Raw genomic sequence first — 144,179 nt, forward strand, 5'->3', positions numbered from 1 at the left:
TGCCACAAAGCCTGGTGTCATATGTTGGATCCCCGGAACCCACATGGTGGAAGTCAAGACCTGACTCTTGTAGGGAAATGACTCTGAACACACATATACACACTAGATGAATAAATGTTTAAAGTTTTTGGAAAAGAATCTTCTGGTACATATATGTCCTGGCAACAGATCCCATGGCCTGGCATATGCTAGGCAAGTCCCAAACAACGGAGCCATGTCTCGAACACCTGATACATGTCCTTCATCTTCATTTTAAAAGTAAGAAACTGAAGAGTTGTCACTTGCTTTAGGACACAGGACATGAAGGTAACAACACTCCTTTATAGATAGGCTGGTGGCCTTCAACCTACACACTTGCATTCTGCTGCTGACTGCCATATTGGTTTCAGATCTGTCTTTGACCTCAAGTCCTCACATGTTTGCTTTTTGTCTTTTGCCTCCATCATTCCATTTCTTCACTACTGTGCCTCTCTGGATCAGAGATTCCCAGAATTTAGAGTAAACCACAATCATCTAGGATGCGTATTAGAATGTGCATTCTGGGATCTTCATCCCAGGAAATATGATTTAGTATGCTCACAAGGGGGACGAGTCAGGAATCCCATTTTGAGTAAGTAATCCAGGTAATAACCAAAAACAGGACTCTTTGAAAAATGGTGTCTGGTTTAAATATTCCAAATAAGGCTACAGTCGGGTCACCTTCGAAATGAAAGTGCTATAGGATTCTTCAGTGTCCTGTGTTGCCCTGAGTTACAGTACACAGTGAAAAATGAATACTATTCAGTGCAATAAAATCTCAACAGTTCAAGTGTCCTCCCCTAGCTCTGCAAAAAGACTTAAAAATCATTCTTTGCACATAGTGCCCTGTTTAAGGGGAATTGTAACTGCTCCTATTTTAATAAACTACACTGCCAAATCTGATTGAAGAATGCTTAAAATGAACAAAGTACAGCTGGAGCTATAGTTGCAGTGGTGTGGAACAAATCTATTGCATTCACAATTACGTGGCTAACTAAAGCAAGTACACACACACACACACACACACACACACACACACACACACACACACACTAGCCTCCACTGCATCTAAACAGAATTATTAAGTATATAAATCACATGTGGAAATATCAATAGGTTTATATTGTAGAAAAATGGAAAAAAATAAACCTCAAAAGCTAATACTGAGCAAGAACACCTAAGAGACAGGCCATAACTTGGGAAAATATTTGCAGCAAACATTCAAACTGAAAGACAGCACTAAATAAACCAGGTGTCATAGCTGATGTCTGCAATCCCAGCACTTGGGAGTTAGAAGCGGAAGGGTCATCCCTGACTACATAGTGATTTGAGTTGAGCATGTAATACATGACACAGACTCAAAAATGTTTCAAATGTGAGGAAACTTTGACACAGGGTCTGATGTAGCCCAGGCTGTCCTCAACTCTTTATGTAGCTGAGGCTAGCCTTGAACTCCTGATCCTCCTGCCTCCATCTCCCAAGTACTGGAACTAGAGTTGTGCACTACCACACTATACTCTAAAATAAATATCTATCTATCTATCTATCTATCTATCTATCTCTTCTAATCATAAGACCCCAATTATATTTTAAAACAGTTGTATGCACATTAAAAGGTGTAAAAAAAAGACATCACAGTGTAATAGTTATCTCTGGGTGTTGAGATTTTTATTTTCCTTTTGATACTGTCATGCTACCAGTTCTATACAAGGACCATATGTTGCTTGCATAATCAGAAAAGGCAATAAAATATTTCAAAAGACCTTCTTAAAATGTATTATAAAAAGGAAAGAGCTGTCATCTTACTCAATTTACAGTTTGCAAGTGACAAAGAACACTCACCATTTGTTTCTGTCACTTTTGAAATGCCAGTGATCTTATACTTGCAAGACAACTGCTTATCTGTCTCCCTAATTTAAAGAAGAGATCATAGAGGAAAGTCAACAGTCTCTGGGAACAGATATCTGAAGTGAGATAAAACAATTATAAGGGAAAAGGAACAATTTACTAACAATACTTCGTTCATCTAATATTAACTCAGTTTAGGACTCTTAGATCAAAACATCTCTCTTGTAAAAGCTGTTACAATGACTGATCAGTATAAGTAAAACTATTAATATTTATGAGTTGTCATTTTTTAAGAGGGGTGGCTGTTGGAGATGAAATCCTAGACCTCACGAATGCTAGGCAAGTACTTAAAATTTTTGCAGGAGAGCTTTTCCTGTTAACGTAAAGAAGATTAACAGTGGATATCACTCAATTTTAAGCTATAATCACATAAGTAATGCCTGCTTTCTTTCTGGAACTCTGATGGTTATGTGAGGGTTAGTTTTTAAAACATTTTTTTAAATCATTTTTGTTGTTCTTTTCTTTGACACGATTTCAGTAAAGGATCTCTATGCAGCCTAGTTTGGCTTGTGACTGGCAATCTCCTCACCACCACCTCCTAAATACAAGGATTATAGACAGGTGCCACCATGCCTGCTGGATAAGGGACTCATTTTGATGATGAAAAAACTGAAAAGCAGCTATAGAGATGTCTCTGCCCTTAAAGACTAGGCTCAAAACCAAAAATGTAAAAAACTGAAAAGGGGGATTGCCTTAGTTAGGGTTTCTATTGCTGTGAAGAGGCATCATGACCAAGGCAACACTTATAAGGAAAACATTTAATTGGGGCTGGCTTACAGTTTCAGAGGTTTAGTCTATTACTGTCATGGTGGGGACCACAAAGCCCACCTCCACAGAAACACACTTCTTCCAACAAGGCCACACCTAGTCCAACAAAGCCATACTTCCTTATAGTGCCACACCCTTTGGGGGCCATTTTCTTTCATAGTACCACAAAGATGGTCCATATTAAGTTTCTTGAATCACCCCATCACAGACCATCTTTGCATGAGAAAATTCTAGTCATACAGCCCTATGATTTCACATGGATAATGGTTCATAGATAACCCAAGAGCACAAAAATAATTCTAATAATGCTACTTGCTCACTAAAAACTCAACTAGAACCCAAATTGCTTCATATTAAAATCATAATGGTCAGCCAGGTGGTAATGGCACACGCCTTTAACCCCAGAACTCAGGAGGCAGAGGCAGGTAAATCTCTGAGTTTCAGGCCAGCCTAGTCTATAGAGTGAGTTCCAGGACAACAAGGGCTGCAGAGAGAAATCCTGTCTTGAAAACAAAACAAACAACAATGAAAATCAAAGCAAAACAAAAAAATCACAATGGTAAATAGGCCCTGAGCAAACAAAAATTAAACAGGTTATGTGGTGGTATTGTGTTCCCCACAATATTGTGCACCCTAATAAATTTATCTGGGGTCAGAGAACAGACAGCCACTAGAACAGAGCCAGAAATGGTGGCTAGAAAATGGGTCAGAGCAAGCCATAGCAGAAGCTGGGCTGTGGTGGTGCACGCGTTTAATCCCAGCACTTGGGAGGCAGAGCTAGCCGGATCTCTGTGAGTTGGAGGATACAGCCAGCATGGAGACACATGCCTTTAATCCCAGAAATTGAGGCTTTAATCCCAGGGAGTGGAGGCAGAAAGAGAAAGATTATATAAGGCATGAAGACCAGAAACTAGAAGCATTTGCCTGGTTCAACCTTTGGTTGGTTAAGCTTTCAGGCTTTGGAATAGCACAGTTCAGCTGAGATTCATTAGGATGAGGACTCAGAAGCTTCCAGTCTGAGGAAACAAGACCAGCTGAGGAACTGGCGAGGTGAGGTAGCTCTGGCTTGTTCTGTGTCTCTGATTTTCCAGCATTCACCCCAATAACTGGCCTCGGGTTTGTTCTTATTAATAAGACCTGTGAGATTCCTACTATAGGTTATTAACCGAAAAGTTCAATGCCAGCCTGAAATATTCCCTTCTCCGCCACAAAAAAAAAAAAAAAAAGGAGGGGGGAGGGAGCTTTTACTCCTAGTCCAATATTGATCATTCCCATACTTAAAGGGAGAAATTTGATTTGATGAGTTTAATTCTCCATATTTTTCTTTAATTTTGGGGGCTGTTTTGTTTGTTTGGGGGGTTGTAAGTTTGTTTGGTTGGGTTTTTGTTTTTTGAGACAGGGTTTCTCTGCATAGCCCTTATTGTACTGGTACTCACTCTATAGACCAGGCTGGCCTTGAAATCACAGAAATCCACCTGCTTCTGCCTCCTTAGTACTGGGATTAAAGGCATGCACCACCACACCGGGTGAAATTCTCCATATTTTGAAATATTTTTCTGATGTTTCTTTTTGTTTGTGTATATGTATCTGTGTCTGTGTAAGTGTGTGCCATGTGTCTTCTCATGCCTTTGCAAGCATTAGAGGTGTATGGTTAGGATTAAACTGGAACTGTGGTTACAGAAGGCTGTGAGCCAAACAATGTGGGTGCTAGGAAGTGAACATAGGTGCTCTGGAAGAGCAGCAAGTATTCTTAACCTCTGAGCCAGCTCTCCAGCTTCACTCACCCATATTTAAAAGGACAAGCTGGAAACATACCTGAAGGATAGAGTGCTTGCCAAACATGTTCAGGCTCTGGGTTCCATGCCCACCACTGCAAAAATTAAAAAAGAAAAGAAAAGAAAGGAAACCATAAACACACTGGGAGTGTGCAGGGTAAGGCAGATATTGTGAAGAGAAGATAGATGTGTCACATAATAAGGCATGGGGACACAAGCTCTAAAACCAGTCATTGGTCTACTTAAATGTAACAGACTTTTATTGCCCATGTTGCAAATACAAAAGGAGAGTCTTAAAGATTTCATGGTTTAGGGCTGGAGATGTAGCTCAGTTGTTAGAGTGCTTGCCTAGCCCACACAAAGCTCTTAAGCCCCCAGAAACCCATAAACCAGGTGATAACACATGACTACAATCCTAGCACTTAGGCAGAAGGATCAGAAGTTCTTCGACTACATAGGGAGTCCAAAAATACCCTTGTATACATGGGACTCTGCCAAAAAAAAAAAAAAAAAAAAAAGACTTCATAGATTAGTGAGAATAGATGAGTTAATATTTGCTGTGAAAAGCATAATCAAATCCTACATTTTGTTTTCTGTTGCATTACAGGGGCTCATTTTGTAGCCCTGGCTGGCCTGAAAACCCAGTATGTACACTAGACTGTCCTTGAATTTATGGTGATCCTAAATCCCCTAAATGCTGGGGATACAAGCCCACACCACTTATGTGCCACCATACATGGCTTCAAATCCTGCATCCAAGTAAAGTTCTGTCAGACAACTCAACACCATCTTCTTCCGTTTCAAAAGGTCACAGAGATAGTAAGTTACTGAGACAAAAGTTAAATTCTGACTCTGTCTGGGAAAGTAGCAAGTACTAGACCCTGGGTTTGAGACTTAGCACTGCAAAATTGTTCTGATGCTCCTAAACATACACCTTTTCTACCTCCAAAGGTTGATGATGTAGGTATTCGAGTATATTTGGGAAATGACTGACTATCTGGCTTAGCTGAAATACCTAAGGGAATGTGGGGGCTGGAGTAGAAGCAGCAGTAGAAGATGTATGGAATGTCCTAGTATTTTGTATGTTGTTTTACATCCATGATCATTTGTGTTTGGTTTCAGAAAAGGAGAAATAATTCTGTGTGTGAGCCTTTCCAAGAAGATCCTGGAGCAAATGCAACAACAACTTTTGAAGTTCAAACAAACCTAGGACCCTGAATAACTGAAGGTGGAAAAAAGATCAACCAAGCAGGAATTCAATTGATTTTTCAATTCATCCATTTTTTGTTTACTTGGAATTAATTTAGAACATGAATCATGATTATGAATCTCATAGCTTCCCAGATAATATATCAGAGCCCAAGCAATGACACAAAAAATAGCTCTCTGAAGCACATAGGACATGAGTGCGTAAGCACCAGCCTCCACCTTGTATCATAGATGTATTATGTATGGTTATGTCAGGTTCTCACAGTCTTAGACACGTTGCCATAATCTGCATAGAACGTGAAAACTCATTTCTTACAGAAAGAAATGTCACCGAATGATCTGGCAAGGTGCCGGGGCTACATAGAAAAAGGAAGTGTTTTTCAGAAAAGATCTAGTTGTTACATAGGACAGACCCACAGCCCTTTCAGGGGATATGTACCAAGCCTCAGGGCTATAGGTGAAATGATGTATCTTAGAGATCACTGGGGAAAAAAATGTGCTCCAATTGAGATTGAAAATGTGGATTTTTGGTTTGTTGACAGGCAAACATTTAGTTGCCATGGTGAATCCAAGCATTGTGATTAATTTATATTTAATAATTGAATAGAAATAACTGAAAACAGAAATTATAAATAGGAAACTGTCACTTAATATAATTTTTAAATAATTGGAAAAGCTACTAATAATTGTGCATATTTTGAATTTATATAATTTGTGCTTTCATGAATGTTGTAAATATGTATCAATTTTCTCTTCAGAAATGAAACTTACATTGCTAATTATAAATAAAATCCTATAAGACATTTGGAAAATTACAATACTGTTAATAAGCATTCAATAAGCCCATTTTTCTAGATGCTGAGCACTTCCAAACTTTCAGAGGACTTTCTTTACTCCACAAGCATCAGGCTTAGGGCTAAAAATGGAGGTCAGATGGTAGTGTATTTGCCTAACATGCACAAAGCCCTAGATTCAAAACCCATCACCACATAAAACTATCTGTGCTGGTGTATGCCTGCAATACTCATCCCTCCAAAGGTGAAAGCAGAAAGATCAGAAATTCAAGGTCATCCTTGGCTACAGAGCAAGCTTAAAGCTAGCCTAGGCTATGTGAAACCCTGTTTCCCAAAACACATTAATAAAATACTAAGGAAGGTATTGATTTATTTTAAAAAAAATACAGTTAATTCAAAGTGAAAAATAAGGCAAGGACTTTAGAATTCTAAATCTTTTCTGTTACTATTTTAAATGTTACTGTTACTATTTTAAATATGCAAGCCAAATTAAAAGAATTCTAGGCAACAACTGAGCTTTTCTAGACTTGCACATCCATAGGTGCCTTGGAAAATTCCAACACATAATTATGTTGCTGGAAGCTAGGAAAGGCAGGCATCACTTTGGCACTTAAAGGAAGTCCTGAATGCCTGGGATGGCGTTCAATGTTGGAGTGATTGTCTAGAATACTAGGAGCCTGTGATCCAGCATATGTTGCTCCTGTGTTCACAAATAAGGAACAAAGGAAGTACTGGCAACCTTAGTAATCTTTACCTACTTTCTCTCCTCAACGATTTTTTAAAGTTTACACTATTCCAGTGTTACTGTCAATCTAGTGAGCAGCACCTGCTTCCCTCAAGGTTATTTTAGAGAGAGGCAGGTGATGTAGTTTAGTTGGTAGAGTGCTTGGCTAGAACACGTGGTGCCTTGGATAGTGTGTTTGAATAGAGATTGGAGTCACTCTCAGGTACAACATGATTTTGTCTCCCAGACTGCTTGCTTTCAGTTTAGTATTTGAAACAGGGTGTCCCTGTATTGCCTAGCTGGCCTCCCCTGGGCTGGGATTACAGGAAAGGACCACATGCCAGACACCTTGCTCAGATCTGACCAAGAGTAAAAGGCTGGCTTCACATGAAACAAACAGGAGAGGATTTTATATATTCAAAGGGAAGGTAAGTGAGAAAAAAGAAGGAAAGCAAATTAAGCCTTCCCATTGTGTGGGACAATGACCGGACTAGGAACCTCTTTGCAGACTCTGAATTTCTTTAAATGAGGTGAATAATTTACTCCACCTCCCTAGGTAATTCATGTGGTGCCTTGCAGTCATTAGTAGGGAGCAGACTGAAAGGATTGCGCAAAGAAAAAAATCTTCGCATGGGTTGGTATATCTGCAGGCATGCTGTCTCAACCCAAACCAATCATCAACTGTCCCTTTATTGCCTGTGGTACTCTTCAGCTTACCTTGGAGCTACCTTACTCCCACTGACCTTGAGGCAGGTCCTTAAAGCTTGCACTTTGGATTTCCTTTGAGAGTTGGTTAGTTTTTCTGTCAGCTTGGCACAAGCCAGGGTTGTTAGAAAAGAAGGAACTTCAGTTGAGAAAAAGCTCCCATCAAATTGGACTGTAGGCAAGTCTGTGGGGACATTTTCTTGATTAATCATTGATGTAGGAGGCCTAGGCCAACTGGGCAGATTGTCTTGGGTGATATAACAAAGCAGGCTGAGTCAGGCATGGGGAGCAAGCCAGTAAGCAGCTCTCCTAAGTGGTCTCTGCTCCAGTTCTTGCCTCCAGGTTCCTGCCTTGAGTTCCCTCTGTGATCGACTATGATGCAGAAGTGTAAGCTGAAATAAATCCTTTCCTTCCCAAGTTGCTATTGCTCATGATGTTTCGTTGCAAATAGGACAGTACTTTTGCTGATTTCCTGCCTTTTTAATTTTTTTTTAATTTTATTTAAAGAATGTCATACATGGGGAGCTGAAGAGATGGCTCAGTGGTTAAGAGAACTGGCTGCTCTTCCAGAGGATCCAGGTTCAATTTTGAGCACCCATATGGTGGTTCACAACCCTCTGTAACTCCAGTTCTAAGAGATCTGGTGCCTTTTTCTGGCCTTTGCAGCCACAAGGCATACACATAGCAGACAGACACATGCATGCATTCTCTCAGACACCTCTGCCCAATGACTCAGAGGCAGGTTTCCCATGCCTGGCACTGGGGATTTGTTAGATAGTGTGTGGAGCATTATCATCTCTTGTGGCTTAATTCCATTCAATTTACTTTATAGTTATATATATAGTGTTATATATATATATATATATATATATATATATATATATATATATATATTCCTCAGTAGTCTGCAGTAAATATATGATATATATGTATTCTTGTGACCTTATAAAATAATATATTTCCCTTTACAACCATCCTTAGTGCCTTCTTTAAGAAATCCCATTCTTCAGTCTCTCCCTCCCTGTGTTACTGTGTTACTGTCTTACTCTCCTCCCTAATGTCCTCCCTACAAGTTTTTCTCTTTTGTCCTTCACAGCATCAATGTCCTACAACCCAACAAACTTCCATCTAGACCTCCCTTCTCCCTTCACCCCACACTCTCTTTCTGCTTTCCTAGTTTATGTGAGTCCTTCAGAGCTGGGATCCACAGATGGGAGAGAACATGCAGCATTTGTGTTTCTGGATCTGGGTTACCAAGGGTTACCCTGCTCAGTACAATATTTTTCAGTCTCATCCTTTAACTGAAAGTTTCATTTTTTCTATATAGCTGACTAGAACTCTGTAGTGTATGTACCACATTTTCATCGTCCATTCATCAGTTGAAGGACAATTGTGACTAGAGCAGCAATGAACATGGCTGAGCAGGTATCTCTGTCAAAAGATATCAACACTTTTGAACCCATGCTGAGGAATGATATAGCTGAGTCATATGACAGATTTTAGTTTCAGATTTTTGAGAATTCTACACTCATTTCCAGAGTGCCTGGACCAATTTGCAATCCCATCAACAGTGAATAAGGGTTCCCTTTTCCCACACCTCTTCCAGCATTTGTTGTGGGTTGTTTTATTGACCTTGGCCATTCTAATTGGGGTTAAGATGAACTCTCAAAGTACTTTTAATTTGCATTTCCCTGATTACAAAGGATGTTGAATGTTTTTCTAGATATTTCTTAGCGATTTTTATGTCTTCTTTTAAGAACTCTGTAATCCCAGCATGTGGGAGGCAGAGGTAGGTGGATCTCTAAGTTCTAGGACATCCTGGTCTCCAGAGTGAGTTCCCGGACAGCTAAAGTTACACAGAGAAACCCTGTCGCCAAGAAAAAAAAAGAATTCTGTTAACATCAATAGCCTATTTTTCAATTGGGTCATTTTTTTTGTGGTGATATTTTATTTGTGCTTTAATAAATAAAGCTTGCCTGGAGATCAGAGGAAAAAGCCAGCCACAGCACAGAAGTCATGCAATATTTGCACATGCCTTTAATCCTATCACATGGCACGCAGGATATCTGTGTGTTCAGGCCACACTGGAAACAGTGCCAGGTGTGGTGGCACATGCCTTAAATTCCAAAACTAGTTAACCATGGAGGTCTGGAAGTATGTACAGACAGACAGGAAGTGACAGAGCTGGGAAGGAAGAGGAAGTGATGTAGCTGAATGGAGAGAGCAAATCAGATGGCAGAACAGCAAGGCATATAGATGTGGGTAAACAGGAAGTAACTCGCATTCGGAAGCTGCAGAGTTGGTGAGGGAAGGTTGGCTGGTGACTTTCCCTATTTCTGTGATCTCTCTAAAGCTTTCACCCCTATATTTGGCCCCGTGTTTTTTATTTATTAAGACCATTTAGAAATTTGTCTACAGTTTATTTTCTTGATTCTTTGGGATTTTGTAAGATTAAATTTTATGATTTTTAGTTACATGTAGCTATGTGTGTCTACAGTGAGAACATGCACTTGAATGCAGGGGCCCTGGAAGGAAAATGCCTCAGACCCTTGAATCTGAAGTTACAAATGGCTGTGAGTTGCCTGGTAAAATGTACTGGTGTCCAAACTCAGGTTCTCTGGAAGAGCAGCAAGTGCTCTGAACTGTTGAGCCATCTCTCTAGTCCCGTCTTTGCTTTTTTTTTTTAAAAAAAAGAATTATTTATTAATTATGTATACAGTGTTCTGTCTGCACGTATCCCTTCAGGCCAGAAGAGGGCACCAGACCTCATTACGGATGGTTGTGAGCCACCATGTGGGTGCTGGGAATTGAACTCAGGACCTCTGGGAGAGCAGGCAGTGCTCTTAACTACTGAGCTATCTCTCCAGCACCTGTCTTTGCTTTTTAACTATCTATCTATTCTGCATAGTTGTCTGTTTAACATGTAACTGGCAAAGATTTTCTCCCACTCTGGGGGCTTCCTCTTCACTCAGTTGATTGTTTTCTTTGCCCTACCGAAGCTTTTTCGTTTCATGTGTTCTTGTTGGCCAGCTATTCCTAAGTGAATGGGGTCCTATTCAGAAAGTCCTTTCCTACAACTATGTCTTGTAAAGTATTGACTGCATGTTCTTCTGGGAATGATTTTCCTCCTTTGTCCCACCTGTTTGAAGTTCGGCCACTTTCTTTTTCCCTATTTGTTGGTTGATCTGAGAGTCTCTGCCTCTCTCTCATCTTAATTGGATATTTACTTATGTGTGTACGTATTTGTGTGTGAGAGTATGAATGAACCAGCACTCTTGTAGAGGTCAGAAGACAACTTTGAGTGCTGAGCCTCTCCATCCTACACTATGGCATGAACTGTGACAGTGTCATAGGGATATATATCCATCCAGCTTATTTACATGGCCATTCTCAAAATTGTGGTGTAGGGAAAGGAATTTATAATACTCCAATATACCACATTTTAGGAGGACAGACATTGAGACAGGATCTAGGAGGCCTTGACTTTATCACAAGGCCTTTGTCTCTGCCTCTCAGTACTGGGACTATAGGCATATGCCACCACCAGGCAGTGAAATGGCATTACTTAAAGTAACTTTACAAACAGGCCTCATAAGAAGGGAAGTCACTGGATGTCTATAGCCCTTCGTTTTACTACTCTATCCTGAAGAAGATGGTTCATAATGGTTCTTTCACTGAAACAATATTGTTTCCATTAGCAACTGAATTTGATGTTGCAAGAGCCTCTGTATTAAATAAAGAAAAGAAAATGTCAGTTTAAGCATTTTGATTATAGACATTGGTCCTTGAATGTGTTTAATGTGCTTAAACAACCTCTTTGAAATGATTGATCTCATCTGTAATGTAGAGTTCATCAGGCAGGAAAATTGGACTGTAACATTGTATTCTCTGGAAATTTTAGTAAATTGTGCCTGTCTCTATTCTGATGGACAGATGAGAATCTATCAGTTTATATTTGTACCAAATAACAGAAGGACAAAACCTTTCATTGATATTATGTTTTTTTTTAATATTCTATAGACTACAACCTGAAAATTAAAACTCTCCTACTTTGTGTGGTGGTGATTGTTGTTTCTAACAAAATCTCACTTTGTAGCCTTAGTTAACTTTAAACTCCCATTGATGCTCCTGCCTCAGCTCCCAAGTTCTAGGATTACAGATATGCACTGCCATCACTGCCATGCTTCACTGCAATAGTACTGAAGCAACATTATTAGTATTCCTGAGCAGGAAGAATCTAATTCTAGTTTCCTAATTAGTAATTGTTTTTAATTGCTGAAATCTAAGAGTTTCTTTTGGTGAAATGAAATACTGTGGGTGAATTGACATTAAAGTAAGCACATGCTATTATACACAGCTATCAGCAGCCTAGCTATAAATGTGGTGTCTCAGTTCAGTGGTTCTCAACCTATGGGTCATTACCCCTTTGGGGAGTCACATATCAGATATACTGCAAATCAGATCTTTACATTTCATTCATAAGAGTAGAAAAATATAATTATGTATTATCAATGAAAATTTTATGGTGGGGGGGGTCACCACAATATGAGGAACTGTATTAAAGGGTTGAAACATTAGGAAGATTGAGGACCACTGTCTTTGATTAATACTTATTATTTCTAAACAATAGAAATTCACAGGTCGCAATTCTAAAGAGCAGGACATCTAAGAAAGATCAAGCTCCAGAACAGACTATAGGTCATGTGAAGACTTGGCATTATAGATGATGCCATCAAGTGTCCTCACATGGCTGAGACAAGATAGCAGCCTGGGGCCTCTTTTATAAGGGCACTAATACCATCCTTTCAACCACATCATTCTGATTAATTTTCAAAACTTGACTGGAAGGTAGAAAAGTTATTAACGTTATCAGAGCATGAAATAAATATGCTTAGCTAAGAAAGCTACCACCTATGAGCCAGCTAATTTTCCACAAAGTCAGAAGAAAGGTAAAGGCATAAAGTTCATAGGACTGAAATCTAGCAACACTTCCTATAAGATCCCCTGGCTGTAATTATGGGCTATACAGTCAGACATGAGACAGAATCATTCCTTCTACACACCACAGGTTTGTTTCACTAGCTAAACTGATCTTAGGCAAAAGTTACTTAGTCTGCTAGTTCATTTTATTTTGTTGTTTTGACTTGATATTTTGAGACAGGATCTCTTTATGTAAACCAAGCAGACCTGGAACTTACTACATAGAACAGGGTGTGGTTTTTGCTTGTCTACTTCCTCTTACTAATTTTGTAAATAAATTTTTTATTTTATATTTTTTCTTCTTCTTTCTTTCTTTCTTTTTTTTTTTTCCAGAGCTGAGGACTGAACCCAGGGCCTTGCGCTTGCTAGGCAAGCACTCTACCACTGAGCTAAATCTCCAACTCCTAAATCTTTTTGTTTGTTTGTTTTTTCTTTTTTTGTTTTTTTTTTGTTTGTTTGTTTGGTTTTTGTTTTGTTTTGTTTTTTGAGACAGGGTTTCTCTGTGTAACTTTGGAGCCTGTCCTGGACTCGCTCTGTAGACCAGGCTGGCCTCGAACTCACAGAGATCCACCTGCCTCTGCCTCCCAAGTGCTGGGATTACAGGCGTGCGCCACCACCGCCAGGCCTTTTTTGTTTGTTTGTTTTTTTCAAGACAGGGTTTATCTGTGTAGTTTTGTGCCTTTCCTGGAACTCACTGTGTAGCCCAGGCTGGCCTCGAACTCACAGAGATCTGCCTGGCTCTGCCTCCCGAGTGCTGGGATTAAAGGTATCCGCCGTCGCTGCCGCCGCCACCACCCGGCTATTTTTTTTTTTTTTAACTTCCCAAATGCCCCACTTTTTAATACTATCCCTTTAGTGATTAGTTTTCAATATTAAATGAAGAGGGGGTGGGTACTGACATTCAGACCTGAGCAGGGATCTGAGAAGAAATGTGAAGTCATAAGTCGTGTTATAATTAGGCTTTATTTAAAGTAGTACTTTTTTGTGGGGGCTAGAAGTGCTATGGAGCAGGGTGAATACATGCTGCAGGGTGCATCTACAAGTCAAAAGAAACTTGTAGGAGTCTATTCTTTCTCTCTGCCCTTTGAGTTACAGGGGCTGAACTCATGTAATCAAGCTTGGTGGCAAGTGCCTTAAAATCACTGAGCTATCTCACAGGCCTGTCTATTTGGTTTTGACAAAAGCTCTCATGTAGACTAGGCTGGCCTCAAACTTCCCATTATTGTTGTTGTCATTGTTATAATTACATTTACTTATTGTGTGTACATATATGTATATGTCACAGGTTTATGGAAGACACCTATGGAACTCAGTTCTCTTCTACTATGTGGGTTTCTAGGATCCAACTCTGCTAGTCAAGCTAAGTGATAAACATCTGTAACCACTGAGCCTTAGAAATTTTATATGGCCAAGGATGACACTGAACTTCTGATCTTCCTGCCTCCATGTTCTGAATACTTGGATTACAGCTGTGTGCTACTGTGTCCACATTATGCAGTGACAATGATCAAAACTAGGGTTTTAATGTGCATGCTAGGCAAGAACTCTCCCAACTGAACTACATCACAAGCCCTGTTATTACACTTTCAGGCAGACTTACCATATAGCCAAAGCCGGCCTAGGATTCATGATCATCCTGCCTCAGCCTCACAAATGGTGGGATTATAGGTATGCACCACCACGCCTGACAGAAGTTTCTGTAAACCTTATTTTTCTCACCTGAAAATGTGACTAATGCTTCTAGTAGTGGAAGAATGGCTACCATTAAACATGGCAATATTTATAAAATTCTAGAAAGAGCCTGTCATATACATACATGCTAATAATGAGTAGTGATAACAGTTACGATTTGCATTCCCTCTCCAGTGAAATTCTACCAGTGTGATTACATTGACATTTTAAAAGTGAAAAGGAAAAAAAGCAGATAGCTATCTATCTGTTTGATATTAAAGATTCTATACAATAAAGCAGGGATGCTCGTTTCTATTTGGTTAACTAATTAAAGTTTGCTTATTGAAACAGAGTTTCATGTAGTCTAGGCTGGCCAAAAACTCTGCATGTAAGCAAGGGTGGCTTTCAGCTCTTAATACTCCTCTATTCACCTCTGGAGTGCTGAGATCGCAGTTGTTTCTACCATGCCAGGCTTTGTTGTTCTTTATTTGTTTGAGATAAGGTCATATTGTGTAGCCCAAGCTAGCCTGGAATTATGTAGCTAAAGCTAGCCTCAGTCATGGTAAGCTTCCTGTCTCAGTGCTGAGAGTAGAGGCATGAGCATCCACAACAGGCACTAATTCATATTTTAAACTAGTTCATACCATGATATGATTCTTAGAAAAATACCCCTTAAGACTACTAATTTACTCAGTTGTAGTGAAAAACAAAAATAGAAAAATGTCAAGAAAATAGATGAATCAGAAAAATATTAAGTGGAATGATCTAGACTCTGAAAGACAAAAGTAACATTTTATTTCATATGCAGATGATACCTATTAATGAGTAGATGTGCATAAAGGGTTACCAATGTGAGTATATGCTATGAAGCTAGAAAGGAGACCATAGAGTGGAAAGAGGTATTTAGGAAGATAAGAAGAGGAATAGGGCAAATAAGACAAGAAAGCAGAGAGGGTGTGGGGATAATACAAGGGAAGTAAAGGGAATGGGGGAGATTATGTAGGGTGGAATTTTGTTTGAAAATGCCATAATGAAACCTAATACTTTGTATACTCATTTTTAAAAGCATGCAATTCTGGATCCAGGAGTGTAGCTGCAGTTTTCTCCAGTTCTGCCCAGCCCCACAGATCCCAAAACTGTTTATAAAATAATCACTCAGAAGCTCATATTAATTAAACTGCTTGGCCATTAGCTCAGGCCTACCACTGTCTAGCTCTTACACTTAAACTCAGCCCATTTCTGTTAATCTATATGTTGCCACATGTTCCATGACTTTACCTGCTGCCTTTATGTGATGCTCCCTGGATGGCAGGCTGGCATCTCCTCCTCTCAGCCTTCCACTTCCCAGACCTCTCTTCTATCTTTGTCCCACCTATACTTCCTGGGCTACTGGCCAATCATCGTTTTATTTATCAATCAATCATCCACAACACAGGAGCAGTGGCTGTAATCTCCAAACTTAGAAAGCTGAAAAAGGAGGGTCCTTGTATGTACAGGTTAGCCTGAGCTATATAGTGAGCAGGAGGCAATTCTGAGCTACACAAGGAGATCTTGTCTCTAAACCACAACAGATAAACAAACAAAAAAAAACTAGAAAAAAACACTTCTAGCCTGGACACATCACTTGGTGATATATGGCCTATCTACTGTATGCATGGCCCTGATTTACATGTCCAGCATCAAGAAAAGAACAAGAAATGAACAGCACTCCACCATGATGCTAATACTATACTGAAATAAGCAGAGTGATGGAGAGGAGAATGGCTAACACTAGCCTGAGGGCCTCATCTGTTGCTGCCTATTCTTACAAACTAAGTTGAACTAGCATACCACCACACCCACTTGCTTACCTGCTTTGTGTGGTTGCTTCTGTGTTACTAAACAACAAACTTGAGTCCATAAAACAGATTATATGGCCTGTATGCAAGGAATACTTGGTATGCATGGGCTGGAGTGTAGCTTGAGGGTAGAACACTTGGATTCTGCAGGCCGTGGAATAAGCCCCTCCACCATCACCACCATCATCCAGGGACACACACAAAAATTCCAGTCCTTTTCAGGCACACATTACTCACTCTTGACTTAAAAATATTTCTTGGTAACATGATATTATCACATATGATGTACTTTCTTGGGAATTCTATAATGTGTTTGATTTTTTTATATTTTAATTAACATTATTATTTTTAATTATGTGTGCCAGGCTGTGCTCCAAGAGTGCTCTTACCTATAAAGGCCATCACATCCCCTAAAGTTGGGGTTAGTGTTGGAGTTACAGGCAATTGTGAGTCACCCAATGTTGGTGTTGAGAACTGAATGTAATGTCAATGAATGATATGCTCTAAACAACTAAGCCATCTTTCCAGCCCAAGTTGTTGTTGTTTTGTTTTTTGTTTTGTTTTGTTTTTCAAGACAGGGTTTCTCTGAAGCTTTGGAGCCTGTCCTGGACTAGCTCTGTAGACCAGGCTGGCCTCGAACTCACAGAGATCCACCTGCCTCTGCCTCCCGAATGCTGGGATTACAGGCATGCGTCACCACCGCCCGGCCAGCCCAAGTTTTTAACTTTAATTTTATATGACAATAGGAGATAGCTCAGTCAGTAATATGTTTGCCATGCAAGCATAAGGACCTGAGTTCAGATTTCTAACCATCCACACCCCACATCTTCACTTCTGCTCTCATGTTTTATATGTCCTACCCCCCTTTCCCTACTTCCTAAACACCACTCTCCTGACCCACCACCAGAGGGGTTCTCTAATACTATTTGGTCAGCCCTAAAAACATACAAGTGGCATTATCCAAATTGAGCAGATTGTATTTATACGTTTAGGTAAATATGTAGGGCATGGTGGTGCAGGACTTTAATCCCAGCTCTCAAGAGATAGAGACAGGAGGATGCCTGAGTTCAAGGGTAGCTTGTTACAACAACACAAGTTCCAAGGTAGTCAGGCTACACAATGACTCTTGTCTCAAAAACAAACAAAAAACCCTGTAGGATGCACACGCGTGCACACAACAACAGTTAGAGAAAAAGAGGCCATGAATTTGAGAGAGAGAAAGGGAAGGAGAAAGATGGGAAAGGTTTGAGGGATAAAATTATATTATAATATTTGTCTTAGTTACCATTGCTGTGATGAAAAACCATGGCCAGTATGCAAGTTGGGGAAGCATGGTTTCATCACTGAAGGAAGTCAGGACAAGAACTCAGACAGGGCAGGAACCTAAAGGCAGGAGCTAATACAGAAACCATGGAGGGGAGCTGCTTACTGGCTTGCTCCCCATGGCTTGCTCAGCCTGCTTTCTTATAGAATCCAGGACCAGCAGCCCAGGAGTGACCTCGCCCACAATTGGCTGGAACTTCTCACATCAATCAATAATTAATACCTTCCAGGTTTCTCTATAGTCCAGTATTCTGGAGGCATTTTCTCAACTGAGGCTATAACTGTAGCTTGTGTCATGTTGACATGAAACTAGTCAGCACAATAGCATAATCTCCAAATATTACAAAATATATTTAAAAAACCTTGGCCCAGTGGCTCCCACATGTAATCTTGGTGCTAGAGAGAAAGATAAGTAGAACCCTACGACTCTTTGACTATCTAGTCTAGTCTAATTGGAGCACCTCAGGTATCACTAAGATCATATTTCAAAAATCTAAGGGTAGACAAGGGCACAGAGGATGACAGCTGGCCTACAAACACAGATGCACAACCACATATAAACATGCACTGTTCTGTGTGCATACACACAAATGTTTGTGGCACTTTGCTAGGTTTAGTTAAAAACATGGGATCTTGTCCACTACCTGGGAGTTATCGTGTCATAATACTGTTCAGTTTGTGAAGGGAGTGCTCTGGTGAGTAGACAGCTTTCCTATCTGCTTACACGCTTATAGCAGGTGATCCCATGACATTGGTAAACAACCCAGCCAGCACATTCCTGGTGTTGAATTAACCCAGAGATGTTTCTTTCTTTTTGTGTAAGTATTATGTTCCTTCTTATGTGTATCAAAACTCATACTGAACAATGGGTTCTGGGTTGCAAAAAAAGGATTTATTTTTACACCTGTCATCCTTGCTTTTGTCTACTAGTTGAACAAAAACACAGCCCAGTGCTACCAAGAGGTGTTGCCTGGTGCCAGCAATAATTCTTTTAGGTAAGCCTTCTATGACATTTTCTAAAGACCCTCACCAGTATTTAGACCAAATATCCAATTAACTTTATAACTGCAAGTTATATTTTTAAATGGTCTGTGATTTAAATCTTTGAAGCAGTTGTCATCTGGTAATTCAAACTGTTCTAAAAATATCAAAGGAAAACATGTCATCTTTTGCTATCAGAACTCTGCTTCCAGTTTAATTTAAAATAATCTTGTAACATTTCTCTTAAATCTCATTTTTGATAAACTGAATTGCATTGTCCTTTTTTTTTTCAATGACTGCCAAATAAGGGATCACACTGATCAAGAAATGGATGACTTGGCTTCAAGGGCCCTTTTGATGTCTATGAGTTTATGTCTTGTAATTTCCAATCCACTACTTGTTTTCTGCCATTATGTCATAGCCTCATTGTTTTTCCTTCTGTCTAAGCTCCACTCTCCCTCCTTCACTCCCTGTCTCCCCTTTTCCCTCCTTCCTCCCCACTGTCTCTCTTGTAACAGCTTTACTGAGATTTATCTATTATACCACACAGTTCACTTTTTACTGGTATAACTCAATAATTTTAGTCAATTCATAAACTTGTGCAACCAACACAATCTATTTTAGGAACTTTTTCATCAAACCCTCCAACAGTGGTTCTCAGCATTCCTGATGCTGTGACCCTAGATACAGTTCCTCATGTTGTAGTGACCCCAATCATAAAGTTACTTCATTGCTACTGATAATGAATCATAATGTAAATATCTTATATCAACCCCCAAAGGGATTGCGAACCACAGGTTGAAAATCACTGCCCTAAAAGGAGCCCCTTCCCCATGAGCTGTAATTCCTTATTTTCCTCCAACTCTTCTCCTCCCTAGAAACCACTAGCTTCCTGTTTTTGTACATTTCAAATAACTAGAATCATAACAACACATGGTCTTTGTAACTGGTTCCTTTGTGTTAGCTTGATGTAGTAAAGTTCATTCACTCATTGCAAATTGTCAATATCTCTGTTTTTTAAAGTGTTGTTTTGCATATTTAGTAGATACAGACTCAAATATTTAAACGAGAATTCTTGGAGGAATAATAACTATTGATAGTATTTTAAAATGATTATATATATTATATTCTCACTTTCTCTCTCTCTTTCACACACACACACACACACACACACACAAAAGCACAAGAGACATAGATTCTAAAATTCACCAAAATCTGGTCTAAACATATTCATGAATGTAACAGATGAGCCACATCTCTTTCTCTAAGAGCCTGCTTAGTAATGTGGGTGCACAAGCATCATCTTTATGGTTTTTTAAATGTGCTTTATGATTTATTCCCGAGTCTTCAAGATATCTTCAGCAGAACTTTCTTTTCCTGAAACCTTCAATGTTTGAAATTAACATTCTGATGAAGATTTAAATTTGAATATTTCACCCAAAAGATTACTTTATAACCTAGACACACAAGATGATCAATAGGGGCTAGGACACTCACCTACTTACTCTAAATTCAAAGTGTTATAATCCTCACACTTAGGAAGTTGAACCAGAAATATCATCTTGAGTTCCAGGATAACCTAAACTATCGTACAAGGCCAGATTTCAAAAACCAAACCCAAAAAAAAAAAAAAAAAAAAAAAAGCTAGCAAGATGCAAGATGCCTTAGCTACCAAAAACCTTGCAGTGCTAGCCTAATGATAACCTAACCTGAGTTCCATGTCTGGAACTCATGTTGACAGGAGAGAGCCAACTACTGGATATAGTTAACTAAATTCCACAGGAGGTCATGTATGCATACACTGGCATGCTCAGTAGCTGTCCTGAGTACATTTTGGATGAATTATATTTGGTGGCCATAGTGGTAGGTTGATGAAGAGAAGGCAGTTCTTATTCTTCTGATGCAAGTTGGCATCTCAAGACAATGGAGAACTTAGACACATTGAACCATGTAATAATAATAATAATATTTAAAATAAAACAATACCAGGCATGGTTGCATGAGCCTTTAATCCCAGCATTTAGAAGGAAGAGGCAGGAGGATCTATGTGAGTTCCAGCCCAACCAGGGCTACATAGTGAGACCCTGTTTCTAAAAAAGACTTTGAGATTGGGGATTTAGCTCAGTGGTAGAGCACTTGTCTAGCAAGTACAAGGCCCTGGGTTCGGTCCTCAGCTCTGGCAAAAATAATTAATTAATTAATTAATTAATTAATTAAAAAAGACTTTAAAACTTAAAGAAATAAAGATAAAAGCAAAATGTGGTATGTGTCAATTAGGTTAACATTATGAGGTAATTAATAGCACTATATCAAAAGTAACACAAAATTTCTGTAGACAAAAGCAAGACATTCTGTAATGTAGTGTTCAATGATTGTAAGACAAAAGTCATGAGTCTTTTATGTTTCTACAGTTAAGTGTATCCAATAGAATCCCCACCACACACTGGAAAACTGTAGAAGATTGGTTCCTGGACTCTTGTGGACGCTCAAGTTCCTTAAAATGCATTTGCATCTGACCTTTGCAAGTCCTACAGTGTACTTTAAATCATTAGGTAGTCATATTATTTAGAAAACAATAATGACACAGGGGAAAAGTATCTATATGGTCTGTAAAAGATAAAATATTTTCTGGCCTCAGTTGACTGAATCTGGCAGATAGGAGGAGGCCTGGTACCCATGGTAATTTATCTTTTCAATGGATTAAATAGATGAGAGCTGTACCCATTGATATTATCAGGGGTCCTTTATTTTGGGCAAATCCTTAGCTTTTGTTTTGCAGATGGAAACCTAGGAGGCCAGAGAGAAAGCCCAATCCCAGAAACACATCTAAAACCCCTTTTGTTTTCTTCCTAAAAGGACTTTTTTTTTTTTGCTTCTTTTTAACCTTTAATGTTTTACTCATTTTCCAAACCTCCTTGAGCCTCACTGCACAAAGGACCCCATCTCTAAGGGTTCTGGCCCTGTTATTTTCACGCATTGTTTTCGTAATCCCTACAACATGCCTTTAATATATTTTCTCTCGAATTGTTTTCTCATTATTTCACTTGTGTTGATTTTGCCGTTGAATTAGTATTAGAAGACTAATTCCTGTATTCTCCAAATATGAATAGTAATAGATTTATTCATTCATTCATTCATTCATTCATTTATTCATTTGTTAGTTTATGGAGAGGACAACTTTGCCAAAGCTGGCCTCAAATCTTCATTGCTGCTACCTGTCTCCCAAATTACTGGACTCACATGTGTGTATCAAAATGCCTTGTGCGTAAATAAATATTTGAAAAGACACTTTAAATTTTAACACACCCAATGATGACAGCGATTTCCAGCAAAGCTGTAGACTAGAAAGCTAATGTTGGTTTAAATTACCCAAATCCTAACAAATACATTTCAATCAACTTTTGCTTTTCATTCTTATTTTCAATAAAACTCTGAAACAGCTTTAGATATGTCTCAGCAATTTCTTTTTTGACAAAGTGTTCGTGAAACAACTGGTGTGCCTTAGCAGACATTCAAACTCAGGGTAACCTCTGCAGCTAGGGAAATATTTCACAAGTGCCTATTCAAAGAATTAGCATCCGTGATTCCAGTATGTTTTTACTCCATGGTTCAAAAAATTAAAGAATTTTCTGGATCTACCAAGATTTACTCCATGACTAAAATTTTAATTACTTGAAAAGTCTTTAAAATCACACTTCATTTTAATAAAAATTGTATGTCAGGACATGTTAAATAGAAAAGTAGAATCAAGGGTCAGTCCAAGGATCTAATGAATCATACACAGAATACAATTATCATATAAGACATAATTCTTAAAAAATAATAAGGGTCTTTGTTTATTTTTTGAGACAGAGTTTCTCTGTGTATCCCTGGCTGTCCTGGATCTCACTCTATAGACCAGGCTGGCCTTGAACTCAGAGATCCATCTATCTCTGCCTCCTGAGTGCTGAGATTAAAGACGTGCACCACCACTGCCCAGTTCACAAGTAGAGTGCTTGTCCAGCTATGCTCAAAGCATAAAGTTCAATCCCTAGTAAAGGGTGGAGATGGATGGTGTGCATGCACATGAACACACACACACACACACACCACCACCAACAACAACAACTCTAACTTTAAAACCAATAAAGTAAATCAGTTTGATAAACAATTTGGTGTTGAACTGACCAAGATTCTTTTAAGATTCCATTATATGCAGTTTGTGTAATCAAATCACATTAGAATAAAGTATAAACAGAAAAATAATATTCTCTTATTTTATTGTTAGTTTTTAATTTTTTAAAATATTTATTAATTTATTATTGCTGGGTAATGGTGGCCTACCCCTTTAATCCCAGTACTCTGGAGGCAGGCCAGCCTGGTCTGCAGAGCAAGATCTAGGACAGTGAGAGCTACACAGAGAAAATGTCCCAAAAAGGAAAAAAAAAGTATTTTGTGTGTATGTATATGTGCTCAATTGTGCATGTTAGGGCATGCCCAAGGAAGTCAGTGGACATCTTTTCTTCTACCACGTCGGTCCCAGGTATCAAGCTCAAGTTGTCAAGCTTGGTAGCAAACACCTTTACCTGTTGATACATGATATTTCAAGACCTTTTAATAGTTTACTATTATTTTTATTTTGTTTTTTTCCTTTTTTTTTCTATGTAACCCTAGCTGTCTTGGAACCCTCTTTGTAGACCAGGTTGGCCTCAAACTCAGAGATCTACCTGCCTCTGTCTCTCAAGTGCTGGGACTAAAGGCAAGCACCAATATACCATCCTAATTAATTTATTTTAATAATGAAATAAAATATAAGCCAAAACAAAATCTAACTCATTGGTATGGGACAAAACAAACAAATACACAAGGACCCTTAGGAAATGTCTGAGAAAACCTGTGGACTAGACAGGTGTTGGGAAAAGCAATATGAAAATGGAAATAAACATGTAGAGAGAAAGGTAAAGTGGACAAAGATAAAACCTAAGAGAAATTGGATCCTTTTATGAGCTTCAAGGAGGACAGTAGGAAATGCTTTCATTTTTTGTGGTATTGATTTGAAGTTATTTATCACAATGCTGTGATGAATAGAAAATTGGAGACAGAAAGAGGTAAAAAAAAATCACTTAGGTTATTGATTCACAAGGTCCTAAGAGCGCTATATATAGCTTTTTCCTTACGATTGTTTTACAAGAATAGACCCATAAAATAACCATTAGTTCAATAAACATTCACTGAACTTCTATGTGCCAGAGTACTTTGTGAGGAGCTGTTAGGGGAATTAGAGCCTATAAACACCTAAGGGGACACCAGACTCATTTACATAGAGAAAAAGAAAAACATCAACTTTAGGTTACCTTTGTGAACTATCCTTTGTGTGTTAAATGCTTGGAGTGAAAGGGCAGAAAGGAAAGTGGGCTAAATGCACCTCTGCCTGAGTCAGGCTCCTTAGATCAAAACGCTAAACTTTGAAAATACCTTTGAAATGAAAGGTAGCTTGGTTATCTCTTCAGCTGCCTTCGTGGTACTCATTATAAAGGAGTTCTACTGGGGTTATATTGTTAGGCTTGTCAAACAGGAATCTCAACTACAATTAAAAGGTGTGCTTCTGTACGCATTATCTCTTGGAAAGGTACTGAGGTAAAGAGATATCACACCATGGTTTTAAACATATGCACTGTTAAACTGCTATTAAAGAGTGATGACATTCGACTAAGGGTTTTTGGGGGGAGGAAGTGGAGGGGTGCTTTGTTTTGGTGCTAGGGATTGAACTCAGTGTGCTGCTTCATGTGGGCATGCATTCGACCACTGAGTTACACTCCTGCCACTTTTGACTGATGGAAAATGTTTATTAGTAGAAACTTTTGTGTCTGGGAAGATAGCAGAGTTGATAAAGGGCATCCCTGTCAAATATGGACACCTAAGTTAGAGGTCTTTCAAAAAAAGAAAAAAGGCATAGCTGGGAAGATGGCTCTTTGGATAAAGTTCTTGCTGGTGCAAGCAGCAAATGCCTGAAAGACATGGTGACCACCTCTGCCCCCAGTACTTAGGAGGTAGGGACATGATTGATCCCTGGGTAAAGCTGTCTAACTAGACTGTTCTGGTTCAGCCTAGACCTGCCTCAATAAATACAGAGATGGTAGTGGAAGAAGACACCTGAGGCCAATTTTAGACCTCTACACTCATGTGCATGCACACGAACCCTACCAACACATGTGAACACTCAGACATACACACATACACTCAGAAGGGGGGAAAAAGGTGTGTGGCACCATCTCTTTAAGGCATGCTACCTGGGGTGATCCTCTGACCTCCACAATTACCAGCACACACATCCATCCACATGAACACGTGTGCCCACACAAGGACATAAACAAAAAACTGAAAATGAACAAAAATAGTGTTTCTTTTGTTTTGTTAATTATTCCAGGAAGGCCTTTGCTTACTATGTAGCCAAGGATGACCTTGAACCTCCTGCCTCTGTCACTTATGTGTTGAAATTTCAGGCAGAGATACACTTCAGGGCAAATGTTTTACCAAATTTACCACCTCTCCAGCTGTGTAAGGTTTTTTGTTTGTTTTACTAAGAAACAGGTACCTGTAAATAACACATACAAGTAACATTTTCTTAATCCCAAACTGGCATCTGCCTCCTGCGTGCTGGGATTATTATAGTAAGTGCCATCATTTTACATTGCAGAATTGTTACATTCTGCCTTATTTTAGTTTACATTTAATTCACTAGTTAAACTTGTGCTTACGTGCATTGGAGTGCAATCCACTTTTGAGGTGAGCATATGTGTTAGGCAGAGAACACCTTTGAAGACTTGGTCCTCTCCTTCTACCATATGCTTTCTGGAATTGAGCTCAGCTCTTCAGACCTGGTGGCAAGTGCCTTTACCCATGGAACCATCTTGTTGGCCCTCTCTGCCTTATTTTAAATTCTAGAACTAGAAAAGCAAAGTACAATCAAATACAGAGTTAAACTAGACAAATTCATCAGTCCTGGAACACTGCCAGAACCCTGATGCACTGTTGTTAAGTTGGTGATTTGACCTTAAAAGTGGGTAGGAGTTGTTCAGTAGAAAACCAAACTTCCCTGTTTAGTTTATCCAGAAATGATGTGTAAAGTGTTCCAGTGACCACACCAAGCCTTGGGCTAATTACTGAAAACTAGGAATTTCATTCTGGAGCCTCTGTAAATGTGTGTGGCAATACACTGCATGCTCAACCCAGCCCGACTTGCTGCAATATCACACATAACAGGAATTCAAAGCTTCTGAAAATTGTGAATGCTCTCTGACTTCCTTTACCTTTCTGGGCCTTTTGTAAGGTCTCCTACTTGGCTACTCACTGACTAATATTTAACAATTTTCCCCAGTGCCAAGCCTTTCCCTGCTAGTCTAGCCTCTAGGTACTGTGTATTTCCCTAATTTAAGAAGGCTCTAGCCTGGCAGTGGTGGCACACGCCTTTAATCCTAGCAATTGGGAGGGAGAGGCAGGTGGATCTCTATGAGTTCCAGGCCAGCCTGGTCTACAGAGTGAGTTCTAGGACAGGAAACACTGTCTGGAAAAACAACAACAACAAAAATGGACTAGAATTCACTACAAGTTACCACCCCCATCCTCTCTGCCTGCAATTCACTATGCAGCACAGGCTAGCTTTGAACATTTCAGCAATCCTCCTGCCTCCTGCCCTAATTCTGGTGTTATAGGTATAAAATACCATGCTCAGAGTAGAGTAGTTTTTCTAGGTAAATTCATAGTAACTACTGAATAAAGAATCTCCTTTATGAAAACATTTAATCATAAGTTTTAGCTATATTGGAATAAACATACGTTATTTAAATTAATTTTATCTTTATATTTTCTATAATAAAATAGTTATAAATATTTCATGTAGCATAAAATTGTATTAATTACAATATTTTATTTGTTTTATTTATTTGTATATTTTATTTATTTTGTGTGTATGTATGTTTGTATGTTTGTGTGTGTGTGCCAAGGTAGATGACTAGAAGTTAGACAGCCGTTCTCTCCTTCCACCAATTGGGTTCTGGGTTGGCACTCAGGTGGACAGGTTTGGCACTTTCTCCACTAAGCCATCTCAGTGGTACTTGCATCCAATTTTTAAGCCTCTCTTATTTTCAAATTCTTTCCTGACATATGTAACACGGAACTTAACTGAACCAATTTTCAGTTTTTACCAGCTTCCCAAGTACACACTCCCTCAACAACACCAGAACTGTTTAGGACTGGAATGGTGAGGAACAAGGAAGTACTCAGAGTGTTTTCTACTCTCCTCCTCCAAACCAATTTAGACAGGATTCAAGGGGATCCTTTCACCTTTGGGCCTCCAGGCTGATTTTGGACCTAGGATGAGCCAGCAGAATAGAATACAGATGCTGAGGGGAAACGTGAGTTGGCAGATGAAATGAAACTGCACATGTCCCCAAGTTTCTTTCACCTACCTCTTACTCTTCAAGGACAAAGCTACCAGACAGGTGCTTTAAGCCAACAACTCATTTGGCTGGAGCTGAATACACACGGGCCTTGCCCTGACTATGATGAAATGGGTGTGGAGGCGCTAGGAAGTTATCCCAGTACTAGAGGAAGGTTGAGCCCGGAGATCACCAATTTGAGGCCAGCTTCAGCTACATAGTGTGATCCTCTCTCAAAACATACCAAACAAAAACAAAGGGACAGTAGCTAGAGGTTCCCCCTCAAAGTCCAAAAGTTGTACTTTAACCCCAATAGCTGACTTAAATAGGCGATGTTCAAACACGTTCTGAAATCCCTAACTTTACAGTTATTTCAGTAACATTTTTGAAAGCATGTATTCCGAGCCAGGCAATGTAGAATCGTAAGTTCTTAACACCAGGTAGAGAGTGGAGAATTAGGCTTGCAAACACGGACTTCCAGGACTTCCAGTTCAGATCCCTCCTAAGTGCCCATCCCTGTGCTTAGTCTCTCAGCTCCCAGCCCAGTTGATGTGACAGGCTCGTGGCCCAATCCCCTTCTTGGTTCCCAGGCCGCTGGTGAACACCACCAGAGCCAATGGCTGCGGCCGCAGGGCGGAGGGGGCTGGCAGGAGGGGAGGGAGCGCTGGCTTTAGAACCACAGCTGCAGAGACTCCTAGGACCAGAAGTTGTCTGAGTGCTTGGTGGGAAGCTGTAGGGCCAGATCCACGACTCTAAGACTTTACGTAAGTGCTTTGCAGCTCCGGCGCTAGGGGAGCGGGTTTCCTGGGCGTGGGCAAGAGTGGGTCCTGGTGAGAGCATCTCCCGGAACCTCAGCTGGAACGTGCCTTGTACCGGGGGCGGGGGTTGGGCAAAGTGGGAGACGGAGGAAAATTTCATCTGGGGTCTGAGGCTCCCGGATGAGCTTTAGCCACCAGGATGGGTGGGAGCTCCAAAGGGTTCCTTACCACCACCCGCTGCTATCACTTTTTTCTGCTATTTACTGTGCCTGCTCTCTAGTTGCTCTTAACTTGTTGCCCACCACCAGTGGGAGGTCCTCGGTCCTGGAAGCCAACTCTTACCCAGATTCCCTAAGGCAGCGACCACCCCTGAAGTGGAAACCGTGTGCCTAACTTCCCTCTGCGGTCCTTTCCCAGCTACTGCCATTCCCCAATCCATCCCTCTCTCCCTCCTTCTCAGCTGCTGGGAAATCCTGGAGCCAGCCGCCTAGGTCGCCTCCCGATAGTTCCCAATGAACTACTGAGGGTGACCCAGCGGGTTTCTGAGGACCCTGTGCCTCCTAGAGGGGCTGGACGCCAAGCGGGTGCGGTGGCCCTGGGAAGGAACCTGGCCTGGGCTGCCCACCTTCAGCTGTTCCCCTCTCCCTTACCCTGAGCGTCGGCACCGAGGCGTCTCCCTATGAGTAAGCAGTTTTTGTTGTTTTTTTTTTTCCCCTTTCTTTCCGTAGCAGAACCTCTCCAGGCTAGCTAGCCCAGGGGTACCTTTCCATTCCCTCTAGCAGCACGCCAGCGGTCGGTTGGTGTCCTAACTGATCAGGCTCTGCAATCCAGAGCTCGCTAGCTGGGCTGCCTCACCGGGGACCGCTCGGGATCCCTGGGAGGCTGAGCAAACAGGGTGACTGGAACCCCATCACAGGCACAGCTGCAGTTGCCTGTGTTTACTTTTCTCCACCCGCCTTACTTTAGCGACCTAATGAGAGGCCTGGGGACTCAGACTACCCCCGCCCTGGCGGGTAGCCAGTCCCAAAGTTGCTGCTGCTGCTCTGCTTGGTCAAGTGCTGGCAGTTGCGAACCTCCGCCTGGTTCCAGGCCCTAGCTAGCTGCTCCAGCTTGGCTGACACTTTCCATCCTGAAGACTTCGTGCTTTTCACTTGAGCTGTATAACTACCCCGTGTTGCAAGTCTAGTTTGGATTTGAATTGGCGAGCCTACCTATATAGGGCCAGTCAGGAGGGATGCTGGTATTGTCCTTCCTGTTAAGGGTAATGTAGACAGAATGAGGGACTTTGCTTAGCCACGGTAGTTAGAAGATGTAGGTGAAGTTAAAATCTACTGAACAGTCAGCGTTTCCTCCATTTCAACATCACTCTGTATTTAAGAGCCTAAAATTGATCCTGAGATGTAGTTTACTGTGAACAACTTAATGGCTGAGGTCCTACACATGCCATTTGGCATCACATGCCTTAAGTCTCTGATGCCCCCGGGGAAATGGTCACATGACCTCTTTCGACTTTAAAACTGGAATGCAATGGCTGAAGCCCATATTCCAAAAACTACCAAGACAAAAAGAGGAAGGGGCTGATGTATGTCAGTTAGCTTCCACTGAAGGTATTTCTTGGATTCGGATGAGGGGAACAGAAAGGGATTTGTTACTGTGATTTTAAACAAAATAAAAATTAAACAAAACATTCTAAAAATAAAAAAGAGGCTGTTTTAAGAACAAAAGCTTGAAATATATTTGTGACATAACATCTGTTTCCCCACAATTACATATGGCTTTTCTAAATTTTAAAAATATTTTAAAATTGTTTTCTAAGAAAGCTAACCTTTAACTCATGTCCCATTTCATTCCTAAATGCTAGTTTGAAGCCACATCACATAAGATAGTGTTGAAAATATAAAGACTATCCATATTCCTTGGTCTGGCCTATACTTCTGTTGAACTATTTATTCTCTATATTGAACATCTACTTAAGGTGGTGAATAATCCTTTGACTAAAATTAACCATCAGTTATTTGTAGTTCGGATTTAACTGGCTCAGAAATCCTACCCCAAACTAGTTGACACAAAATTTCCAAAGTTGGTTGGGGTTTGTGGTCCAAAGTGCTTTGGTTAGAAGACTCTGAATGACCTTCCAATTTTATCCTATATTGGAGTTGCTTCTAGGGGAACCGAGGTTTTAATATTTACATTGTATATTATAACTATGGAAACGATATAGAGCAGCCAGGTGTGCTGGTGGCAGACATTATAATCCCAGCACTTGGAAGGCAAGAAGGACTCCATGATACCCTGTCTCAAACAACAAGTAAATTAGTTAAGGAAACACATAAACCGAAGAAAGGAAACATGTAGAGGAGTCTCCAAGGTCAGGAGCTTAAAAGCCTCACTAACTAGCAAAATATAGGCACAGTTTGCACATATTAGTTCTTAAAAACAATTAATGCATTGTTGGGGATTTAGCTCAGTGGTAGAGCACTTGCCTAGCAAGTGCAAGGCCCTGGGTTTGATCCTCAGCTCAAAAAAAAAAAACCAAAACAAAACAAAACAATTAATGCAGAAGCTACAAAAATGAAATGATAAAGCACTTGATGTCAGTCCTGACTACCTGACTCCAATCTCCTAGACATATTGGGTAGAAGAAAACTGGCTCCTGCAATTTGTACTCTAACCTTTACACACCATTCCTTGGTATTGTGTGTGCTTGTATTCACACACACACACACACACACACACACACACACACACACACACAAATCATTTTTTAAAGTAACTGAGAATATTTAGGAGATTTTTTTTTTTTTGCTTTGTGTCTTTCCTCCTAGACTTTTTATTTCAGTAACTTCTGAATAGCTCCTGCACTCCATTTTCAGCTGAGCATGAGATTCTGAGCCTGAAAACTACAGCTATCTTAAAGACACAGTTCTGCTCTCCAGACTAGCCTGCAGCCCAGATTAGCTAGGAATGGCTCTAAATTGTACCTGAACTCCTAGAGTTGAGCCCCCCTAGTGGAAGTGAAGTGACAATATAATTTTAGACTGAATCTCTTCATTCATTTGTTTGTTTATTCATGGGTTTTTCCAGTCCGGTTTTCTCTGTAGCCCTGGCTATTCAGGAACTCGCTCTGTAGACCAGGCTGGCCTCAAACTCACAGAGATCCACCTGCCTCTGCCTCCCGAGTGCTGGGATTAAAGGCGTGCACCACCACCGCCCGGCTCCTAAATCATTTTTAAGAGGTGGAGTACTGACCAACTGGACCACAGCCTTTATAAGTCATATAAACCCAGAATCATGAGCTTGTAATATGGCTCAGTGAGGAAAGGCACTAATCATCTAGCCTGAATTTGATCCCGGCATAACAGAAGGTGAGGCCTGACTCCTGAACGTTGTCCTTTGACCTCCACACATGGGCAAAGACACAGCATAATGTTCTGTACCCTGGTTCCTGCTAATCACCACTAGTTTCTGGTCCATAACACTTCTTAGATTGCCCATTCATTAAAACAAAACAAAACAAAACCCTCATTGGTGTGGACTTGTGATTTAGTATTATCTAATTAACCCAGATTTTTGTTTGTTTGTTTGTTTTTCAAGACAGGATTTCTCCAGATAGCCTTGGCTGTCCTGGAACTAGCTCTATAGACCAGGCTGGCCTCAAACTCACAGAGATTGGCTGGCCTGCCTCCTGAATGCTGAGATTATAGGTGTGCACCACCACTGCCAGGTGTGAGTCCAATTCTTAATTTCTATCCTTAGACCTAACCAGTTACCTGGAGTGCCCGCTGAATTATGTTTTGGCTCCTTTGTAATAATGTAAATAGCATTGAAATCTTGAATCTAGTATCTTTGATGCTCTTTAGAGTCTAATTACTAAAATGTGCCTAGGTTTGTGGCATTTGGAGTAGAAGGATTAGATATGATGATTGAGTAATATTTTAAGGGAGATAAGTCTCTTCTACAAATGTTATACACACATTAGACTTGATCACGACTGTTCTGGCAAAATGTTAATATCCAGGGCACTATCAGAAACCCAGTGAAATTTTCCTCCTAGGCAAAATAATATGCTTGCTACTGAGAAAAAAGGGGCAGCTTGGCCATAGTGCTTGAGCACTGAAGTGATGGATACCTTTGGACAAGAGAATAAAGTCCACTTCCTATTCCATGGTCTGTTTTTGGTGTCATTTCTACTTGGCCTTCCATATTTCTTGACATCATAGTCTTAGCATGTATGACAATGGCAGGCATTTGTATTTGTGTTCAGTCTACTATACTCTGGGTGGAATGTATATATCCCAAGCCATTTCTTGCTTGAAATTGATTCTAAAAGTATATTGGTATGAAATCAAATTTGAAAATGGACATCTATTCATATAGGACAGCTTGAGTATCTGTTTTTAGACTGATATTACTAGTATGATGGGATCTTAGTGGAAAATGATCTAAAGGGAAAAGATTGATGGGTGAAAAATAAAACTGAGTTTAGAAGAAGGTTAGAAGCTGGGTCATGCTGAGTCTGTGTGCTTATTCTAGGGATTGATGTAAGTTTAATGGGTTGGAGGTTTTCAAAAGCCTTTTGGATGCATCATTGTAACTGTTTTCAGTTTCGAATCCTTTGTTTAAAGTTGTGGCAACTATCCAATGCCTATGTGACCTCCCCAACCCCATGTGTCTGTATCTGTGTCTATGTCTGTGTGTGCCATACAGAGATGGACAAACTATGTCTTCCTCAATGACCTGCCTCCTTACTTTTTAAGACAGGGGCTTGAACTGAAACTGGAGCTTGCCTGTTTGGCTAGACTGGCTGGCTGGCAAGTCCTGGGGATCCTCCTGTCTCTTCCTTCTCAGTGTTGTCAGTACAAGTGCGTGCTGCCGCATATGTCTTGCTTACATGTGTGCCAGGGAATCTGAACTCACGTCCTCATGCCTGCACAGCAAGCAGTTTACTGCTGAACCATCTTCTTAGTCAATTTCTTTCAGCTATGGAGGTGAAGCAGTTTCAAAAGAGTCACAGCTAACTTCAGTCGTGTTGAAGGTTTCCATACTTGTTTTTAAATTTTCTTTTATTTATTAAAATGTATTTTATTTTACATACCAAGCACAGTGGAGTGGTGGGCAGGGAGGGCGAACTGTGGAAGGTTGCCATATTCTTAACACTTCTAAGAAAACTGTGAGTAGGGATTGTTCTAGGGATGAAGAACATTACATTTCAAAGAAAATACTGAAAGAGGAGAGGGGTGTGGCAGCACAGGACTGTAATCCCAGCACATGGAATGTGGGTATATATAGTGAGTTCCAGGCCAACCTCAGTGGCATGGGATCTTGTCTCAAAAAAAAAAAAAAATATATATATATATATATATATATGAGGAACTATATAGGACATGGTCTCAGAGGAACTGCCTCTGTGCCAGAATCTCACCTTGAGAAATAAATAAAATTGTTATATTAGCAAATTACATTTCATACACAAATGCTCTAGACACTAAGCATTTCTGTTTTGAAATGTGGAGGAGCTCCATGATTTTAGCTGACTGAAATGTCTTTTTCAAATGCCATTCTCAGTTAACTGTTTTATTATTTTTTTAGTGTGTGAATTTTTTGCCTGTATCACTTCTAGTACCTGGTGCCCATGGAGGCCAGAAGGGGGTGTCAAATTCTCTGGATCTGGATGTAAAGACAGTTGCAAGCTGCTATATGGGTGCTATAAATCGAACCCAGGTCCTCTGGAAGATCAGGCAGTGCTCTTAACCACTGAGCCATCATTCCAGCCCCTGTTTCCAGTTATATTATCATTTAACTTGGTTTTATTTGTTCAGGCCTGGAGATAGATGTCAAGGCCTCCCTCATGCCAGGCAAGCATTCTACTACTGAGCTATCTGCCAGGACCACTTGTTCTTTTCTGTTTTGAGCCAGAATCTTGCTAAGATGCCCAGGCTAGTCTTAAACTCACTTTGTAGTCCAAGCAGGCCTTTGAATGTGCAATCCTCCTGCCTCAATCTCTCAAGTACCCTGGATTATAGGTTTGCACCCACTAGGCCTGTTAGAAAAGTGATTGATGATAAGCATAACATAGCTTATTATAAAAGGCATTGGGTGTGGAATCTCTGGTCTTTTATTCCTCCACTGTCTGGACAGATAGGCCCTCTTCAGTAAATCACTGTTGTACTCATATCTGGAGTTTACTTGATTTTTAAGGCATCTGTTTTTAATCTATGCATTTCACAAACATGCTGAAAGGATAAGTGAGCTATGTGAAACCTTGGCTCTTCAGCAGATAGGTGCTATGTAAATCCAGCATACTGTAGTATATCATAACTGTACTAGGGCTTTAACAGGGCTTTTCAGAAGACTGGGGTGTGGCTCAATGGAAGAACATTTGCTTTACATGCGTGAGGCTCTGGGTTCAATTCCCCCAGTGATGTGCGCACACACACACACACACACACACACACACACACACACACACACTGGCTGTTTTCACTATTTAAGCCCTGACCATTTGTACTTGAATGTAAATGATCTTCAGCTATAAGCTAAAGTATACTACTAAGTCAGGTGTAATAATGGAAAATCAGAAATATCTATAACAAGAGAATAGAAACCTATATGTAATATTTTTTATATTTTCCATTTCAAATATTGTGCAGAATAGCATAATAGCATGTTAATGTCATCAACTGATTTTTCCTTTGCCACTCTTAAATTTTTATTTATTAATTGTCAATCCACAGTCTTTTGTCTTCCTCCACTTTGTTCTTTTCTTACATTTTTAATTAGCATACACACATTTGGGTTTCATTATGTCATTTTTGGACAATTTTTTTAATTTAGTTTCATATACCTCTCTTCTCCCTTTTCCCCTGGTACTCTTCCCCACCTCCCCAGCCTCCTTTCTGCTTTTATCTAACACATATCAGTTTCCCCTTCCTCCTCACCTCTCCCCGCACTTAATGGTCCCCTTTTCTAGTTTCATAGCCCATGGCTGCACTCACTGCCTGCCTGTTTATATATGTATAAAAATTATATGCTAGGATGAACACATGAGAGAACATTTTTGTCCGAATCTGGGCCATCTCACTTAAAATAATGTTTTCTACATATTCATTTTCCTGCAAACTTCATTTTTCTTTATGGCTGAATAAAATTACCCACTATGTTTGTATTACATTTTCTTTATCCATTTATCTGTTGGTTAACATCTAGGCTGATTCCTTACCTTGCTGTTGGGAGTAGAGCAGCAATAAAAATAGATATGTCAGTATACTGTGGTAGGATACAGAGTCCTTTTGCAATATGCCAGGAATGATGAAAGCTGAGTCATGGTAGATACGATTGAATGTAATTTTTTGCATTTATTTATTTTGTGTGTGTGCATTTGTCATGGTGCACATGGAAGTCAGAAGACATCCTGGAGAAGGAGTTCTTTACTTCTATCATGTCATGCCATGACTCAGGTCATCAGGATTGGTGGCAAATGCCTTTCCTGCTGAGACATCATGCCAGCTCAGTTAAATGACTTGAGAATAACCAAGAATCATGACTAGTTTGTAAGGGTGGGCTATTTTTACTCCTAAAACTCATTATCATTTTTTAATTGTGTCCTCTTACTTCAACCATCTGTGTTTTAAAATATTCACTAGGAAAGGCATTTTGTGTAATCCTGTAACTAGTGCATTGAAAATAGAAGTTTGATTATCTTAAGTTGTGACACACAATGGAAAAATGAATACATATACACATTATAATTATATATAAATATAGAAAGTCCTTACTTTGTATAAGATGCAATAGACTCTCAACCAATGTTTCCATTTATAGCTCAGTTCATGTTTTACACTATCTGTGCCAGAGATTTGGATTTCTCAATTTTCTACTAATTTGAACCCTTTTTTCTTACTACCATTCGCCACTAAAAAAATAGGGTATCGGGGAAGCTGGAGAGATGGCTCGGTAGTTAAAGAGAGCTGCTTGCTGCCAGGTAGTGGTGGCACATGCCTCTAATCCCAGCACTCGGGAGGCAGAGCCAGGTGGACCTCTGTGAGTTCAAGGACAGCCAGGTCTACAGAGTAAGTTCCAGGACAGGCTCCAAAACTACACAGAGAAACCCTGTCTCGAGAAACAAAAACAAACAAACCAAAAGAGTGCTGCTTGCTGTTCTTAAAGAGGACTTGAGTTCCATTCCCAGCACCCACATAGGGTGGCTCACAACTGCCTGTAACTCCTGAGTCAGAGACTCAAACATCTTGTTCTGGCCTCTGAGGGCACCTACACTCATATGCACATACTCCCACACAAACACACATCCAAATGTAATCAAGTTAAAAATAAATCTAAATCTGGAAAATACAGTGGAATTTTTTGGATTGATTTAAATTTTGCATTGATTTGTGTATGTGTGCGCACACGCACATGTGCGTAAGTGCAAGCACAGAGTCAGAGGACAACTTGCAGGAATTATTTCTCCTTCCACCCTGTAGGTGTCCCTTGGATTTAACTTGGGTCCTCAGACTTGGCAGCAAACATTCTTCCTCACTGAGCCATTTCTGCAGCCCTTATTCATTTTATTTAATGCTATTATGAATTCTGTTTTCTGTTGCTTTTCATTTTGATTGCAGATTTTTTTTTTAAGATTTATTTATTTATTTATTATGTATACAGAAGAGGGCGCCAGATCTCATTACAGATGGTTGTGAGCTACCATGTGGGTGCTGGGAATTGAACTCAGGACCATCTCTCCAGCCCCTAAATGGAGATTTTTTTTAAGCAAAGATGTAGGTAGCTTTGCTTAACTCAGAAGCCTGTTTACCATTGAATTCATATTTTTATGAAGATATGCTATCCAACAGTCCAAAAAACTTTCCTTCAAAGGAAAATTGGAAACATGACTCCTAATAAGTTACATATACCCTTTACAATAAACTAATAGCCATTAGCAAATAGTACTTAAACAAGAAAAATGATAATGGTTAATGTTGAGGCCAAGTTTGGTAGATGGGAGAGGAGGAGTCAAGATTTGCAGAGTTTTCATAGTAATAGAAATATTAGTGTTAAAAAGATGATTTTGGAGAAAAATAAAAATAACATAGACAAAATCAATTAGTGAAAACTGAAATGTGGAAAAGATAGGATTATAAACTAGATCACTATCCTTTCTTTAAAAAAATATCTGTGTTTGTATTTGCTCATGGGCAGAGGATACCTCTTGGGAGTCAGTTCCCTCCTTCCACTGTAGGTTCTGGGTTCAGGTCGTCATGGTTGCTGTAAGCATTTAGCTCCATATCTTCTCCAAGGTAACATACAACCTTTAGAAATTGATAAACTTAAATTATTAGAGTTAAATGAATTATTTTCATTTTTAAGCCCAGGAGTCAGAAACAGGTGGATCTCTATGAGTTCAAGGCCAGCCTGTTATACAGACGGAATTCCAGGACAGCCATGGTTATGTGGAGAGATCCTACCTCAAAAAACTAAAACCAGATGAACAAACAAACAAAAATAAATGGTTTAAGCAACTTGAGAAGCTTCAGTTTACAACTATTGTGGAACCATTTTTGTTAGTGGTTATAAAGAAGTAATCATTTCTCTGAGCATGTTTCTAGTGATTAAGTGCAGGTCTTTGTGTATGCTGAGCAAACTCCCTAGGACTGAATTGCAATTTCATCCCTAATTTCTTTGTTTATTTTTTTTAAAGTTTAAGACAAGAACTTGCTAAGTTCCTCAGGCTGAACTTTAAATTTTGATCCTACTGCTTCATCCTATGGAGTAGCTGGGATTGCAGACATGAGTTAGCAGGCCTGGCTAGCATAATTGCATCTTAAAAGTTACCTATCATAATTTAAAAATAGAACCAGCTTCTCTCAATGAAGTTTTAAAAGTTATACCAACAGGTTACATGATCATAAATACAAGTCAACTCATGCATTTTTTTTTCAATCTAAACTCCAAGTAATTTACCCTCTGTTAGCTCTCTAATGAAACTCAAGCTGGCATGTAGTATTGATGGTAGCAACAAGTGAAACCTTCCCAAACTAGAGCTCTGTAGAAAGATGAAGGAAGTTTGGTGTGTCTAGTACATTGAAGTGTATAGATATAAGAGAGAAAGAAGGAGGGGAAGGAAGGAAGGAAGAAAGGAAGGAAGGAAGGAAGAAACAAAGAAAAAAAGAAAAAGAGAGAGAGAGAAAAGCGAGCAAGAGAGAAAGAAAGAGCAAGAGAGAAAAAGCAAGAAAGAGAAGGAGAGGAGAAGAAAGGAAAGAAAGGATGGAAGGAAGAAAACAAGCAAGCCAGATTTAGGATATAGTTCAGTGGTAGAGTGTTTGCCTAGTCTATAGCAGGTCCTGGGTTTGGTCCCCAGCAGCAAATAAATCAAGCATAGTGTCACAAGCCTATAAATCCCAGCACTCAGGAGGCAGAATGAGGAGGGTCAAAAGTTCAAGATTATATTTGAGGCTAGCCTGGAATACATATGACCCAGTCTCCTTTAAAAAGACCTATAAGTTATGAATAAATAGAATCTTGGGTAAACTATAAAATGTACTCAAGTAAATTCAAGTATCTATTGCTCTGTTTGTCTGTCTTTCTAGACATCTATCTAGACAGATATATATCATGTACAATCATTCATGAATATGGACACCATCTTCTGTTTGTAAGTGGTTTTATAATCCATTCAGTTAACCAAAGTGTTTATTTTAATTATTCTATGTGTTATGAGTGTTTTGTCCACATGTTGCAAGTGCACTGTGTGTATGTCTAAATGTCCACAGAGGCCAGAAAAGGGCACTGGATGCTCTGAAACTGGAGTTATAGCTAGTTGTAAGCTGCCATGTGGGTGCTGGGAACCAAACCCAGGTATTCTGTGAGGAAAACCAACACTGGTAACTAACTGCTCACCCATCTCTCCAGCCTTATCATTTAATGAAAGTATTTAATCATATATATACTGGGATTGCAAAGAGGGAAAAGATAACTCCTGCAATTAGGAGAAGAAAAAGACACAAAGATAATATTGGTTCTCATGAAATCTAAAAATAATTACTATAGTTATTAATGTGTGTGCATGTGCACACATGCATGTGTTTAGTTAGAGTTTTCCTGCCTGGCCCACAGTCAGGACAAATCTCTCTCACCCGCCAGGCCCATAGACGCTCAGACCCAACCAAGTAAACACACAGAAACTTATATTATTTACAAACTGTATGGCCATGGCAGGCTTCTTGTTATCTACTTCTTCTATCTTAAATTAACTCATTTCTATTAATCTATACTTTGCCACATGGCTTGTGGCTTACCGGTATCTTTACATGTTATTTGTCATGGCGTTGGCTGGCGGTGTCTCTCTCCAGCCTTCTGCTTCCCACAATTCTCCTCTCTGCTTGTCCCGCCTATACTTCCTGCCTGGCTACTGGCCAATCAGCATTTTATTTATACAGAGCGATATCCATAGCACATGTGACATCAGGATGACTTGTAGGGACTGATTCTTGCCTCCCACCTTGTTGAGGCAGTGTCTGTATTGTTTGGGCTGCAGCTCTGATTCTTCCAGCCCAGCTGGATGATGCTAGGGTGATTCTCCTCTCCACTTGCCAGTTCTGGTAGGAGTGATGGCATTACATATGTGTACCACCACATCTAGCTTTTTGTATTAGTTCCAGGATTGAACTTGAGTCATCAGGCTTGCATGGCTGTCACTTTGACCTATTGAACCATCTCCTTCCCCTCTTAAAAACATTTTACGTGGAGAAATGAATTTAAATGTGGCCTTTTTCCCTTGACATAAAATAATTTCTAAATTTAAACTTTGTATAGACAAAGATATTCACTTATATCCCAGTATAATCAAATCTAAACTAAGAACAAATCACATTTAAACATTGTTATTTCTTTGCAATAATTATTACGTCCTAAAAAAAGAGCCCACTATGAGTTAATTTTACTTAAATAGAACATTGCTCAGCCTATAAATGAAGGTCAGCAGACACCAGTGTCTTGGAATAAAATAGCCCTTTGGCTAGAAAATGCACCACACCCCATTTTGTTTTTACAAAACTAAAATTCTTTCCAGCTTTACTAAATTGGAGATGCTGTGTCCAACGACACTAGTAGTTGGTTCTGCCGCTATGGAAATGCTCAAACATCCATGTGTATAGAACCCCGTAGAAAAGTTGATTGCACAAGCTTTCTGTGGCTCCTATTCTCTTAGGTTTTGTCTGACCCGTGTATAAAGTACAAGTAACTCATATAGCTGATAGCTTTCATTTCCTAACTAGTACTTGATGATTTTCACAGACCTGAGATTGGGTTGGAGAACCTGGTATTTCAGATCTGACAGTTGCTCCCTTTGGTAGGAGGGAGTCAAAGTAATACATACTGTTTTCTACAAGGACAGTGAGAAAATTCTGCAAATGGATGAGCTATACAAGTAGAGATTGATCAAATAAACCATGAAGAAAACCATAGCTCTGGTTTTTTCATAGTAGCCTGACACACAGCAGGTCCCATTCAAAGTATTCCCTCCATATTCGAAAGCAATGGGTTCCTGGAACTCTCTCAGATACTGTTTTTCACAGATACTTAAGGCCCTTATATGAAGTAAGGTAGTATTTGCATATAACCCATGTATGTTCTTCATCCTTCTTATGTGTGGAGGTGAGAACTGAATCAAAGGCCTCTCACATTCTAAACTTACCACTGAGCTACTTTCACAACCCCCTCCCACATATATTGAATCATCTCTAGGTTACTCAATACCTCATAGAATATGAAAGCTTAGCAAATACTTGATAATGGTATTGCCTGCAGAATGAAGATTAGAAAAGATCTGTCCAAGTCAATACAGTCACAGACTTTTCTGAATATCTTCCAGCTGATGTTGGTTGAATCCATATGGAGCATATAGATATAGTGCACCAATTACTATTCTTGAGTTGGTGAAAAGGAATGACCCTGAATTGTCTGCTGATAAACTTGAAGCTGAGGGCTGGAGGTATGGCTCAGTGGTAGAATCTGTACCAGGCATAAATGATGACTAAGATTCGATCCCCAGTAGAAAGAGAAGGGAGCATGGAAGGAAGAAGAAAAGGTGATGTGAAGGAAGGAAGGAAGGAAGGAAGGAAGGAAGGAAGGAAGGAAGGAGGGAGGGAGAGAGGGAGAGAGAGAGAAAGAAAGAAAGAAAGAAAGAAAGAAAGAAAGAAAGAAAAAGAAAGAAAGGAAGGAAGGAAGAAAGAAAAGGAAGGAAGGAAGGAAGAAAGAAAGAAAGAAAGAAAGAAAGAAAGAAAGAAAGAGAGAGAGAAAGAAAGAAAGAAAGAAAGTCAGGGTTGGGGGACGATCAAATTGAAGAAACTCAAATTGGCAGATCATTGAGTTATAACACAATGATTTCCTGCCATGACAATAATCAAATGGTGTTCTTGCTTTTATTTACTTTTTAGCTATTTTATGTACTTACTAAAATTTTTATTAACATAAGTTCAATGTACAAAATGAAGTAATTCAGCACAAAATTTTCATGCAAATACATAATGTACTTTGACCATATTAACCCCATTACTCTCTCTTTTCCTCGGTCTCCAACCCTCCCACAGGATTATTTAACCTTTCCAAATAGTTCCTTGAGATTCACATCCTATGTGTATATAGCATGTGTGCGTGTGTGTGTGTGTGTGTGTGTGTGTGTGTGTGATGATACTGCATATGAAAGAAAACTCTGTTCTTTTGAATGTGTCTTATTTCATTTAATATGGTCTCTAGTTCCATCATTTTTCCTATAACTGACATTATTTCATTCATCTTTGTCACTGGAAAAAACACCACTGTAGACTTTATTCAACAGAACTGGGAAAAATCCTAAAATTCATATGGAAATACAAAAGATGATGCATATCCAAGGCAATACTAAGCAGAAAGAACACTGCTGGAAGGTATCAAAGTTACTTGACGTCAAATTATACTATAGAGCTGTCCTGGCAAACACAGCATGGTCAAGACAAAAACAGACCAATGAAGTAGAATGGAGGACCTATGAAGAAACACAGAAAACTATGAACACATAATATTAGACATAGGTGATAAAAGTATATACTAAAAAAAAAAGACCATCAAATGGTGCTGGCAAAACTGGATATCCCCCCAATAGAAGAGTGAAATTAGATCCATATCTCTCACCTTGCACAAAATAGGTCAAAAATAGTTCAAAAAACTAAATTTAAAACCTGAAACACTGAAATTGCTAGAGGAAAATCAGGAAAACACTTCAAGATACAAAGATAGGCCAAAAAACTTTTTTTTTTCTATTCTTTTAGGACTCATGTAGCACAGGCTAGCCTCAAGCTCGCTATGCAGCTGAGGATGATCTTGAACTTCTGATTATTTTGCCTCTACATCTCATATGCTGAGATTATAGGCATATACTCCCCCACACCTGGTATATGTGATGCTACAGAAGCAGCCACAGCTTTATGCATACTAGGAAAGTACTGTAACAAGCGCTATGAATTCAGCTGGTCTCAAACTTGAAATTCTCCTGCCTCAGCCTTCTGAGTGCTAGAATTACAGGAATTTATACCCTTACCTGTCTATAGCTATTTAAAATGATTGATTGTGAGTGAATGTTTTGTTTTGTTTTGTTTTGTTTTTGTTTTTGTTTTTCGAGACAGGGTTTCTCTGTGTAGCTTTGCGCCTTTCCTGGGACTCACTTGGGAGTCCAGGCTGGCCTCGAACTCACAGAGATCTGCCTGGCTCTGCTTCCCAAGTGCTGGGATTAAAAGCATGCGGCACCACCGCCCAGCTATTTATTGTACTTTATGTGTACAAATGTTTTTCTCTCATGTATGTCTTTGTACCATACGCATGCCAGGTCCCCAGAAAGGTCAGATGAGGGTGTCAGATCCCCTGGAACCAGAGTTAGGTACAATTGTGAGTCACCATGGGAGTGCTGGAAGTTGAACCTGGATCCTCTGCAAGAACAAGTACTCTTAACTGCTGACCCATCTCTTCAGCCCCTACAATTCATTTTCATTAGTTCAGACAGAAATACTGGACTATCTATTCATAATCCTCCCAGACACACAGCCTCCTAACCCTAAGTGACTACTACTATACTTTGCATCTCCATAATTTTCCCTATTCTGGACTTTTATGTGAATTAAATGCTTTTTTTTTTTTGCATCTGACTTCTTCCACTTGTTGCAGAGCTTTCAAAGCTCACCCACATTCTAGTACTTCACTGCTTTTGTGTGCCTGATCAATGTTTGGTTATGCAGATACATCCACTATTCGCTCAGAGGTGGTCATTGGAATTGTTTCTACATTATGGCTATTTATAAATGGTGGAACACCTCACAGTATTAAACGTTTAACCACAGGCAAGATGCTGAGTTAAAAGTTTGTACTGACAAGATTGTCTCATTTATTTCTCCTCTGTTGTTAATGTGAATCTTAGCTGTGAATGACTTTGGTTATTATTGTTTTGTTATTATTTGTTATTGGGCTATTTATTTTCTACATACGGATTTATCAGTGATATGGTCACAGTAAATTTCCCCTTTTTTTGAGTAATGCAAAGTAAATAAAAAGGTTTTCGTTGTCTTTGGGTGGGGTCAGGCAGGCCTTGAACACTTATCCTCCTGTCTCAGCTCCTGGAGTAGTTGGGATTCCCAGCCAGTGCTATCAGGTTTTTAAAATGTATTCTATAATAGATGTTTAGAATGGTCAGTTAAACATAGGTTATTGTTGTTTTGTTTATGAGACAGCCTCTCTCTATGTAGCTAAGGCCGGCCTCAAATTCATGATCTTTCTGCTTCACCTTCCCCAGTAGCTGGGAATACGGGCACACCACCACACCCAGGCACGTATTTGTTTCACTGCATTCTTGACTACTGAAGAGCAAAGATAAGCAATGTTAAGGAATGCAGAAGTAAATAGTAAATACTTGAAAACAATGGTTATCTTTAACCTAAAGAATTACTGAATACATTTACTTTTCAAATGTGTTCACATAGAACAAAATTCAAAAGCTACAAAGGGCCATAATATATAATGAGGAATCTTCTTAACGCTTGACATTTACAAAAGAGATTGGTGTTTTGTGGTTAGGAAGCACTATTTTAGGAGAACTCTGTTAACTTTTTAGGAGTGTCTATGAGAAAGGGAGACCAGCAGTTTCCAGTTAGAGCGTATCAGATTCACCCACATGACACTGGTGAAAATAGATGATAGCAAACCTAGGTGTGATTGGGACACACCTGCAATCCCATTACCTCAACGCTGACGCAGGAGGATTGCCACAAGTTTGGGGACAGTCTGGGCTATTATGAGATCTTATCTCAAGGACCCTTAAAGGAATTAAGAAAAGAAAATAGCTGATGGTTGTAGAACACTATTTTGCTCTTGTCTTCTGGATTCAACTGTAAGAACACTTCCTGGGAAGCTATTGAAAAGAGTCTTGTAAAGAGTCAGGCTTTAGGGATTGGCCTCTGGGAGTTTGATCATGCTCCAGTGAGTTTATGGACAACACAAATTGGACTTGGTTGTTTTTTGTTTTGTTTTGTCTTTTGGTTTTTTCTTTTTTTTTTTTTTGTGGAGACTGTGCAAGAGTGGGAGGGTGAAGTCAGTACCATTTCCTGGAGACTCATTTTGAACTTCCTATATAATTACTTAATTCTTGTAACATGTCTTTGTTAATAGTTTATAATGTGCCTGGCATACTAAGATTAATCAAACAATATGTCAACGTTTGAACTGGGAGTCCAGTCCGGGCACTGATTTCACAAGTGAAGCCAAGGAAGTCTGATTGTGATTAGCCTCAACCTACAATTGTTGAGGTCATTGGTGGAGGAGCACATCTTTATCATGGGAGTTTCGGATTTTAGCAGTAGACCTAGTCCAACATCGTTCTCTGTCCATTTTAGTACAACATCCATGGTTCACACTCACGAATAGTCCTGCCTCTTCCTCCCTGACTCAGTTTATACTAACTGCTGTTTTCTTCATATACTAACAAGATGGCAGATGCTATGTCATGTTTTTAAACTGCCATGAACTCAGTGGAACTCAACCTATCTCTAAAGCGGCTTAGGCTACACAATTTGGCCATAGCTAATAGAAATGCATTAATAATAATTATGCAATGCCAGTGAATTCTTTTCCTAGTCCTATCTTTAGACAACAGTTCACAGTGTGCTAACAAGCACTTATTCATAATCCTCTATGGTTAATGTATCCAAAAGGCTTTGAAAACTCTAATTCAATATATTGCAAGACTATCATAGGGTTTTACCATTCCTGGTTTCTAGTAAACTGTAATTTATTGCCAGTTGGTGGTGATGGTGCACACCTTTGATCCCAGCACCCAGGAGGCAGAGGCAGGTAGATTTGAGTTCAAGGCCAGCCTAGTCCACAGAGTGAGTTCCAGCACAGCCAAGGCTGTTACACAGAGAAGCACTGCCTCAAAAAAAAACTAATAATAATAATAAAGAAGAAGAATTTATTATGCTAGTATATTCAGTCTTTGCAAGTCTCTTTTTTTCTATGTTTTTTTTTTTTTGAGACAGACTCTCAAGTATCCCAAGTTGACCTCAAACTATGTAGCCAAGTATGATTCTGACCTTATGTGCCTGTACCTCCAGAATGCTGAGATTACAGGCATATACCAGCATATCCAGTGGTTTAAGGTGTTGGAGAGTGAGTCCAGGCTTCACATAAATGCTGGGCAAATACTCTACCAACTGAGTCAAATTCTCAGACACTCACTGTGAATTCCTGAACATTTGCCTTAGCTTCCCAACTGCTAGGATTATACGCCTATGCCATCACACACACACACAGCCTCTATAATATTCCAGACCAAAAAGAAGTTTCATTCAGCAAATCATCCAATTATTCAAATAATTGTTTCATATCTTATATAAGTCAGGTAATATTTTGTTATTGGGGATTTAGTTGCAAATGAAACTCCCAAAGCTACCACCTTTATGAAACTTAGAATTCTACTAGAGGTGGCAAAGAAAATCACATTGATAAAGTATGTTCAACTATTTGCTGTTGTAACAAATATATTAGAGAAACTGTTTAAAGGAAAAGGTTTACTTTGGTTCATGGCTTCAATCCAAAGCAAGCTGCCTCCATTAATTTGGGCTTGAGGTAAGGCAGAATATTATGGCAGTAGACCCTTACTTCATGTCGGGCAGGAAGGGGAGAAAGAGACTAGAAACTGTGTACTTTCCTCAAGGACATAGTCCAATTGACCTGTTTCCTCCCAACTTGAGTTGGCCTTCAAAAATTTCTATTATCCCCAGGAATGCTATCAGATCATGAATCCACCATTGGTTGTATCCAGTGATTAAATTTAGGCCTTCTGGTCCAATTACTTCTCAGTGATTGGCTCTACTAGCTGGAGACATCTTCAACACATGAACCTCTTGTGTAATGTGTTGTGGTATGTGTGTGTGTGTGTGTGTGTGTGTGTGTGTGTGTGCATTCGTTAGTGTGGATGTGTGCACATGTGGATGAGCTTGTATGCATGTGTGCTGTCTTCCTTGCTTTCTCTCACTTGAATTTTTGAGACAGTCTCTCATTAAGCCTGAAGCTCATTGATTCACTGGGGCTGGCTGGTCCATGAGGTTTAGGGATCTGCCTGTCTTTGCCCTTGTTCCCTATAACGCTAGAGTTGCAGGTTGGCATAAAGCACCACCATGCTTTTACATGTGTGTTGAGGATCAAAGGTTGGGTTCTCATGGTTTCATGACAAGCACTTTTGCAACTGTGTACTTTCCTCATGGGACTTTTCATACCAAACCGTAACATGTAATATGTTAGATGCTCTTGTGTTGGGGAGGAAGTTAAACCAGGATTAGGGGTACAGGGAGGAAGAAGGGAATTAGCATTTCTAATTGTGAAATCACAGGACTTTCTCTGAGAGAAATTTCCAAAGAGGAATAAAGGTGATCAAGAAATGACCCACAGGAATAGCCAGGAAGGAATGTTTATCACTCCTGATTTATATTGAACTTTATTTCATTTGAGCAAATAAAAATTATTTCCCTTTTTTGTTTGTTCGGGTTTTTTGTTTGTTTGTTTGGTTGTTTTTTGTTTGTTTGTTTGTTTGTTTTTTTAGGTAGGGTTTCTCTGTGTAGATGTGGCTGTCCTGGAACTCACATTGTAGACCAGGGTGGCCTCGAATTCACAGAGATCCATCTGCCTCTGCCTCTGCCTCCAGAATGGTGAGATTAAAGATGTATGCCACCACCACACAGCCTAAAAATCACTTCTAATTGTGTTAATAATTAAAACATACTGATGGGTTTTGGCCTTGGAATAATTCTTTATTTCAGCTCCTGTGAATTTTAGTATAGATAAAAAATATTCAGGAATTGATTATATGTTTTGGATTTTTTGTGTTTTTTTATTGACAACTTGTAGTAAGAATATTTTATCAATATTTATGCTAATGTTTTGGAAAAACTATGGGAACAGTTTATAAAATGATGTCAGTTGGATTAATGCATATATTTTATTCATTTTTTTTTTTTGAGACAAAGATTCACTATATAGTCCTGTCTTGTCTAGAACTCTCTAAGTAGAACAGGCTTGGCCTTGAACTCACAGTGATTTACCTGCCTGTGCCCCCTGAGTGCTGGGATTAAAGGCATGCACCACCACACCTGGCTTCTTTAGGTATTTAGTTTTGAACTTGATTTTTATTCATTTTTTTGAGGTAAATGTAGGTTCACACATAAATGTAAGAAACAGCGCAGAGATCATGTGTTCCTTACCCACTTTCCTCCCATGGTAGCCACTTGCTAAAACAGTATAATAATATCAATCCCAGGATACTGACATTGATACAGTCAAGATGTAGAGCATTCCATCATCTCCAGAGTGTTTTTTTTTTTCTCCATTTATAGCAGCACATCCTTCCTTCATTCCTCCACCCCCATTCGTGAAACCTGGAAATGGAGAACAAATATGTTCTCTGTTTTTATATTTTTTGTCAATTCCATAATATATATAATGGGACATTTGGGAATTTGGGTTTCTCTCTCTCTTTCTCCCTCCCTCCCTGTTTCCTTTGCCCTCCTTGTACCCCCTCTATTTCTCTCTTTTTATTATTTTATTTTGTTTTGATTCAATGCCTCACTATAACCCAGCCTGGCCTAGCTTGAACTTGTGATCATCCAGCTTCAGCGCTTGCTCAGGCATGGGCTATGAAGCCTGGGAATTGGCTTTATTCATTCAGTGTATTTTCTCTGGTAAGTCTTCCAGAATACTGTATATATCCATTCTTTGTTACTTTTCATTGCTAAATAGTAGTCTGTGGGTGTGTTGCTGTTTAACAATGTGTCCATTAGAGGACATCTGGACCATTTCCAACTGTATTTTGGTGCTGTTTAAAAAAAAGGGTTGCAACTTCTCCACACCCTTGGTATCTAGTACATGGCTTGTTTTGCACAATCACTCATGCCTGAAAGATGCATCTAATACCTTTATTTGTTTATTGGAGGGTGGCATGCATGTGCAATAGCACACAAGTGGAGGTCAGAGAACAATTTGCATGAGTTGGTAATCTCCTTCTACCATATGGGTTACTGGGATTGAACTAAAGTCATCATCCTTTGTTACAAGTGCCTTTACCCACTGAGCCATCCTCCTGGGGATTGAACTTCCGATTTCAAGCACCCTAAGCACATGCCCTACCACTGAGCTACACTCCCAGCTCATTACCAGGTTCTTTTATTGTCATAAATAAAGTGCTATAAATATTTGTATGCAACTACTTGTCCAAGTATAAGTTTTATTTGGAGGAAATTGCTATGGTTTGAACATGAAATGTCTTGTGCAGGACTATGTGTTGAATACTGGGTGCTCCTACTTTGGAAACGTTAAGAGGTGGAGCCTATCTGGAGGAAATAGGTCACTGAGGAGTGTTATTGGGGGCTGTATCTTGAGCCACATGCTTCTCTGTCTCTTTTCCTGTCCACTGTGAAGTGAGTAGACTCTGCCACATGCCATATGCTACGTCATAATGTGCTGCCTCACCATAGGCTAAAAAAAATCAATGAAGGCAAGACCATGGACTGAGAAACTTCTGAAATTGTGAACCAAAACAAGTTTTTCTTCACTTATTCATGTCAGATATTTTGTCACAGTTAACAAAAACGCTAATGTGAAGACCAATATCGAAAGAAGACAGTTACTGAGTTGTATGGTAGTTGCATGTTAGTTGTATATGAAACTGCCAAAGTATGTTGGCAGAATGATTGTTTTCTACTCTTACAAGCAATCTGTGAATCATCCAGCTTTCCCATGTCTTTGCCTATCCTTGATAATATCACTATTTAGCCGTTCTATCAAAGGTGTGTTACTAAACCTTCACTCCTCCCTAATTTTGAACATTTTTTCATGTGTTTACTTTCCATTTATATATCTTTTTTGTGCAATGTCTACACATGTCTTTTGCCTTTCTTATTGGGTTATTTGTTCTGTAATGTTGCTTTTTAGTGTGCTTTATATATTACAGATGCCAGTCCTTTGTTAAGATTATGAAATGCAATAATTTGTCTGTGGTAAGCTCTTTCGCAGAATGAAAAAAAAAACAAAACAAAACTCTGAGACTGGTTTCCCTTATATTGCCCAGGTTGACTTTGAATTCTACACTCTCCTGCTTTTGGGTTATAGGCATGAGCACAAACACCCACCATGCAAAAGCAAAAGAATTGTAATGAATCTCAATTAGCAATATTTTCCTTTTTTGTTGTCATGGCCATATCTGATCCTGGATATTTTTTTCTCCAAATATTTCAAAAGATTAAGTTTTACATTTAGTTCTATGATCCATTTTGAATTTTTCTTAATTTTTAATTTATATATCTGGGTGTTTTGCCTGCATACATGTCTGTGTACCATACACATACCTTATGCCTTCAGAGGCCAGAGGAAGGTGTTGGATCTCCTGGAACTAGAACTAGAGATAGTTGTGAGCTGTCATATGGATGCCAGGAACCAAACTTAGGTCCTCTAGAAGAGCAGTTAGTCTTCTTAACTGCCAAACCCTATCTCTATCCCTACAATTCTGTTTTGTTTTTCCCTTTGAGAAAGGTCTTGTTATGCAGGTTGGAATGCTCTGTAAATTGTTATGTATAGCCCAAGCTGGCTTTGAACTCATAGCCATACACTTTTTTTAGGCTCCTGGGTGCTGAGATTACTGTATAACCCACCATACTAAGCCACTCTAAGTTAATTTGTATATAAGTTTTAAGTAGTTCTATTTTTATTTGTTTGGGACAGAATTTATATAGCTCATTCTGGCTTCTAGCTCACTAGAGCTGAGGCTGGCCTTGAATGTGTTTGTGATTCTTTTGCTTCCACTTCCTTATTACAAGTATGTGCCACTGCACCTGGCTTTTGTTTGAATTTTTTGGAAATAGATTGTTCTCTCCTACAATACATTCCCAGCATAGTTTGCCCTTCCTCCACTCCTCCTAGTCCCCACCTTCTCTCTCCCCCAGATCCCCTTTCCTCTGACTCCTAGCGTCTTTCCTCCCCCTCCTTATCTGTCTGTTCCACTGCAAGGCTTTTTTTCATTCTTGTAAAAGTCATTTGTTCACGGGATAGCAATATAGCTCAATGGTAGGTCATATGCTTAGTGTGCAAGAGACCCTGGCTTCCATCCACAGCACACACATATTTATGTAACCTCTCTGGCACTGTTTCTGGGCCCTCTGGGACATAGCTTCCTGTCAAGGGACATACACACACACACACACACACACACACACACACACACACAGACGCACACACACAATCTGTTGCACATGCTTATATAAGTGCTTTGAGTTTTCTGTTCTGTTCCAGTGTTCCAAGTATTGATGCTCTGACATCAACACTGTCTCTTGACAGCTGCATAGTATAACTTTAACATTGGGGAATATCAATCTACTCCCTTTGTCTGTATATTTTAACTATTTTTAAGCTTGTTCCTTACTACATAATTTTGTTTTTGTTTTTGTTTTTCCAGACAGGGTTTCTCTGTGCAGCTTTGCGCCTTTTCCTGGAACTCACTTGGTAGCCCAGGCTGGCTTCAAACTCACAGAGATCCAACTGGCTCTGCCTCCCCAGTGCTGGGATTAAAGGCGTGCGCCACCACCACCCGGCCTTCTACATAATTTTTAAGGAAACATTTGCTTATAACTATAAAGAATTACACCAGCGGGGATTGGGGGCGTGGCACACACCTTTAATCCCATCACCTGGGAGGCAGAGGCAGGCAGATCTCTGTGAGTTCGAGGCCAGCCTGGACTACAGAGTAAGTTCCAGGACAGCCAGGGCTGTTACACAGAGAAACTGTGTCTCAGAAAAAAAAATTACACTGTAGTTTTTAGAAGAATTATTATCAATGAATTAGATTTTAGAGATTGTATATGTAAATGACAATACATTTTCAAATGATAATTTCATTAAGGAAAACTATTTAGTTCCTTGTCTAGTCTAATTCTAATGCTAAATCTTGTTTCCTAACCCTCCCTGTACCTTTTTTTAAAAAAAAGATACAATGTCATGTAGCACATGCTAGCCCTTAAATTCTCTATGTAGTTGGGATGACTTTGAACTTTTCATCTTCCTGCCTCTACTACCAGAGTGCTCTTCCAGCTCTACTGTGTGGAGTGCTGGGGACTTACCCCAGGGACGCATGCATGCAAAACAAGCATTCTGTCAGCTGAGCTACATACCAACCACAGCTGTATCTGTTTTTATACTTTAAAATAATTAAGCCAGGCATGGTGGCACATGCCCTTAATCCCAGGACTCAGGTAGGTAGATCTTTGTGAGTTTTAGGCTCCAGGCCAGCCAGGGTTATATACTGTCTCCTCACAAAATTAATTTCCTTAACTGACAAACAGAAATATAAAAATTATATTACCCTATGATTTGACACATGTATGTGTTGTATAATGTATCAAGATACAGGTACCTGTCCCCTCAGCCACTTACCTTCTTTTTCCCCAAGTGTGTATCACGGTTGTGTGTACCCAAGTTGATTCTCTTCCCTCTGCTTTCTAAGTGCTGGGATCGTGTGAATGTGACACCCAACTGTTGTGTATTTACCATTTCTTTTTGGCAAACACATTCATTTATTTTTATAATTTTTACATCATCGAATGAAAGTGTCTCTTAAAATATAGCTTGAATGCCTTTGAATTGAAGTTTTTCAAAGGAATGAAACTTTCCTCTATAATTGTCAGCATGGAACCCAGGGTATTATTCCTGCCAGATCAATGCTCTACCACTGAGCTACAGCCCCAGTCCAAGAATTACATCTCCTCTAGGGCAAGTGGCAGCCAGGAAATGGTTGAGACAAAGTGTTACACTGAAGCATAGGCTGGTCTCAAACTAGTCCTCTCAAGTGCTGGAATTATAGATGTTAGCTACCACACAGAGCTGACACATTCTTTGATTTAAACTATGTAGCTTTTCTAAGTTGTTGAGCTCTGCTTGAATTTAAGGAAAGTTTTAAGTTTTACTTGTGGAAGTTTTTATTTTATTTTTTAAATTTGTTTTAGGTGTTTTTAAGAGAGGCTCATGCTCTGTAGGCCAGGAAGGCCAGGAATTTACTGCATAGCCTCTATATAGGTAGTCCTCATGACTCAGCCTCTGATTACTTAGATTATAAACACAAGCCACAATGACTAGCTATTTTTGTAATTGCTAAAGAGTAGCTAACTGCTTATGAGACTCCCAAACTTCTTATTGTACGTGCCTTAAGGGAATTATGGCCCATCATTTGCCTCAAATAAATTCATGTCTCAAAATAGCAAAATGGGATATGCTATTAAACCACTGGGATTTGGAAGATTGGAGTTTGGGATGTGTTTGCTATTCATGAGCAGTTAAATCGAAAGTTTTGAAATGAAAACCCTTGTGCATTCTCGGGCTTTCATTATAGATTCTTCAAAAATAACACCTTAACAATTACAAACACATCTGGTAAGCTGGTGGACTTAGAAGAACACTGGGAAATTTACTGTTAGGTTGGAACAAAACAAACAAACAAACAAAAAACAATGAGGATTGCCAGAGTGATTATGACTGGGGAACTGGAAAGAAGATGTCACCTTCTTGCATTTGGGTGAGAGAAGATGAAAGGAAGTTGGGCTTTCATTTCTGCCCTGCTTTCCCAGGGAAAAGCTTTTATACTCTCTTTATATTTAATGATTCAGGGTGGGCGGCACAGAACAAAGCCGTATGGCTCATTTTTCCATCCTGTTTTTATTCTCAATTGGCTTTCATTTCATTTAGTAACATTTATCATTCGGCCTGTAACACTGGAAGATAGAGTGAAGTGGTGAGATTCAGAGAGCAGAAACAGGAGAACCACAGTTCAAATGTACTCCTCTAAGTAGAGAGCAGAATTATTGCTCTCTAATGAAAGCACATAGATCTTAATGATAGTCATTATAGTGCTGTCCACTATCACTAGAGCCAGTGATGTCTGTAACTGCTTAAGTAATGGCTACACCTTCAGAAATACCTGTCTTTAACAGAAGAAAGTATAATCTGGGAAAGACATAGCACTTCACACTTGTAATGTGGAGAGACTGAGGCAGGAGGATCACAAGAAGATGAAGCCAGCCTGGTATCTACGGCAAGTTCAAGGCTAGCCTGGTAGGCTTCATAGTTGAAACTCTGTCTCAAAAAAAAAAAAAAAAAATAGGTTAAGAGCACCGACTGCTCTTCCAGAAGTCCTGAGTTCAATTCCCAGGAACCACATGGTGGCTCACAACCACCTCTAATGAGATCTGGTGCCCTCTTCTGTATACATAATAAATAAATAAATAAATCTTTTAAAAGAATATCAAAAGGAGAAAAAAATACATGTGGCTTGTGGTATAGTTCAATGGTTGAGTACAACAGCTACAAAAGCTTTTTATTATTGCTTTTAAGAGGAAATGATAGGATACTCATCAAAAAACAGTCAAGTTTCTTTATTCACATAATTGATTGCATTTTTATGTATTTTTTTTTAACTTCTGGATTATTTATTTCTTAATTTCCACTGATGGAGATGGAAACAGCCTTGCACATGCTAGCCAATCACTCTGACCATGAAGTGGTATCAGTAGCCTTTAATTTTGTCTTTTAAAAATTCACCCTACAAAGCCATGACTAGTCAACCCCAGTGGAAGAATGCTGAAGGTCTTAGCTAGTTTGACATAATGATCTGGGAGCAGGAAGAGGATGATTAATCCTAAAAATGAGGTGTTTAACAAGTGAACACCATAAGAACCTTTTGACTTGAAGCAAAATTCCTTGTAATGAGATGAGTCTAGCTATACCAGGCTAACAGATGACCAAATGAAGTACAAGCCAAACAAATCTGGTTGTTTACAATCCAAGTGGAGTGATCTGAGCCACTCTGTTATTGTGTTGATGAATTCTACTCCCTCCTCAAAAATATACAGTGAAGCTCCTCAGTAAAAATATAATAAATAAAATTTGTAAATTATCTCTCATACATATATATGAATGGTAAGAGCATATAACCTCTTTAAGAGACTGTGGCATTTCTGTGGCCAATCTTAGAGATAAATCTACATTGTGTTCACAGTTCTGTGTTGAGGCAGATTTAACAATGACCATTATGTGTGGAAAATAGCAACCATTGTTGCTGTACTAAACTCTCTGGAGAGTAAAAAAAATTAAATGAAGCGAATAAAACCTTAATGGTAACACACCAAAGAAATTAACCAGCAAACAGTGCTTAGAAACAGCATAGAAGGACTGTTGAATTGGACCTGGCAAAGGATACACACACACACACACACACACACACACACACACAAACACACACACACACACTGGATCTTTCAGCTAGTTGCTTTTGTGAAAGCACCCAAAAATACATATTCTGAAGAGATACAATGCATTCTGTGCACTGCCAAGTCCTAATGACATGGAATTTATTTCGTTTGTGTTTTGAAAGTGTGTGGATATTTGCAAAAATTCCAAGGAAGAATTGAGCTGCCACTATGCAGTTCTTTAAGTAAATGAATGTTGGCAATATCCTAAATGTTTTATTAGACAACAAGGCCACGAGTTTTATCTGTGAACATGTCGTTGCAATGGTAGTGGAAGTCAGACTGTATTTCCCATGCAAATACATGTGAAACTTCATGGATACATTTAACAGTTCGAAGTGATAGCAACATCTGGTAACAAGTAGAAACCGACCTTCCAGAAGCTCTGGCTTCATGTTACCAATGCATCTGATTTAGTCATTTAAAGAATATTTTATGTGCTTTGCTAAGAACTGACAAGGTTAATCTTGGACTAGGGCATCCAGGCAGGAAATGCTAAAACAGCTCTTTTGAAGATTTCTTTCATTCTTCCCTGTGAGGTCAAAAAGCGGTTGTAAAGGTTGGAAAGCCAGAGCAGTGATGTCTTGGGAGCTAAATGAGATTTTTCTTTCTTGTGGGGCAAGTTTGGTTTGTTCAGTGCTGCTTGTGTGCCAGGCACTGTCTTAGATGCCAAAGTAGATTACTAAAGGAAGTAGACAAAAAAAAAAAATCACTGCCCTCATATACTTTGATCAAGGATAAGGCTCTAGAACTATTTGAAGCTGTTTAATGGGGCTGCTCAAACTTTTAAAACCTCCACCAAAAATGTGTTGAACTCTTGAATATTTTATCTGATTTGAATAGGGGAAAACTGACGACTTGTTTGGAATACATGGCAAGAATCCAGAAGCTGGTAACTAGAGTCAATATTTTCATTGTTGATCGTCACTGCCATGTTCCTTTGCAAGGGTTACATCCGCCTGTACTCCTCACTATCCAAAGAGTACTATGCGCTTAACTTGGGGATTCATTCTTTAGAAATGGCTTAATTCAAGTTTTGTGGGGGAGTGAAGTGTTTCTATCATTTGAGGAGTTATGGAGTACTCAAATGTACTTAATAGTCACCATGGAAACTGAATACATCGCTCAGTTATTTTTGCCCATGTGAGTAGTGCAAGGGCTGACTCAAAGGAGATGACATGATGGTTCCTGTCCTGAAGTAAAATAAGATGACAGTCTGTGGTGGAAAAACCATGTGGTCATGCCCATATTTGCTCACATCCCTTGTTCATTTCCTTTTATAGAGGAAAACCAAGGAGATTCTCTTTCTTTTTTTTTAAGGTTCCTCTTTTTTTCCTACCATTTCTCTTTATTTCTTTTTAAAATTCCATCTTAATAATTTGCTTAGCTGACATTGTGCTTTGTAATACCATGTGCACCACATTAACATAGTCATATTAGAGGTATGATGCCCGTTTTGGGGAATCAGGGTTAATAAATACAATATATTGATTTTGAATTCATGATATAGGCAAGGTAAAGTTGAATTTGAATTTCTGATCCTCCTGCATCCACCTCCCAAATGCTGAGATTATGAGTGTGCACCACAACACTTGCTGTTGCCCGCCGTCCCAGGGCCCGCGTAAGGAAGATGCGCAACACAAAGATTCTTCTTCTATCACGCTTTATTGAGGCACTTGGTTGAGGGGAGAGCTGAGGCGCAGGGCCCCGAAGCAGGGAATTGCTGCTGCTTATATGCTGCTCAAGGACTACGGGTCATGCTGTGATTGGCTATGTAAGGTAGGGCGCCACCAGGCTTTTCGGGATTGGCTAGTCCTTGTTGCTAGGCTGATTACGTGTATACCGCAGAGCGAGAGAAAAACAACACGTGTTGTTGGCTGGTTGCCCAGCACCATCTTGTAATGGCGTCCACAACCTGGTATACTTGGTGCTGGGTATCGAACCCTGAGTTTCATACAGGCTAAGCAAGAACTTTACCAACTGACATACATTCTCCACCCAATATTAATATTATTAATATGTTTATAATAATAATGTATGTGTATAACTACCCTTGAGCCTAGCTCCAGGCTCAGTGAGAGACTCTATCTCAAGGGAATAAGATGAAGCAAGATAGAAAAGGATCAACACCCTCCTCTGGTCATCCCATGTGGTCTTACAGGCATGTAAATGTGCCCACACACCATGCACATGTACATACACCACATATGTGCACATACACATACATAAAACATTAAATAATGAATTGAATGTTCTTGGCATGAAAGGAACAATAGAGTAATTGTTTTGCAAGGATAAAATTAGAGATGTTAAGTCAAACTAAAAATTATTGGAGATTTATATTGGCCACCTTTACTTCTCAATACTTGGACTTTTTGTGTTCTGATTTCCTTTCTTCTTTTCCTCCCCTCCACTACTAAGGATGGAGCCTAGCTCGATTAATACTTAATAGTCTGTTTTGCTGTTTGTTTGTTTTTTAGACAGAGACTTTCACAGTAGCCCAGGCTATCCTGGAATTGACCATAGAGCCAGACTGGTCTAACCATTTTCTGAGAACTTATATTTCAAACTGAGAAAAGCCCATAATGGTGGACGATACCTGCAATCCCAAAAGTTAGGCGGGTGGGACAAGAGGATCATGAGTTTAAGGCAAGACATTGTCTCAAATGAAAATGTTTCAATTGATTTATTTCAACCTTTAGTTTTAGTGCATTGGGAAGATAATTTAATATACATTTAGAATTCTGATTTATTTTAAAACATGTTATTTTATTATTGAAACAGCTAATAAATCTATAGTAACATGGAGTAATCCTTGGAATGTTGAGAATTTCATACAATGGATTTTGGTCATATTTACCCCAACTCTCCCTTTAACTCCTGCCAGATCCAGCTCCACCACCATATAGTAAACCCCCAACTATTTGTCCTCTGAAATTAAGATATTTTTGTGTCCTATTCCTCTGTTTAAATATAAAAAAACATCCCAGGGACTGGAGCTGTAGGTCAGTGTAAAAGCATTTGCCTAGCATGTTCCTCCTTACATGCTTATAGCACCATATCTAGCCTCCCCTCCCTAGTTAGCTTCATATTAAAGTTTTTGTCTTTGATCTTTCTGGTCTCTGAATGATGTTTATGCCTGGTGTAAACTGGTTTTTATATTAGTGGGACAAAAGTCAGTGCATTACCTATTTATTGGGTAAGCCTAGGTTTGAACTTAGCACAGTGGTATAATATGTATAACTATGGCTTTTAATTTTTAAATATAATTGACCAGATCAATATTTTCTGTGGGCTGGATATAAAAAGGGATTGTATTAAGTAAGCAATGAATGTGTAGAGGGAAAACTATGTCCTCATCAGAATACCTGAAAGTCTTAGCATAGTTTGTGCCACCTTCTATTAGATTCTAAAGGAGGTATAAGTGAAGAAGAAAAAATACTTTTCAAATGACTGTCATTGTAGTTTCACAAATAAAATTATCTTTAAATACATAAAAGTGTGTGTGTGTGTGTGTGTGTGTGTGTGTGTGTGTGTGTGTGTGTGTACACAAGTTATTTCAGTTGCCTAAGAGGCCAGAAGAGGGCATTGGATGTCCTGGAGCTCGAGTTACAACCTTGCATGGGTACTGAGAACCAAAGAAGTCCTTGGGAAGAGCAGCAAGTGTTCTTAACCACTGAGCCATCTCCCCAGCCTTGTCAATCACTTTTTTGAGACAAGATATTATCGAGGCTGGTACAACCTTGTGATCTTCCTACCTCATTACCCCTCCATCCTGTCATATCTAACTTCATCCTCAGTAACTAAGATTATAGGCATGTGCTACCACATACAGCTTGTTTTACCTTTGCTTGCTTGCTTGCTTGTATATAAACCTTTCATAACACTGGGGATTGTACCTATGACCTGTATGTGTACTAGATAGCTCCTCTACTACTATGTAAAGAGGTTTTATTTTGAGACAGGGTCTTCAATAATTTACCCAAGCTACCCTTGCACATACTCCATATCCCTACCAGGCCTTGAATTTGCCATCTTTCTGCCTCAGCCTCCTCAATAGCAATATAATTAGAGGCCAGGACCACCAAGTGTGTTTTGTTTATCTTTTAACATCGTTTCCCAAGCCTTTCAACTGAGCAGCTATGGAAGCAATGTAAAGTGTTTACATTCCAAATTTCAATGCTGTGGTCAAGTCTGTAGAAAATAAAGAGAATTCGGATATGGACTAACTGTTCATGAGGCAGCTTGTGCTTATGGAGGTGAACTGTCACTATTTGGTATCTCAGAATGCTAAAACTGATGCTTGGTTATGCCTTGGTTTTCTCTCCAAATATAGAAATTTACAGAGCCTTGTATAGATCAGTGTAAATCACATGACATTTGAGTGCAAGTTGGAAAGATCTTAAAAATATGGTCTATATTTTGTATTCTAGTTACACATTGCACTGCTATGTGTATGGAACTCTCCTATGACGTTATTGGGTGTGCTTGTTATTTTTTTCCAGCCTGAGGGGTGTGTGTGAACCTCATTGTTTTGCTTGTAAGATCTGAGAGACAATTTGCAAGTGCTTTCCCTTGGCTTTCCATTCATTAGGATGAATATGAAACTTGTTTTCATTCTGTTGCCTGCTTGTAAAATGGAAAGCTTATTATTCACCCCTAGCCACCATCTTCTCTTTCCAAGCCAATTTTCATTACCCATAGTAAAAACAGGTTCTAGCTACACAGTCACAAAATGAGCACATACAAACACAGATACACTCACCACCATCCAACCCTTCTTACAACCCCCCTTTTAGATGGTGAGTGAGAAAGAAGTTTACAAAATGAGCCAGAGACTAAAAGAAAGAATTAAAAAAAAAATGCTTGCCCTATTGATGCTGAAGAAGTTTCTTTTAGGAAACGTGTGGGGGTGATTTGTTTGGGGATTTTTGTTAGTTTTGTTTTTTTTCTCTTTTGGATTTTCCTTTTTCAAGTGCTGGGGATGGAACCTAGCACCTCTTGAATGCTAGGTAGGAGAGAGGTTAGCATTTGAGTTTGAAATGCTAGAAAAATATACATTTATCTATGACCAAAGAAGTCAAGGATACACTTTCTCCCCCCCCTTTTTTATTATATTTGTGTTTTAATTTTACATATCAGCCATGGGTTCCCCTGTCCTCCCCCCTCCCGCCCCACCCCCACCTTCCCCCCATCCCCTCCCCTCCATTCCCATCTCCTCCACGGCCAAGACGCCTATGGGGGATTCAGCTCAACCTGGTGGATTCAGTACAGGCAGGTCCAGTCCCCTCCTTCCAGGATGAGCAAAGTGTCCCTGTGTAAGCCCCAGGTTCCAAACAGCCAGCTCATGCACTAAGGACAGGTCCTGGTCCCACAGCCTGGATGCCTCCCAAACAGCCCAAGCCATTCAACTGTCTCACTTATCCAGAGGGCCTGATCCAGCTGGGGGCTCCACAGCCTTTGGTTCACAATTCATGTGCTTCCATTCGTCTGGCCTTTCGTCCCTGTGCTTTTTCCAATCCTGGGTTCAACAATTCACGCTCCCACAGTCCCTCCTCCTTCTCGACAACTGGGCACACGGAGCTCCACCTGGGGCCTGGCTGAGGATCTCTGCATCCACTTCCATCAGTCACTGGATGAGAGTTCCAGCCCGACTGTCAGGGTGTTTGGCCATCTGATCACCAGACTAGGTCAGATCAGGCTTTCTCTCAACCACTGCCAGCAGTCTACAGAGGATGCAAAGACACAGGGATCACCCAATGACAGAGAAATGGATGAGATCTACATGAACAACCTGGACGAGAGTGGGAGAAATGAAGGGCAAGGTTTGAGGGAAGGGAGGCTTAGGGGAGCAGGAGATCCCAGCTGGATCAGGAACAGAAAGGGAGAACAAGGAATGGTAGACCATGATGGATGAGGACCACATGAGAACAGGAGTGGGCAGAGTGCTGGAGAGGTCCCCTGAGGTCCACAGTGATACATCCTCTGTAGACTGCTGGCAGTGGTTGAGAGAAGGATACACTTTCTATGTAACCTATCAGAACTATCTGTAAAAGAGAAAGAAAAATGTCTTCTCAAGCTGCACATTGTTAGTTTGCAATATTAATTCACCTGATGGTGATGTTGTACATCTGGAAAGGATAGCTAGGTAGCAATTGGGACAGATCCATCTAAGTGGTTTGAAGCAGCTGATGTGGCTGAAGAACAGCTCCTGCAGGGAAAAACAACCCTGCATTTCTGGTCTCCTTACCTGAGGCAGTTGCCTCTGCTCCAGTATTTTTTTACCTGCAAAATACACAATTACACTTGCATAGATACCTGTCTTCCCATTAGTACCAGGGGCTTTGGAGGTCATGCTGAAGAACTATGTACCCTGACATGCATCTGGGAGATGGTGATAGGCTTGGTTTGCAAATGGAGAATTGGAAGAAGTTGAGAAATTTATGAGTCAACAATTAAAGCTGATGAAAAAAGGCCAGGCAGAGGTGACAAGCTTGGTGGCATTGGTGGTGCACGCCTTTAATCCCAGCACTCAGAAGGCAGAGACAGGCAGATCTTTGAGTTCCAGGCCAACCTGGTCTATAGACCGAGTTCCAGGATAGCCAGGGTAAACACAGACAAACCCTGTCTTGGAAAAAAAAAAGTAGCGGGGGAGATAAATATGTCCTCTGGCTTCTCCTGGTACATTCTGTCTCTTCTGGATTGTGTTCCTTTTTCGGTATTTCATATGAATTTTGGTGGTTGATGTAATGTATTGAAGCATGTCCATTAAGGCAATGAAGTGTAATCGAGCATTGGTAGGCAATGGGAAGTGATGAGGACAGGACGCTGTCTGCCTCTTAATAGGGACTATCCAGTGACGGTTCCTCTTCACAAGTGAATGCACTATGAGTCACATCTGTGTGCCAAGAAGTTAATGGATTATAAGATGCATCACCTGGTTTTATCCTACTTGGAAAGATCCAGAGTATCGGTTATTTCAATTTATTTCCTTCTTATATGGTAGATAGAGCAGAAATTAGTAAGCAAGTGTTATCCGGGCTCACTACATTACTACTCTCCACTTACAGAACATTGTGTTGGACACTGACACTCTTACATACTTCGATCTTCCCAGGCAGCCTTTTAAAGATACTTAGAATTAGCTCCATTTTTACAGACAGGCATGTGAGGCTTAGAGAGGCTAAATGATGTGGTCAGGGTCAAAAAGACTTCAAGATTGCCAGACATCTAGAGCTCCCATACTTCCATTCCATTCCTCTCATGTTATTAACACTGAGTCTGTCTATAGAAATGGTGTTCCAAGCCTAGTCAGTACTACTGTCTTGTTTTGTTTTCATCTAGCCATTCAGTGATTCGATTGCTAGAGCAGGTAAGAAGCCTTTAAATAAGGGTGGCTATCCATATCTATTGATTAGAATGGCCTACATTTATGGCATACACAAACACATTTAAAATGCTCTACTGTGTATAAAGTAGTTACTGTAATATGGAATATTTAATATTTAATATTTTTTTGATACAGGGTTTCTCTATGTAACAGCTCTAGCTGTCCTGAAACTCAGTTTGTAGACCAGGCTTGCTTTGAAATTACAGAGACCTGCCTACTTCTAACTCCAGTGTGCTGGGATTAAAGGTGTGGACCACCACGCCCAGTGAGCATTTCATATTGTTATTATGGTTTACAGTGTTAGAGACAGAACCTAGGACCCTTTGCATACTGGGCCAGCACTGTGTCTGAGCCCCAGCCCCAGCTCCAGTCCAAAATGCTTATTGTCATCATGATCCTGGCTGGGAAAACCAGGCAGAAGAGTTTAAACAACTTGCCTAAGAGCATGTAAAGCTATTAAAATGTGGAGCTAGGCTTCACACCCAGTCTGACTCCTCCTGAGCTCTTTACTAAGATGAAACTGCCTTTTTGATGGAGCAGCACTCAGGTCAGCAAGTTTAGCTCTGGTGTACTGTGCTGGTAGACACTGTAAGTTGTCCCATGTCAGAGCTTACTGTTTAACAGAAACTGAAATGAAATAAATGCTGTATTATAGAATATGGAGTATAAATGTTGAATGTGGATTGGAATGAGTAATAGAAAGCATAAGTGTCCTGAGATAGTTAATTTGTCTTTCTAAGTAATGTACTTAACTGTGGGTGACTGGCTTGGACACTGGGGAGAAGCTGTTCTTTGTGTTCTAAAATAAGCAGGTTACTTGGCTACTGTCCAAACTCTAAATAGGTATATGGGTTGTAGCTATTTGACCTGAACCAACTTGAAATTCCCTTGGTTCCCTGTCTGGTTATAAAAGTGGAGCCAAAATGAAAGCATAAAGTTCTTTCTCAAGGTTGCGCTTAAGTTTGAATTTATTCAACCTCTGGCAAAGGACTGCAAGGCAGCCAGGAAGGAGATTCGTAAGTATTGTATCATTCCTTTGTCAGGGTGTTCATTTGCTAGCAGGAAGTGTTGTGACTTGCTCTTTAAAGATGCAATTGTAAGAAGAATGTTGGGTTTCCAGATTTCAAGTTCTGGGCGTGGGAGACGGTCCTATTAGTGAGTGCTTCAAGAGAAGAAACAGGTTTGCTCCCGTCGGAAAGGGTAACTATTTTAATATTATTTTTGTAAGTGCTAACTTTTAGGTTATTGAATATTTAAGCCAAGCTTGACTTTGTAAAAACATGAAATTCTTATTTTCTGCTTAGATGAACCATTGTAATACCAATCACTTTTAAAATTTTAAGTATAGTCAAATTTGTTTATTTTAAGGAATCTTTGAATCTATATACATTTAACCTCTTCTGTGTATATACTGGTTTTTTTTCTCTCTCTTTCTTTTTCAATGTTGGGAATGTTCTAGGGGTTTTGTTCACCCTTTTTAAAAAATATTTTGGTTTTGAAGTCCTACTTACATAATCTTTACTTGTCAAGTTCGATGCCTCAAAGTTTAAACGGTAGAAATTATTATCTGTGGCTTTTTGAGTGGAGAGAGAAGAGACGGAATTTCAGATGCTTTTGATTCTTGTTAAAGGTTTTTGATTTTTTTTAATTCTGTAGCGAAGTTGAGGTGGTTTGTCATGCTAGAACATGACACGATTAGATGAGTATCTCAGTTCGCACAAAGCGGCTTATGCCAGTTTTCCTGATGTTTGCTGTTCACAGACCAGAGGATTTAGATGGTGTTACTGTAACAAAGCAGTGGCGGTGACTTGCAGTGCTCAACTTGCCAGCGAGGTTTTCAGGCATACAAAGCAGACGGTCTTAAAAGGCTTATTTCTTGAAGTTTCTGACAAGAGGGAGTGTAGCTACTTGTAGAATAATCTCCACTCTGAGTGTAACATCACCTATGCAGTATGAAACTCAAGTCTAGTGTTTGTTAGCACACGGACAATATTTGAATTGGGAAGATATATGATACAGAAGCAGGCAGGCACTTTTAGAGACAGATACTCTGCTGATGGAAGAGGGACGTGGACCTGTGATTTCCATGTTGTAGGTAATAGTGCTTAGTAGTAGTTTTGTTTTGAATTGAAACATGTTAGTTCCTCTGATATTGTGCATACATATGTACAAACACACATCTCAGGAATCAACCTTGACTTTCTAAACATGTTCATTTTCACAAGACAGGAGGCTGGATGGAGTGCCCTCAGGAATTATATTATTTTTTTTTACAGTTTATGGGTAGAGAAATACAATGAGTTAGTACACAATGGCTAAAATGGGTAAAAAAGGAGTTTCTATGAGTTGAGTTTTTTTCATTATTATTACTTTTTTGAAATTAAAATATAACATCATTTCTCCTATCCCTGTCCTCCTTCCAGGTTGAGTCTTTTGAGTTTGATATATTTAAATCCTTTTTTTGACTTGCATTAAAAACCTATGAAACTTTTCTGAAGCAAGCATTTAAAGAATGTCTTCAATGTAAGTTAAGTTGAGCATTGTTATTATTGGAACAGTTAGTGACTTCTTTTTAAATAGCCACTTCTTTGAGATCTTATCTGGCTATATTAAGCACCAAAGGTGAAAGGAAACTTTTACTTTAAATGGAAGTGTTTGATATTCCTTCAGGAAATGACACAGAGTAGGGCACCCTTTGGGATTTGAGTGACTCATACACATGACTACTGACTAAGATCAATTAGGATCTAGCTTATACTATTCTAGAGTAGAAATGCTTTCAGGAGATGAATTTGTTTCTTAGTAGATAGGTAGGAGTGAAATCACAGGATGTCTGACAGTAGATTGGAAATAATTCCAGTTAGAGTGGTAGGGAAAAGAGTGGGAGTGGGAACGAGGATATGGTAGAAAAAGCATTTGTAGGTAAATCCTGATGAATGTACTATCTGGTGGGTTTGTCGATGGCGATTATATTGTTTTCTCCTATTTTTGTATTTATTTATTTACTTATTTATTGAGACAGGGTCTCAGTATGTTGCCTTGGCTTTTTTTGGTTTTTCGAGACAGGGTTTCTCTGTGTAGCTTTTCACCTTTCCTGGATCTCACTCTGTAGACCAGGCTGGCCTTGAACTCACAGAGATCCTGCCTCTGCCTCCTGAGGGCTAGGATTAATGCGCCACCACCATGCCTGGCTGTTTTCTCCCATTTTTATGTATTGAAAGTGCTGATAGCACAAAACTCGAAGTGTAATTAACTATTCATATAACTACCTATGTCTGTTTGTAAACATTCAGTTTTACCTGTGAAAGGCAAACCTGTCAAAACATGATCCATGCATGTGTCATAGTGCAAGGGTGAAATGTGCTACTTATATGCCAAAAGCCAGCAAGAACTGTTTCTTTCTGTTTGACTTTCAGTTACATTCAAAGAATAGGTTGCAATCATCTTAAGGAGTTCTGTAGTATCTTGAAGTATGAAACCAGAGTAAATAAGAGAACATGATCACAGGCCAATTGCATGTTAAGAATCTGAGTTTGTTATGTTCTCAGGTTTCTTTTTCACAGTTTTCTCTAATAATTGTTTCCACCTTTATGTGTTTTTTAATCATTCATTCATTTATTTATTGGAGCTGAGCACTGTAAGGATTGATCCACTAATCTATACTCTGAGTGTGACAATTTTAGCATTTTTGGCGGGGGGGGATGCTTTGTTTCCTTTTTTAGACGGGTTTCCTTTTGTTTCCTAGCCTGTCTTTGAACTTTCTGTATAGCTCAGGATGGCCTGGGACTTACCATCCTCCTGCCTTACACTCCCAAGTTCTATAATTATAGGCATCACCATGCCCAGCTCAAGAATGTGCATTTTGTAAACCACGTGAGATGACTAGATAGACTGCCTGATAGATAGGTCTGCTCAATCACCCTACTCACGCCCATCAATGCTTATGTTTTCAACTAGCATTTAGTGGGTACCTGTTGTGAGCCAAGATACAAAAATCATAGGTGATATCATCTGTGTTTTCTAGGAAATCACAGATGAGTGGAAGAGACAGAGAAGTCAGTAGGTAGGTAAGCACCACACTATGTGTGTGTGTAATGGGGGTGGCTTACAGAAATTCAGGGAGGGCTATGATTGTGTGGTGCATCTCCTTTAAAATCATTCAAACAGAAAATTTGAGGTCTGGGCATGGTAGTCTATCTGTAATCACAGTATTTGGGAAGCAGAGGCAGGAGGATCATAAGTTCTAAGCCATCTCAATTACACATTGACTTGGAGGCCAGCCTAGGCTACAGGAGTCCTTACCTCTAAACAAAAGAAATAACACAAAAAAAACCCAAACAAACAAAAACCTTAGGACAGTTGAACTGGTTGTTGGTATTAAGGAAATAGAAAGTGGGCAAAGCCTCTGTATACAGGAGACAGTTGTGTAGCTTGGTCTGTTTGAGGCGCCCCTGGCAGTGAGATCAGGATTTATCCCTGGTGCATGAGCTGACTTTCTGGAGCCCATTACCTATGGTGGGACACCTTGTTCACCCTTGATGCAGGAGGGAGGGGCTTGGTCCTGCCTCAACTGATGTACCAGGCTTGCCCTTTTGGAGAAGGGGATGGGGGTGGGTGGATGGGAGCGGGAGGAGGGATGAGAGAGTGATCTGCCAGGCAGTGGTGGCTCAGGCCTTTAATCTCAGCACTTGGGAGGCAGAGGCAGCTGGATCTCAGTGAGTTTGAGGTCAGCCTGGTATGCAAAGTGAGTTCCAGGACAGCTAGTACTGTTATACAGAGAAACCCTATCTCAAAAAAATCAAAAGAGGGAGGAAGGGAGGGAGAGGGAGGGAGAGAGGGAGGGAGGGAGAGAGAGAGAGAAAGAGAGAGAGAGAGAGAGAGAGAGAGAGAGAGAGAGAGAGAGAGAGAGAGAGAGATCTGTGGTTGGTATGTTAAATGAGTTAAAAGAAACTTTAAATAAAAATAGAAAGTGGGCAAAGATAGCTTAGATTAAATCTGTAATGATTTTTTTCAAAAAATGGCAGTCTCTGCTCCCTGTCCTTCTCAGAAACCTTTAAAGGTCATTTGGGCATCTGAAATGCAAAATGGGACAATAGAAATGCAAAAGAGAGTAACATCTTTACATTTCACAGAAGATGAATGTTTAAGTCTCCTTAAAGGTTTTAGGTACATCTAAGTTAAAATTATAGTTAAAGGAAGCAAGTTCTTGGGACAGAGCAAAGGGTAGATGAAACCTTCACCAACAGTCTTCCAGAGTATATCATTTGATTTCGAATTGAAAGCATATTTTGTCAAGGGAGTAAAAGACTTGCCTTTGTTAAGATTTCATTATTTGGGTCTGGAGAGATGGCTCAATGGTTAAGAGCACTTGGAGTCTTCCAGAGGACCTTGTTTCAGTTCCCAGCACCCACATAGCTACTCTAACCATCTGTCACTCTAGTTCCAGGGGAACGGGTACACTCTTTTGGCATCTGTGGGCACTGTATACATGTGGTACATAGACATGCATGTACATAAAATATGCTCACATGCAAAATAAAATTAAAAGTAATTAATTTTAGAAATATGTGTATATTTGTATTATGTATATGCACATATGTCTGTGTACCACATGCACACACACACACACACACACACACACACACACACACACAAATAAATAAATAAACCTTTTAAAAAAGAATGAACCAAGAATATCTACTACATCTATCCAGATTTATGTTCTTTCAACCACTGGCTTTATTTTCTAAGTCCTAATTCTGCACAGCCCAAATAACATTTTTAGCTATCCCTAAAGCTCAAATGATGTTGGTTTAAGCATGTGGGTTTAAAAATGTTCTCTGCTTAGTTTTACAGTTTGTGCCTGAAACATCAGTTACCAGAAGATGTAGACCTGAAAATAACTGTGCTAAGTAAAGTCTGTTATATAGTTTGAATATTCCTTTCATAGACATTTTTTTCTTCACACTGACTATAAAAAAAACAATTGGACATTAGCTATAAAAAGCAATTGGCAGGGCAGGTGGTGGTGGCCCACACTTTCAATACCAGCACTCATGAGGCAGAGGCAGACAGATCTCTGTGAGTTCAAGGCCAGGTGGGTCTACAGCGCTAGTTACATGACAGGCACCAAAACTACACAGAGAAACCCTGTCTTGAAAAACCACACACACACACACACACACACACACACACACACACACACACACACACACAAGACAATTGGCAGGACCAAGTGTGATGGTAAACACCTTTAATCTCACCACTTGAAAGGCACAGGCAGGTCAATATCTGTGAGTTCCAGGCCAGCCTAAGCTACATAGTGATACCCTATCTCACAGAAAGAAAAGAAAACCAAGCAATTGGTGAGTGACAGGGAATGGAGAGGTAGCTCAGTTGGCAGCATGCATAAAGCCCTGAGTTTGATCCCCTTAGAACCATGTAAACAAAGTAGCTTGGTGCACACCTGTAATCCTAGCACTCAGGATCTAGAGCTAGTCAGAAGTTTGAAGTCGGTCTTGGTTGCATAGTAAAATTCAAGCCAGCTTGAATTACTTGAGACCCTGTCTCAAAACAATAATCAAACATTATAAAAATATATGTGTGTGAAACTGTCATAATGAAGCATAGAATAAATGAATAGAAAAGAAAAGCCAAAAAAAGACTCAGAAAAAAGAGAAAAAAAAAACCTTTTTGTGTGTTTATATGCATAAGTGTGGGGACACTGGCTCATATGTGGTGGTCCTTACCTTCCACCTTCTTTGAGATGAGGTTACTTCGTTTTTTGCCACTAAAATGTCATGACTTTCTACATTTCAGAACTAGGGGCCTAAAACAAGTTTGAGGGCAATTGGTATTTGACTACCTGCTTTTGACTTTCAAACAATTGAATGAAAATGATGTATAGTGCAGACACATTTAATCCCAGCAGTCAGGAGGCAGAGACAGGTAGATCTCTGAATTCGAGGCCAGTCTGGTCTACAGAGGGACAGCCAGAGCTACATGGGACAGGACAGGACAGGAGAGGAGAGGAGAGGAGAGGAGAGGAGAGGAGAGGAGAGGAGAGGAGAGGAGAGGGCAGGACAGGACAGGGCAGGAAAGGAAAGGGAAAAGAAACGGAAAGGGGAAAATAATGTATAGATTCTTAAGCTATTAAAATGACTGCTTTGCCAGGCGTTGGTGGTGCACGCCTTTAATCCCAGCACTCGGGAGGCAGACCAGGTAGATCTCTGTGAGTTCGAGGCCAGCCTGGACTACCAAGTGAGTTCCGGGAAAGGCGCAAAGCTACACAGAGAAACCCTGTCTTGAAAAACCAAAAATAAAAATAAAATAAAATGACTGCTTTATCAAGATTCCATGAAAGTTCGCTGAAAGGCAAAAAGTCCCAAAAGAAAAAGAATCCTATATTAAAAAGTGACCATAAATGCATGATTGTTTGCTTATGTTACATTAAGACTAAGTTATTAATGCCAATACAGTGGAGGAGGTTGTCCATAGCACTGACCATTGGAGAGGCTTGATTCACGAAATCAAGCAATGAGTGTACATAGGAATGAGAGTACAGCAAGAAAAGTGTTTGTGTGCTGTATTCTTATTTTTTGTTGCTAGAGCTTGAAACCATGGCCTTTACTTACCACTGAACTGTACCCACAGATACTATGAACTTATTTTACAGTCAAAGGCAATTTGAACTCAATGTTTTGGAAAAGGCACTCTCTGTACAGTCTTTGCTCAGCCTGTTGTCTAGATCCTGTATATATTTTTAATCTTTTTAAGATTTGTTGATTTTTATTTTATGTATATGACTATTATACCTGCATGTATGTCTGTGCATAACATGCATGCCTGGTGCCTGAGGAGGCCAGAAGAGGGTGTCAAACTCCCTAGAATTGGAATTTGGAATATAAGCTGCTGTGTAAAAACTGAGAACCAAATCCAGGTCCTCTGAAAGAACAGCAAGTGCTCTTAATCACTAAGCCATTTCTCCAGCCCTATATTCTAAATATTTGATAAAATCACAGAACTTGTCATTTCAGTTAAGATGTGACTCTTTTATCCTTTAAGTAATGTGAACAAGATAACATTAGGAGGGGCTCCTATTTATCTGTTCTGCCAACTGTTTATATTTCTCAATAGCATGGTCATATTTGCTAACAGCTTTGGAACTGTCTTCCACAGGTTCTACTGGATATGAGGCCAAAGATCTGAAGAGCAATTTGTTGGGTAGTTGGAGCAACTGATCACTTTTCTTCCCATATGGTGTTTTAATTTCACATTTATTGTGTAGCTATGTGTCTTAGGCAAAGTTATATATAACTGGCTTAGACCAGTTAACACACATCTGAAACAATTTAGCTGATAAAATAATAGAACCTGAGCTGGGCATGCAGCTCAGTAGAGTACTTGCCTAGTGTATAACCAGGGCCTTGGGTTTAGTTGCCAGCACTGCATAAACTGGGCCTGGGAGTTCATGTGTAATCTGAGTACTTGGGAGGTGAAGACAGGAGGATCAGAAGTTCAAGATCATCCTCTATGACATAGAGAGTTTGAAGCCATCCTGGGATGCCTTAAGACCCTGTCTCAAAGAAAAAATATACCAGAACCCTAAATATTTAGCTTATATCTTGTAATTTGTATGATTATCGGCTATTGGGTATGCTGGCAGTTTTCATTACCCTTGAAAAATTGCAACTGGCTGCAATATTTTTGACACCAAATGTGTGTATCCAGCATGAAGCAAGCCATGGGTGCAGTATATATGAGAAGTAAGTTTCTATTTCCAGAAATAAGCTACCTTGAAATAAGACTTGCAGTAAGACTTGCAAAGTGAGAAATTTGACCGACAGTAAGTCAAATAACAGTTCTGATATATTGAGGAAAAATATTTTGGGTCAAACTTGAGACTCTGTGTGGAGGAGGCTGATGAATGGAATCAAATAGGATGATAAACATCTCAGCCATATTGTCCTCCACTTAATAGGAGGAAGTCTATCGATGAATTGCTGAACTTTGCGGCAGGATTCTAAAATCCGTGCAAGCTGAAGAGAAAGATGAGAGGTGGGTAGAGTACTAGGAATCAGGTTTTCCAGGGAGAAAAGACATCTGTAGAACCTTGGAGGTTGACAGTAACCAAAATATGCAGGGAGGAAAAGGAAAGCAGAGAGAGAGACAGACAGAGACAGAGAGACAGAGACAGAGAGACAGAGACAGAGAGAGGTGAAAAGTAGTCGAGGGAAGAGGAAAAGGTCAGAGTCAAACCACTGATGAAGCATCTGCCTAGCATGCTTGAGACCCTGAGTTTGATTCATAGTACTGAGAAAGAAGGGGAGAGAATGGCAGTGAGGCCAGATGGGATTATTCTTGCTAACCTTCATCCCCTTGGTTACATCTCAGCTGGACTCTGACCTTCTCTAATTACGTCTTGTCAGTAACCCTAGGCTAAAAGCCCCAACCATCCTGTATTTTTGCAGCCCCAGATAACATCTTCTCTTTCTGACTCTAACCCCAGAACAGGTCACCAGTCTCTTAAGACAAAGATTGCATCAGATACATGGAAAATGTTCCCTGACACACTGCACTCAGCACAAATGGCAATGATAGCTCTAGTATGGTGTCTCTGAGTTGCCATCAGTGGACAATAAACTCCTCTAGAGAAAAGAGGCTTTAGGGTCCTACTCGTCTGTATCTGTGGCACTTAACACACTATCTAGTATATATTAAGCCTTCAATGAAGGCTTGATGAGTGTCGATGAGTAAGGAGTGAATGTGTTAGACATTCAAGTGATGAGTAAGGAGTGAATGTGTTAGACATTCAGGTTGAAATCTTCCAAAGTCATTAGGAAATATGGCACTGGAGTTTGAGTAAGAGAAGTTGAGTTTTAGCCCACAGAATGGCACACACCCATCCAGCCTCGAGACTGGTGCTGTTGATTTACCTAACTGAGGAGGAGGCAGGGTGGCAGTTTCTGTTGGTACAGGTAGGAATGTGAAGTGTGGGTGTTTCAAAGCACTGCCTGTTTTGAATGTAAGAAGACAAATAATATCCCTTTTTTGTTGCCTACTCTTGAATTGTTTACCCACAATGATGGCTATATACTTAGGTTTTCCTCCTTTTTATAACAAAATAATACATTCTTCCATTTTTCTTCACCCTTTATTGGTTTCTCCTTCAGGAGTTTTAAGTCATGTATTGTGCAATCTTGTAACTAATCAACATTTTTTTCCCACTTCCATTTTTACATAGTTTACTAGTAAGCTATGGGAATGAAGCCTACAGTGAATATCCTGTGGGTTTCATGGGTGGGTGATCAATTTGTTTTCTGCTGTGCTGGGAATGAAACTCGGGCACTTGATAGTCAGGCACTCTAACACTGAGCTACAAGCCCAGCCATATCCCATTTTTATTCTTTTACCCAGTCCAGTTTCAAGGAAAAATACATATATGCATACACACACATACATATGTGTGTACACACACACACACACACACACACACACACACACACACACACACACACACACTAATCCAAGCTGATTACCCACCAAGAGCTCCTGAATGTACCACTCTTCCTCCTGACCCAGCCATGGTACAGAATGACACATTGTAAAGTCTACTTTAAGTTACATTCCAAAAGTGAGCGCCTGAGGAAAAGAAATCAGGGCCCTCCTTTTTCTCCCTCAAACAGCTTTCAAATTTTGAGTAATAGTTTCAGGTAAAACATTCTCAGCAAGGATTTGTGTCTAGGGTTTCTGTATAGTTAAATGAGCCAGTGGTGTGGTTTCATAATTGCTGTATTGTTAGTCAAACGCTGTAATTAGGGATGACTTCATAGGCATAAGATTCTTCTATCGGTGACGCCCTGAATTCGTACCCAGTTGTACACCATATCCGTTTATGAAAACAAACAAACAAACAAGGTTTTGTTTGCCTTTTTTTTATTCTCTGAGTTGAAAATCTGTTTTCCTATGTCTCAGATGTTGAAGGAAGAGGGGTTGCTTTTTTGTTTTTTCAAATTCCCAGCTGCTTTCTCTGTATAGAAGTATCAGGCAGACGGAGCAAGGGGAACAAAACAGAACCCAGGCAGAACAAAGGACTTTGCAGACTGGAGACCCTGGAAGCTTTTATCCGTGACTAGTATTTCATTTGCTGAAATGAAATGGAGGGAAATAGTTCTGTTCTTTGAATATTAGTTCTCTTTCATTTCATGTAAACGAAGTTCACTTTTATGGTAAGACAGACTTCGGGGGCAAAAGAAAGACATTACAAAGAGCCTTTTCCTTGTCAATCATACATTATGAAACTGGATTTAAATTTGAATCTTAATCTTACCTCTTTAACATTTCCTTTGCGTTATTGCTCAAGAGAAATATGCAAATGAGGAGGAATGTGAAATTATTAACAAGCTGTGGATGATTTTGAAATATTTAAACTAAAATTACTTTTATTTTTTTAATGTATCATTTGACTACACTTCAAGTTCTATAAAGAAGTTGGCCTTATGAAAGAGCCAAATTGAGTCATAGGTAAAATGTAGCTGACAGGTTTTCTTAGGCCCGTCCTTCTTAAACTACATTGACTGAAGGCTTGTAATTTTTATATATGAGGGAGGCTTGTTATACTCTGTAGTCAATAATTATAGGGGAGATGAGACAGCTCTTCATGTATCCCATTTAAAAGGCTCTTAGTAGACTGATGCCTAATATTTATAGTCCCTCACAATTACTTATGGAGTTATTTATTCCCGGTTTTCTTTCACTGATGCTTTGTAGTTTATAATGTGCCGTCACATACATCATCTTTAATCTTTAGGATGATCCCTAGGAAACAGATATTATTAGTGCTGTTTGAAAATGATAAACTGAGGCTCACAAAGATGAAATAAACTTACTCATGGACATACAGTTAGGAAGTAGCAGAACCAGGGTACCGATTGATGTCCTTTCATTGCATGCCCAGTGAGAATATACTTTGTCATTGGGCAGAAAGCTACGACTGGGCATGACTAGTGTACAGAGGCAGCAATGATATCAAATTTTTTGTTCTACATGTGAACCAGTCTGGGATGCTTTTAGTTTCTTTGGGAGAACCGTATGACATAAGATAAAGAAAAAAACTGAAATAATTTCAATAAGATCTAAGCATTTCCTAATTCTATAGGAAGAATAAAAGAACGATTTCCCTGGCCTTCCTGAGAAGACACGAATCCTTAAAGTCTCCCAAGCCTGCAGGCTTCTTCAAAATGGATATCTATACCTTTCATTGGAGGCACTAATTCCTTGACATATTGTAATTATTTGGTTGCCTCCCGAGTATGTAAATTCTTCAAAGGCAAAAACTGGGCCTGTAATAGATATTGAAAATATGGTGTGAGGCTGAGACTGGAGAGATGGCTCAGCAGTCAGGAGCACAGAATGCTTTTCCAGAAGACTAGAGTTCTATTCCCGGCACCCATGTTGTGGGGGTTGCACAACTGCTTATACCTACAGTTCCAGGAGACTAACACCTTCTTCTAGCCTCCACAGGCACACACACACAATTCAAAAAGACTAATAATAAGATATTTTCAAAGTATGGTGTGTGAGGTTAAAATGCAGGCTGAAAGGCCCGCAGAGGAGGGATTTGAAAGGGAGGAAGTGGGACAGAAATACAGAAATATGTACATTCCTGTCATCTGCAATAAGGACAGTGAGCATGGGTAGTTTATGTCCAGGCTTAACTCTACTAATTTTCTTTGTGATTTAAAAAAAAAACAGAAATACTATGTAGTGTATGAATGAAATAAGTTGTATAAGGTTTTGTTGTTGCTTGGAATTTTTTTTCTGACATGTTTTAAATTATTACTGCTTCAAATTACCAAAACTAGAAAGTGACTTAAGAAATAGAGGTCAAGCCAAATGTTTTACATGTTCTCACTCCCAAATATTTGTGCCATTGTTCTATACATATAATTCATGGAAATGGGTAATAACTTTTCATTAAAACCATGATTGGGTAGGCACGGTAGCATAAGCCTGTAATTGTAGTATGATACAGTGCAGAACTGGGAGGCTTGCCAAAAGTTTGAGGTCAGCCAAGTCTACATAGGGAGGTCCAGTCCAGCTACAGAATGAGACCCCAATTCACAACAAACCAAAATGATTGCTTAAGATATATGGAAAAGAAATTATAATTCATCTTCTTTGGTATTTTTGTGATTAGCACTGTTAAACATCTTTTTTGTGCTACATAGAATAAATTTAGCCGGGCCGTGGTGGCGCACGCCTTTAAAACCAACACTCGGGAGGCAGAGCCAGGTGGATCTCTGTGAGTTCAAGGCCAGCCTGGGCTACAGAGTGAGTTCCAGGAAAGGCTCCAAAGCTACACAGAGAAACCCTGTCTCAAAAAACCACACACACACACATACACACACACACACACACACACACACACACACACACACACACACAAAGAATAATTTTAGACTTAATACCACAGGATTATAGCTTAATTTTTTAAAATAACTATTATTTTGAAACAAAGTTGTTGCTACTTATTTGTGTCAAGATTGTTGCTGGGGATATTTATTTCTTTTTCTGAAAGCACTGTTTTCATTTTCAAGTTCATAATTTAATTGTATCATTTTTCTCTTTCCTCTCTCAGCTCCTCCAATGTCCCTTCCACATGCTCCCTCAAATCATGACCTCTTCCTTTTTCTCTTCTTTATTATTGTGTTTATACAAATATATTTAAATTATAAATTTAAAAAATATTTTAAATTATATCTACTCTATAATATTAACAATTTAATGTAGCATGTGTATATTACCATATACTTGTGTGGATTCTATATCAAAACCAAATTTATTTGTGTAAGAAGAGTGATAGAGACAGGGCAGTGGTGGCGCACGCCTTTAACCCCAGCACTAGGAGGCTGAGGCAGGCGGATCTCTGTGAGTTGAAGGCCAGCCTGGGCTACAGAGTGAATTCCAGGACAGGATCCAAAGCTACGCAGAGAAAACCCTGTCTCGAAAAAACAAAAAAACAAACAAACAAACAAACAAAAGAGTGATTGAAAGCTAGCAGTGGCTGTGTACACCCTTAATCCCAGCACTTGGGAAGCAGAGACAGGTGGATTAATGTGAGTTTGAGGCTAGCCTGGTATATAGAGTGAGTTCCAGGACAGCTCCAAAGCTACACAGAGAAACCCTGTCTCAAAAAAACAAAACAAAAACAAAACAAAAATGCCAGGAGGTGGTGGTGCACACCTTTAATCCCAGCATTTGGGAGGCAAAGACAGGTGGATCTCTGAGTTTAAGGCCAGCCTGGGCTACAGAGTGAGATCCAGGAGAGGCTCCAAAACTACACAGAGAAACCCTGTCTCAAAAACCAAAACAAAACCAAAAAAGTGATTGATAGGTATCAACATGCTTTTTTAAAATAGTGACTTATTTTCCGGGGATTGTTAGCTGAGTGGTTTTGACCTTCACTTTGGCACAGAAAGACAAGATTCTGTTATACATCACTTTCTTGTTGTACCTTGGTCCTTACTTATACTCTTTTAATGTAGCTTAAGATTTTATCCTTAGGAGGACAAAGTTGCCACCAAGTGAGACCTGAGTTCAACTTCTGGGATCCCCATGGTGAAGAAAGAATCTATACCAGTAGTTATCATCTGACTTCTACCTGCCCACTGTGACATGTGCACGTGCACGCGCGCACGCGCACACCCACCCACCCACCCCCACCCCCACCACACACACACACACACACACACACACACACACAATTGATAAATGTAATTTGTAAAACATTTAAAACTTTATTGCTGAATGTGGGTGACAGTTGTGTGGCTCAATCTGTTTGTGGGGTCCCTGGCAGTAGAACCAAGACTTATCCCAGGTGCTTGAACTGACTTTTTGGAGCCCATTCCCTGTGGTGGGATACCTTGCTCAGCCTTGATACCATGGGGAGGGCTAGGCTCTCCTTCAACTTTGTATGCCAGGATTTGTTGACTACCATGGGAGGCCTTACTGTGAGGAGTGGATGGGGATAGAGTGGGAAGGAGGTGAGGAGGCGGGAGAAGGGGAGGGAGGGAGAACTGGAGTTGGTATGTAAAATGGAAAAAAAATTTAATAAATAAATACATTTTTTAAAAAAGAGTTAGACATGTTTTTTTTTAACTGTATAGTTTTTGATAAATGATGACTTATCACCTGCTTATTTTCTTTATTTTAGACATATATGACCACCTATTCGGATTGTTTTAGTAGTTTGCAAGCCTACTTAGTGTGTTTGTAATTTAGCAAGGTTGCTAATGTTATGAATTCACAAACTTTTTTGAAGACTGAACTATTTGCTTTCCCTTAGATCTTTACATGGATGACATGGCAACCACTCAGATTTCCAAAGATGAGCTTGATGAACTCAAAGAGGCCTTTGGGAAAGTTGGTGAGTGCATTGTACACTATAACCACAGGAGAGGCACTTTTACTTAGTCTTAATGTTATATCTCTAGAAATTGTCATGAATCAGCCTTAGTCTGAGCAACATAGTGAAACTGACTTCAAAAATTGGATGGATAGAGTTTTAGAAGTTGGAGTGAAAATTGTATTATTTCAGGCAGGCATTGCTCATCAGTTAATGGTACTTACCTGAATTCAGTCCTGTGAACCCACATGGTGAAAGGAGGGAGCTAATTCCTTCAAGTTGTCACTTGACAGAGAGAGAGAGAGAGAGAGAGAGAGAGAGAGAGATCATAAATTTTATTGGTGTTTCTATATGAGCACTGTATTTATATCATTTCCAGTCTCTCTTATCTCTCCTCCAACTCCTTCCATGTCCCCCACACTCCCTCTCAAATTCATGACTTCGTCTTCTCTATTATCATGCATTTTTAATTTTTAAAATATTTTAATTCCATCTAGTATTTAATATGGTCAAGGTTTTGTTGTTTTTTTTTTCCCCAGAGCCCTAGTCATTACATAGGGACTGCTGTGTCATTTGAAATTTAGATGATACATGTTGTGTTGTTAGAATATTTTGAATATCAAGTTTTTCTTTTGGGGGGGGAAGTGTTGAACAGGGTTTCTCTGTGTGCCCTTGGCAGTCCTGGAATTCACACCCAGTTGGAATATCCTGTTTTTCTGAGATGAGTGTTTGGAGTGAACATTGAAGCATTAGATGGAATTCACCATTCCTGTGGTATTTATTTATTTATTGAGAAAGGAGTCTCATTCTGTATCCTACCTACACTAGCCAACCTTGAACTCACTATGTATACTATTCATCTTTATAACAATAAGTAAAAGTATAGCATCAACCAAAGTGGCAAAGGCATATTGTAACAGCATTGTTTGCCATGGAACAGGGTACTGAACCCAGAACCTCATGCATGGCAGGCAAGTACTCTACTACTGAGCTACAGCCTCAGCCATTTATATTTTGAGACAAGCTCACTGAGCTGTTCAGGCTGATTCAAACTTGTGATCCTCTTACCTCCCCAATAGGCTTGTACCAACATGCATGGCTTGTTTTCCTTTTTGTTTATTTGTTTGTGTAAATATATACTAAACAAACTATATTCCCAGATCCTTTCTCACTTTTTATTTTGAGACAAGGTCTCAATAAGGTGCTCAGACTGGACTTGAACTTACTCGAAAGCCCAGCCAGGTCTTGAATGTGCTATCCATCCTTCTTCAGCTTCCCTAACAGCTGAGTTTACAGGCCTCCACCACCAGGACCTGTTTTATTTATCTTTTAACATCAGCAATGGAAGCAATATATAGTGTTTACATTCTATGTGAAGGTCAAATGATAAAAGATAAAGTGGTTAAAAGATAAAGTGAAATGGAGTAAGAACTAACCACATGTATACTCACAGGAAGTAGCACGTGCTTAAGCATTGGTTCTCAAACTGTGGTTCATGACCCCTTTCAAGACCATCTATCTCCAAAATTACAATTCATAACAGTAGCAAAATTCCATTTACGAAATAGCAACGGAAGTAATTTTATGGTTGAGAACTGCTGATTTAAGATAGACATAGCTTATGCTATGTCTTTTTAGCATTGCCTGAACTAAAGGGTGTGAAGGTAGAACATAATGGTCTATTATTTGCTCTTAAACTTATGCTACAAATCCCATTAATATAAAAGGAAAAAGAATATTTATCTCTGTTCCCTATTGATTGATTGATTCATTCATTCATTCTCTTTTTTTTTTTTTTGAGACAAAGATTCTTCTAGCCCAGGTTTGTCTCAAAATTCACTCCAAATAGCCTATGATGACTTCGAACTCTGAATCCCCTTCCTCCAGCTCCCTAGTGCTGGGATTACAGATATTACCACCACACCAAACTTAATGTGGTGCCAGGAATTGAACTCAGGTCTTTGTGCAGGCTAGGCAAACTCTCTACCAACTCAACATTACGCCTAGTCCATGATCCACATTTTCTATAAAAGTGTTTATATTAATAGAAACAGCATACCTTGGAAAAATAATAATGCCTAACAAGAATGATTATTCATAGCCTATCATATGTCTAGATAGAAAAGGTTAAATTGTTCTGAATTTTAATTTTGTATGTGTATATTTTAAAAATCAATAAATTAACTTGCTGTAGATATGACTCACTGGGAGATATGAAGTACATAGTCAGATATTCAACTGATGCAAATTAGCGAATGAGTTGTTGGTCATAAGAGGTGGGATTATTTTGTTGTTAAATTTGTCTCTTGTCAATATTCATTAGTGTAGTTCTTATCATAATTATTTTAGGAATGTATTTCCTTGACCATTGTCTTTTGCTTACATTCATAATTCAATGTTAGGAGCAACATAGTTTGCTTATGAATAGAGGACTAAATTGGGACCCATGACTTATTAATGTTGCATTACTTAATTGCTATGCCTAGCCTCCTGAGAGAATGGCTTCTTGTTGAATACAGGACTTGACCTCATGTGTGGCCTCTTAAAAATATTTGTGTTCACTGTTTCTTTTAGATTAACATTAATTTCAATGTGATTTACTTGATGGGACTTGGAGTACTTTTTATGACTTACACAGCTTTACTACTCTATTAAAACACAATAATAGAGGTTTGACCAGTTGTTGCCATTGTAGAAACAGGGTTAAATTTTATCCAGTAAGTAAGGGATCAATTAGAGAAGAGGTTCTCAACCTTCCTAATGCTGTGATCCTTTAATACAGTTCCTCATGTTGTGGTGACCTCCAACCTTAAAATTATTTTCATTGCTACTTCATAACTATAATTTTGCTACTATTACGAATTGTATTGCAAATATCTATGTTTTCCTATAGTCTTAGGCAACCTTTATGAAAGGGTCATTGAACCCTCCACCCCCAGAGGGGTCTCAACCCACAAGTTGTAAACTGCTGAATTAGAGGTTTGACTTCAAAAAATCCGTGACAACAACAACAACAAAAACCTACCACTGTGGAACTCTGCGCTTTGCATAGGCAGGAGGTGGGACTGTGAGCCTTAGTGAATCCCATACCAGGCACATGTTTCAAAATACTCCATCTTACTAACATACAAGCTGTCAACTAGAATTCAGGCCAATATTTCTGCCTGTTCTGGATAGTACTCTTGTGTATTCCCCCTCTAAATATCTAATGCAGTGTTGCATATGTGTTAGGTTCCCAATAAATATTTAATTAATTGAATCTCAAGGAACCATAAACAGTCTTTTGATGTACTGGGATTTTACAATTATACATTGAAAGGGTCTCTGTCATGAAGAATTTATTATGGAAGATTTTTTTGGCCATTAAACTGAAACACATAGTGTCTGTCTGTCTGTTGGAGGAAGTATATGTGTGGTAAATGCTTGTGTAGAGTCTTCCCTTTCAGAAACTCCTTGAAAGGGTAACAGCTGGATCTTTTGATTTTCTTTCAAACTTCTTTGTAGTTTTTAGATGGTGTTAGTTACAGAGCCCTTGGGCAGCTGTCAAAGGTGTGGGATTTATTTTTTCATTTGAGGATCCCTTATTTATTTAAAAAAAAAAGCCTCTAGAACTTATCTTCCTGGCAAGAATAATCATTTCCTACTTTGTGTGGTAGGGGAGAGTAAAGAAGACTGCTTTGTCTCACTTCAATTGTGACAAAATATGGAAATCATTTTCCTCATCTATTAACAATAATAGCCTTGATTATCTGCTTCGAAATTCAGCAAAATCACAGTGTGCAGAGAAAAATCTCTGTAATTACGACTAATCACAGCTTTTGTGCAATCAATTAGTAGTGCTTTGAAACTCTCTTTACTAGCAATAAATTGAGTATTAGGATTTAAAGTTCTTTCACTCGCTTTTTGCACCTGCTTACTGTTAAGCTCTAATCACATGTAATTATTTTAATGATCTCAACAATTGTCTCAGTATTTCCCTCTGGGTCAGTGGAAACCTTAGTGTCCCCTCCCTCTACACACACACACATACACACACACACACACACACACACACACACACACACACACACACACATTTCTGTTTTAATTTAAATGCTGCCATTCTGCATGACTATTTTTTTTTTCTAAAGAGAAGAAAGCTTGGCATGTTGGTACCTGCCTGCAATCCTTGTGCTCTATAATCCTGTACTAGGGTGGTTGAAGATCCCAACAGTACCAGGCTAGCCAAGGCTGGATAAGGAAACCTTGCCTCAAAAATAGATTTTCAGGTCTGGTGGGTGGCACACACTTCTAATCCCACTACCTGGGAGACAGAGGCAGGCACAGGAACATCTCTGTGAGTACAAGACCAGCATGGTCTAGATAGTTTCATGTCAGCCAGAACTACATAGTAATACCCTGTCTCAAATAACATAACATTAATGACTATATGATTTCATTCACTTACAAAGTGAGTATTTACCAGATGATAGAAGATGTCTTTTATATTCTAAGATTTAATTTTGTGTTATTGCTTACCTCAAACAATTTATCTCAGGGAACTTCAATCCTCTCAGTTTACTTTTGGTCCCGAAACCACTCTCTTTAAAATAGGATGTCTGAGGGCTGGAGAGGTAACTCACTGGTTATGACTGCTGACTGCTCTTGCAGAAGGCCTGGGTTCAATTCCCAGCACCCATAAAGGGGGCTCATAACCTTCTAGAACTCCAGTTCCAGAGGATCAGACACCCTCTTCTGAACTCTGGGCAGCTGCAATCACATATGTATGTGCCCCTCCCACATACACATAAATAATTAAAAATGAAATACATCTATTTAAAATAATAATAAAATATGACTCTTTTTCTTCCATAAAGCATGCTATTGTGAACTTTTATGAACATGAAAGTCAGGACTTTTGAAACACAAGAATACTTGGGATTCTTAAGTGACCAGGAATAGTGTGCTGCATTCCTTTGAGGTTGCCCACCAAATGAAGCTAAGACATTTTGGTTGTGGTGATTTAGCTGTACCAGATTTCTCTCAGCCCAGAAAGTTGAATTGTTTCCAATTACTTGATATTCTCTAGTATATAGAAACCGCATCACGAGTGCCACAAAAAGTGCCTGGGACATTACTTTCAGTTTTGAATAAAACTGCACCACTGCACATTTGTTTAATTATAACTTAAAACATAAAAATACAAAAACTATGAGGCTAGTTTTGTTGATAGGTGGGAGGGCTGTTGCTCAGTATATAGGAGGCCCTGGGCATGTGTGTGTGTGTGTGTGTGTGTGTGTGTGTGTGTGTGTGTGTGTGTGGTGTGTATGTGTGTGTGTGTACATATACATATATTTCTAGACCCACACCAAGAAAAATGAATGAGTGAACAAACAGATAAATAAATGAAACTGGGCATGGTGGTAGAAACCTGTGATCCCAAAATCTGCAAGTAAGGACAAGAAGAAGAGGAATTCAAGGCTTGCCTTAGCTACTTAACAAGCACAAGACCAGCATGTGTTACCTGAGACGCTGTCTCACAAAACTAAAGAACAACTTTGCACATTGTCAGTTTGGGGATAACCTGAAGACCATGTTCTGATACTGTGGAAAGTTGTACAAGCACCTGGATGAGAGTGCAAGCAGTACTGCACACATATGAGAACATGTCTGTGATGGCATGTGTATATAAATATTATTTTGTAGTCTTTTTAGAGGGGAGTGGCAGCAGATGGAAAACTATAGCCAAACTGCTAGAAACACGAAAAAATATATATACACATTTCTGAGGGCACAGTCTTGGCCTTATAGACTGGTCCAGTCTTCAAATGCTTTGTGAATCTACTATTGAGAGCTGTTTTGTGTGTTTTGCCTGCATGTATATCTGAGCACCACATGAGTGCCTGGTACCCTCAAAGGTCAGAAGAGGGTGCCAGATTCCTTGGAGCAGAAATAATTACAAGCCAAAAGGTGGGTGCTGGGAACCGAACCTGAGTCCTCTGCATGAGCAACAAGTACTCTTAATGACTGAACCATTTCTCCAGCCCCTGGTTGAGTCTTTAAAAATCAATGTTTTTTTGTGAAAATCCATTATTACACATTTAAATTCTTATTATCAATTTTTTAATTTAAAAAAAAATTTAGCATGCATTGGTTAAGCTAAATTGAACTTTTTAATCCCAGCCTTTCCAAAAAAAGTATATGTCTGTACTTGATTGATTTTTCTTTAAGTTGTAATGAGCATTATCCACAATGGCTTAATATAGATGCCACATATATATTGCATATGAGGGCATACAGTTACAACCTGTTTATAAGAAAAACACCAGATTTAAACAGACTCAAAGAACTAGAGCAACACACACACACACACACACACACACACACACACACACACACACACAACCTTAGGGTCAAAGGAAGTCCTCGTCTTTCTTACTGTCAGATTTATAAAGCAAAGTAGCACCCCAAAAGATGCTTTTAAAGTGATGGATTATAGTGCATACCACCTAGGCAAGGGCAGTGTAAAACAGCAGCTAAAATCAAAACCACTTGAATTCTGGCTCAGCTTTCTCCAGACAAGAACTTAAAATAGCTTAAATAACAGGATGCAAGGGGAGGGAAAACATTTCCTTTTAAGGTTATGCATTCTTGGTGTGATTCAAACTTCTGCAGGAACATGGCTGCATAATAAGTTTATTTACTTTGAGGTTCCTTGGGGGAAGAGTTTGAAGGAGGTAACTGCCATTTAAACTAATGCTTAGTAAAAGAGAATAATATGATTTCCTTTCAAACAAAATGCAGATGGGACTCTATGAGTGTCATCTGAGAGAGACACAGAGAGTGAATTCCTTGTAACCAACAGTTGGTTCATTTCTGATGAATTCAGCAGCCAGAGTGGAAGATGGTTCTGTCTAGTGCCATCTTGAGTGCCTCCTAGTGATTTTTTTTTCAAGTGGAATGTTATTCAGTGTTTGTTTTTTAAATACACTTGGTATATTAGTTAAATGTTAGCTCTTTACCTTCTGCAAGCACTTGTTTGGTGGTTAGATGACATTTCTTTTTTTTTCTGTGGCTTGTTAGTCCACCCATACTGATCATATTTTCAGAACGAAACTGTTCATAGAAGCATTGTGACTGTTGTGGATAACATAAGCTGTATGTAAGTCATTTATGATTTTTCATCAGTCAATTGAAATGTGATGGCAGAAGAGATGAGTCTTCTGAATGCCAAGCCTCATGCCAATGTATAGAAGCAGGGAATGAGCCAGAAATGGCTTCCAGGATGTTGGCAGCTTTAATGAGAAAAGAAAGAGCTAACATCATGCCTGGTGTTTGTGATTTTAGTTTCCAGTTAAAACTGCTTTTGAGCTGGGTCTGTTTCTTAGATGCACACGTTATTAAAATCTTATGTTTCTGTCAAAACTCAGAATGGGGAAAGTTCACCATCAAACATGGTCTTGAGCTTTGGTTAACAGTGTTAGTGGCAAGATGGACACTGGCTATTTAGCATGTGCCCCCTCATTTTCTGGCACTGGAGATCACTGTGACTGCTTAAGGATGTGTTACTGTTTTTGTTTTTGCTTTTTTTTTTTTAATCTGGAGATTGAAAATAAAATCAGCATAAAAACGCTTTGAAAATAATTACACACTATGTTGTGTCTTTCAAGGACTTTACCAGCTGGGAGGTTTTATAAAATTAATTGCCAGCTGCTGCGATTTTCAAACTCTCTCTGTCTTCTTAATGACATTGAAATCATTCTCTTCTTAATGACATTGAAATCATTCTCTTCCAATGTAGGACTTAGAAGTCCTAGGAAAGGACTGGTGTGATTTGCTAATACTAACACTAAAATGCCATAGTGTAAATAGGATTAGCAACTAATGAGAAAATATAGGAAGGAAGTCAAGTAGAATTTATGAAAGAAAGATGATGTACATTCTAATCTCAGAAAAAGTAAAGGATAAATTTCCTCAGGAATTCCGAACTTTTATAACCGTTGGTTCATTTGGGTCCAGGTTAGTGTCTGTGACAGAGTAGCTTGAAGTGACCTGTCATGTTGTTTTGGGAAAGTGTCCTGATTTAAGTGACAACTCTGTGTCACCAGTCTGCTGAGGAGCTATGACTACAGGCAGCCCCAAGGACCCCTAGCTGCGAGATACTTGTTGACAAAGCAAGACTGGATTCTGCATTAGAAAAGATATCTTAGCCCTGGTAGCATCTCTACTCTCTGCACTTAGGTCCTGTTTGAAGGTTGTGGTCACTTAGCAAACCAAATTACAGATCTGACTTTGCTGGGTGAGGACAGGATTAGAACAAAGGAAGAGAGATTAAATGTTAGTTGAGAGATATTTCTGTCCAGATTTGGTTTCCTGATGAACTAACATTCTGTCTTTCTTAGTGATATTTCTGTTTTTGTTTTTTGGTTTGTGTGTGTGTGTGAGTGTGTGTGTGTGTGTGTGTGTGTGGTTTTTTTTTTTTTTTTTTTTTTTTTTTGGTCATTGCTGCTTAGTTTTGTTTTGAAAATGCTCATCTAGGATTAGAGCATTTTTTCCTCTGATTAATGTCTGAGAATTAGTTTCTACAGGCAGAATCCTTCCCATTGCTTGCTCTATGCAAAGCACTGTGGTATGTGATATGCTTTGAAAGATAAGGAGAAGAATGTTAAAGAAATTTTGTCAAGAAATGTGAAACCTAATAAGGAGGATTGTTGTAAAATGACAAATTTTTGTTTGTCTAACCCCCCTTTAAGTTTTCCTCTCCTTTACTAAAATTATCTGTTATTACTATCAGACTTTGAAACACAGTTTCCACATGTGGTTATTTTACATTAGTTCTATTTGGAGGTGGCTACTTCCTGGTGTCTTTTAATCACATTACGGAACTGTCTTCTAATTAATGCTCAAGAGATGTTATTGCAGATGGGGTTTATGCAAACAGCAGTTCTCTGTGCTATCCAAATGTCTATTTCCACCTAATAAAATAAAAAGCCAGCTAGACTCTCAGGAATCATCAGCTTCATGGAGCTTTGAATCCATTACGGTTTTTACATATTTAGCATGAAGCCTGTCAGTCTTCTATTTTTATTATACCAAAAGAACACTTCTGGAGTGCCTGGTGTTGTATGCCAAGTCTAAACTGGTATCAAGAATGAAAGCTTAAGGTAACTTAGCTCAGTGGTAGAGTGCTTGCCTAATTAGCACAAGGCCCTGGGTTGGTCCTCACCTGGAGAGAGGGGAACAAAATAACAAGAAGGAAAGGTTAGATTGTATTCAGATTTATGCTCTTTCACAAGTCAGAGAAAAGGAAGATACATTTCAAGATACTTTCCTGTAACACTAAAGTGGCCTGAGTTTTCTTAGTTAAAAGGAGAAACTTAACTTATTTCTTTCTCCAAAAGTATTCGAAAAATGAGCTAGGGTGAATTCCAAAAATCCCACACCCATGTCTTCCATGTGCACTGGCCTTCCTCTTTTTACCTCTTTCCTTTCCTTAATGTGTGTACTTATATCTCCTAAAAAAATCTCTGGCCAACAAGATGGCTCAGCAGGCAAAAGTATTTTCTGTCAAACCTAATAGCCTGAGTTCAACTCACATAACCCTCTAGAACTGACCCATGAAAATTGTCCTCTGACCTCCATAAATATATGAGGGTGCACATGAGTATACTACGTGCGCGCACACACACACACACACACACACACACACACACACACACAAATGTAATTTGAAAATTAAAAAATAACAGAGAATTGTAGCCAGAATTTTTCTCAGGTTCTGCCTGGCCCCCTGCGGACCTGCAGCCACTTATAAAATATTCATTCAGAAGTTTAATATTAATTATAACTGCTCGACCATTAGTTCAGGCTTATTACTGACTAGCTCTTACACTTAAATTAACCCATAATTCTTATTTATGTTTAGCCATATGGCTTGGTACCTTTTCTCAGTTCTGCCTTGTCATCTTGCCTCCTCTGTGTCTGGCTAGCAATTTCTGACTCAGTCTTCCTCTTCCCAGAATTCTCCTCATCTGCTTACCATGACTATACTTCCTCTCTGGCTACTGGACAATTAGCATTTTATTTATACAGAAAAAAAGAAGGTTTTAACTTTCACATAGTAAAATTATATATAACAAAACAATTATCAAGCAAGAATTAAAGTTACAATATTAAAGAAGATATCCTATCTATCCTATATTTGTGAGTCTAAGGTTTTATATCTAACTTATCTTGTATCATAACTGAGGAAATTTTAACTATCTAGTTTTCAACCACATGAAAGACCTCAGAAGGATATACTACTATAATCCTTGCACTCAGGAGGCAGAAGGCTTGCAAAGGTTTGCTTGAACTGTGTCCTGAGATCTTGTCTCAAAAGAGAGAGAGAGAGAGAGAGAGAGAGAGAGAGAGAGAGAGAGAGAGTACTTGCCTGGTATATGCAAGGTGCTGGGTTCCATCCCCAGCACTGAAAAAACAATTCATGAAAAGGAAAGAACAGGACCACTATTTGAATAAAATTTTAAACAAAAGACTTAAGAAAAAGAGAGGCACTTGTGAAAAAGTAAGCTACACCCAAGAACATGGTTGTGGCCTTCTCGAGGAAGAGTTGCCAAGGTTAGAATATTGCATTTAGGTTAAGAGAAATCATAGTTAGTATAGAGTTAGCACCTATGTTTATATTTAATAAGCATTATTTTTCTACTTCTGGCTTCAAAAATGTGTTCTCAGGCAACATTATGAATTCCCGTGTATTCTGATCTGGAGTATGACCGAGACAGAAGCAATCTGAGAGATTGAATAAAACACAGGCAAACATTAAAACCTGGAGAGATGATGTGCAAATTAGTTGCCAAGTTCCAATTAGGTCCTATATGATGTTATATTATTATTATTATTATATTATTCCCATGGTGTGTCCCTTCAACTATGCAATGTACTTTTCATTATATCTAAAGTAGTCCATAGTACTGAGCTCCATATTAAATTTATCAAGGAAGTAGGAGAACCAGATTGATATATGCTCAGGAGCAACACATCTAAATCTATGATGTTCATATACCAGAGTTGCTCAGATTCTTCCACAGCTCCATACAAATTGAATTGTTCTCGTTAGCAACTGTACATATTCCTGGTTTCATTTCGATATATAAGTAGTTCATATATACAAATAGTTCAGTGCTTGACTTAAATTCAACATAAAGAATGTGAAAATTGTTTTCTCTTGAAGGAAATATAAATGACTGCACAAATGTTGAGTGGCTTGTGATGGGTACTTTAAAAATAAAGATACTTTAGCTGGTAGATTTTGGCGGGGGGGGGGGGGGGGGGGGGGGGGCAGACACAAGATAGGGATTTATACAGCCTAGGCTGGTCTCAGACTCCTTATTTAGCCTGGAATAACCTTGAATATTTGATCCTCCTGTCTCTACCTCCTGAGTGCTGGGATTACAGGCATATATTACCATGCACAGTATTATAGAAAGGCAAGGACTGGACCCAGGACTTCATGCATGGTAGGCAAATACTCCACAAATTAATCTGTATCTCCAGCCCTCCAGCAATATTTTAAATGTGTCTTGGGCCTCATCATAAAGGCCTGTGACATCAGCTCTTTGGAAGGCTGCAGCAAGAGGATCACAAGCTCAAAGACTACTTGAGCTACAGTGTAAGTTCAAAGCCGGTCTGGGTAACTTAGTGAGATCCTGTCTCAGAATAAAAAATAAAAAGGGGTCAGGGTATATGTTAATAACTTAATGATGAAGTACTTATCTAGCAAGCATTAAATCCCAAAATACACTCCTCATTACAATATGCACACACAAAAAATTAATACAATTAAATAAAAGCCAGAGAAATGGCTTACCAGGTCAAGATACTTGCTGCCAAGCCAAGGACCTGAATTTAATTCCTGGAGCCCACATGGTGCTAGGAAAGATGCTATTCCCCCAAGCCATCCTGACTGCTGCCATGGTATGCATGCCCACATACACATAAACACAGAGAAAATAGCCTTTCAAATGTAATAATAAGTAAAAAAAAAAGTAGTAATCAATATTTAAGAGCATTTGACTCTATAGATTGGGATCCAGTTATAGATCTTGTACTTGGCATGCATAAAGCTTTGGTTCAGTTTTTACCAATGCAAAAACTAATAGGAATGTAAAGATACACTGCATTACAACAAAATAGAATTTTTTGAGCTTTTGTACTAAGTGTACTAGTACTTTTGATAGAGGTAAAGCACTTGCTTAGCATGTAGCCCTGGTTTAGGACCCCATTACCAACAACAAAAAAAGACAAAAATACTCATCAGCCTTTAAAATTGGTGATTTGATCTTAGATGAGATTGTTGATCTTTTACAAAATGTAGTGGCATGTACCTATAATCCCAGCACTTGGAAAGACAGAGGAAGGAGAATTGCTATAAGTACAAGGCTAGCCAGAACTATAATAGTGAGATCCTGTCTCAAATACAAACTTCCAAACAAAAGTGTGGACATAAAATAGTTAATATTTTCATGGTTGCCTAAAACTAACTGTTATGAGTCACACTTCATTCACACTTCAGAAAAAATCCAAAATATGTACTGCAATCTAGAAGAACCCACTGAATGAGCTTCTCTTTTCCCTTTGCTCAATTTGCTAAAGGCATGCTAGATCTCTACTGTTCCAAGAGCACCCCGCATGCACATCTGCATCACACTCTGTGGTGGCTCTTTCCCCTACTTGAAATCTCTTGCTCCAGATGTCTGCCTTTGCCTTACACAAGTCTATATTCAAATAGAACCTTAGTGCAAAGGCCTTCTTTAACCATTCTATATAAGCAGCAGCCTCCACAATGTCATTAAAATCGGGAGTTACTCAACTTCAGCACATTTTATATTTTGAGCTGCAACATTCTGTTTTGCCCAGTGGAGCAAGGGTGTTATATGTGCTGTAGGAGATTTCATGGCATCTTTGGACTCTACCCACTGGATGCCAGGAGCATCTTCTTCTTATTCAGATGTGGCAATCAGGAATGTCTTCAACCTGAGCTGGGTGTTGGGGTTCATGACTGTAATCCCAGCTCATACAAGGCTCAGACAGGAAGATAGATCACCACAAGTCATTGCAAGGTCTAGACTAGCCAGGGCACTATTGTAAGACCATATCTCACAAATAGTGTAAAATTGTCCAGATATTTCTGAATTTCTCAGTGGCAGGTGGGGCAATAGCTGCTGGTCTAATCCTCTTCTCTGCTTCCAATATCCCTTATATAAGTTATATTTACATTGTTATATTGTGCTGTTTCTTACAGTCACACTTGCTGCTCTAAGTATGTATTCTGGTTAGAATGTGGGATTCAAAAGTGCAAGATATCCTGATCCTGTGACATCTTTGGTTCCAAGAATAATACTTAGCAGGGCTTTTTGTTATTCTTGATGTAGTTTATGAGACAGGGCTGTAGCCCTGGATGTTCTAAAGCCCACTCTGTAGACCAGGCTGACCTTGAACTCACAGAAATCAACATACTTCTGACTCCCAAGTGCTGAGATTAAACGCTGCCTTGGCAGAACATCTAAGTAAATTCCCTAGTCATAAAACATTTCTGTAAATAGTAGAGTAGCATGGTCATCTTGGGATATTTCCTTATTTGCAGATTATTTTCTTCCTTTAGATTTCAATTTACATGTCTGATATTTCTGGTGAAAGTGGAAATTTATTCACACATATGCATACATACATGCATACATGTGCCTGCTTTTTCAAAAAGCTGACTTGTAGTCATTTGTTGGGGGCTTTGCCTCCCCTTTTCATAGTTTTGAATAAGCATTTATCAGCATTTTGCATATTCTAAATAAATTGTAATAGCCCCAAAATAAAAATGACATTTATAGAATCATTTTAAACATCTGCTTTATTCAGCACTGCATTTATTCTTGTGAACTCTCTATTGTCTTAGATTAACATTTGTTTACAATAACAAAAAACTTGGCCTGAAAGCAGTTGCTTCATATCAGATGTGCTTTAAGATAGAATCAGTGCTATATCATAAAACTTCTTTGCAAAAAAAAATAAGGATAAAACTCTGGCATAGGTACAGTAGAAATTATGCTATACCATGACAAAGTTTTGTTGATATATAAAGTATTGTACTTAAGATTCCTCTCAGTTCTATGGTTTAATAATAGCTTTATTAACCAGAAAGTACACTTTCTTATAGTCAGGGATGCTATTTTTAAGTAAAGCTTAGTACACATTTTTTAAAATACAAGATACATGATATAAACAAAACATTGCCCTGTCAGTTAAAATATACATTTCCCTTCCAAACATCCTTACATTCCAAATGATAAAATAAAAGATTGTAATTAGGCAAACTTGTGAAGTGATAATATTCTTTTTATATAATGGTCTTACAAATTTATTTCTAATCTTTTTTCTTGTTTTATGTTTTTGTTTGTTTCTTTGGCTGGTTTTTCCTTTCTTTCCACAAAGATCTCAACAGCAATGGATTCATTTGTGACTATGAACTTCATGAGCTTTTCAAGGAAGCCAATATGCCACTGCCGGGATATAAAGTGAGAGAAATTATTCAAAAACTCATGCTGGATGGCGACAGAAACAAAGATGGGAAGATAAGTTTTAATGAATTTGTTTATGTAAGTATGGGGAAAATCTGTGATTAGAAGTCATTGTTGTTCCATTGTCTAGTGGGAGTCTTAAAAATGTAAATACTAGCGGGGTTGGGGATTTAGCTCAGTGGTAGAGCGCTTGCCTAGCAAGTGCAAGGCCCTGGGTTCGGTCCTCAGCTCCAACCAAAAAAAAAAGTGTAAATACTATTGTATTGAATACTTAAATTCTATGGGATCCATGGGATCATGTTAATACTCTGATACTGAGTAACATTTTTGTCATTCTGCTCACTAAATTTAATTCTTACAGCCACCAGAATACTTAACAAAATGTCAAGAAAAGGTCCATTGACAGAAACAAAGGTATAACACAAATGCTCACAGTGGGCAGAAACAATCTCCTTCAGGGGCATCTTTCAAGATGCTAAATGACATCTTTGAAGAATTCTTTCTCACCCCATAGAGAACAGTGTGCTTTATAAGTTTATTGATATCATATGAATAAGTCTTCGAAGCTTCCTAAGCTGAACTTTCTGATTAGAAGATGTTTTCTAAGTCCTGTACTAATAGTATTTAATTGTATCATTCTCTCCAGGGAATTGATAAATAAAAGCTAGAAGCATACCCTTTCTGTCTTTTGGAAGAGGCATTTGCAATTTTTGTTTTCTTGTCTAGTGTCATCCAATAGTCCTCCAGGTTCTTGGCTGATTTTGTAACTCTTCTCCACTGTAAGCATTTAGCTCAGTGCCTGCAGCATGTGTGACGGGCACGTGGTTCTTTATCAAGATCTAACTATTTTAGCTGCCAGCAATTACAGTCCAGATTTTATTGACTTACAGATTTTTAGTCTAGATTTGTTAACAGATTATTGCAAGATGTCTTTTTAAAGAGCTGTTGCTTCTCTCTCCGATAAGAACACCCTTAAGGGGCTGGAGAGATGGCTCAACAGTTAAGAGCACTGGCTGCTTTTCCAGAGGACCCGGGCTTAACTCCCAATACCTACATTGCAGTTCCCAACTGTTTGTAATTCCAGTTCCATGCGATCCGACACCCTCTTCTGGCTTCCTCAGGCACTGCACATAACCGGGCTGCAGAATACATGTATTATAAACATAAAAATTCATTGAAAAAAGAATACCCTAAGGGCATGGTGGTACATACCTATAATCACAGCAGAAGCAGGTAGACCTCTGTGATTTCAAGGCCAGCTTGGTTTACATACCCATGGCTGCAAAGAAAGACCCTGCCTCAAAAAACAAGTATACATGTTTATGTTTTTGTTTGGGTTAGGGTTTGTTTTGTTTTTGAGACAGTCTAACTTTAAAATCATGGTCATCCTGCCTTAGCCTCCAGAGAGCTGAAGGGAAAAGGCATATACTACTTACCTGGCCTACCCTAAGATTTCTTTTTTTTAAGATTTATTTATTATGTATACAGCATGTATGACCAGAAGAGGGCACCAGACCTTATTACAGATGGTTGTAAGCCACCATGTGGTTGCTGGGAATTGAACTCAGAACCTCTGGAAGAGCAGTCAGTGCTCTTAACCTCTGAGCCATCTCTCCAGCCCTACCCTAAGATTTTATGGATATTACTATTTATTTATTCATTTACTTGGTTTTGTTTTGTTTTTCAAGACAGGGTTTCTCTGCGTAACAGCCCTGACTGTCCTGGAACTTGCTTTGAGACCAGGCTGGCCTCAAACTCATAGATATCTGCTGAGTGCTGGGACTAAAGGCTTGTGCCACCACTGGCCAACTCATTTACTTGGTTTTTAAGATGACCTTCAGCTATGTAGCTCAGACTGGCCTCTAATTTGTGATCCCTTCTGCCTCAGAATCCCCAGTGTTGAGATTACAGCAGCATACCATACTGCCTGAGTATTTGTTATTACTTTAAGCCTGAGTTTGACTAGATCTTATTAGGCAGCCTTTTTAGTATCTGTAAACTAGTAATTAGTGCTTAATATTTGTCATCAAGACCAACCCGCCTGTCCTCCTTTTCTATCCTTTATCTTGGCACCAAGATAGCTGCCATTAAAACATATGCTCTCATGAGCTACCATGACTCACTGTGACAAGTGAATTTCAGATATGTCCCCTCTGATTAGAACTATCTCAAAGAACACATAATCAACTGTCATTGGTGGGGGGAGGGGAGGTCTCTACTGTTTGAAAACTAGAAACTCATATCATTATTATCATTACCAGGTCTTCCCATTTTCCCTTTGAAAAACTGATTTCCTCCCATCCTTTCTGTCTCCAGTTCTGGCCCAAGTCTTTTGCTTTGAATTCTGTGTTCAATAGTAAGTTACAAATGGTTTCTGATCTGAGCACTTGCATGTCTCCTTACATAACCTGCATGGGTCGCTGTGAACTGAAGGCAGGCCAGAGCAGTAGAGAGCTATGCTCAGTTGCTTTTGATACAGCTTACAGCCAAGAATCTTTGTATCTACTAGAAAGCAGCAGCCTGACTTATTAGGATTTGTAGTTTAACTGGTACTGTTGAAGACAAAATTATAAATGTGTCTGCAAAGAAAATGATCTTGGGCAAACACTATTACTTTCCACACACCCTTTAGTGGCTTTTAAACAATAAGGTGAAGTTGCCTTAGTATGTTCATTAAAATAATTTGGGCAACAGTGGGGATTTTCTACAACAAAATATCAAGGAAAACATTTTAGGTCCAAGTAATGTTTTACAAGTAGAAGGGTTTACACTCACTTTTGTTTGAGACGGGATCTCTCTCCATAGCCCAGGCTGTCCTGGAACAGACTATGTTGGCCAGGCTATTCTAAAACTCACAGAGGTCTGCCTGCTTTGGCCTCAAGAACTAGAATTAAAAGTGTGACCACTCTGACCTGCTTCAATTTAAAACAAGCATGTATGGGTTTCTGAAAAAGAAAGTGACTTGGCCAGCATTGTCCAGAGGGCAAGTAGCCTTTTCTAGTTAGTCCCTACTAATCAAGAAACTCGAACTGGGGCCTAGACAAATAGCTCAGCAACACTGGCTGCTCTTCTAGAAGTCCTAGATTTGATTCCCAGCACCCACATGGCAGCTCACAAACATCTGTGACTTCAGTTCCTCCAGGGGATCCCATGCCCTCTTTTGGTCTCCAAGGACATCAAGCACATATGTGACACACAGACATACCTGCAGACAAAACACCCATATACATAAAATAGTAATGTTTTCAGACTTGGACTATGATGGTAAAGTAACCCACATAAACTATAAAAATGCTGCTGCCATGACTGCTAGAAGAAAAAGAGACATTGAAATGACTGTATACTTTCATGTGCCTTGTCACTGATTTAACACCTTGCAAGTGATCAAAGAAAATTGGACTATGGCTGAACTACCCAATAAAAAGAGACCGCAATTCTTGTCAGCTATTAGCATAAGGAAAGAGAAAGAACGTATTTTCACATGCTAGGTTTGGGGGGTTTATGTGAATTGGAGTTTAAAGTAGTATTCAGTGTAAACTAAGGACCAACAAAACCAGTTTCTATTAATTTTCAAGAATATATATATATATAGGACAGAAGAGGCTGTGAATATTGTGTATAAACTTCAAAGGCAGAACTATAATTAATTATTTGTTTTCATTTTAAGTATTACAAACGGAAGTTAGTGGTTTTGTTTGTTTGTTTGTTTGTTTGTTCAGTTTTTAGTTTTTCAAGACAGGGATTCTCTGTGTAGCCCTGGCTGTCCTGGAATTCCCTCTAAGGAGGGAACCCTGAACTCAGAGATCTACCTGCCTCTACCTCCCTCCCCAGTGCTGGGATTAAATGTGTGTGCTGCCCTGCTGTGCTACTGGAGTTTTTTTAATGTTGATATTTTTCTATCTTGACTTTTCTTGCGCTATGTATTAAACCCTGGGCCTTGTGTGTGTGCTAGGTAAAGGCTGTACAACTAAGCCATATACTGAGAACATTGGATTTTTATACTTATAAACTAACACAATTATTTTCTTCAATTATGAAAGGCTGGTGGAGCAATATATTTTTAAACAGAGATGATTGTTTTAATTTCTTATTTTCAAAATGAGAAACTTCATTTTACGTAGTGGTAATAAATCTTTAATCTTTTGCTAATAGAATTCACCAACAAGATTAATCATTTAAAACTAGCAAAGTACTTAGAACAATGCTAGGCACGGAATAAATGCTCCATAGCTGTTAGTGATTGAAATAATTATTTCTATTTTTACTGATTAATTCCTTTGAGCCAGGGTCTCACCAAGTTACCCAGGCTTGGCAAACCCCAAGGGCTCAATGATTCTCTTCTGCTCAACCTTTGTGACAACTGTAGGGCTCCAGGCCCCCTTGTACTCTGATTTTCTCCTATTTAAAATCAAAGTAGGGGGCTGGAGAGATGGTGCAGAGGTTAAGAACACTGACTGCTCTTCCAGAGGACCCAGGTTCAATTCCCAGCACCCACATGGCAGCTCACAACTGTCTTGTAATTCCTGTTCCAAGGGACCCCCCCCACACACACACACACCAGAAGTAGGAATGTTCTTTTCCAACTTGAGGACTGCAACAATTTCCAGAAGAAGGAAAAATTCAAACCTGCTATATTGGAAACAAGTGCCACCCTGGAAGCAGTCAATCTTTTCTACAATTCTTTCTGAAATCTTTCCTTCTTGAGTCACCTGCCTCTCCATTGTTTGGGGTTTGCTGCTAGGCCTTTACAGGGCTCACTTTGGGGTCAGAAGAACTTAAGTGGCTGCTGAGAGTTTTGAAAGAAAGCCACTGAAGCTTAGGAAAGGAAATAAGAACCACAGGTGCCAGCAAAGAAACTGAAAAGGATGCATAGGTTGGGAATGGCTGTTGTCTTCTGACTGTAGTACCCAAGGAATTTGTCTCCGCATGATAAAGCAAGTCCTTCCTTGGGGAGGGAAAAGAATGTGACACAGTGAACTCATTAGGATCACAACTTAGCCTTGAAAAGATTCATTGAGAAAACTAGTACAATCTTGTGCTAGCTCTGATTTCGGAGATTCCTGTAAAATCAAAGCCTTTACTCAAATGGCTTTATCCTCCATCAGTGTCTCTGTTGAAGTACAAAGGAAAATGAAGATTTTCCATGTAGTGAACCAATCTGATGTATGAATTTTCAATTCTCATAATAAAAAACAGTTTTATTCTAAGAGTAAATATTATGGGACCGAATTTGAGGTTGGCTGAAATAATGTTTAGAAATATTTGGAAGGTAGGATTACAAATATAGCTCAGTGGTACACATGGACTCAGTCCTCAGCACCACACACACACACACACACACACACACACAAAGACACAACAAATTTAATTAGACTGTCCACATCATTCCCAAGCAGTGTTTCCCAGACCTGAGAGAGAATAGGGTATTTTACCATGAAGATATTTTTAATTGAATTATTCCACTTTTCCATAACGTATATAAATTTGAATTTATCATTCAGCTGGAATCATGATCATTTAAACAACTTAATTTTTAGAAGGCTGCAATGCTTGAAGCAAATGCACACACAACAAGAAAAACAGCTTTTCCTCTCTAGTTCTGAATCTGTAACATGTTTTGGTCTTGCAGTGATGTGCAGTATGCCTGGTATGAGAAAATGCACACCTGTCGATTTTCACATATTCCACATTTTTTTTTTAACTTGAGTGGAGTTCACAATTAGGAAGACTAACTTTTCACTTTGTTTTGTTTGAGCTAGGGTTTCATTCTGTAAACCAGACTGGCCTTGAACTCCTGGCAATCCTCCTGCTTTAATATCCTGAGTGCAGGGATTACAAATGTGAGCCACCATGCCTGACTATTTTGTTTTGATTTTTGAGACAGGAACTCATTATATGGCTCATGCACTCCTGGATCTCTGTTTTCCAGGCTGGCCTAGAACTCATAGCAACCCTCTTGCATCAACATCCCCATGTGCTGAGATTGCAGGTGTCTGTCACTATTGTTATTAGTTTATTAGTTGTTGTTTTTTAAATTTTTTCATGGGTGGGTGTATTTTATCTGCACATACATGTGCATATTATGTGTATGCTTGGTGCCTGCAGAGGTTTGGGGAGAAAACAAAAGAAATCTTATCCTGTACAACTGGAGTTGCTGATGGTTGTGAGCCACAATGCAGAGAATTGAACCCAGATCCCATGGAAAGGCAGCCTGTGCTCTAAAGATTTGTTTTCATTTTTCAGTGTGTGTGTGTGTGTGTGTGTGTGTGTGTGTGTGTGTGTGTATGCCTGTGTGCACCCACAGAGTCCAGAAGAAGGTATCAGACCCCCCTGGAGCTGGAGTTACAGGCTGGTGTGAACCACCTGATGTGGTTCTGGAAATGGAACTTGAGTCCTCTGGAAGAATATCAAATGCACCTAACCACAGAGCCATTTCTCCACCCCACAACAGATGTATTCTAAAAAGGGAAGGGACAGTATTCCACTAACCATGAATTAGACTTGACTATGTACTCAGGGACCCATTCTGTTATAATCACACATATATTCATCCATCTTAAAAATCTTCTCATAAGACTGTAGATATAACATAAAATTTCAACTTTTGAGGACACATCATCAAAAATAGAGAAAGTAGTTGGGCATGGTGGCACACAGCTTTAACCCCAGCATTTAGGAGGCAGAGGCAGGTGATTTCTGAGTTCAAGACCAGCCTGGTCTACAGAGTGAGTTCCAGGATAGATAGCCAGAGCTACACAGAGAAACCCTATTTTGAAAATACACCTGCTCCCAGAAAAAAAAAATAGAGGAGGCTTGATTTTGTAAAGCTGATTGCATAGTATTTTCCTAAATGAAAGCATGTTTGTAGAACCAAAGACAGTTGGGATTTAAGAATGGTAATGGGATGATGTGACTGTGAACATCAATGACAATAACCATAACAAAAAGTCCCTTTCTTGCTGGGCTTGATGGCACATTCCTCTAATTCTAGCACTTGGGAGGCAGAGGCAGACTTATCAAACAAACAAACAAACAAAGTCCCTTTCTTTAAGTAGACCAATTACAAAAAGGTACAAATACTCCGAAAGACTGATTCTGAAAAGTGTCTTGCCTAAAGCTTGGCTGGTATTGCATGGATTAGATTGTTCCAGTCTGATCTGCTACATATTGTGAACCTCAGCTAGCTAGAGATGACCTTCCCCCAGGGAGGAGAACAAAAGTCAGCAGCCCCAAAAGCCCAAACATATGTTATATTTGGTTCAGCAATTTTTTGTTAAGTTGATCCACTTAAAGGGAGGTCCTAAGGCATTTAGAAAAAGTTTTATGAGCCTGAGAGATGGCTCAGTGGGTGAAGCCCTTGCTTTGCAAGCCTGCTGAAATTTGATCTATCAGAATGCATGTAAAGGTGGAAGGAGAGAAAGAACTAACTCCTCAGAGCTGTCCTGTGACTTCCACATGTGTGTCCCTCCCACTCAGAAAGTTGCTAGACTTGTCCCTAATTGACAGTGACTAATTTAGGCATGCACATTGGTAAACAGAAGAAAAATTTGGGGTGAGGCAAATTTGAGAATTTCTGATGTATAAAAATGCTCATTCATTCACCTTAGTAAACCAGGAAACGAAGCTCACACTCTTCTGCCCTGTTTTTGGGCAATTAGATCATAAAAGTTACCTTGTTATCTATGTTCTTTGGTGAGAAGAGGAGCCTTTTATGTGTGTCTTTTCTTCTCCTTTGCCGCCTCCTCCTCCTCCTCCTCCTCCTCCTCCTCCTCCTCCTCCTCCTCCTCCTCCTCCTCCTCTTCTTCTTCTTCTTCTTCTTCTTCTTCTTCTTCTCCTCATAACTGGGACTTGTGTGTACAAGGCAAGTGCTCTGCCACTGACCCATCTTCACAACTCTAAATTCACTTTTTTTTGTTTGTTTGGTTGGTTTGATTTTTTTTTTCCACAACAGGGTTTCTCTGTTGTAGGCCAGGCTGTCCTCAAACTCAGAAATCTGCCTGCCTCTGCCTCCCAAGTGCTGGGATTTAAGGTGTGCCCCACCACCACCAGGCTAACTTCACTCTTTTTAAAGTTTTATTTTTACAGAAGGTCTCATTGTACTGCACACCTTGTGAACCTGCAATCCTTCTGCATCACACCAGCTCTTCTTTTTTAATTTGTGTCTACACCCTTATTCCCAACCCCCTCCTTCTTGATATAAAGTCTTTCTATGGAGCCCTGGCTAGCTTGGAACTAGTTTCAAACTTGTACAGATCCTCTTACCTCTGCCTCCTGAGTGCTATGATTACAAATCTGTGCCACCATGCCCTGCCTTTATTGTCTCCATTCTTTCTTTTTTTTCTGAATAGTTTATTGAGTTGCCACAGTAGAGCAGTGGGCTGTGTGCTATTGACAATATTGCCTGCTTAGTACTTATTATTCTTGATAGTCATCTATATCACCAACATAACAAAATTTTTGTTTATTATTCTGTTGCTTTTGATTGAGTGAACTACTGAGCTACCACAAAATAGGTTTTTCAATTGAGTTATAAGTCTTTATCTGTATGCTAAGAATTGTAGTTAAAGAAGGGAAAGTCCTCTAAGAAAAGAACAAAGCCATGCTTCGCAATGGGAAATTAGCAGATTTACTCACACCTTTGAACCACACTTTTTTTTTTTAACTTAAAGTGGATTCAATGCATGCGGCACTGAATGTGTTTGGCAAGTGTGTGCGATTGGTGCTTCATCTTTAGTAGCAGTATTGTAGCATTGCAGAAACCCAAGCCAGTTCCCCTCTTACCACTCACTGCCTGTGGAGAACACTATAGGTGATGGCCAGGTAAAAGGGAATTAAATTTGCTTATTCTTGTGCTCGCTTGAAAACTGTGAATCAACAAAACTGTTTTAATTGATAGATTTTCCAAGAGGTAAAGAGCAGTGATATTGCTAAAACCTTCCGAAAAGCCATCAACAGGAAAGAAGGGATTTGTGCTCTGGGAGGAACGTCAGAGTTGTCCAGTGAAGGAACACAGCATTCTTACTCAGGTAATTAATGGCATGGATGTGCTTAGGCTAATACAGTGCACGGAGCATGTACCTACTGTAATTCCCTAAAAAGCTTGCCCCTCTAATTAAATATACTAAATAGTCTTGGTGACATAATTGGTCTTGGGAGAGATATAAAGTCATGATAGACCATTGGTAGCTTGTAAGACACATAGTGAAATCTGTGTCATGATAATCCTTATTACAATAGAGTTATACAATAATACAAATATTTTAAAATATTTTTTGTAAGTTTATTTTTAAATATTTTGTAACTTCCCGAAGGATTGGTTAACCTGCTCTTTAGTTCTTATTTACTTTGTAACTGATTCCTAATAGCCACTGTGTTGCTTCCAAGTGTCCGAAGAATATGGCCACATATTTGTGATATATTATATAACAGGACTATACTATACAACCATATTATAATACTACTATATTATAGTAGGTTTGGGGGCTAAATGGTTACCAGAGAGTTAATTAACCATATGAACTGATTTCTTGTACCTTAACATAATTTTAGAGGAAGAAAAATACGCTTTCGTTAACTGGATAAACAAAGCTTTGGAAAATGATCCCGATTGCAGACACGTTATACCCATGAACCCGAATACTGATGACCTGTTCAAAGCAGTTGGTGATGGAATTGTGCTCTGGTAGGATGTTTGTTTTGTATCCAGATTTCCAATGATAACCTCCACCAAATGAATGTATTTGCTGTTTGCTATCAGGAAAGAAAGAGAGAGGACAATTACCCGGGTTTTGACCTTTTCATTCAATATCTAAAGCTGTCTGTAAAAGTAAAAATCAGTCATGAAGTGGAGACCTCTCAGCTTCCAGTTTCTCCTCATCACTGAGCAAGCAGAACATTACAACTTTGTCAGACTTAAATATGTCAGTATCTATTTAGTCTGAAGTATAGTGGCTTCCAAAGGGGAAAAAGAGGCTAGCCTTCAGTTCTTATTCTTCAGTGACCTAATTCTGAAAAACACTTTTGTCACTGTGGCGGCCCCAGAGCCAGCAGTATCTTGGCAGAAATGATGTAAGATTTTCAACAGTGTCCATTGCTGTTCCTGTTCTCAGAGGCAGTTTTGCATAATGGTCCAAAATATGCTCCATAAGAAGTTCTGGGTTTCTTTTTTTCTTTTTCTTTTTCTCTTTTGGTTTTTCAAGACAGGGTTTCTCTGTATAGCCTTGGCTATCCTGGAACTAGCTCTGTAGATCAGGCTGGACTCACAGAGATCTGCCTGCCTCTGTGTCTACAGGGATTAAAGGCGTGCGCCACCACAGTCTGGCTCGGGCAAGTTCTGGGTTTCTAGCAAGCCTTCCCCCTCAGTAACTGTGTGGCTGGAGTCCAAATAGTCAAACCCTTTACATTTCTGTTTCCACTGTGATTTTCATGGTATCATGCAATTTGAGCACCCCTAATGCAAAAACCTAAAAATCTGAAAGTCTTGTTTTACTTCTATGTTTTTATTAGCATATGTTAGTTATACATGTTAATGGGTTTCATTATGACCTTTTCATACACGTACACACACACACACACACACACACACACACACACACACACACACACTAAATTTTGATCATAGTCCTTCCTACACGTTGCACTTTCCTGTCCCTCTCCCACTTCCACTGATCCCCTTCTGCTTCCCATCTCACCCCCTTTTACTTTCCTGTCTTATTTTTTTCAGTGACCCAATGAGTTCCATCAGGCTTACTTATAGGAGCAAGGGTTAGAGGCTCGTTACAGGAGCACTGGAAACTTTTTAAATTCTGATAATGACACCACAGTGAAATACTCCACAGCCAGCCTGAGGTGACAAGTGGTAGTCAAAGCACAGGTGCTCCCAAAATACTGCATAAAATTACCTTCTGAGCCAGGGTATACCTCAGTGGCACAATGTATGTCTAGCATGTTCATGACCTTGGTTTCTAAACTCGGCACTATACTGGGCATGGTGGCATATGCCTGTAATTCCAGCACTTAGGAGGTGGCGGCAGACAGATGTCTGTGAGTTCCAGGACAGCCAGGGAGACAAAGAGAGATCCTGTCTCAAAAAGACAAAAAAAAAAAAGAAAGAAAGAAAGAAAAAAGAAAGAAAGAGAAAGAAAGAAGAAACAAACAACAACAACAAAACAACATTAGCACCACCAAAAAAAAGCAAAACTTATATTCAGGTTGTGTGTGTGTGTGTGTGTGTGTGTGTGTGTGTGTGTGTGTGTGTGTATGCATACATATATATGTATATGGAACATGAATAAAAATTTAAAAGTATTTAGACTTAGGTACCACAGTGTGTTATTATATGTCTAATATGTATTTTGGGCATATATAGTTTCTGTGGTCAACATGATGAAAGTCATCTATTCCATTTTGTGTAATTGTTTTTATTATATGTGTGCCTGCATGGGTTTATGTGTACCACAAGTGTGCAGGTACCTGTGGAGGCCAAAAGAGGGCATAGGATCCCTTGAAACTGGACTTACAAACAGTTGTGAGCTGTTCAGTATGGGTGCTGAGAATTGAAACTGAGACCTCTGCAAGAGTAGTAAGTCCTCTTAACCCCTGGGCCGTCTCTTCAGCCCCAAATCTACTGCATTTTTTAGACTACATGAAAGGAATTGTGTAATAAGCTTTAACATTAATGAAGATTTACAGGCTGTCACTGTTTGAGACAGAATCTCCTGTGTCACTAGCTAGTCTCCAGCTTGCCATGTAGTTCACAATGGCCTTAACTGTGGATTCTTCTGCCTCCATGCCCCAGTGCTGGGAGTACAAGCTTCTCCATGGCCCAGTTATGTGGTTTTGGGGAACTGAACCCTCATGCACACTAGTTAAGCACTCTACAAAGTGAGCTACATCTCCAAATTTTATAGACTCTGAAACCAAACTAACTTTTCTTTGTTTCAGCAAAATGATCAACCTTTCAGTTCCTGATACCATTGATGAGAGAGCAATCAACAAGAAGAAACTTACACCCTTCATCATTCAGGTGTGCCATGTTCTCTCTGCCCTCTTCCATGACATGGGGGTTTGAACTAGAGGCCATAGCCTCTGTGTTCTGTCTGCTCTACAATAGAGCAGCTCTGAGTGAGGAATGATCATGGATATTTTATACAATGACCTGGAACTCAGAAAGGCTTGGAGAGCTTGCCAGAAGTTCACAGAGGCGCAGATCCTCATTGAACTCAAAGCCCTATGTTCCTTTTATTGCCCATTGTGTAAAGATATTGCTGAAATAAATAAAATAATTTAAGCTCTCACTTAGCTGGTTGCTTAAGGGGTGGAGCATTTTTGTTTTCCAGCAAGTGAGTAGTAGACTAGTATAGGAAAATTCCCTCAGGCAGGAATGTCCCTTTATATGGGCAAATTGGTCATTTCTAGAACCTGGATGTATGCCATATGCTGCTGGACTCACATTTAGACAATTTTAGAAAAGAAACACTATTCACATGGATATATTTACCTTGGTTACTTGACTTTTTAAAATCGGCAGAATTCAAAGCAACCAAATAAAAATAAAAAGTCCACTTCTGGTAGAATTCTGCAAAAATAATAGGAATAAGGCTGAGATTTACCGCTTTGCATTTTACTGCTGAAACATTCTGCAATATGTTTTCTGTGGATGTATGTGGATGAAATTAATACATCATATTGATTTCTTAGTGTTATTTTCAGTGAAGGCAGAAGTGGTCTGGGTGGAGAAGTGTATAATTTGGCTGTCTTGCAGGAAAACTTGAACTTGGCACTGAACTCTGCTTCTGCCATTGGGTGTCATGTTGTGAACATTGGTGCCGAAGATTTGCGGGCTGGGAAACCTCATCTGGTTTTGGGACTGCTCTGGCAGATTATTAAGATTGGCTTGTTCGCTGACATTGAATTAAGCAGGAATGAAGGTAATGGAACACAGTTGTTACTTTGAAAGATACTTATTGGTGGTTTTTTTTTCTTTCTCTTGCACGTTAACTGAGGTGAGCAAATGATAATTAGAACGAACACAGAGCTGTTCATGAAAACAACCCATATGCCTCTGTTCTTTAGCTGTTGCGAATATTTACATGACAGTTCACATTTGATTTTACTATAAAGACATGGAAACACAGAGAGAGTGATGCTGGGTGTCTCCCTCAGTCTCTCTCCACCTTAAGGTTCCCTCTCTCTCTCTCTCTCTCTCTCTCTCTCTCTCTCTCTCTCTCTCTCTCTCTGTGTGTGTGTGTGTGTGTGTGTGTGTGTGTGTGTGTATGTTTTATGTATGTGTTCATGTGGGTGAGTCCATGTGATTTACAAGTGTGTATACATATGTGAGTGGAGGCCAGACATCAGGGGAGTGTGTCTTCCTTAAGTACTCTCCACCTTCGGTTTTGAGACAGGGTCTTTCTCTGAACCTGCAGCTTATCAATTTGGCTAGACTAGCTGACCAGCAAGCCCCAGGGGTCCTTCTGTCTCCATGTCCCCAACACTGGGATTACAGATGCACACCATTGCACCCAGCTTCTACTGCACTGCTAGAGAATCCAAGCTCTGATCCTCATACATACAGAGCAATCAATTTACCAAGTTCCTCTCTCCAACCCCAGGCTTACTTTGGAGACAAGGAGCTCACCAATTTGGCTAGACTGCTGGTCAGCAAGGCCCAGAGCGCCCCCTCCTTCCATTTCTGCAGCTCTGAGAGTACCAACTTGGGCTGCTACACCTGGATTTATCACATTAGTGCTGGGGATTGAACTCAGGTCCTTGTGCTTTCACAGTAGGCACTTTGTTGACTGAGCCATCTCCTCAGCACAGATTCTTAGTAACTCAAGGCTAGAACTAGGTCATAAGTAGACCTTACATCTCTAGTACCACTAAACAAAGTGTCAGAAGACTGAGTGAAACTAGGTATGATGCTGCATGCCTGTAATCCCAGCATTTGGAGAGGGAAATCATGAGATTGAAGCGACATGGGTTTATCTCAAAGTAAAGAGAGAGAGAGAGAGAGAGAGAGAGAGAGAGAGAGAGAGAGAGAGAGAGAGAGAGATTGGCATGGCATGGCCACTATCACATCACGTATTGACTGAGAGTTTTATGTCTACAAGCACTGGCAGCTTTGCTTCGAGATGGTGAGACTTTGGAGGAGCTTATGAAATTGTCTCCAGAAGAGCTTCTGCTAAGATGGGCCAACTTTCATCTGGAAAATTCAGGCTGGCAAAAAATCAACAACTTCAGTGCTGACATCAAGGTAACAGTGCAAAGAACCAGAGCATTTGGGGAGTTGTGATGACTTGGGAGATTTTATTCCATCTTAACAGAGAAAAAAAGGATAGAATATGACCAAGCCTTGCTGCTGCTTGTGTTTTGAGAAACAGTCTTGCTGTATAGCCCAGGCTGTACCTGGGCATTACTGTTGTAGACCAGGCTGGCCTCAAACTTTCTGCGATTCTGTTCCTACCTCTTGAGTGCTGGCATACAGACACATGCCACCATAACTAAATGATACTTTTTTTCTTATTTTGTTATTTGTTTTTGTGTCTGCTGTTTGAAGCATGGTCTCTTGTGTCCCAGGCTGACCTCAAACATGCTGTTACCATTCTCAGTTTTATGAGGTGTTCAGGATTAAACCTAGGGTTTCGTGCATGCCAGGCCAGCACTTTAGTAACTGAGTCCAATTTGGTTTTTTCAGATTTCTCTTTGTAGCCCAGGTTGGCCTAAAGCTCACTGTGTCAGTTAGGTTGGCCTCAAATTTGTAATCTTCCTGCTTCTGTGTAAAAAACACATACAGGCATGTGCCAATGTGCCTAGTCAGTGGAAATCTTTTCTTTTCTTTTTGGTTTTTCGAGACAGGGTTTCTCCGTAGCTTTGGAGGCTGTCCTTGATCTCCCTCTGTAGACCAGGCTGGCCTCGAACTCACAGAGATCCACCTGCCTCTGCCTCCCGAGTGCTGGGATTATAGGCGTGTGCCGCCACCACCACCCGGTGGAAATCTTTTTTTTTTTTTTTTTTTTAACTGAAGTCCACTTTGAATATTTTTGGAAAGCAAAGAATTGTTGCATTTGTTGGTTATGTGAGGCCTTAACCTCAGTCCCACAGAACGGTGGGAGAGGGGGAGAAAAGAGCTTGTTTTGTTAAATGCTAGTTTACCAACTATGTGTGCCTCAGTTAAGACCGTCTGCCAGTCCCACTTTTAATGAAATGTATAATTAACTAGAAGATCTTGTCTCCAAAGGTTGATATTTATCATGCTTTGTAATGCTATAATGTGTTTATTTTTTCTTTCCCTATGCTTCCTGGATTTCTTCTCCTCTGTTTCATGCTTGTTCAATCTGTCAAGCTTTTTGACTTCAGTAATTCAGTGAAGGTACAGAAACACTTACTAGCTTCATTGTGTTGATGAAATCAATAAATTGTCAAGTCTTAGCAAAATCAAGTTCCAGACAGATGGACTTTTCTTGGTAAAGATCTCTCAAATAAGAAGACAGAGAAGAATGCCATGTATTTTCACAAAATCTGATGAAAATGTCCTCGTCAACACAAGACAGTATGATGCAGTTACTCTCTGTAAATGTGATCACACTGATATTTTCAATTCTTTTGTAGGACTCCAAAGCCTATTTCCATCTGCTCAATCAAATTGCACCAAAAGGACAGAAGGAAGGTGAACCACGAATAGATATCAGTATGTCAGGATTCAATGTAAGTATAGGTGTTCTTTGAAACTCGACAATCTTATACTAATGTTGTCTGGTTTTTGTTTTCTTTGGTTTTGTTGAAAAAAGGTCTTGCTATGTAAGCCCTACCTGGCCTAGAACTTGCTATGTAGAGCAGACTGGTGTCAGACTCACAGAGATTCATCTGCCTCTGCTTTCTGAGTGCTGGGATTAAACGCATGTGCTGCCACACCCAAATAATTTTGTGTAAATTCTATCAAAATTTCTATGTAACTCCATGTAGTGGTGTTGACACTTTTAAGAATTTTTTAAGGGATGTGGTACATATGACTCATAGGAGAGAAAGTATCCTGATTTATTTAGATAATTTTTGAGTTCCATAATTACAGTGGTACTTAATTTTTATGAATGACATAAAATATTCAAAGTGAATATGGGGAAATACGTACTCTGGCTTATTCACCATGGGTAGGGGTAAAGGGCCAGTCTTTGCATTAAGGGAACTATCTGAGATAGCTTCCTTTCTCTTGAAATACAGTCATAGGCATGCTCAAAGATATGACTCCTATTTCTAAATTAAGCTGACAGTCAAGATGAAGCCTCACACCAGGAAATCCTCTGTTTGATTTTTCCCTACTACAGTCTTTTGTATCTTGGCCTAAGATCCATCCAGGATTCCCCAACTGGATCTAGAATTTGGTCTAAATTGATCAGCTTGGATTTAAATTCCTACAAAATATTGCCCATTTCTTTCAATCTGCCCCCATAAACTTCTCTTCCTATCATCATGCAGCTGTCTTATACTTCTCCAAACACTCCTTCCTTTTTTGCTTTTGTTTTTTCAAGACAGGATTTCTCTTTGTAGCCCTGTTAGTCCTGGAACTAGCTATGTAGACCAGGCTGGCCACCTGCCTCTGCCTCCCCAGTGCTGGGATTAAAGGTGTGCATCACCACTGCCCAGCCCAAACATCCTTTTAAACTCCAAGGCTGTGCTTGCTTGTTTTTTCAGATATGTTTCTTGAAGTAAAAAATAAGGGTCTGAAGAGATAGCTCAGCTGTTAAGAGTGCTTGCTGCTCTTGCAGAGACTATAGTGATGTTCCTAACACCCACTTTAAGTAGCTCACAACAACCTGTAACTCCAAATCCAGGGGACTCAGGTATATGGGGATGGAAGAGATTTAAAAAAAAAAATTAAAGTTTTTCTGAAACTATCCATTTTTAAAGTTAAATCTTCAAGGGAGTATGGCTGAAAAGATAACAGCTTTTTTTCCCCTCTGCATTTTGGCATGAGAGAAAGTACCAATGGAGTACTTTATTCATTTTTTTAAATGTGTGTTCTGGCGCCATCTCGGGGAATTTAAAGGTACTACATATTCTGTGCCTCCTTATTTTACATTCAAAAACGATTTTATAAGAAGTACCATGTGTTAGCTGAAAGAAAATAGAATCTGTTACCCAGCCTATGATTATAGGGGAAATATATATATATTTTAGGATGGCCTTTAAAAGACATCTTGTTTTACTTCAACAGGAAACAGATGATTTGAAGAGAGCCGAAAGTATGCTTCAACAAGCAGATAAATTAGGTTGCAGACAGTTTGTTACCCCTGCTGATGTTGTCAGTGGAAACCCCAAACTGAACTTAGCCTTCGTAGCTAACCTCTTTAATAAATACCCAGCACTCACTAAACCTGAAAACCAGGACATTGACTGGACTCTACTAGAAGGTAACTTACACATTTCTGTAATTCTAATGTGCAGTCTGTGGCATAAAAACTCAGAGGCCACAATGATATGATTCCAATCCAGTGAGTGGCTCTATCCACTGCTAAAAGTAGATGCAGTGCTGAGTGAGATGGAGATGGTGATGGAAACAAAATTTGCAAATAAAGTAGTTGAATTGGGGAATGTGGCTCAGTGCCAGAGCTCTTGCCTAGCACAGCCAAGACTAAAACAGGAATAAAAATCCAAGGTCCTATCATGAGACCTGTTAGTAAACAAATGTTTTGTTTCAATGTTTAGTTTTTTGCAGTGGGGTGGGGTGGGGGTGGGTAAGGCATGTTTTGTTTAAGTTTTATTAACCTATTTATTTAATTTGAGAAAAAGTTCTTGTGTTTTGCTTGTTTGAGTATTAACCTATATATTTATTTTGAGAAGAGTCATGTTTTGTTTGAGTCTTTTTTTTGTTGTTGTTGTTTTGGTTTTTCGAGACAGGGTTTCTCTGTGTAGCGTTGCCTCTTTCCTGGGTCTCACCCTGTAGCCCAGGCTGGCCTCAAACTCACAAAGATCCGCCTGCCTCTGCCTTCCGAGTGCTGGGATTAATGGCGTGTGACACCACCGCCTGGCTTGTTCGAGTCTTTTTAACCTAGTCATCTTTCGAGTCTATATATTTTGAGTCAAGCATTTCATGAGTCTCAGGCTGGCCTCAAACTCACTATGCGATAAAGAATGACCCTAAGTTTCCTATCCTCCTGCCTGGAGGTGCTGGGATTACAGGTATCACGTGGAGTTTGAAGGGTGCTGAGGATGAAACCCAGAACTTCATACACTCGAGGCAAGCACTCTACAAACTGAGTTCCATTCCCCAGAGCCATGGAGGTGGTCGTGAGCCAGCATCTCACCCTGGAGCTGAAACTGGTCTAAAATGACCTATGTAGCTCAAAACTGACTGACTTCGAACTCCTGGCAATCCTCTCTCTTCAGCCTCATCAGGGCTGAGATTATTGCCATGAGCCACTGTTCTAACTAGATCATCTTTTTAAACCTCTAACCTAAAAGATACAAATACATGCAGAATTTAACCTATGTTTTAGTCATTGTATTTCAATTATCCATAGGTCAGAAAAAAAGCACATAAAATAGATGAATGCATGCACTGGTCCTATTGTATATAGATAATAAATTTAATGAATGAATATATTTTGTGAATGTTTTAATAGGAGAAACTCGTGAAGAAAGAACCTTCCGTAACTGGATGAACTCTCTTGGTGTTAATCCTCACGTAAACCATCTCTATGCGTAAGATACCCTGCTGCTATTATGAAATTATGAATATCATGAATGGATTTAGCATAACTAAGGACAGCTCTAAAATTTTTCTGCATGTTCATTTGTAGCAAGTATTTATATTACAAAGCATTAGTGATTTCCATCATCATATTCTTTTTCTGATCACTGGCTGTAAGTGATAGAATATGTAAATATTTTAATGATACCTTAGGGAACAGGTACTATAAGTTTCCTAAACAGTCTGGGAATACTTGTAACAGACTACCCATGGTTCCCTATGGCCTTTGGCTTCCTGGCTGGACTGTTCTTTGCTGACATGCAATGGTTTGTGTCCTTTTCCTACCATCTGCCATCACTACCCACTAACTCTAGTATTAATGTTATTCATTGCATTTACATATATGCCAAAATCATATTATTTGTTTACCAACACAGTTGTTAATTGTGTCTTTCTGTCTTTCATGTAGCACCCTAAGTTTTCATCCAGTGTTTCCAACTTTTATAACAGTTTTTGCTTATAATAAACATACACCCTTTCATCATCATTAAGTTTTTTTATTTTTCTTTTTTTAAGATTTATTTATTTATTATATATACAGTGTTCTGCCTGCATGTATGCCTGCAGGTCAGAAGAGGGCACCAGATCTCATTACAGATGGTTGCAAGCCATCATATGGTTGCTGGGAATTGAACTCAGGACCTTTGGAAGAACAGGCAGTACTCTTAACCCCTGAGCCATTTCTCCACCCACCCCCTTTTTTTTGGCTTTTCAAGACAAAGTTTCTCTATATAGACCAGGCTTGCCTCAAACTCACAGGGATCAGCCTGCCTCTGCTTCCTAAGTGCTGGGATTAAAGGCGTACACCACCACTGCCCACACTTTACTTTTTTTTAAGACAGCACAGGATCTCACTGTGTAGACCTAGCTGGCCAGGAACAGCTCATATAGAGCAGGCTGCCCTCTCACTCACAGAAATCACCCCTGCCTTCCCCTCCCCAGCCTAGGTGGGCACTACTTTGCCTAACTGTACTCACATACCTTTAAGTAAACTGAATGGTCTTGGCTCCATTTTCAGCATAGACTGATTTAGAAAGCTGTGAGTCACGCGGATTGTGACTATAGATCTTGTTTGATTTGTGTTACTGCTTATAATCACTGATGAAGTTGTGTTTTGAACTGTTAGTGACCTGCAAGATGCCCTGGTCATCTTACAGCTATATGAACGAATTAAAGTTCCTGTGGACTGGAGTAAAGTTAACAAGCCTCCATATCCGAAGCTGGGAGCCAACATGAAAAAGGTAGCAAAGCTAGAATCTGCTTCATTTCTTTCTTTTGTTTTAAAACCTCTGGACTCTAAGCTGCTTCTTGAGGATAGGAACTACATCTTGGTTTTGAGGAGATACCAACTATTTACAACACACACAACACACACACACACACACACACACACACACACAGATGGGTGGTAGAGACTGAACAAATGACAATCTTTAACCATTCATTTACTTCTGTACATTTGCAGTTAGAAAACTGCAACTATGCAGTTGAATTAGGGAAGCATCCGGCTAAATTCTCCCTGGTTGGCATTGGAGGACAAGACCTGAATGATGGGAACCCAACCTTGACCTTGGCTTTAGTCTGGCAGCTGATGAGAAGGTATAGTGTACAGTGTTGGCCATTCACAGTAATATGGGTCTATATGGTTCTATAAATTCACCCTTAGTATATTTTCACAGATTTCAATCAATCATTTAGTTCATTAATACACTTCCAAGCTCATTGTACTAAGACACTGAAATGAGTTTTCTTTGAGTGTATGTTCGATCTTCACTGGGAGATACCTTCTTATGAATTGGATAGAACGGTGGTTGTCAATCTTTCACAGGAGTCTGACATGTACACTTAAGCCTTGTGCAGTGTCACTGAAAACAATTGTCAGACGGGCCCCCAGCCCTAGCTCAGCAGTCCAGGATATACTTAGAATGCATGGAGGCGGGGCTGGAGAGATGGCTCAGAGGTTAAGAGCACTGACTGTTCTTCCAGAGGTCCTGAGTTTAATTCCCAGCAACCACATAATGGTTTACAATCATCTGTAATGAGATCTGGTGCCCTCTTCTGGCCTGAAGGGATGCATGCAGAACACTGTATGCATAATAAATAAATTAAATAAAAAAAACTAAACTAAATGGTTTCTAAAATAAAAAATAAATAAATAAAAAAGAATGCATGGAGGCTATCCCCAGACCCCCAAATAAATAAGGAAAACTTGTCAGAACCCCAGAATGGTGGCACACACTTGAAATCTCAACACCTAGGAGTATAAGGAGGGACAGGGCTGGTTTGAGGCCAGTTTGGGCTACATAGTGAGTTCCAGGACATCCTGAACTATAGCGTGGGACCTTGCCCCCCAAGGAACAAACCAAAAAATTATCGGAAGAAATAGGAACATGTGGTGGTATTGTGTTCCCCACAATATTGTGCATCCAGATAAATTTATTAGGGTGCACAATACCCAGGTAAGTTTATTACCTGCATAATATTTTTGGGAACACAATACCACAGGAACATGTATATGTATCCATTTGAAAATGAAGGTCTGGGCCAGCAAGATGGTTCAGTGTTTACTGGCACTTGTGCCCAGCTTGACAACCTGACTTCTGCCCTTGGAAGCCATGTGGTGAAGGAACCGAACCATCTCCTGCAAACTGTTCTCTGACTTTTGTAAGTGTGCCATGGCATACATGTGTCCACATATACATAATAACTATACTTACTATAAATTTTTAAGAAATTGAAGACTCCTTTATTTTGATATATTTTTGATAATTCATTGAGAATTTCATACATGTATACAATGAACTTTAATAATATCCAACCATGGGTTGGGGATTTAGCTCAGAGGTAGAGCACTTGCCTAGCAAGCACAAGGCCCTGGGTTTGATCCCCAGCTCAAAAAAAAATAATATCCAACCCCACTTGTAGCCTCTCCAACTCCTACTGGATATCCCCCATTCCCCTTCCCACTTTCATGCTTTTTTTTTTATAACCCACTGAGACCAATTAATGCTGCCCATATGTACACAGTGTGAGACAATCCATTTGGAGCATGGGAACCTATTAGAAGCCACAAGCCATTATAAAACTGACAGTCACACAGTAGCATAAACTGCCAATGGTCATGTGTGGGTCTTGTACACGCAACCACAGCCACTGGGACTTCATGTCCAGATGATGCTGTTTTTCAGCATTCCTTTCTGGGCTCTGGCCCTTACACTCTTCCCACCCCCTTGGAAAATGAACACATCTTAACAACACCAAAAGCATTCCTTATGCCTACATACCAGCCAAAGCACAGAGTATGAAGTGTATGTGAGTGAGTATGGCAAGGCTTATACCATTGTCTCAGATGAAGGTCAGAGAATAAATTTGGGAATCAGTTTGTGCCATCCACTGTAGGATCTGGGAGTCCAGTTCAGGTTGTCAGACATACATCAACTTACTTTCCCCACTGAGCCATCTTGCCAGCCCTCATGAAATCTTTGTGATAAATATGTACATGAAACATCTTTCTGATGCTTGCATTTTTCTTCATAAACTAGATTGTGACTTACTTCTGCTGATTCTCTTAGATATACCCTTAATGTTCTGGAAGATCTTGGAGAAGGTCAGAAAGCAAATGATGACATCATTGTAAACTGGGTGAACAGAACATTGAGTGAAGCTGGAAAGTCAACTTCCATTCAGAGTTTTAAGGTCAGTATGTGGATTATTATACATTATTTTTGCTAGACAATGGTAATTATTTTAAGAACAACCTTGTGTTTCTTTGTAAGAATTATTGTTGTGATAATGACAAGATTTCCCTGTAAGTATTTCCATGTTAATTTGTAAATAATGAAATTCGTTGGTTTGTTCCCCACCTTATTTTAATAGGACAAGATGATCAGCTCTAGTTTGGCAGTTGTGGATTTAATTGACGCCATCCAGCCAGGCTGCATTAACTATGACCTTGTTAAGAGCGGGAACCTTACAGAAGATGACAAGCACAATAATGCCAAGTAAGGGCCAGCCTGCAGTGTCACACAAAGAACACTGGTGTGACAGCAAGGCACTTCCACCCCACACAGGGATGGCACCTCAGAAAGAGCTCTTTATTTGAAGGGCTTTATTGAGATCCAGTTTGAAGACATCATATACTTCACTCACTTAAGTATACAATCTAATGGTTTTTACATTGTTCACAATGTTATATAACTATCACCACAATCAGATTCAGGACATATAAAAAATGATACCAGAATCTTTCTGAGCATCATAGTCACTGTCACCACCCTCTACTTACAAGCACCCTAGCTTCAAGCTCTGTATTTGTCTATTCTTAACTGATTTCGCTCTCTACAATTTAACACCAATTATATATCCCTCATAACACCAACTCCCCTTTGTACCCCTTAACACAACTACCCAAGCCTCTCTCTGTCCTTTAGTGAGAATAGATTTGTGGAGCTAAAATAAGACAAGGAAACACTGGATAACCTCTATGAATGAAATCCTATCATTTGCAACAGATGATGATAAATATCAGACACAAAAATACAAATATGGTGAGATCATGTATCGGTGAGGGGAAGCGCAATTTTTAACTAATATTGTTATTTACATGTGGGTTATTTCATCTGCAGGTATGTCTGTGCACCACTTCTGTGCCTGTTACATGAATAGGCAAGGAGAGTATGCCCTATCCACTGAAACTAAAGTTACAGATTGTTGGGAGCCACCAAGTGGGTACTGGGAATTGAACCTGGGTCCTCTGGAAGAGTAGCCAGTCAGCCATCTCTCTAGGCCATGAAGGAAATATTTTCAAGCTTCAAGTTCATCACAAACAAAACAAAAAAGATGAAGAAAATTATTATTTTAGAGAGTTCAAAGGTTTACAATTATTGATGAAAAGAATGAACTGAGTCCTCTAAATTGTTCACTAACCTCCATGCACACACTGTGAACCCACATCCCACAAACACATGCACACACAAATAAATAAGATCATTAGAATTTAAATATATGAAAACAAAGTTATGAAACCAGACACTGTCGTTCAAGCCCAGAAGTCAAGTACTCAAGAGGCTAAGGCAGGAGAAGTGTAGATTCTGGGCTAGCCTAGGCAAAATAGCAAGATTTAATCTCAAAATAGAGAAACACACAAAAAAAGTTCTGAGTGTAGCTCAGTGGTACAGGGCTCGGAAAAAAATGAATGAGGCACTGGACTCTATCCTTAGATCCCACCACACCCCATTTAAGAAGTAGGTATGGTGGATGTCAGAAAATAAAACAGTAACCTCAGCCCTCTGGAGTCTGGGGCAACAACATTATGATTTCAACAGCAGCCTGGGCTACACAGTGTGGCAATGTCAAGGAACAAATAATAAATAAACAAGCCAAAGGAATTTAGTACTGTGTCTGACCTTCAAGACTTTCAACTGCTTCTTTAATGGATTACTAAAACAACTTAATGCAAAACAGTACCAACCTGCAACAAGGCAAAGATAACCCTTACAAGCATGGCTGGCCATACCTTAGAGTGTTTGTCTATACCTTTTATTTTATTTAAACACATTGTCCAATTATGCCTCTCTTATATGTTATGGATCAAGCACTTTTGCAATATATGCTCAGTTCCCTCAATAGCAAGGCACTTGTTATCTCTTACCAGAAGCCTGAGCCTTGGAAGTCTCTCATATTATAGCAACATGCAGATCTTTCCCACCACCTCTTCCATTCTTCAGTAAAGGCCAAGACTGTGCCCAGGTTTACTGGGTGACCCATGATAATTTCACAAATACATGCTGTTAACTAGTCCTCAGCAGTGCTTTTTAGGACAATGAAAATGCTGCTCTGCCAAACTTAGAAATTAGGCACATCATTTCTCTCATCTTTGAAAAGTATTTATAGTGGAAATGATAAATTTTTAATATCCATGAAGATTCCTGTTGCAGTATCTTGGAAATGCTTCCTGGATCATTTGAGATGTGCTCCTTCCTAGCTGCACATGTAGGTCTTTCCATCTTACACCTTGCCTGCCCTTCACCCAGCAAGGGCAGATGCTGTCTCTACCTCTTCTTCAGTATTTGAAAGTATTGGGTGCATCGATCTAAGCACCTGAATTTTTTCTTCTGACACTGAACGGTTGGGAACTGCCACATACCTCTCCCTCCGTTCCATCCCCAGCACCCCACTCACAAAAGAAAATATCTGGTATCTCATTACACTGCACAGAGAATTTCATATTTTTATGATGTCAGTGCTTCAAGCTTTGGTTTCTACTTCATATTTGAAACAAATGAGTAAATAAAGTCCAAAACAGTACATTGTAAAAAACGAGCATAACATGGGCCTGGAGAGGTTGGGACTCAGCAGTTAAGAGCACTTGTTGCTCTTACAGAGGGCCTGCGTTCAATTCCCAGCACCCACATGGTGGCTCACAAACATCTGTAACTGTGCTTCCAGGAGATCTAAGTCCTTCTTCTGACTTCTTCAATTACCAAGAATACATGTGGTGCCCTTACTTGCATGAAGAGAAAACATTAATACACATAAAATAAATAAAATAAATCTCATGTGTAGATTTAGAATAAGTTAAAAATCAATTCCAAACAAAAAAATAGAACAGAAAACAAATGTGAACTTATTAATTGGTACTTTCTGTTTTCTGAAACGATGTCCCACTGTGTAGTTCTGGATGCTTTCAAACTTACAGTGACGATTTTGGCTCAACCTCTGCCTCGTAGGCCTATAGAATTACAAGAATGTGCCACCATGTACAGTTCTGAGATTTGTACTTTCCATACAGAAAATTTGCATCCCAATCACTAGTTTATATAAGAAGAAAGAGATGGTGTCGTTGTGCCTAGAGATGTGGGTCAGTGTTTAAAAGCACTGGCTGTTCTTCTAAAGGATCTAGGTTTAGGTCCCAGCACTCACAGGGCAGCTCATGATTTCCTTAAGTCCAGGTTCAAGGGATCAAACACACCTCACACAGAAATACATGCAGGCAAAACACCAAAGAACATAAAACAAAAATAAATGAATCTTTTAAAAAAATTCAAAGGTTCCATTGACAAAGAAAAGTCTCATCTCAGTTTTTTCTCCTCCAAAACCAGGTATGCAGTGTCAATGGCTAGAAGAATTGGAGCCAGAGTATATGCTCTTCCCGAAGACCTTGTGGAAGTAAAACCCAAGATGGTCATGACCGTGTTTGCCTGTTTGATGGGCAGGGGGATGAAGAGAGTGTAAAATGACGAATCTGAACAGAACCAACCTTACCCAGAGGTGCATGATTAGCAAGTCAGCTATTCCCAGGTGAAGTGCTCATGGCTTAAGGAATCCTTGGTCATTTAAAGGACTTTTAATTTTGATTAACAGGACTAGCTCATCATGACAGCCTTCAGGGAAAGACCTTTAGTAATAAGCAACTCCTCTTTCCCTTCGAGTGGGATCTGTTCAGCACATCTGAACATGCTCACAGCCGACCACCTGATCTCTCCACCTAGAATGTTGCCCTTGACATTTCCTGTTGCTGTGTAATATCTCTCTGTGTACTGTTTCTCTCTTAGCACGTCCATCTCTTGAGACTTGCTTAGACCGGTAGATAGGAACAGAATCAGCTTGCCATTTTGCCTTCTGAGCTCAGCCAGTTTTTGCTGGAGAACTGTGGGAGGATACCATGTGGAGATGAGTGTCCTTTGTTCACTTTGTAGTGCTGAAAATCTGCTGAAGTAACTGAGTCTACAAAATGGACTAGACGTTTTCTCTTTCTTTTATTCTTAAAATCAGTATCTTTTTACAGTATTCTTACTACATGATTATTTTTTGTACATTTAAGAATATTTTGATGACAGTCAACAAGTCTGCTGATTTCCTACTTTTTTAAAGGGACTTCAAGTAAAAAAGAAAAAAAAGAAAAAGCATAAACTATAGGTGGAGGAAAATGGACCCTGAAGTTGTATTTCCCCCTTACACCCATGCTTAAATCAAATGAAATATTTGATCTTCAATGAATCAGTTCAACACATGCTTTTTTGTTTTGGAAACTTTATTACAAAATTCTCTTTCGATCTAAAATACTCTTACATATGATGCTTTTGAGGAGAGAATGAGCTCAGAATTTAGACAGGGATTCAATGAGCAAAGTACGCTAAGTGTACAATAGATTTTTAAATGTAACACCTGTAACAAGGAGAGTTGGTCACACAAAAGAGAAAGTATGTATGTCAGACTTGATGTTCTCTTCCTTTGTCAAGCTTTTTTTGCTATAGTTCTCAAGGGCGTTATGTTAATCTAACTCTGAAAAGTGATGTAATCTGGTAGCAACATAGTAGTGCAAATAAAGGCATTTACATTGTAATTAGTCTCTCAAGGTTTTTTATTTGTTTTGTTTTAAAGATTTGTTATTATTCCAATTGTGTGTTGTGTAGAGTGGTACCTATGTCCTACAGAGAGGGCATTGGTTCCCCTGGATCTGGAGTTTCAGGCTGTTGCCATCTACTTGATGAGGGTGCTGGCCACCAAACTTGGGTCCTCTGAAAGAGCAGCCTGTGCTCTTAATGGCTGAGCTGTCTTTCCAGCTCACTGTTTTGTTTTTGAGCTAGGTCTCCCTGTGTAGCTCAGGACAGTTTTGGACTTGGGTCTTTCCACTTCAGTTTCTTTAGTGCCAGTCTTACAGGTATGCCTGCCCTGAGTCTCCTCTTGGTGCTTCTGCCCCATAGTGATACATCAATGTTGATCTGCATTGCCATCTTTTTCTGTTATGTTCTATCTGATCATTTGTATTAGATTTGAGTTTGAGAGCTGAATTGGAAATGTACAACTAAGGAGAGCACAAATACATTGTAAGTGTAGTGTTCCTCTGATTTACCTAATTTCCTTGGGTGAGGGCAAATAGGAAAGAACATAACATTCAACAGGTGCTGGGTTCAATCCCCATTCCTGTATAACATATTTTATCCACTGCCCACCTTTCCCTCCCTCTTTGTCTTTAATCTTTTGAGTGTTCTTTGGTGTACAGACCTTGAAATGGGAGAATATGACTGACCAGGGATGAAAAATGACTAAGGCAGGCTTTCTTAGCCTCTTTACAGTTGACACTGAGGGAGGGAGATAATTCCCTCTGAGAGGTGGTAAGATGGGTCATTCCGAGTACTACAGGATGTATAGAAGCATCCTGTAACCTCTGTCTACTGGATACCAAGGCCATGCTCCTGGGTGTGTCCACCAGAAATATCCAGCCATAGCCTATTGTCCCCTGGGATAAAAAATGGACCTTAACTGACAAGCACAGTGTTATGATGCCCTTTTAAGATTTTGCATGATTAATAACATGAAGTCCATGTTGTTTGCCAAGTGGTAAGAACAGACCACAAATACAATAAAACCCATGTTGAGAGTTTTAATTAAGGGGGATTGGAAAGATGGGCAAGAGAACAAGCCTGTCAGAGAGGAAATGTCCAGAAGAAGTGAGGGAATGGGTGGAGTATGCTTTTTAAGGATCACCTTGCCTGTGCATATAGAGTATCCAAACCAGGAATGCACATAGATTATGTGGCCAAGCTGCACATGGATTGTGTAGGAACTAAGGTCCTGGAGACACTAAATATTTGGACAGAATGCTGACACTGCATGCACAGTCATGGAACTCCAGAAGTGCCTAGGAACATGTTGGGAATGATATCATTCATTCCACCCTTTTGTTCTTATAAAAAGTAAGGGGTTTGGGGTGCTGAGTGAATAGGAATGGGGATAACAGGTCTCTCAAGACTACATCCAGCTGACTTGGTGGATATCGGATTTTTTTTTGGGGGGGGGTTGAGGTTGCCTGTCGTCCAGAGGTAGCTGTTTGTCTTCACTGCTGTTTGAGCTCTGTGAAATCATCCAGCGCTGCTTGGATCTCAGTTTGGACCCTACAAGATGCTGGCAAGGCAAAAGATAAAGTTTAGATATTTTTTTCTTAGATCCTAGTACTTGGGAGAAAGGGGAGATGAGGGGGGGTTCCCTGAGGGGTCCCAGGATGAGAGGGGGTCCCAGGACCAGGGAAAGGTTGAATGCTACTTATCTGGAGTGAATCTGACCTGTCCAGGAGGGTCCAAGCTCTCCCTGGAGCTCAGAAGAATTTTTAAGTTTATGAAAGAGACAAATTTTAGACATGTTAAGAAGCACCAAAGGAAAATTTAAAATCTTGAGCTTGTACCTATGATATTATACTGTTTAGTACTCTGTTATCAGAATTTTATTGGTTAGTGTTAAAATTATGGGGTCATATAGCAGAGAGAGGGGAAACTGGAAAATGATTTACTTTTTCCATTATTACCAATTAGGCTTCTTATCTTCACCTGAGACAAACCTTATTGTGTATCAGGTACCTGTTTCCTTTCATTATGGCTGTATCATTTTAGAATCCGAGAGACACAGATGATTGATTGCTGAGGGCAGTCAAGAATAATAAACTGTTATATTAAAGTCTGTTTTATGAGTCTCCCTTGTGAGTAATATATTGGAATTGTTTAATAAAAGAGGAAGAGTTGGATGTATAAGAACCCAGTTTTTTTTTCCTGTCTGAGAGAGTACTACCAGTGAGAAAGGGACATGTACCTTAATCAGTCCATCCACTCAAGGTACCTCTCAAAAAGGGAGGAGAGTCACCCAGTTGGTTTGAATAGAGTGGCGTTCCATAGCAGCTCAAAAATTTGTGACAGTGGGGAGGAAAAGTGGGAGACAGAGTCAGGCAGTGGGAGTGGCCTTCTACCAGAGAGGAGGAAAGGGCTGGAGGAGCTGGAGGAACAGTCACTTGAGAAGAGGAAGGAGAAGGAGGTAGGAAGTGGGTGTTCAGTATCAGGGTCTAGAGTAATAATGAGGGGTTCCTCTGTCTCGGGTTGCATAGGTAGGAGCACATGGGCAGGTGAATAGGAAGCAAGGGGAGAGGGTTTGGATCTAAGATTTTAAAAAGGCTTGGATATAAAATAATATGTTCCATCTTCCCATTTGCTGACAGAAGGAAGATAGTTCCCATAAGAATATTGGGGTCCCTAAGATGAATGCATGTATGGCACTGGGAAGGGGAAATAGACAAGATGTCCATGAGTAAATTGGGGGTGGTGGGGCAATAGAGGGTAAAGGATGGGAGATGAGAACATAAGGGAACAAGTCGAGCTGGAATGGGGATGGAGTGGGAGAGCAATGAAAGAGATACCTTGATAGAGGGAGACATTATGGGGCCAGGGAGAACCCTGGTGCTAAGAAAATTCCCAGGAATCCACAAGGTTGACCCCAGATTAGACTACTAGCAATAGTGGTGAGAGGGCCTGATCTGGCGGGTGACAGAGATTTGTCCTGACTGTGGGCCAGGCAGGAAAACTCTAACTACACTGGCTTACCCCAGTAATCAGATTGGTGAATACCTTAACTGTTACCATAGAGCCTTCATCAAGGAACTGATAGAAGCAGATGCAGAGATCCACAGCTACACACCAGGCAGAGTCCTGGGAACCCAGTCAAATAGAGGAAAGAGGGATTCTATGAGCAAGGAGCATCAAGATCATGATGGGGAGACCTACAGAGACAACTGAACCAAGATTGTGGGTCTATGAGCAAGGGGCATCAAGATCATGATGGGGAAACCTAAAGACAACCAAACCAAACTAATGGGAACTCATGAACTTTACACCTACACCCATGGAGCCTCCATGGGACTGGACTAGACACTCTGCATAGTGAGACAATTGTGTAGCTTGATCTGCTTACGGGGCCCCTGGCAGTGGGATCAGGATTCATCCCTGGTGCATGAGTTGGCTTTTTGGAGCCCACCTCCTATGGTGAGACACCTTGCACAGAGTGGATTCCAGCACAGCCAAGTCTACATGGTGAAACCCTACCTTGGAAAACGAGAGAGAGAGAGAGAAAGAGAGAGAGAGAGAGAGAGAGAGAGAGAGAGAGAGAGAGAGAGAGAGAGAGAAAATGTGAATGCTATGTAGTCTTAATCCCAAAGGTGAAAGGAGAAAGACCAACAACCCAAGTCATCACTGCCAAATTAAATAAAAGCAAGCAATTAATTAAAGCAAGCGTTTTTTTTTATTGTGTACACAGACTGCCTTCCCATAAATTGGAGTTTAAGAGGTCAACAGTGGACATGAGGAAGACAAAGTTTTTGTAGCTTAGGGGTAGGGTGTTTCCAAAAGAGGGATTTGGTGGGCAAAGTCAGTGTGGTTAAAGGAAAAGAAAAAAAATGCATAGAAAGTTAATCATAAAAACTTCTTGAAACAAAGACATCATTGCAAGGTGGGCATAAAAAGGGAGTTATAGGGCTGGAGAGCTGGCTCAGAGGTTAGGAGACCTCTTTCAGAGGTCCTGAGTTCAATTCCCAACAACCACATGGTGGCTCACAGCCATCTGTAATGAGATCTGGTGCCCTCTTCTGGCCTGCGGTCATACATAGTGTACATATAATAAATAAATAAATCTTTTAAAAAAGGGAGTTACAACAGCAGATAGTCATTAATAATCTTTCAAAATAAAAGCATGGTTGTCTTTTCCTAGAACAGGCCATATAGAATCATCTGTAGTAAAGGTTACAGGTGAGATATTACTCCATCCTTGAGAAACAAAGGTTAAATCATAAATAGGAATAAAAGTTTGTGTTTATTATATGATGGTCTTTAAGCCTAAGGTGGAGGCAAGCTGATTCATCAGTAGCCCAGGCTATCCTCAAATTCCCTATGCAGCCAAGGATGATTGCAAATTTCTGATCTTCCTATCTCCACCCCTAAGTGCTGGGGTTATATTCATGCACCACCATGCTTTGTTTTTGCAGAGCTGGGAATCAAACTCAGGACTTGCTACCAAATAAGCTCTCTCTCCACAAAAGCTGTCTTTGCACTGACAGAGGAACATCCAGCTTGAACATTATTCTCAACTATAACTTCTAACTGGCTATAGACTGCTGTGGAACAATCTCTGTACACTGTAAATATGTATTGCTCTCATTCTCAGTAAAAAGCTGATTGCCTAATGGGATGAATCCACAGAGTCTATTTGATGGTCAAAGGAAATTATTTGGGGGTTAACTCACATTCAGAATAAAGGAGTTGGTGGTAGAATCCTGGAGGGGTGGGGCACAGTCCAACATGGTTCTGTGGAGAGCTATGCCTTGATCTGTACCAACATCCAAGACCACGAGGTAGCAAAGAAAGAGGGTGCATACTTGTATCCCAGGTCTTAAGAGTCTCTGGCAGCTACATCCAGGGGCAGGTAGCTAGCAGCTACCTGCTGCCTCACTAGGGGCAGTGCTCCAGGGCATCACTATATCTCCCCCTTTTGTCTTAGGAAGAAAGTTCTAACCTAACACAAAACTATACACAATAGGAGTAATTATGAAGGAGAAATAAAGGGCAATAACATAGACAAATGGAACTACAACCAACAAGAACAACATCAAACAGGAGACACATACTAACATCCAGAGAAGTCTGGAGCATGGGTGAATGGCACATTTCAGAGATCATCCAAAAGGTGCACTCTCCTGAAGAATCTGAATCTAATACTTAATGTGTTCTAGCTAAGATATGAGAAGATTGTAACTGTGACTGTGACTTGAGAAAATGGGAAATGGATGCAAACAACTTTTGGGAGACTTGCAAGAATAGACAGAGACAGCTGGCAGCCTTGACAGTCACCTAAAGTTTCTCAGCATTGGTGATGCATCCAAATTGGCTACAGGCCTAGAGTATCTGACAGACCATTTTCAGAAGCAGTAATTTTGAAAGAATATCTTACCCTGTCTTAGCAGAGTACAGTAGTCACTTTTCCCTGTGTCCTGCTTGTCCAGAAAGGACAGCATTCATACTGTCAGCAGTTGAGGCAAGGGCAGCTCTTTGCCTAGTAGGCCATTTTGTGCCAAGAAGAAGACAAACTTCCAAATAGAAATGTCTTAGAAGCCCAACATTCTTTAGGGATCAAACCAGTGCTGCCAGGAACAATCATGTCTCACTTCAACAGAATTCTAAGTTATTTAAATGCCACACAGAGAAATCCTGTCTTGGGGGAAAAAAAAGAAAAGAAAAGAAAGAACTGGTTAATCACTGGCGGGTGAACTTTGAGTTTTCAAAAGCTCACAGCATTCCTAGTTAGCTCTCTCTGAAATTCCTCATATTGCTGAACTAACAATGACATTTTTCTGCAGTGTTGAGCATGACGAATGTAAACTATAATCCTTATTGAAGCCTAATGAACATATGATTTTGACCAGTGCACAATGTTACCAGGCCAATCTATGCTGAGATGTTTAGAGAGCCATGTGTGCAGGTTTAAGTGAGAATGACCCTCATAGGCTCATATATTTGAATGCTTGGTGCTGTGGGATGTCTTTCTGTATGCTGTGAGTATGTGTTGCCCTGATTGGTTGATAAATGAAGCCATTTGTCCTATGGCAAGTCAGGGAACAACTGGGTGGGAAATTGAAGAGAAAGAAGACAGAAAGAAGAAATGCAGAGAGGAGGGACGCCACCCACCCACCCAAAGAGCAGATGACAGCAGACTGATAAAGCTACAGAACACATGGAAAAACATAGATTAATAGAAATGGACAGATTTAAGATATAAGAGCTAGTTAGCAAGAAGCCTGAGCCATTAAGTCACACAACTGATAATTAATATTAAGCCTCTGAATGATTATTTTATAAGCAGCTGTGGGACTTTGGTGCTGGTCTGGACAGGAGAAATCCTCTGACTATATTTGGTGCTCACTGTTGGGCATTGTTCCACACAGACCTAAGAAAGCTTAAAGATTCTGAATGCATGGAAACAGAGCCACACTAGGTTTCCTAGTTTCCCAGTCTCACACCAGTAGCATCCTAGAGACTTGTCTCACAACAGCTGCCTGTGAGATGGAGCTGGCCACCAGCCACCAAAACTAACCAGAATGGTGGATCCCTGCCACTGTACACAGTGGTGTCTCCAAGCCACTCAGTGCACTGCTTGGTGAATTTAGCTTTTGATAGTACAGAAAAAAATAGAAGAGGTTTCTGGTCTACACGCTGCTGGGTGGAGGCATGGACCCACTGCCTCACAGAGTCAGCAGATAGCATGGCTCCCAGAGGTGGTGGTGAATTACCTCCACTATGTTGGGAAGCAGAGGTAGGCAGAGTCATCAGGCAAGGCTGCTGCTTCTGTCCTAGCCATGCTGCAGTTTAAAGCAGTATATTCACAATAAGACAGATTCAGATGGCATAAACCCTGAACAATTTATAATGTGTGTAAAAATGTGTGTAGGCTTGGAAGAGAGAGGATGAAAAGTGTGCAACAGCACCTCCTGGCTCTGATTCCATTTTCAACCTATGGATCCTGTTATATTTTGTTATATTTGTTTATGCCATTCCTTTGAAGAATGAGTTGGGGCTTTGTTTTTATTGTTCTTTGGTGGTGGTGGTGGTGGTGGTGTGATTGTTTTATTATTGTCTTCTGAAGGTACTCACAATCAGCATTTCACCTTATCTTTCTGCTGAACACATCCCATACACACTGCATTTCTTGTCCTCAGTGTGGAGTTGATGAGATGCAGGCTTCATTGTCTCAATGAGAACACGTTACAGTTGATGCTTTTATTGCATCATAACTCATTGTACACTGCCCTTCTTTTGGTGTAAAGGTCCAACTGTTTGCCTTGCACTATTCTCCCCTCGTTCACAAACATTATAACATTTCACATTCTAATTTTCCATAAGGCTGGGCATGGTGGTTTGCGAGGCAAGTCTTGAGGGGAAAGAATTTTAAGTTGAGCCATCTCAGGCTACAGTGTGAGTCCTTGTTTCTGAAACTAAAATAAAAATGAAAACATGGTGTGGTCTAAGGATTTTGTTTAAACATTCATCAGTCATTGGACATGTGGATTGTTTCACACTTGAAGTCATGGGCAAAATGGTATCAAGAACACTCATGGAAGGAATTTTTAGTAGAATGGGCTGCTTTCAACCAAACAGGAGAAGGACTACTTGAGAGGAAGTACATGATGATCAGATAGAAAGAGGAAATTGGGGTATGGGGGTAGAGTGTGGGAAGGGGGGAAGAAAAAAAGTAAAATGAAACACATCTATAAAAATATCCTTTCATCAATAATGAAAGCCAACATATTGCCTACTAATTTAAAAAATTGAGACTGGGAGGAGGTAGCACACATATTTAGTTCCAGTACTAAGGCAGATGCAGGTAGATCTCTGAGTTTGAGACCAGTCTGAATCTACAGAGCGAGGTCCAGTACAGCCAGGGCTACACAGAAAACCTGTCTCTTAAAAAAAAAAAAAAACACAAACAAACAACCAAACAACCACAAAAATCCTTAAGAAGCACAGAGCACACATAAGAAAGGAATATCTCTTTTGGTTTTCTTGGCTATGTAGTGGAGCACAGGAGCCATGAAGACAGGAAGGGGAAATGGGGTGAGGACACATAAGTGGGGAGCCACTGATCAGGGATAATGTATAGGGTGGGAAAGCCAGCAGAAGAGTGAATGGATAAATAATGCTATGCGTGTTTGAAAAATCCACAGGCAGATCTGTTTCTCATAGGCTTTCTTAAAAATGCATATACAAAATATGGACACATAGTTGAATTGGAAATATCCCATCCTGGGGAATAATGCCCTCCCCTGGAAGCACAGATTTTAGAAGAAAAAATCTTGTGCCAGGTGTGTGAAGCCTTTTTTGAGTTTTGTAGATTGATGGTCCAAGAGATTCCTCAGACAATATCAGCTATTGCCATTGGTCTGGTTGCCTGCCAGAACTGAAGGACAAGTCCCTCCTGAAGAGCAAGCAACCATTGCTCTTCAGGACCCAGGCTCAATTCCCAGCACTTCTGAGGCAGCTCACAGCCATCTGTGTCTCCAACTCCAGTTCCAGGTGCTCCAGTGCCGCCTCAGTTCCTCTTCTGGCCTCTGTGGGCACAAGGAATGCTTGTGGTACACACACATACTTGCAGGCAAAACACCCATAGGGGTGTGTTGGCACAATACTTTAAACCTTCTTAAAACATATGTAAGCTTGTTGTTCCCATAAACGCTAATTTCCCGTTATATGGTTCCGTCAGTCGCCCTTTGTCTCACTTAATGGAGCCAAAGATTTTCTCAGGAAGTAGCAAAGAATCCTTGGCGGCTTTCTCAGGTCCACAGCTCCCGCCCCTTTGAGACACTGGGGCGGATCTAGGATAGACCAGTTAATGCTGGGCGGGGCCAGCACTCAGGGACAGGAATTCCCTTCTCCTTCCTTCCTTTCCTACTTACCCCTCAACTAAGAGTTGGGAGAGTGGGGCAAGGCACCCAGTGCACGCTGCTGTCGGTTTCAGCCTCCCAGAGGCCTGAGATCTGACCACAGGACAGCCCGGCCTGGACCAGGTAAGATTCTTGCATTATCCCCAACTTCCTGGTAGCTTGAGCGATCTCTCTGGAGCAAGGGCCTCTCCTGTCCCTGACTGTGTGACCCTGAGCCTGGGAGCCTTGGGACTTGGCGCTCACCGGAACCCTCCAGAAGGTGGAGGAGACACCACGTGGGATGGCCTTGTTCATGAGTTTAGGGACACTAGAGTTTGTGCACTGGGCAGCATCCTGAAAGCCTGGTGGAAGTGCCTTGTGGGGGACCCGGAATCACTTCCCTGGTCTAGGGGAGATGCCTGTGAGGGCTCATGAAACTTAGCACTAAGCAGGGCCCCCTACTCTGCCTGTGCACCGCCAGTTAGGCGCGGGTGCTGTGGTGGTTTGTGCTAAGTAATGGCTCAAGTGTGGCCGCTCTGTGCAAGGCTGTGCGTGTTCCCCAATCTTAGTGCAAGAACGTTTGCTTCCCTGGATGTTTCAGAGGGAAAAATATCACCAGAAACAGCTGCATTTCCAAGTGTGTATTGGCAAGTTCTCACAAAATTTCAGAGACTTTTCTTTTCTTTCTTTCTTTCTTTCTTTCTTTCTTTCTTTCTTTCTTTCTTTCTTTCTTTCTTTCTTTCTTTCTTTCCTCCCTCCCTCCCTTCGTCTGTCCGTCCGTCCCTCCTTTCTTTCTTTCTTTCTTTCTTTCTTTCTTTCTTTCTTTCTTTCTTTCTTTCTTTCTTTCTTTCTTTTTCTTTTTTTTTTTTTAAGAAAGACTAGGTTTCTTTGTGTAGCCCAGGCTGTCCTGGAACTCCCGCTGTAGACCAGGCTGAGCTCCAACTAAGAGATCCTTCTCCCTAAGTCTCCCAAGTGCTGGGATTAAAGACATGCACCACTGGTCAGTTCATTTTCACTGGTCTAGAATCTAGACTCTAGAGTTTTGGACCTAGAGAAGATATGAAATTATGGTTATGAATATTTTACAGCATTGATTGTGGATACCAGGACCTTGCTCATGTGAGGAAAAGCACCCTGCCCTACAATCACTTGCTCCCTGGAATATTAAAGGAATAATGAAACTTAAATTTTAAAATTTTTAAGAAGAAATGCTTTCAGATACCAACGTCTATAATAATACATAATATGCCTAACTCGAGCAACTCCTATTTAAAAAACAGGTCAAATGCAAATTATCTGCAAATGAGAGCATTGTATGTATTTGTGGATGTTCCTCTGTATCCTTGTATTTGTTGTTAATCATACAGAAGCATAAGCCTCCAATGCAGCATTATTTAAAACTTAAAGTTTCTGAGGAGATTGATATCATAGTTCCTACCTATTTACCATGATGAATATTATGTTCAAGTATAGCCATAGGGTTTTTTTTGCTGCGTTTTTGCTCAAATGTAGGAATATTTAAGCTTCCTCTAACATCTAGACTGATAAAGGAATGACCTAATACACAAAACAATACAAAAGCAGTTACCTCTCCATTTAGTTTCTGCATCTCTACAAGGTTTATCAAGATTTAGTCAGTGAAGCAGGCATGGAACTAGGAACTTCCTGTACATTGCTATCTCTCTTTCTCAAGTCTGTGTATATGCTCCTAGGTGATTTGATACCTGAGAAGCTAAAGGTTCTCTTTATTATTTTTCAAACTAAGTGTCTTGTTCCCAACATCCTCCTGCTTTCATCACCCAGTACTAAGATAAGAGGCCTCTTATAACACATTCAGCACGGTAGAATTGGTTACGTAATCTTTTATATATCTCTCTGTGTGTATGACAGTGTATATGTGTGTATACAAAATGTGTATGTGTAGTGCATGAGACACAGTATACACCGTGGTCAGAACAGCTATTAGAGTTAGTTTGCATTTTTAGCCTTGTCTGAAATTGGTCTCTCTTATTTTTGGACGTTTTCAACGCACACTCCAAAATGGTGGACCTAAAACTTTTGGCTTTATTGTGCTAGCTTCTTTAATTTCTATCTGCTTAAACAAAGGTAGAAACGACAAGGGCTCTATGGTTTGCAGAGGATCTAGACACAGGTTTTCAGGCTCACGCAAGGAAATGCGTTTACCTGAGACACCTCTGTGATCCAACAATTCTTCAATGCCTGTTATACCTTTTTATATGTCCACAACTATTTTAAATACTTCCTTTTTCTTTTTTGTTATGTTTTTTTTTATTTATTTATTTGTATTTTTTTATTTTTAGGGACAGGGTTTCTCTGTGTAGCTTTGCGCCTTTCCTGGAACTCACTTTGTAGAGCAGGCTGGCCTGGACTCTCAGGGATCTACCTGCCTCTGCCTCCTGTGTGCAAGGATTAAAGGCATGCACAACCATCGCCCGGCTTTAAGTAAATTTTAAAAATAATTTTAATTGACTTTATTTTTTGTGCATTGGTATGAAGGTGTCATATATCCTGGAAATTAAGTAAGACAGTTATGAAAATTCATGGGGGTGCTGGGACTTGAACCCGGGTCCTCTAGAAGAGTAGCCAGTGCTCTTCACAGCTGAACTAGCTCTGCAGCCCTTAAGTATATTTTTAAATGAAGGAAATTACTCCTTGTTTATATCCGTCATAAGGAAAGGTATAGAGTGAGGATAAAAATTCATTTGATACTATGTGTGTCAGGAAAGAATAATTAACATACTCATATGATATATATTATATACAGTAAAAATTAAAAATATATATAAATGCTGTATACGCATAACATGAATTTAAACTACAATATTCTCTCAGACAATTTGTTGTTGCTGTACCATGGATAATCCTGGAACTCTAGGCTGCAGATGAGTTGATGAGCACAATTTTTTCTACTGTACCTCACCATATACAAAAGTCCACGTGGCAACTAAATAAGTATTTGTGGGTCTTCATAGAAGCACTCAAAATTTGAGAAACCACACGCATTCTGCCCAGTATCTTGGAGGGATTCACACCTGCTCAGGGCCATGGAGCAAGTAAGACCAAATGTCTGTCATCCATTTAAGACACTCTCTGCCATCCCCACATCTCTCTGTCTGCCTGGCTTTCTCTCTGGCTTGCCTTCTGTTTCTTTTACAAATGGCTTTCCACTTGAGCTGTGCTACAGGTGGAATTCAGGGACTCAGACCTGTGAGAAAAGGTTGCAGCTCCAGAGCCTCCTCCCCAGAAACCTGAAAGAAGTCTGGGAGGTACCCTATCACCATCCTATGCATGCAGGTGGTGTATATCCAGTGGGCCCGGAGCTCAAGGCAGTGTGGTGGCTCAAGGTGGATTGCAGTAGAAGCATCCAGAGCAGGGTGTGGACTCAGGGGTGCTCACAAAGAGGCCAGGCCGGACTTAGGTACCATGGTGGCCAGGTTTCACGTCCCCTGCCTCCCCTGACAAGCCTCCTCTGTGTCATGCAGGACACCCATGCATGTCTCATACTCCTTCGTGTGTTCTCCTGCCTAGCTCACTTTGCCTTAAACCCAGGGAGAACTCCCAGGGTCAAGGGTCGAAATGTCCTTTGTCCTGCACTCCCTTTCCAGGCATCATCATCTTAGCAGGAAGAATACTTAGAGAAGGCTCTGTAATTAAGAGAGGGCACTGTCTGGAGTCCTAGAACTGGTGTGTGTGTGTGTGTGTGTGTGTGTGTGTGTGTGTGTGTGTATACATGCGTTGGTTGTTTGTGTGTGCCTGGGTTTACTGTGACCTCGTCCTGTGAGGGCCCATTAGCAGTCCCTGAGAGGACAGAGTATTTAAGAATTATGGTGGTCAGCTCCGGTTTGAAAGGCAGGCTGACATGTAGTAGAAGCCTTAAAGGGCTCCATCCTTCAGCTCCAGCTCCGATGAGCACAAGGTTTGGAGTGGTGCATCCTGGGTGTGTGTTGGGGCTCAGGGATTTCCTGAGGCAGCTTGGATGAGAGCATTGGGTAGGAACCATGTCTTAATAACTATCGTTTTATGAATTTGGATATCTGATTGTGTGAAGTCCAGCTTCGTTCTGTTTCTTCTTGAGTACTAGTTTGTCAATCCCACAATAGTATTTACTACGACTTTTATTGGGATTACTTTGTGGGAGACAAGTGCCATTATCATAGTAAAACTTCATTCATTAACAGAGTAACACTCCAGTGATAATTATTTTCGATTCTTTGAGACAAAATATTCATCATTTACCCTAGACTTAAACATGCTATGCATGCCTTCCTGACCTCAAATAGATCTTCATCCCATCTTATCCTTTTTTAATGCTGCAAATATAAGGATGCACTGCCATGCTCAGTCTTGGAGTGTCTTTCAAAATATTTTATAGTTTTATGTGTAGGATTTTGCATATTGTTCATTAAGCTAAGTGCTTGCCGACATTTTATCATTTTCAAAATTTTGTGTGTGTGTGTGTGTGTGTGTGTGTGTGTGTGTGTGCTATGACATACATGTGGAGGTGAGTGGATAACTTTAAGAAAGACATCAGGGTAGTGGTGGTGCACGCCTTTAATCCCAGCACTGGGGAGGCAGAGGCAGGTAGATCTTTGTGAGTTCAAGGCATGCCTGGTCTACAGAGGGAGATCTAGGAACGGCACCTAAACTACACAGAGAAATCCTGTCCTGAAAAACCAAAAAAAAAAAAAGTTGAATTCAAGTCATCAAGCTGAGCCATGTTGCTTGCTCAAATTTCTTATTTTAAATGCCGCTGCAAATGATACGTATTTTAAAATTTCATCATTTGATTTCTGCTGGGAAATGTATATTTTTTCAAAGCTAAATCTTGTGTCTGGTTGTAGTACAAAGTAAATTTTTTTGCAAGGAATATTAGAGATTTTAATTTTTATTTACGTTATAATTTAATTTAATTGTACATATCAGCCATGGATTCTCCTGTCCTACCTCCTACCTTCCTCTACCAGCCTACCTCCCATTCCCTTCTCCTCCAGGGCAAGGACTCCCCTGGGGATTCAGCTCAGCCTGGTAGATTCAGTCCAGGCAGGTCCAGTCCCCTCCTCCGTCCAGGCAGACCAAAGTATCCCTACATAGGCCCTAGGTTCTAAACAGCCAGCTTATGCACTAAGGACAGACAGGTCCTGGTCCCACTGCCTGGGTGCCTCCCAAACCGTTCAAGTTAATCAAGTGTCTCACTTATCCAGAGGTCCTCATCCAGTTGGGGCCTCCTAAGCTCTATTGGTTCATAGTTTATGTGTTTCCCTTAGTTTGGCTATTTGTCCCTGTGCTTTTTCCAGTCTTGGTCTCAACAATTCTCGCTCATACAATCGCTCCTCTTTCTTGCCAATTGGACTCCTGGAGCTCCACATGGGGCCTGGCCAAGGATCTTTGCATCTGCTTCCATCAGTCATTGGATGAGAGTTCTAGCAAGACAGTTAGGGTGTTTGGCCATCCAATCACCAGAGTATGTCAGTTTGAGGTTTCTCTTGACCATTGCCAGTAGTCTATTGTGGAGGTATCATTGTGGATTTCTGGGGACCTCTCTAACATTCTGCTTCTTCCTATTCCCATGGGGACTTCATTTATCATGATCTCCTTTTCCTTGTTCTCTCTCTGTTCTTGATCCAGCTGGGATCTCCTGCTCCCCTAAGCTCTCTTTCCCTTGATGCTTGCCCTTCATTACTCCTCCCTCACGTCCAGTTTGCTCATGTAAATCTCATTCATTTCTCTGTAGTTGGGCAGTCTCTTGGTCTTTCTAAGGGTCCTTTTTCCTAGATAGCCTCCCTGGAGTTGTGAGTAGCAGTCTGGTCATCCTTTGTTTTACATCTAGTATTCTGCTATTAGTGAGTACATATTGTGTTTGTCTTTCTTAGTCTGGATTACCTCACTCAGGATGATTTTTTCTAGATCCATCCATTTGCCTGCAAACCTCATGATGTCATTGTTTTTCTCTGCTGAGTAGTACTCCATTGTGTATATGTACCACATTTTCTTTATCCATTCTTCAGTTGAAGGGCATCTAGGTCATTTCCAGGTTCTGGCTATTACAAACAATGCTGGTATGAACATAGCTGAGCATGTGCCCTTGTGGTATGATTTAGCATTCCTTGGGTATATGCCCAAGACTGGTATAGCTGGGTCTTGGGGGAGATTAACTCCCAATTTTCTAAGAAAGTACCATATTGATTTCCAAAGTGGCTGTACAAGTTTGCATTCCCACCAACGGTGGAGGAGAGTTCCCCTTGCTCCACAACCTCTCCAGCATAAGCTGTCTTCAGTGTTTTTGTTCTTAACCATTCTGACAGGTGTAAGGTGGTATCTCAGAGTCGTTTTGATGTGTCTTTCCTAAATGTTTTTCAGCCATTTGAGCTTCCTCTGTTGAAAATTCTGTTTAGCTCTATAGCCCATTTCTTTTTCTTTTCTTTTCTTCTTCTTCTTCTTCTTCTTCTTTTTTTTTTTTTTTTTTTTTTTTGGCCATGCCACGAAGTGTGTTTTATTTTCATCAATTATACAAATAATTTTCTATAATATCCCAGGGCAAATTGGTGGAATTTGGCAGTCCAATTAGTGGGGGGACCCCCTTCAGAGACCCGCGTGCAAGTCCTTCAGAGACTCTGTGTGGACTGCTCGGGTTCACAGTGCAGTTTGTGGCTCGAGTCCATCTTGGAGGCGGCTCTTCCTCCACATTGTGAGGCGGTCTCGGAGATGATGGGTTGTGGTGGGTTGTGGGAATCCTCCAGTCTAGGTTTTTAGGAAATTTCACTCCTCTTTTCCTGTTCAATGGTCTCTTTTGTCGGCAGGGTGTTCTTCTCCTGCATCTCAGTTTTCTTTAGCTTGGCCTTATGGAAGCTGGCGATTTCCCCCATGTCCAGCTTGTCTCAGCGGTGTGCCCTGGTTCACAGTGCAGCTTGTGGCAAACTCAGGCAGATCTCTGTGAGTTAGAGGCAGCCTGGTCTACAGAGTGAGATCCAGGATAGGCACCAAAACTACACAGAGAAACCCTGTCTTGAAAAACAAAACAAAACTACTTCTATGCCTTGGACAGCTGAGACATGGTGGCTAAGTGACTTGAAATATATATATATTTCTCTTACCACGTGCAGCCCTGGCCATATTGGAAGTTGTTGTATGTACCTTAGTAGCACTTTCTAAAACCAAAATTAGGTTTTCAAGTGGCAAGGGCTCCTGGCACAGCATTCCTGACTACCATATAACTGGTATCCCTTTTGTAAAGAGTTCTTACGCCTTTCTCCAGCTTCAATATGCCAGACATCAATTCACTGATGTGCCAGGATTCTCTTCCTCCATAGTCCTCCACAGCTTTGGACAGCCATGCATTCTTCGAAAACACACCTAAATTCCTTCACAACACACTGTAAGCTCCATGTCAAGAGATGTAAGAGATGAAAGCCTTCATACCTTTCCAGTGGACCTTTGATACAGGCTCATGACAACAAATTGACAAATGTGGCCAGCTGGGGAAACTTTTCTCCAAAATTAACATGTATATTACCAGGGTGTTGTGTTAATAGCCACCTCTGAGAACTCTAAACTCATTATCTGGTAAAAAAAAGAATGTTTGATTGACTCCAAAATCACAAACCCATGTCATGGCCATCTTCGGTGTGCATGTACGAGTCCTAGATGACCGTGTTGCTGATCAAGACATGTAGCCTAGACTCCTTCTGGAATAGCTCCTGGCACATGGCACACAGGGCTGAGGAAATCCAGGTTCAGTTCTCTCCTGAGGGCTTTGATAGCCACATAGCATGGGGCTGTGTCCAGGATCCCCGAAACTGTGCAACTCATAGGGGAGCTGGTATGCTACTGTGTGGGAGGTGTAAAGTTCTAGCAGACCATGATCACCCACACCTACACTGAGCTGCTTAGCACAAACAACCCTCCACTCACCTCACACAATCAGCTTGGTCTTCTAGTGAATGAGGCCAGGTTCCTGATATTGTGCAGCTGCTGTTCCCTGAGCACCAAGAACCATGGGCTAACAGCTACAGTGTCCAGTCCTCAGAGGCAATAGTGTACACCCCCCATCACCCTTCTATTCCTAAATCAAATCTTTGATGGGGGGGGATTCATCTTGGTTTTGTTTGCTGAATACCATAGTAGGCAAACAACATTAAACTCTACATTCCATTGTGATTCTAAACTCCATTAGGCAGTGCAGTTTCTTTAGTGCAGCCCTGCAATGAGAAAGTTACCACCATATCTCTTCCTTCAGCTCTTCCTTCAGGTTACCACATACACAGAGCTCCAAGAATTAATTACATAGTCCCTGTTCTTCTACAGTTACTATTTTTGGTGGGACCCGGAGAGAAACTCTCCAGCTACAAGAGTGGGTGACTACAAAGAACCAGTTAGCTTTGTCAGTCAGCCATTGTGTGCCTGTCATCTGAGAGGAAAGCTCCCATTGAGGAATTATTTAGATTACTTTGTTCTGTGGCCCTGATTGTAGGGTATTGCCTTGATTGTTAATTGACTGAGGAAGGCCCAGCCCTCTGAGAGAGGTACCACCTCTGGGCAGGTGTTGCTGAGCTGTATAAAAAAAGCTTGAAAGTGAGCCAGCAAGCAACATTCCTCCATGGTTTCTGCTTGAAGTTTCGGGTTGATTTCCAGCCGTGACTTCTCTTAGTGATGGACTATATAATCCATTACCTGCTTTTGGTCTGAGTATTTTATCACAGCAAACATAAAGGAAACTAGAATGCCTTCCTCTTACAGCAGAGGGCAATGTGCAACTGGTAACCAGAAAGGAGGCCTCTAGACCCAATGTGAGGCTGACTCAGCTGAACTGGAGGGAAGCTCTAAGATGACAGAGGACTTTGTGTTTGGTTGTCACCTTTAACCTTTTATTTGTAAGTTTATAGTGGATAATAGAGTTCAACATGAACAGAGACAATGAAAACATGCTAGAGAAGAAGTAATGGAGTATGACAGCTACTCCGTGTGTGTGTGTGTGTTTATGTGTGTGTGTGTGTGTGTGTGTGTGTGTGTGTGTGTGTGCTGTATGTGTGTACATGTTCATTTATGTGTGTGGATATGCATGTACTTGTGTGTTGTTAAATGTGGAGGCCAGAATCTCCCTTAATGGCTTTCCCACCTCTTTGAGTTTTTTGTTTTTGGTTTTGTTTTTTGAGAGAGGGTCTCACTAAGTAGCCTTGGCTAGTCTGGTACTCACTATGTAGGCCAGGCTAGACTTGAACATATAGAGTTCTGTCTCTAGGATCAAAGGCATGTGCCTCCACACCTGGTCAACCTTAATTTTTTAGTCGGTGTTCGTCACTGAACCCTAATATAACTGATAGGCTAAACTATCTGGCCAGTGTGTTCCAGGGATCTGTCTCTGCTTCTCCACCATTGGGATTTGAATACAGTAACATTATGCCTGGCTTTTAAGTAGGTGCCAGGGATCTGGACTCAGGTCTTCCTACACATGTGGTAACCACTTTAGTGACTCAGCTGTCTCCCTCACTGACCCATCATACCAAGTCTGCATCATATATACTTTTCACCATTTTCCAATGGTCTTGTTTATGCTGTGTGCACACTATACCCCGGGTGGGCTGGAGACTGATGACAGCAGGGACCAGTATCTTTTTATTAGCAAAACAGATACTCTAAAAGCATTCCTCTCACGAGACATTAGATGTGTGCTTCATCATTTCATTCCTTCTCACCTGGATCATGTTGTGCTTCCTGGATTTCAAAGAATTACCCAAGGAAGCAAAAATCTTTGGTTGTAAACCCAGTCACACGACCTCCTTGTCACTGCCTGTCTTTACAGACCTCCAGGTCTTCAATGGTTGGTATTGAGATTAAAGGCATGTGTCTGCCATGCTGGCTGTGTCCTTGAAGAGATCTACCTAGCTCTGCCTCCCAAGTGCTGGGATTAAAGGTGTGTACCACCACCACCACCACCACCACCACCACCACCACCACCACCACCCAGCTTCTGCTCTGGCTTGCTCTGACCCCAAGGCAACTTTATTAACATACAAATAAAATCACATTTTAGTACAAATATAATATCACTATAAGTAGTGGTGGTCGTCACTGTTATAACGGCAACAACGGCAGCAGCGATGTCAAATTCTCTTCTGGAGCATGTGGGCATCAACTGGCATGGACACAACTCCTGGAGTATGTAGTTCTCATATTTTATGCATCTTATTTAACATATAATTATATCACTTTCCCCATTCCCTCCTCCCACAATTTCTCCCAAGTCCCCTCCTTCCAACTCCTCCCATGCTTTTGCCCACTACTCTCACATTAATTGTCTCTTTTCAATTATTCTTCCTATGTATAGACATATATGGATGAAGGAATGTGTGAATATGGCCTGCTGAGTCTGATTTTGTTCTTTGTGTATATATGGTTTCAGGGCTGCTCCTTTGCCTTGACTAACCCCTTAGAGGGCTCATCCCTGGGAGAGGTCAACTCCTCCTCTCTCTGTAGTCACTAGCTGCCCACAGTTCTCTGTCTAGGAACAAAATAAAGCCCAGGCCTAAAACCCCATTACAAAGTGTCTCTCTTTCCATGGGGACTTTACATCTCTCCATTATCTTGTCTGTTGATATGGCCAATGTTCAGATCTCATTTCATGGCAGACATCCTGGTATTGAGGCTCTTAAAATCTTTCAGCTCCCCCCTTCCCCTGTGTTTCCTGAGCCGTAGATGCAGGAACTGTGAGGTAGATGAATGCACTGGGGCTGTGCTCCCCATGAGCCATTGTTCTCTGCATCCTGTCCAGGTGTGGCTTCTGTGATGGTCTCCATTTGCTGTAGAGAGAGGGTTCTCTGATGAGGGGTGGTAGTCACACTTATATGAGGATAAGATTAATAATGTGGTTTTAATTATGCTAGTCTATCATTGTGGCAGTAGTAGATTCTCTTCTAAGATACATAACCTCGCTTTTTATTTGCAAGACTGCAGGCAGACCCTGCAGTCTCCACACCCTGCCCCCACATCCATCTGCCAGAGATCCCAGGCACTTTCAGAGACTTAGAAACAAGTCCCCAGCTTCCATCCTGTCCCAGAACTCCCATCTGGACAAGAGGTGAGTGCCTGGGGTTGTAGTCAGAGAGGCAACCACTTCTGGGTCCAAGCCCTGGGCACCAGCCATCCCTGGAGGACCTGCCCAACTTGTCCCCAGTTTCCGGCCATTTATCAGGCCCTTCGGGAATGATCCCCTTTTCCAAGACTGCAGGCAGACCCTGCAATCTTCGCACCCTGCCCCCACACCCATTTGCCTGAGACCCCAGCCAATTTCTGAGACTCAGAGACCAGCCCCCAGCTCCCTTCTGCCCCGGAACTCCCATAGGGACCAGAGCTCCCATCTGCCCCAGAACTCCCATCTGGACCAGAGAGACCCTCCTGTGGACACTACAACCTCAACGCCTGGCCCCGACCCATCTGCCGGAGACCACAGCCACTTCTGGAGACTTAGAGACCAACTTCCAGCATTCCATCCGCCCCAGAACTCCCATCTGGACAAGAGGAGCTCCCACCTGGAGAAGATAAGGAGACCCCAGGGACTTCCTGGGACTCAGAGTCCAGCACCCCAGCTCCTATACAGCCAGCACTCTCATCTGGCCCAGAGCTCCCATCTGGCCCAGAGCTTCCACCTGGAACATAGAGAGGCTCCGTAAATCTGTCAGCTCTGTCTGGACCAAGTACAGAGATAAGACCAAGAACGAATCCACAAGGAGATGGGCAGATGTCAAGGGAGAAGTACATACAACAAAATAAAGAGCAATATAGCATCACCAGAACCTAGCCCTTCTCCAACAGCTAGACCTGAACATCACGGAATGGAAGAAGCAGAAGAAAACAACCTTATAAGTAACATCATGAAGAGACTAGAGCCTTATATGGAAAAAATAAAAAATAAAGTGGAGGAACAGACAAATAAAAAATGGGAAGAATGTTATAAAAAACTAGAGGAAAGGACAATTAAAGCAGAAGAAAACAATAAGTCCCTGAAAGAAAATCATGAAAAAGCAATGAAAGAGATGAGGGAAACAGACCAAGAACTGAAGAGGGAAATAGAAAAAATGAAGAAGACACTAGCAGAAGGAATGCTGGAAATAGAAAATCTGAGTAAACAAACAGAAACTTCAGATGCAAGTATAACCAACAGAATTCAACAGATGGAAGAGAGGATCTCTGGTATTGAAGATACATTAGAAGAAATAGATTCATCAGTCAGAAGAAATAGATTCATCAGATAAGAAAACACAAAACCAGCCCCAAGATCTTGATGTTGAGCTTGGAGAAGAATAGCGAGCTAGAATCAAACATATCAAAAGGCACCCTTGAACTAGCAGCCACTAATCAGATCTTGTCCACTTAGTTCTGAGCCCATTCTCTGAGCAGCAGTGGTGAAGTGGAGGATGAGGTCCCCAGAAATTTTCTACATGTTCACACAAGGGACCTGTGGTCAGTGTGTGTCTCCACTCTTCTGCCATACTCTATTCCCCAATTATCGTGCAATGCTACACAATTCACCCTTCAGTGTCATCTCTACAACCGAGGAGGAACAGGCAGCATGCACATGTACTCAGATGCAAGCTAAAATTCATTCTGGATGCATGCCCTAGAAACAAGATTTAACTTCACATGGCCTTTCACACTGCTGTTGACAATGTCTCCCTCAGTTCCTCATCTTTTGGTCCACACCCACCATTTATGCAACAAAGCAAATACCACCTACTTCAGCAAGGGGTCAAAAAGCCCAGAGCAGTCAGTCAAGGAGGGAAAAGCCTATAGTGCCCATCTGGAGAGGAGCATGTGGATGTCAACCGTGAGGAACGTGGAGAAGTGTAGAGCATGCGCAGAAGAAGGCATTGACGTCACCCTTTCCTCAGGCCTTCTCTTGATGCCTGGTTGGTAGTAGAATCTGACCTCACAATAGGACTCCAGGGCGGTCATTCCTGGGGCCACACTTCTCTCTGTGGCTTTGGCCCACTACTAGTCATTGCCTGAAAGGTCCAGTGGAAATATATATATGTTGTAAGGGATGAGAATGGTGAGGAGATAGCTGAGGTCTCCACCTTAGAGGCTGCCTTGGCATTGGTGGGTGGCAACCCTAGTGGAGGCGACGCAGGCTGTGAAATGGACCGAAATAACAAGGCCCACCAGCTCCCTGAGAGTCAAAACAACTTTGAGGAGAGCAGTAGGGACCCAAACTCCTCTTCCTCGGAGCCTCACCAGGAGGAGCCAGGGTCCTCAGCCAAGGATGTGATTTGGATTCCAAGGCGCCTTCATCAAGAAGGCGGCGGCGAACCTCATTCCAGTTAACACTGGGGCAGGTCCAACAAATGGAACAGATGTTCAAAGAAACCCAGTACCCAGATGCACTTGCCAGGTATGTGTCTTGCACCAGGAGCTATCCCCAACCTCCCTGTTGTCTCAGGTTGAGGTGTGCTTTTGTTCTTCCTGGCCCTGGTTCCCTATCATCCCTCCCTAAGCCCCTGCTATCTTCTCCCTGGGTGGTGGGTACAGGAGGGTGCCTTGTATAGGCATTAAGGTCAGTACTAGCTTGTAGTGTTGACCTGAAACAAGTGTACATAGTCGACACCACTCGTTTGGTGTCATATTTTAATGACTGTAAAATATAGAGACATGAATAGAGTGTGTCAAAATACTAACTAATGTGAAGTTCACCAGTGTTAAGGATTTACACTTTGTAGGGTTTACTCCTCACTGGTATTTTTGTCATCTTTTCAGGGACTGTGTACCTATCCATCAACTCCTTTCGATGTCCCTTTCCCTTCCCCTGGTGCTGTTTTTTATGTTAGTATAATTTGCTCAGTGTACACTTAGGAATTTATTTTCAATTTTTAATAGTGTGTTAAAATTTTTCATCTCTATGGCTTAGAAACGTTTGTTAAGCGTTGAAACCATTTCAAAAGGAAGACTAATTCAGAGAAGGAAAGTTAAATAGGAGGTGTGAGCGCGGACAACAATATTAAAAAAAGCAAAGAAATCATTTATCACTTTGCAGTTCATGTAAAACCCTGCATGCTAAACATTCTTGATTTTCTTTCCACAGGAAAGTACTTGCACAAGCTTTGAATGTGACTGAAGTCAAAGTGAAGGTCAGTAAATACAAGCAAAGGCATAGAACAGTCAAATTACAGCCTTCCTCAGGTCTTGGGAAGCCTTGTCATAAAGGCGTATTTTTTTCATTTAAGATTTTTTTCATTTTGCGTACCAACCACATTACCCCCTCCCTTCTCATCTCCTGCGCTCACCCCCCACCGCCCCCAACCACTCCCACATCCACTCCTTATAGGTGTAAGGCCTCCATTGTGAGTCAACAAAGCCGTGTACATTCAGTTAGGGCAGGACCAAGGCCCTCCCCCCTGCATCAAGGCTGACCAAGGCATCCTAACATAGGGAATGACTCTACAAAGCCAGTTCATGTCCCAGGGTTAGTCCTGGTCCCAATGTCAGGGACCCAACAAACAGACCAAGCCACACAGCAGTCACCCACATCCACAGGCCTTACCTAGTTTGGTCCCATGCAGGCTCCCCAGCTGTCAGTCCAGAGTCCAGTCTGTCAGCTCCCAGTAACTCGGGTCAGCTGTCTCTGTGGTTTTCCCCATCATGGTCTTGATGCCCATTGCTCATATAATCCCTCCTCGCTCACCTCAACTGAACTCTAAATGTTCGGCCAAGTGCCTGGCTGAGGATTTCTGCACTACTTCCATCAGTCATTGAATGTAGGTTCTATGATGACAATTGGTAAGTCACCCACCTGACTACAGGAGAAGGCCAATTAAGGCACCCAATCCACCATTGCTAGGATATTTAGCTGAGCTCATCCTTGAGGGTTCTTGGGGATTTCCCTAGCACCACATTTCTTCCTAATCCCATAATTGCTCCTGTGTCAAGATATCTCCTTCATTGCTCTCCATTTCCATCCCTACTCCAACTGGGCCATCCAGATCTCTCATGTTCCCATCTCATATCCTCTCCCTTCTACACACTTCCCAGTTTACCAAGGAGATTGTATACATTTTCCCTTCCTGGTGTGATCCATACATGTCCATCTTAGGGTCCTCCTCTTTACTTAAGGTCTCTATGGTTGTAGATTTTAGCCTGTTTGTCTTTTGCTAGAGAGGCTGATGCACTGCAGCTCTAGAGAGGCTGATGCACTGAGGCTCTAGATAGGTTGATGCACTGAAGATGTATAGAATGATGCACTGCAGCTCTAGAGGCTGATGCATTACAACTCTACAGAAGATGGTGCACTACAGCACTAGAGACTGGTGTACTGCAGCTTCAAACAGTGCATGGACAAAGGACACAAGAGAAAACCCTCATGGTCTCCTGTTTGCACACTCTTCAGTGTGACTCCCAAAGCTTCATTTCTGATTTCCCCTTTTCTCTTACAAACGTAAGAATAGCCTTCAGGAATCAAACACGGGGAACTCTTACTTATTGTGAGCCCACACAAGTCAGCCACTAGGGCTTTATTAGAGTTCATGGAGGCATCAGAATGGAAGTAGAGCTTCTGTTCCTTTGATTGGTCTTCTTTAGACTATACATCCACATAATAGACAGGAAGAGAAAATACATGGAGTCACAAATTTACAGTTTGAGAGATTCCCAATATATTGGTCCCTCATTTATTAGGAGCCTGAAAGTATGGTGACATCTAACAGGTAGCTGTGACTGTATTTCCATAGCTAGACAATATTTAGGAAGAGCTCATTTATGACTACTTTCCCCACACTGTTGTGGACTCCTTGCCTTTTGAAGAAAGATGGGCTTTAGATGTCCTGGTGATGCATCAGGGTCTAGTGTGCCCTCTGTGCTGGAAAGGATCTGGAAATGTAGCTGAAGGAGAGATAGCATTCTTTATCCTTATCCTGGGGAACTTTTTATAGCATGACAGAATACACAGTTCAGATTTACTATGGGTGGAAGTGACCCTTTCTGCTGAACTTCTGGAGATGGCAAAGGTTTCAGTGTCCTGTATGTCATTTAGGGTAAGTTAGTCAACTTTCACAAACACTGGAGGCTGCCATGTCAACACAATGTCCAGGCCTTCTCTGCCTACTACCTGTTTGCTCTCTAGAAATTTCAAGCACCAACAATCCCATTG

The 144,179-nt window shown here is 40.2% G+C and overlaps 2 protein-coding genes and 1 non-coding gene across 6 annotated transcripts; 1 reads left to right on the forward strand and 2 right to left on the reverse strand.

Annotated features, from left to right (window-relative positions):
* Positions 1-18,539: 18,539 nt before the first annotated feature.
* LOC118574908 lies at positions 18,540-18,668 on the reverse strand. Its single transcript, XR_004943785.1, has one exon. It is a non-coding gene; the product is annotated as a small nucleolar RNA SNORA40 (small nucleolar RNA).
* Positions 18,669-27,746: 9,078 nt separating this feature from the next.
* On the forward strand, positions 27,747-119,149 carry Pls3 (plastin 3). Of its 4 annotated transcripts, none has more exons than XM_036174973.1 (17): positions 27,747-27,875; positions 77,455-77,535; positions 91,975-92,138; positions 100,957-101,086; positions 101,610-101,742; positions 104,004-104,085; positions 104,824-104,989; positions 106,169-106,311; positions 107,401-107,427; positions 107,667-107,762; positions 109,270-109,465; positions 110,678-110,756; positions 111,932-112,046; positions 112,271-112,404; positions 114,378-114,501; positions 114,682-114,806; positions 117,906-119,149. In XM_036174973.1, exons 2-17 carry the CDS (start codon positions 77,463-77,465, stop codon positions 118,036-118,038), a joined length of 1,920 nt encoding a protein of 639 aa, XP_036030866.1. In that variant the 5' UTR covers positions 27,747-27,875; positions 77,455-77,462; the 3' UTR covers positions 118,039-119,149. The 4 variants fall into 4 exon arrangements, with proteins under 4 accessions (XP_036030866.1, XP_036030868.1, XP_036030865.1 ...); XM_036174972.1 differs by lacking the exon at positions 27,747-27,875 and adding an exon at positions 28,404-28,552; XM_036174975.1 differs by lacking the exon at positions 107,401-107,427 and having other exon boundaries at positions 27,749-27,875.
* Positions 119,150-134,796: 15,647 nt separating this feature from the next.
* LOC118573625 (thymosin beta-10-like) lies at positions 134,797-134,919 on the reverse strand. Its single transcript, XM_036173904.1, has one exon. It carries the CDS (start codon positions 134,911-134,913, stop codon positions 134,797-134,799), a length of 117 nt encoding a protein of 38 aa, XP_036029797.1. The 5' UTR covers positions 134,914-134,919.
* Between the last annotated feature and the right edge of the window lie 9,260 nt (positions 134,920-144,179).

This window comes from Onychomys torridus, chromosome X (assembly GCF_903995425.1).
Source record: "Onychomys torridus chromosome X, mOncTor1.1, whole genome shotgun sequence".
NCBI classification, from domain to species: domain Eukaryota; kingdom Metazoa; phylum Chordata; class Mammalia; order Rodentia; family Cricetidae; genus Onychomys; species Onychomys torridus.

Bases quoted from the DNA above. Each gene is read 5' to 3' on its own strand.
- Pls3 (XM_036174972.1), top strand. The intron at 101,087-101,609 runs GTAATTAATGGC...ACATAATTTTAG, and splicing joins AACACAGCATTCTTACTCAG to AGGAAGAAAAATACGCTTTC. The intron at 104,086-104,823 runs GTGTGCCATGTT...GCTGTCTTGCAG, and splicing joins TTACACCCTTCATCATTCAG to GAAAACTTGAACTTGGCACT.
- LOC118573625 (XM_036173904.1), bottom strand. From the start codon at position 134,913: ATGGGGGAAATCGCCAGCTTCCATAAGGCCAAGCTAAAGAAAACTGAG.